The sequence below is a fragment of the Schistocerca gregaria genome, chromosome X (genome assembly GCF_023897955.1).
Source record: "Schistocerca gregaria isolate iqSchGreg1 chromosome X, iqSchGreg1.2, whole genome shotgun sequence".
In the NCBI taxonomy this organism is placed as follows: domain Eukaryota; kingdom Metazoa; phylum Arthropoda; class Insecta; order Orthoptera; family Acrididae; genus Schistocerca; species Schistocerca gregaria.
In genome coordinates this window covers 206,989,552-207,133,730 of record NC_064931.1, presented here as the reverse complement: position 1 = coordinate 207,133,730, position 144,179 = coordinate 206,989,552, and the positions used below count along the sequence as shown (strand labels likewise).

General features: G+C 38.8%; 1 protein-coding gene across 1 annotated transcript; it reads left to right on the top strand.

The window, feature by feature from the left end:
• The first annotated feature begins 29,406 nt into the window (after positions 1-29,406).
• LOC126297968 (histone-lysine N-methyltransferase trithorax-like) lies at positions 29,407-143,441 on the top strand. The gene is made up of 10 exons (XM_049989284.1): positions 29,407-29,457; positions 29,504-29,695; positions 58,730-58,972; positions 82,597-82,758; positions 96,006-96,118; positions 102,948-105,549; positions 105,790-109,462; positions 109,583-110,366; positions 115,069-115,381; positions 142,723-143,441. Exons 1-10 carry the CDS (start codon positions 29,407-29,409, stop codon positions 142,894-142,896), a joined length of 8,307 nt encoding a protein of 2,768 aa, XP_049845241.1. The 3' UTR covers positions 142,897-143,441.
• Positions 143,442-144,179: the final 738 nt, after the last annotated feature.

Below are 144,179 nucleotides of genomic sequence, written 5' to 3'. Positions count from 1 at the left end.
CACAAAGCTGGAAAAAACAGTCATTAATGAAAGTTGTATTAGTTTCACTTAGAAGTCTTACCAATCTGAGAGCCGTCTTTCTTCCATACAAAACTTGGCCTAGGAGCTGCTTCTGGATTGCAGTTAATAGTGATGTTTCCCCTTTCTGCTGCATATGTTTCTGGCTCAAGTGGCCGTTTTCTAAATGATGGTTTCAGAGCTGACAGTTTAAAAAGAAAAGTATCAGTTGTGACTATGAATTCAAAATTGTATAGTGCCTGCCTTAAGCTAGCTTTTATTTACATGTTCACTAAACTAGAAAATGTGTGTCACTCGAGCTTACACAAGATATGCAGTTGAGCTGTAGAGTCAACAATTCTGTACCGGTCACAATCTTCTCCTGGTAGTTTTTAAACGTCTAGAGGTTCACCATTCCTTAACCAGCTGTATGTGACATCTGGTATTCCAAATGCTTCACAAGTCCAAGTTAAGTCTGAATTTTTATCCATGTGTCAGTCAACCAATGGTATTGTAAAGTTTGGCTCAGCTGAAAAATAATTTTTATATTAATACTGATGACAAAACATTAAACACTAATCATCTCCTTCTCCTCCTCCTCAAGTGATAGTTCTCTAATGTTCAACTCAAGTGTGAAAAATCAAAAATAGAGGTACCTCGGCATTCCTTTACTTATTGTTACGACAGATCGAGTAATCATAATGACACATTACAGATCCTATTAAATGTCAAGATTTATCTGAGATTACAATACACACAACTGAAGTTCACAAATGAACTTACAATTCTCTTTGTAAGCCATCTGAAGTGTTAGTTCTAAATAAAGCCATTAATAATATTGGTTATTTAAAATGAAACAAGTAGTATAATTCTTTTATATATGTGCACTGCTGCTGAAACGCACAGAGGAAAACTGTCATTTGCTTTGTGCTTCTAATGTAGGTATTTGTGGAATGGTTGTAAACGTTGTGCTAAAAGATTGTAATTGCTTAAACTCATAGGCAGAAAGACAAGTTTTAACATTTATGTTTTTTTTATGCATCTCCCAAAACTACGAGTGAACTATAGACAGCAAATGAAATGGGAGGCATTAGTACATAACATAGTTAGAAATAAGTGAGGCCAACATTAGAATTTTCGCTGTGAAAGTAGGCTGTCTAGGCAATGTGTGACAAGAAATATAATTTTTGGGGAACATGCATACCTGAAAATAAAACTGCACCAAAATGTTAAACATGTTCAATATGCCATTAAAATGAGACTTAACTTTATGACACTTCCTGTGAATGATATTATATAGCACCGTAAGCTGCTGTTAAGTTAGTTTTTTAATGTGTGACCAGTTTCAGTCAAAGACAGGTAAGTGCAGTTTGGGTTAACAGCAAGCATTACATACATATGTCTAAAAACATCACAATACCAAAAATATAATACTCTTCCTGACAAAAAAGTGAAGCATCCGGAAGGAGACAAGAAAACGAAATGAAACTATGTTATTTTAGAGATTATATAACTGCGTCAAATTTACAAAGAACGCAGCAGTGCGAGTCCATCAGTACAGTGTAGCTGCTTCTTTCACCTGCATGCACACATTGTTTGTTAATGAATATGCACACATTGTTTGTTGATGAAGCTTTAGTATATTGGAAAATGTTATTATTGAGCAAATGCACAAGAACACCGGATAACTTAAACAGAATTTCTATTTCACATATTGAATAGGAGCTTGCTGTAAATGTACAAAAGTGTTTACTTAATGCAGATGAGTAGGAAAAACAGGACAGAAGTAGGGAATGCAAATGGTCTCGCGGTCACATTCTCACTTCCCGAACATGGGATCCCGGGTTCGATTCCTGGCTGGGTCAGGGATTTTCACCTGTCTCGAGATGACTGGGTCTTTGTGTTGTGCTAATCATTTCATCATCATTCATGAACACGGCGCTGTTCGAGTGAGCAAAGGTTGTGAACTTGGACAGGTGCTGATAACCGCGCAGTTGAGCACCCTACAAACCAATCATCATCATCATCATCATCATCATCATCATCGTCATCCTCATGTAACCCAGCCCACAAAAATTGTAACTGATCCTTGACATTCTGGACGCTCACAATGGGATGAAGAGATCGTCCATCTGGTCCCACACTACCCTTCGTAATGACCAGTGGAAGAATGGGACCTCTCCTCAGGTCACAACCATACTTGCTGGTGACAGCTGTCTGAGGTACTGCCAAACCACAATTCATTATTCAACACAATGCCACACCATTCATTTACAGTTCACACTACCTCGTCACAGCACCACATCAAAACCAAAGTTCTTTGTGTTGTGGTGTTAACAGCAGTTTATGCATTGGACAGTAAGTAATTCCTAAGTCCAGTTGCTGCTAGTAGCTGACAAATGGAGTCCATTACTTGTTCCCAGATGACATGTGCAGATGTGAAAGGGTTACAATGTGCTTTGTGCATTGTACAGCAATCCTCACTTGTGGTGGTCGACAGGAAACTTGGCACTGAGTATGCCTGCCCTCACGTTCCCATACTGCCAACATTGGGCCATTGTCACATACAAATGCCCCACAAACATGGATCCTGCACCATCTGATCTCCTGGCCAAATGAAGACCCACAAGGAAACCCCTTTCAAACTCTTGCCAGGTGTTGATAATGTTGCCTCGCAGGAGCAAGCGGCATCCCTTCGTTGTTCAATATCTGACATTTCTCAAGATCATTACATACCTTACCAGGCCTGGTAACAACACTAACCATGGTCAAGACTAATGCACTCTGGTTGCCATCCTACTTGTCACAGAGTATTGCAACCGTAATCATTTCCTTACCCACTGATGTAGTCTGCACGTATAAAGTTACAATGTCATTCCACCATGTCTTCTGGTTGCTTCATTTTTACTTCAGGCAGTGTATTTACAAATTATGTTTAGCCATGGAGATGTACGTACATTTATAAACATTATATTTTTCATACTGTGTCCTTTATTGAGCTGTGTATGTAACAGTTGCTGTTAACACAAACTGTGCTGGATTATAGTCTCTGAACAAAACTGGTGACAAATCAAAAAATAATTTAAACAACAGCTTATGGAGTTATGTACTGTTATTTCTACAGTTTATCAAAGCTGTAGAAAACACTTCTTGTCACTAGCCTAGCAGCTGCTGATGAGGGGCATGGGCAATAGTTTGTTTGGATCTGTTCCTCTGAGGCTCATCTGGATTTCAGAGACTGTAGACACAGCGGCCTTACACACTGGTCGCGAGTGCATGAGTTGTGTCTGAGTGATTGTGTGTATTCTTGTTTTCTGACAAAAACTATGGCAGAAAATTTAGTTGTGAGAGGATAATTGTGTCTTCTATGTGCCCGTCTATGTGCCAATCATCTTGACAGTGAGTTGCTACCTATCTTAATTATTATTGATTCTCAGATTATTTGAACAAGTTATCTGTTGCAAGGATTGATCATTGCAGTCTCATTTCATCGACATGCTGTCTGTGGCTCGTGAATATCTGGCCACACAAGTGGATTTCCGAAACAGGCCAAAACTGCAGGCCGTTTTTGCAGGTATCTGTAATGGATCAGGCCTGCCATCTGAAGCCATTCGTTTCCCACTACTGTGCAGGCCCTGCCCATCGCATCTAGTCTCACCGATCTATCCACAAGCCCAGTGTGTTTCTGCGTTGAGTAATACAGAGGATTTTCGAGGTTTATCCATGGACTGAGGACTGCGGTGCTCCTCGCCAGGCCAGAGGCCACAGGCGATAGATTTCAGGAATTGCGACTGTCTCACCACAAGTACATAGTACAGTGTGGCATTTTATAGACATTCTATTTCTTTTAGTACATTTTGGCACTTTGAAAGGAGTTTATATATTAGAAAGTATGGTGGTTTTTACGTTGTGTTCTCATATATTTCTCGAAAGAAAAATCGTACAATAACTGTAAAGTAATAGATATAACACAGTAGTTAATAACCAACAATAATGAACATAGCAGAACCAACATTTTATTGTTGTTCACCTACAGTGTTGGTTTACACAATTATTTCTAGAGGCCTACTTTTTTCTGAAGTAATTTCTGAAATCAGTGAAGATGTTTTAAATTTGTATTGCAACTCCAAGGAAAACCATTTTTTGGTCACAAAATTTGTTTTGTTTTATTGAATTAAAATAACATCAGTTGTCTTAATGAAATACATACACCATATTAGTGTTACAAGCAGACTGTTTTTAACGTTAATGAATTTACTAATAGTAGTATCTAGTTTGGGAATTTTGGGTTCAATTGTAAATAGTATTCTCGTAAAATTTTGATATTGTTGTGGATTTTCCATCAGAAGCTTTACAATGATATTCTTGTTTGCTCCAAAATCATCCTTCTGCCTAATCTGCTTTTAATTTTTTTTTGTGGCACTCAAAAAAATTTAAAAATCGATTCTAATTTCATAACGCGGTTCATTTGTTGTCCTGTGAACTGTCAGTTTACAAACACTAACTTCACACGCAAGCGCCATATTCAATCATATAGCTTCAGTAAACTTATTATCACTGGAGATTAACAGTCGCTGAATGTATATTATGTCACACGCACAAGCTTCTTTGGTGATCATCGCGTAGACGGATAAACCGTAAGTCTTCATAGCAACAATAGCTACAGTTTCACTTACTTTCCTAAATATTCCTATACTACCACAGACGCAATCGCTTACTGTTCATTAAACTATCACAGATGCTTGGCATGCTGTCATTTAATTTGAAACACTTTTCTTAAAAGTACCTCTTTAGGTCTACATGGGGAAATAATCCTTTTATTCTTCCAGAATCCGGATATGCTAATAAATACGCACCAGGATTCGGTATATCCATTTTCTAATGGTCTTCTTCAACCTTCTTGACTTGATGTGGTTTCTTAAAAGAATTTTCTGTCCGATATTGAAAGTCTGAATCCGTTTGATGTTTCTATAATGGATTTCCTTTCGCTGTCTTGCTTTCTCCATAATATTAATGAGAGCGTTGCGAATTTTTTCTTCACATGACATTTTGGTGTCCTCGAGTTTAGGCAAGTTATCTACCCAAAAGTTTCTTTCGTTATCTCTGAACATCAGTTCATTCGGGGTAAAGTTTGTAGAACTATGCGGTAAATTATTATAAATCTGCTCAAACTCGGTTAAATAGTTTATCCAGGTAGTTTGTTTATCATGACAGTATGTTCTCATGAATCTGTTTAGTTCTCGGAAAACCCGTTCAATTAAATTCCTTTGTGGATGGTAGCAAGATGTAAATATCTGTTTTATTCCTAGTTGTGATACTAATTTTCTCCATAAATATCCAGTAAATATCTTCGCATTGTCAGAGATTATAGATTTTGGAATCCCTGCATGAGGACTGTAGTCATTTACAAACTTTACTGCGGCAGCTCTTGCAGTTGCTGATTTTATAAGATATAGTTTAACATATTTTGTAAACACATCACAGAATCCAATAATGTACTTAACACCACCTCTGGCACTAGGAAGTGGTCTACAAATATCACATGATATAGGTGATATGGTGCTTCAGGTATTATGGAGTGAAGCGCAGTTTTATTTCCCTTGTTGTCCGGCATAACCTTTTGACAGAGAGCACATTTCTGTATGACTTTGTGCACTTTTCGCCTTATATTTGGGAAGTAACAATAATATCTAATGTTATTAGCACGCTTTACAACACCAACATGACCCCAGGTCAAATGTGTAAACCAAATTAATCGTTCTTCATATTCTTCGGGTATGCAGACACACCACTTTGGATTCTGAGCCTTCCCAGATTTAAAAAATAAAATATTATTCACAAGCCGGTACTCTTTCAAATTGACCATAGGATTTTGTTGATTGAATTGTCGTATTATAGCATTCCATCGCCGATCCTTCTTCTGAAGCTGAGCCATTGTCCTACATAAATGAATATAATATAACTTGTAATCATTTTCTTGAAGAAGAAGCACGGGAAATTCAGCCTTATTACTTACATCCATTTCAGGTGTTATTCCTTCTGGAGATCTTGACAACGCGTCAGCTATAATATTTTATTATCCGGCTACATGAATAATTTGAAAATGATATTCTTGCAGCGCCAGCGTCCACCTTGACAAGCGAGATGCAGCAACTTACAAGTTTGTAAAAAGGCTAGTGATTGGTGGTCACAATAAACGGTTATCCTTGAATCATATACATAATAATTGTTGTTGTTGTTGTTGTCTTCAGTCCTGAGACTGGTTTGATGCAGCTCTCCATGCTACTCTATCCTGTGCAAGCTGCTTCATCTCCCAGTACCTACTGCAACCTACATCCTTCTGAATCTGCTTAGTGTACTCATCTCTCGGTCTCCCTCTACGATTTTTACCCTCCACGCTGCCCTCCAATGCTAAATTTGTGATCTCTTGATGCCTCAAAACATGTCCTACCAACCGATCCCTTCTTCTAGTCAAGTTGTGCCACAAACTTCTCTTCTCCCCAATCCTATTCAATACCTCCTCATTAGTTACGTGATCTATCCACCTTATCTTCAGTATTCTTCTGTAGCACCACATTTCGAAAGCTTCTATTCTCTTCTTGTCCAAACTAGTTATCGTCCATGTTTCACTTCCATACATGGCTACACTCCAAACAAATACTTTCAGAAATGACTTCCTGATACATAAATCTATATTCGATGTTAACAAATTTCTCTTCTTCAGAAACGATTTCCTTGCCATTGCCAGTCTACATTTTGTATCCTCTCTACTTCGACCATCATCAGTTATTTTACTTCCTAAATAGCAAAACTCCTTTACTACTTTAAGTGTCTCATTTCCTAATCTAATTCCCTCAGCGTCACCCGATTTAATTTGACTACATTCCATTATCCTCGTTTTGCTTTTGTTAATGTTCATCTTATATCCTCCTTTCAAGACACTGTCCATTCCGTTCAACTGCTCTTCCAAGTCCTTTGCCGTCTCTGGCAGAATTACAATGTCATCGGTGAACCTCAAAGTTTTTACTTCCTCTCCATGAATTTTAATACCTACTTCAAATTTTTCTTTTGTTTCCTTTACTGCTTGCTCAATATACAGATTGAATAACATCGGGGAGAGGCTACAACCCTGTCTCACTCCTTTCCCAACCACTGCTTCCCTTTCATGCCCCTCGACTCTTATTACTGCCATCTGGTTTCTGTACAAATTATAAATAGCCTTTCGCTCCCTGTATTTTACCCCTGCCACCTTTAGAATTTGAAAAAGAGTATTCCAGTCAACATTGTCATAATAATTAAACCTTTTCAAATGCCAAATAACTGCTAAGGCTTTCAATTCCGTAGTGGTATATGCTCTTTCACATGTGGATAAAACTCTGCTAGCAAATGCAGTTGGACAAAAGGTTTTTACTCCATCGTTATACCGTATTTACTCGAATCTAAGTCGCACTTTTTTTCCTTTTTTTTTTGTAATCCAAAAAACTGTCTGCGGCTTAGAATCGAGTGCAAAGTAAGCGAAAGTTCTGAAAATGTTGGTAGGTGTCGCCACAACTAACTTCTGCCATCAAATACACGTAGTGCAACACAGGTATGTTTTGCAAGCACAAAGATAAATACTGGTGCCAAAACCCCTGCGTCAGTAAATAAATTGAAAGAAAAGGTAGAAGAATGTTAACATTATGCCATGAATTCTTTCGTGTTTGCTGCTATCTCATTTAAATCCTGTCTGTCTAAAAACTACGCAACTAGAGTGAGACAACAGCAAACGCGGAAGAATATACATATCATGTCATGTTTATATTCGTATTATTCTTACGTTGAATAGTGATACAGTCAGAAATGAAGCAGAGCAACTGACTAGATTCTTAAATATAAGATGACTCTAATTTCTGTGCAGAATGTAATGTACTAAAGAGGCATCTGCAAAGATTTTCAAACGGAGAAAAATTTTCCCTAAAATCTTGTTCAGAACATCTTCTATCATACGTAGTCTATTATTTGGTTCTTGTTGATGATTATCAAAGAAAGCAGCAGTGTAAGTAACAACAAATAGCAGTATCATGCCATTGTTTCGCTTATGAGACAATTCCTCTCTTTCTTTTTATTGTAAGGTAGCGTGCACAAAATCAAGCCATGCCATGCCATGCCATGCGAGCTGCGACAGGTCGTTAACACTCATTATCAGAATGCGACAAACAGTGCGTGACATAGTACAATAATGCATTTTCAGCTTAGAGTGAAGTAAACCCCTATAATAAAGAGAACGACACTTATCAGATCGAAGCAAAATAAACAAATGATTCCAACCAGACGAAGCACGCGAAAAAGGAAACGCCTGCACAACAATGGCTACTTGCTAAAGCTTAACTGTCAAGCTTACGACTCGAACCAAACTACTGTAGCTGTATCTTCATCCATTCGACCTCAATTGTGTTTCACGTTGCAATGGATCAACTTTGTTTCGATTTGGAGGGGCGGTCAAAAACTTTTCTCTCACATTGAATTCCGAGTCTCAAATTTGAGGAGCGGCTTAGATTCGGGAAATTTTTTTTTCCCCAATTTCGAGTCTCATTTTTCAGGTGCCGCTTAGATTCGAGTAAATACGGTACCTAATTTGAAATAAGCAAGATCCTAATCCCACATCTGATGAATCAGTGGCTAAACAGTATCCGACATTCATATCAGGCTGGTATAATTACAGAGCATTTATCAGTTAATCCTTAATTTCACAAAAAGCCTTTTCACAATCATTAGACCATTGCCATGGTACATCTTTCCTCAGGAGCCGGTTTAGTGCTTCAGAGTTCATTGCTTGAGTTTTAATAAACTGACGGAAAAATGAAGCCAAGCCTATAAAGCCTTTCAGTTGTCTTCTGTTTCTTGGAGTTGGAAAATTTTTTATCGCACTAATCTTCGCTTCTGTTGGAAGAATGCCTTTTGCATTAATCATATGTCCTAAGAATTTAATTCTCTGTAGAGAAAATTGGGATTTTTTTAGATTTGAAGTTATACCAGTTTGTTTGAACACAGCATAAATCCTCATAATAAGTTGTACATGTTCCTCCCAAGTTTTAGAGGCAATTAATAAATCGTCCACAAAAATTGTTATTCGACTACGTAATTCTGGTTCAAGGGCATAGTCAAACGCAGAAATAAAAACTCCATAGCTGATATTGAGACCAAACGGAACGACCTTGAACTGATAACTTCTCCCTCCACATATAAAAGCAGTATATTTTCTTGAGTCCTTGTCTAACTGGACTTGCCAGAACGAACTTCTCAAATCAATAGTGGTTAAATAGGATACATCTTGAAATTTCTGTATTAACTCATTGATGTTCTCCGGATGTGTGCGCACAGGTACTATAATTTTGTTAATTTCCCTTGCATCTAATACCAATCGAACTTTTCCTCCTAGCTTTGGTACAACAAGCAACGGAGAAGAATATGGGCTGTTTGACGGTTCAATAAGATTCCAGTTTAACATTTTTTGTATCTCCTCCTGAACTACTTGAACTGACTTGATCGGTAGTCGGTACATATTATTATTTTCAGCACAAATCAACTGCACAGTAGCACCACGGAAATATCGCTCATACACTGCCTCCTTTCTCAGTAAGATCAGTGTAACAAATTGATCTTAGATTTTAAAATGCACCTTTCCTTCTACCAAGTCCAACTTGCAATTGCAGGCTTGCAAAGTTCCAATGCCAAGAATACAATCTACTAACTACTTTTCCACTACAAGGAGTGTGCATTGTTGAGCTACATTTCCCAATTTTATCTTTATAAGCGTTTGTATCTTGATGTCCCGGGATTTTGCTCCCACTGCACCTATAACTCGGCAATTTTGTACTGGTAGAACAGGGATTTTCTTAATTTTACTAATTCTGTTAAACAAACTTCTGGTTACTACGTCTGTAGATGAAACTGTGTCCAATACAACATTGGTTAAAATTCCTCTCACTTCTGTGATATTATCTTCGGCTACACAGGCCTCTTAAGTCTCTTGTAGATTTATCTGTCATTAATTCGCCCTCATTATATCTCAACATTGCCACGGAATTAATTTCATTTAAAACAGATTTGCCCCTTTTGTATTACCAGCCGACTTTACGGAGCATAAAGCGGCCCCCTTCAGTTTAAATGTCGATTATTATTTCCTCTTGAATCATCTACTACTTCTTTTATGATTGGTTGTTGTTGATGACTGGTTGTGTTATTTGCTTCAAATCGAGGGTCAGAATTTCTGTACGCATTATTATTGTTTGAAAACTGGTGGTTCTGATAATCTCTTCCATTTCCAAACATTGGGTTGTATCTGTGACCTGTTCTGTTCTCTCTGAATCTGCCCCTCGCATCACTGTTATTGAAATTTCCATTTGCGTTGCAATTGTTTCCATTGTATCTCTGACTATTCCTAGTACAATAATTATTAAAGCCGTTTCCGTTCCGGTTTGCGTTTGGCGCCTCAATCGCTCTCCTCTGCATAACCGGTTGTCTTGGCCGATGTTCATCTTCCTCGATCATATCTATAGTGTCAAGCGTAATCATGAAAGAGTCAAGGTCAGAGAAAAACTTCCTGTACTTTACCTCCTGATTCAAGGGATGGCGCTGCAAGCAACGCGGGATAGAAACTACATATATGGAAGTAGAGGGCAACACTTCACTACGTGCCATATCGCTGTTGCTATGACGTATTCCAGCCAATCAGAAGTCGTCCTTTGCATATAAAAGTTGGAGCCTCGCTAGTTCACGACAGTCATTTTTAGCCCTGATGACGACCATGGAGGTAGTGGTCGAAAGCTTGGAGTTTTATCGTGAATTGACACGGCATGTACACCGAGATATTCTTATTAAACACTTTTGTAGGCAGTGAGTTAGAGTTCGAATAGCATTGTATCTCAACGCCCTGCACCTGCTGGTTAAATTATTCTCTCCTAAAGTTATTTTTAAGATAATTGTTGGACCACAAAATCCTTTATTAAAAAAAACACACTTTCCGGATATATATTTTGAATGTAATTTATTTATATGGCATTTCACTATGCCATCTTCAGGCCCCCTGACCAATGTGCAGGAGGAATCCAACGTCCCCTGCAGTCAAAATAGGGGCCAGCATTAAGTGACTGGTATCCATAGACTTTTGGTTTCAGCAATGCCATTCCTTCATTCATTGTTCTTCAGTTGATGAATGAAGGGATCGTGTTAGTGAAACCAGAAGTTTACAGATACCAGTTACTTAATGATGACCTCTGTTTTGACTGCATAGGTTGTTGGATTCCTCCTACATGTTGGACAGGGGTGCTGAAGATGGTGTAGTGAATTGCTAAAATTGGTCGCATAAACAAATTACATTCAAAATATAGATTGCGGAAGGTGTTTCTACTTTTACATTTTATATTGAACAGCCGAGGTCCCTCAACCATCGCATTGAAAGTTTGACTTCTAGAGACAAAATTCTTTGTTGCAACGGACAACATTTTATGTGAACACAACATGGCTAATGCACTAAATATTGTAACAGGGAGAGATCATTAGCATATTGAATAAATGAAGGAAGCACAAGGCTACCATTTGTGAGTGAAAGGGCTAAAATGCAAGACACTTAGAAATAGTGAATGCCCTTACATATTGAGGAGAAATGATTTTGTACCTGGAAAATTGTTGCCTGATGGGGTAAAAGGAACAACATTGTAGTTACTACTTGTAATGAAAAAACCGTTTCTTGTAAATTGCGTAGCCGAAAGTTGTGTTATATGTTACATATTTCAAGGGCTCTAATACAATAACATAACATTTAATATAAACTTTAATGGTTTGGACATAATTGCTACTTTTTTAATATGATTTTCATTCGAATGTAATCCCAAATATGATTTTGCGAGATATGTTCAGAATATTAGGAATGCAATTTCCTTCTTTTCAAGGAAAGAATTCGTCACTGTCAGTTTTTATGCAAAGATAAGGTGCAGCTCTTTCAGACATTTTATTCACTTGATTGTAACAAATGAGTTGCCACAGGTTCTGGAAGTCAGGGAATTTCAACCACATCAGGGATATTTGAAGAAAAAAAAGCTCTAGAAACATCTCATTTTTTGCCTCAGTAGATGAAATGGTTTGTTTACTGAGGTGTCATGCACAGTCACTGGCTGGGTGCAGCTGTGTCTGTGCACTGCCTCCCTACTCCCTCATTCTTACTGCTTCTCCCCTCAGCTTCAGTCAGTGCTGTCACCACTTCTTGTCACTAGCCTAGCAGCTGCTGATGAGGGGCATGGGCAATAGTTTGTTTGGATCTGTTCCTCTGAGGCTCATCTGGATTTCAGAGACTGTAGACACAGCGGCCTTACACACTGGTCGCGAGTGCATGAGTTGTGTCTGAGTGATTGTGTGTATTCTTGTTTTCTGACAAAAACTATGGCAGAAAATTTAGTTGTGAGAGGATAATTGTGTCTTCTATGTGCCCGTCTATGTGCCAATCATCTTGACAGTGAGTTGCTACCTATCTTAATTATTATTGATTCTCAGATTATTTGAACAAGTTATCTGTTGCAAGGATTGACCATCGCAGTCTCATTTCACCGACATGCTGTCTGTGGCTCGTGAGTATCTGGCCACACAAGTGGATTTTCGCAACAGGCCAAAACTGTAGGCCGTTTTTGCAGGTATCTGTAATGGATCGGGCCTGCCATCTGAAGCCATTCGTTTCCCACTACTGTGCAGGCCCTGCCCATCGCATCTAGTCTCACCGATCTATCCACAAGCCGAGTGTGTTTGTGTGTTGCGTAATACAGAGGATTTTCGAGGTTTATCCATGGACTGAGGACTGCGGTGCTCCTCGCCAGGCCAGAGGCCACAGGCGATGGATTTCAGGAATTGCGACTGTCTCACCACAAGTACATAGTACAGTGTGGCATTTTATAGACATTCTATTTCTTTTAGTACATTTTGGCACTTTGAAAGGAGTTTATATATTAGAAAGTATGGTGGTTTTTACGTTGTGTTCTCATATATTTCTCGAAAGAAAAATTGTACAATAAATGTAAAGTAATAGATACAACACAGTAGGTAATAACCAACAATAATGAACATAGTAGAACCAACATTTTATTGGTGGTCACCTACAGTGTTGGTTTACACAATTATTTCTAGAGGCCTACTTTTTTCTGAAGTAATTTCTGAAATCAGTGAAGATGTTTGAAATCTGTCTTGCAACTCCAAGGAAATCCATTTTTTGGTCACAAAATTTGTTTTGTTTTATTGAATTAAAATAACATCAGTTGTCTTAATGAAACACATACACCATTTGGCTTGGTTTCTTCATCTAAAAACATTTAATTACAAAAGATGTTGATGTTAGTACTTATAAGATTCTTGCTCACATCAGGAAACGCCATCTGCTTGCATGTTTTGTTAGGTATTTCCTCGTTTGTGCTATTGTTTCTTGTACCAAAGCTGCAAAGCAGATTGCAACTTACGTCTAAACTTACTTTTGAGATATCATAATTTGTCAGCGAAAAATCCTAGGACTTTAACATTTTTACGCTGTTTATGACAATTTTTGTCGGTCCCGTCATATTTCCTATGCCCATAACGTTAATTATCACCCTATTTTGCATCAACATATTTATAATTTTCCCGGAATTTATGCATTACAAAAAAATGTTCGTGGCATGATGTTGGCCATCCAGTAGTGTCTACAAATATTACGTGGTCAAGTTTCTTGACACTAGGGCACTCTACTCAGCGGATCTGAACCAGTAAGTATGTAAAATTTGGAACAATTTGTGCCGTATCTCCTGCCACTGTCAAGTTCTACTTGGTATGGTGGCTGATGAGAGTAACTAGGTTTGTTTGAATGAAGATATCATGATCAATCACTGCCATTTTCAAACTGCCTCTACAGCGCAGACACAGTTTCGTGATTGTTGTGATCATTGGTGACACCTTTGTTGAACAGTATTTAGTGTGTTTTGGCTTATGGCCACTTGGAGCACTAGTTGATACCGTCATTGACTCTGCATTGCCCAAACTGCTGAAATGCTTTTAGTTTAAACACAGTGCTGGTTACGTATTTTATACATGCTGATCAAAACGTGTTTCGAGAATGTATTCTCGTTGTCAAGTGCAGTATTTAGGTATGTATTTTTTGTGATGTTACACAAACAATGTGAGTGATATTTTTTTGTGTGTGTGTGTGTGTGTGTGAGAGAGAGAGAGAGAGAGAGATTTTCTACACAGCTGATGAGGCACAGTCCTTGATAACATCAAAAAGATGACAGCAGTGAAAGTGATGCAGAATAACACATATGCAAACACCATACAAAATATTTATCTACGTATTTGGACTTGACAATGAGAAAAAATTATTGAAGCGTGTCATGCTAAGCATGAAAAACTACGTAACAACTGCAGTATTTCATTATTTAAATAAAGAATGGCAGCTACAGACTAACAAAAATGTCGATTATGACACATGAAATTGAGTTAAACATTCCTACTTCCCAAACAGTTATCAGTTCCAGTTACATCAGTGGTTTTTATTATCTAATAAACCTTCATTAGATAATAAAAAGGTTACACATAAAGTGCAAGGGGGTTTCTTTTACGTAACTTATTTCCCACATTTTCCACTTTAATTTTTAAGTCCCTTGAAAAGTGTAAAAGTGTGTGTGTGTGTGTGGGGGGGGGGGGGGGGGTTGTTCTCTAATGCTTTCATATGTTTTTGGCCTGAAAGCATTTCAAGGAGAAGCTCAGAAGAAACATCTTCATGCGCACTGAAGTATGTTCTCACACATTTCAGTCTGCTTAGTGGTGGTGAGGTCGGCAATGTGGTAGTGTAATCTGGCCCTTTTATTGGCCTTATTTGGAAGATGAAGTGCCAGTATTGGAGGGAGTTTCGTGCACTAGACCGGCAGTTGCATAAAGGCTCATTCAAAATAACAGAGTACATCTAGCTATTTTACCAACTGAAAGTGTGAAGAGGAAAGACTTACTTGACATAGCAGTATATCTCAGCTGAAATGCGAAATTTCTATCAATATCTACCAAGTGAATAGTAGATTTGTACATGGGTGTGGAAAAACCCTTTGATCGAGGACCAGGAATGGAATGGTGATTATGCATGTTTAGTGTAATTGTAACAGACATAGTGCTAAAATTTCCAGTATTTTTCTACTGCTTCTTGTTCCTATTTGTATTGCAACAACCATTGTGTGTTTTGATGCGGGTTGTGTACATATATCATACATAAAGTGCAAGGGGGTAGCTTAAAATATTATTTCTCTTATTTTACTCTTTCCTGTGTTTCTGTTTCTACAACAATTAACGCAGAAAAACAGTGTATTTGAGCATTACAATGCTGTTACTATCCAGATACAACATTATTTGTCCAGGAAAATTAAAATATTGCTAGTTTTTCAAGGAAAACATAAGCAATTGTGTAATAACTGTTAAAAAATCCATAATGGTATTTTATCTAATATACACTGCCTGCACCAAGAAAGTCCAAATAGGAAAATGTAAAATTAGCTTTTTGCTAGTTACAATGTTTTTTAGGTGAGCAATTCAGTTCTACAGCATAAATGATATCTTCATTTTCATGTCTCTGCAAAGGATCTGTTAGACTCAACACTAAAGTCCAGTCTGGTGAAAAGTGGTCGTGTTTTATACAAATCAAACTGTTCAGTCATGTTATTGATGTCTTCTGTGATTTGATCAATTTTTGCTTCAATACTTTCTAGATTTTTGTGTGATCGTTCTGCCTCAAGGTTCAGTGCATTGACCACTTTTCAATTTGAATTGGAATTTAAATTATGATAAAAAATACAAGTATACAATCAGCACGTTGAAGGAAGAAGGTACTATAAATGTTTTTTCTCTGTATGTCAAGCCACATGAGAGATTTCACAATCAACAACCTGATGTTTATGAAGTTTTGAAAGAATGCTGAAATCCATAATGGTGCTTTGGCCGCAGAAGGGGCAGCAAACCACACTTCAGCATACACTCTGCCAATCAAAATAACAAACATCAAAAATGTGTGTTCCTGATGGTGCTTTGGCCGCAGAAGGGGCAGCAAACCACACTTCAGCATACACTCTGCCAATCAAAATAACAAACATCAAAAATGTGTGTTCCTGTAGTGATAAATTCAAATTCACCATGAAATACAAATATTTTCAAGCAGTAAATGAGTTTCAGCATCCACCGTGCATGACAGATACTTCTGGAACACTGAAAAACACTCTTCTTTTAATTGTGGTGATGGCATTTTTGAGAGAGTTTTATTATTGCATGTTCCTGGAGGTTGATCAAAATCTAGTAACTTTGATTTAACACTGCAGGAACTTGCTGTCACCAGTTAAGCTAGTTGGTTTGTGTAAAAATGATAGGAAGATCTCAATGATAGCCAGTTAAATGAGGGAAGTACAAGAAAAAGTAACAGTGGTAAATGTTTAGTGAGTTTTCCTTTAATTTTCAAGTTTGTTTATGTATAACATTTATGTTAAAAGTTCATAAATGAATTACTTACCAAATTGTTGAAATTCATATTCACTTTGTTCTCCCAGCTGCTTTGCTTGCTCAGATACTCCTCTCTCTCATTCACAGGTAGTTTATAAGCAATCCCGTGCTTGACTCTTGGCCATCCTTTTAACTGTTAGTTGATCAAGAACTTTTTATCTTCTTCCGAAATTATGATATTAAACACATTAGCATGTGCTATGTGAAAAATGTCAGTCTTTGAACAAAATGTGTTTGTCTTTGCTTATCAGCATTCAGTAATCTTTTATCAAGTTTTTGTTGTTGCCTCCGTTGTTGACAAGAAATTTCTAATTTTGTACACAGTTCCTCAGCTCATGTTTTGTAATTTGTGATTCACCCCAATAAATCATCCCATCCCATACACAGATAGTGTGGCACTTTGATCCTCAGTTGATTTATTCAACCTCATATCGTAAGGGAAAACCTTTAACTTTTGTTGGACAGATGGCAGTTTGCTTCCAGTTATTGTCTGGGAATAACACCCGAGTAAATAAAGTTTCTTCGATCACGTCATGTATTGGATTATAAATGGAGATGTTCTCAGATGAGACTCACATGTGTCATGTGATAGGATAAAATTGGAGAAACTGACATGTGACAGTCTTGTTGACTCCACACAATATTATTGAATAAACTTCTAGCTCGTGAACCCCCACATGTACCAGCACAAACAGTTAATTGTAAATTTGGAAGTCACTGTTCATAGGACCTCCACATGTGATTGGATTTTTAAGTGTTGGCTGTGCTACAGTGTAGAGACCAACCACTGCATATTGTCACATTCCTTAAGTCAAGTCACAGAGTTCAAATAAATGCAGGCAGGAATTTACAGTTTTAAATTTTAACAAAACTGAATGATTTCTATATGCTTGTGCCACTAATAACAAGTTAATAATGATTTAACATTGAATCAACTGATACCTGTACAAGTCTTAAACGAAAGAGGACAGTGTTTCACAGTCACATAAACTTCCGGTAAATTATGAGAAATAATCAAAATTCCCTTAGCATAAGTTTAAAACCAAAAGTTCCACAGTGTTAGACTAGCTATAATCCTGAGTGCAAATCACTCACAGAAATAACAGTAGTAAAGATTTTAAGAAGTCAGACTAGTTAACCTGACATGAAATCCCCTAGTTAAAAATACTTCGGGTATTCACTAATGACAACTTGCTTGTTTTATTGGTATAAAGACTGTTCATTTTGGATTTGTGCTTGAATAATATGAAGTTTTGAAAATGGGTCCCTCATTTAGAATAACCCTGCAAGATGATTAGTGTTGAAAAAAATATAAATTCAAATAAAAAGATCAGTGGGGTTCGATCCAGTGATCCAAAGATTACTGAGCTCGAACGCTAACCACACTACTGCTTCCAGTTCATGCGCAGGGTCACAACGCACCTGTACACCATTGACGTAAAAGACTTCTCTTGACGTTTTCTTGAACTCACCTCAGTAGTACTCCTTACTACTTCGATGTTGTTATCCTACTGGACTACTAATAGTGTACGAAGTCTGAAGTATATCCGTGATCTGAACATTTTGGGCTCTCTTTGTTAGGCACCTTAGATCCACATTTTGCCCTCCATGAGTTTTAACTCCTCCAGGAAATGACATTACTATTATTCGTGAACTTTTGTCAACTTCTTACAGGTTCTTGTGCAAATCTTAAAATGCTTATGCAAGCTTAATCAAAAATTCACACCAGTCACTGTTCATCACGTCAATATCAATTTTGATTTACAGAAATTGTATCTACTGGGCTGTACTGAGAGAATATGCATGAACAGTTCTTTCAAGAAGGCATATCATTATATCTTCATGAGCAACTTACCACCAGGGTGCACAAGTCACAGTACTGTCGATAAAAAAACTTGTAATGCAAAAAATTTCTCCTTTGCGGAAATATTTAAATTGCTCAAAAACCACCCTCATATTTGTGAATGTACATGGGCTTAGATTTTGAGGGGCACATAGAATAAAAGAAAAAGCATTATGGAAACTAAGAGATACTGTACTGTGAAATAAAAGCAAAACTATAAACAAAATAAAGGCTGTGTGTTTAGAAATGCACTTCTTTGAAATTGTGCTGCCAGATAGCATTCAATACTGTGTTCTTCGGCATGCTGTCTGATGGTGGTACACAAATCACACTCAAGCCCATCTGACTGATTCACAACGCCGTCTCAGAGTCATCCAGTGACCTGTGAGGGTTCCTGCAATGTCACAGTCTAGCCCAATCGAGTTCATGACAGCAGATACCGCAGGCCATTCCATTTATTCAATTCCTGTGTCTCTTAGGAAGGTGTTCTCGATGTGGACATTGTGTGCTTGTGCATTTTCCTCATCCAGGACGAATCCATGGCTGAAATGCTGGGCATTAGGCTGGAGAATCTTGTCTCAATACTGCACAGCCTTCAGATTGTCCTCAATAGTAATGAGTGATGTCAGTTATCCATACATGATACTGGCTTGAAAAGTGACTGACTCACCTCCCTGCCGAACCCTCGGAACTACGTGCTCAAGATGAGCATCGGTAGCCGGCCACCTTCACACGCTACTACGATTATTGTCAAGCACTGGACAAATGCTCCATTCATCGATGGAGGGAACCAGATGCTACGCACCAATGTTCTGTTCCAGGGATGCTCTTGCACACTGCAGTGCTGAGGTATTTGTTCCGCTCAATGAAATGGATGCTGGAAGGTCAAATTGGTTGCACATGTGAAGATGGTTGCTATCTGTTGGAGTTGGCAGAAAACTCAGTTTCCTCCAAAAAGGCAGTTTATTCTTCTATTGCACTTTCCTAGGGTATATGTGAGCCATAATTTTTGTGTGTCAGTCATTAGCTGGTGGTGTTAACTGTGGACAGTCACTAAAAGGCTTACCTTTAATATTTTGTGTCTCACTATAGTGGTAGTGTGTTGGAATGATGCTGCTGTGTCATATGGCAATTTTGAGGACAACTTCCATGCTGACAACCTTTCTTGCTGTGTGTGTGTGATCTAAAGTCAGGGCTTGTTGACTGACTGAACAGTGTGCACAAGCTGCAGTGTGTGCACTTGGAGGCACATCACACTTGGTTGAAGTGCACTGAGAATGCGTGTATAGTTGTTACCTCCACTACCCAAGTAGTGGCTGTTCCATGTGGATAAAAGGTTATTGGGGAAAAGATGTCTGATCAAAAAATACAAACTGCGCAAGTCACGAGAGTGCTGCGAAAGGGTTCGAAATCTGGTTTTACTTTTTGTTGTGAGCTAAGAAAGGAAATAGGAAGTTTGAGAGGTTGACAAGAAGTAATTAAAGTTTTTGGTGGTGGTGATTATAACTGTAGAAATTACGTAAGGATTCTTAGGAAGGAGGATGCAAGAGTTAGTACACAAAACGAAGAGTACTTATGAAGTGAAGTGGATACAAGATGATGTTCAATGTTTCTATGATGTTACTGAAACAGAAAGGAAAAATGAAAGATAGAATGGTGCAAGGGTAAAGGGAGAACTAATGGTGAGGTAAAATCAAGAATTGTAATGAACAGTTATCCAAGGTCCAAACATGCTTCTGGGTATTTAAAGTAGGCATTTGTTGTTTACTGCATCTGTAAGTCATTACCTGGTTAGGACAGCAGTAGCTGTAAGACTGGTGTAAACTGTTATGTGAGGGGTAGTCAACCTTTTTTTAACTAATGCCTACATTTGTATCTATATTAGTATGATTTTGTAACCATCCAGAAGTTCCACAGTAGTGGTGATTGGTAGGAAAGTAACTTTACTTTATAAAATTTATGAAGCAGAATTGCAGCTAGTTAAAGTGAATAATAATGTAATTGTTACTAAATACTTTGTCAAACTTTTATGAAAACGTTATCTGTACAATCTGATGCCCTCCCTTAAAGCTGGAACGCCCACTAGTGAGCGATAGGACGAGGCTGACTGCCACTGTGTTACACTAAACACTGTAAAACAGTGTTTGTAATAATAGCATACGTTTTGCATAAAACATAAGATTTTTAACAACCTTTTGAAATATATATTGTATCCATTCTGTACTTGGCACATAATTTCTTCAGGATGTGAAAGAAACTTGTCTACGTCTAAATGAAAAGCCTGCTATTTTTACTTTTTATTCTACTTTATTTTACATGTCTAGTCCCGAAGGACCAAATTGATTAGCAATCTCAAAGGTCATGGAATGTGTCAGTACATGACATTACAACATAGAAGTAATAACAGATAAAATAAAATGTTCATGAACCCATAAAAAGACAGGCCACGAATGTATGTAAATGCAATCAACAATATAACACTGGAATCAGCTTAATTTTTCAAGGAGCTCCTTGACAGAATAAGAGAAGTGACCCATGAGGAAACTCTTCAGTTTAGATTTGAAATCGCTTGATTTTTGATTCTTGTTGTAACTTATTGGAAATGGATGCAACATTATACTTCACACCTTTCTGCATAAGAGACAAGGAAGTGTGATCCAAATGCAGATTGGATTTCTGTCTATTGTAGTGAAAGCTGCTAATTCTTGGGAATAAGTTGATACTGTTAACAAAAAAAGATTAAACATATACATATTGAGAGGCCAGTGTCAGAATATCCAGACTAATTAACAGGGGTCAACAAGAAGTTCATGGACTTGTACCACTTATTACCCAAACCACCCATTTTTGAGGCAAAAATATGAGGGCTGTACCAAAAGTAAGGATCTCAATATTTTACAAATAGAAAGCATTGTCTGTTGTTGTTATTTTATACATTGTTGCAAAGCTTACACTTTTGTCTGTGTTTCTACAAAATGGTTCAAATGGCTCTGAGCACTATGGGACTCAACTGCTGTAGTCATTAGTCGCCTAGGACTTAGAACTAACCTAAGGACATCACACACATCCATGCCCGAGGCAGGAGTCGAACCTGTGACCTTAGCAGTCGCACGGTTCCAGACTGCGTGCCTAGAACCGCGAGACCACCGCGTCCGCCGTGTTTCTATATAGTCTCCATTTTTTTGACACACTTTTGAAGACGATGCTCCAACTTTTGTATTGCTAAGTCAAAGAAGTCTCCCGTCAACCGCTTGAAGAAGTGTGTGGCCTCTGCTCGGACTTCATCATTGCTCTTGAAGCGTTTGCCACCTAAGTGTTTCTTTTTCTTGGGGAGGAGGTGATAATCACTGGGGGCTAAGTCTGTGCTGTACGGGGGATGGGGCATAACAGTCCACCCAAATTTATTGAAAAGCTCCTGTGTTTGATGAGCAACGTAGGGTTGAGCGTTATCATGAAGAAGCTCTAATCCCTCGCGTCAGTTGTTCTATGTGTTGATTCTGGATTGCCCGCCGGAGTTTGGTCAATGTTTCACAATATCTGTCTGAGTTTATTGTCGTCCCAGGTTGCATGAAATTGATGAGGAGTACCCCCTTCAGATCCCAAAACACCATCACCATAACTTTTCCTGCCGAATGCGTTTTTTTTTATTTCTTTGGTGGCGGTGAACCAGAGTGATGCCACTGACGAGATTGTTGTTTCGTTTTGAGGGTGTAATGAAAACCCACGCTTCATCTTTCGTCACGCTAGAGTCCAACAACTTCTCCTTGTTGTCTCCCCCTCACACTGTAGAAGAAATTTGCAAGCACAGTCAAGGCAATGCTCCTTGTGTCCGTCAGTCAGCATCCGTGGGACCCAGCGAATGCACACCTTGTGTTAACCCAAACTTTCTGTTTAAGTTCTTTGAATTGTGCTGTGGGAAGCTTCAGGAATGCATTCAACATGTTCATGCACAGTGACCCTCTGATCTTTGAGCAGCTCACTGTTGATCTTCTGGACAATTGCATCCAAAACCAGCGGTCTGCCACTCCGTTCTTCATCGTGAACTTCCGTGCGACCCATTTGCGGATGTGCTGAACGGATATGCACTCTTCACCATAAACCTCAGTCAGTTGTCGATGAATCTTCACAGGCGGTAAGTTCCTTGCACGGAGAAACTGGATACTGCTCGAACCTCGCTCTTGGCAGGAGCAGCGATCAACACTTCCACCTCTGATGGCTGCCAGGCCAACACTGAGCGACATTGCGAATCGCAGAAGGGCAGGCTTGAAAGTGGGGGAACCACTGCTCACAGCACTGTAGTCGGATTTAGCCTAGTACCTTCCCTAGAGCTCATTGGGAACCTTACTTTTGTACAATTCTTGTATCCTTTGAGAATGGGAAGAGTTACCCCAAAATATAATACCATATGTCATAAACGAATGAAAATAAGCAAAGTAGCCTACTTTTCATATTGAACTATCACTAACTTAAGATGCCATTTGAATACTAAAAATGGCAGCATAAAGTCTTGAACGAGGTCTGAACTTGGCTTTCCACAGCAGTTTACTATCTATATGAACACCTAGTAGTTTGTCTCCGTTAGTTTCGCCCCACTAGGCCACCACCCATCATAGCCATTCTTGACACTGTGGAGAAGAACCTTTTGCTGTCTGTTATTAAAGTAAAGGTAAACCAATTGTGAGCTACTTCCCTTATTTCGTAATGGTCTAACTTCTGGAACAATATGTTGTGATGAACATAATCAAACACTTTAGTTAAATCAAAAAAGATGCCTAGCATTCGAAACCTTTTGTTTAATTCATCCAGTACTTTGCAAATAAAAGAGAATGTAGCATTTTCAGTTGTTAAGTCACTTCTGAAATCGAACTGTACATTTCATAGCAAATTATGCAAAATAAAATGATTAATTATCCTTACATACACAGCCTTTTCAATAACCTTAGCAACCACTGAAGGCATAGATATAGGTCTAAAATTGTCTACATTATCCCTTTCTTCCTTTCTGTAAAGCGCCTTTTGCTACTGAATCATTCGGGAAACTGACCATTCTAAAAGGAAAAATTACAAATATGGCCAAGTACAGAGCTAACATGTGCAGCACAGTACTTTAATATTCTGCTAGGTACTCCATCATATCCATAAGAGTCCTTAGTTTTCCATGATTTAATTATTGATTCAATCTCCACCTTGTCAGTGACACAGAGGAGTATTTCATATGTCAGTCGCAGAAAAGAGTTTTCTAAGAGAGTTACATGATTCCCTGTAGAAACATAAGTTTTTATTTAATTCGCCAGCAATGCCCAGAAAGTGGTTGTTAAATACTGTACATGTATCTGACTTATCGGTAACAGAAATATCATTTTAAGCACCTTGCAATACTATTTGTAATGGGCTACTGTAGCTCAGTTGGGACTACTTCTAACATTTTGATATAATTCCCACTTTGTTCTATAGGATATCCTTATCCCACTAGTCAGACACTCAGGCTGCCTTTTACTGCCGGTACCCTATTTAGAATGTTATAATGGAAAGCAACTTTCAATGAGCATGAGAAATGTGTCAAGGAAAGAATTATCTGTGCCATCTATGTTATCAAGAGAAGCAGTATTTAATGTACGAGTATTGTTCCAAAGATGTAGGGACATCAGTTGTGATGTATGTGCTTGCCTCATTATCAGAAGGCATTTGATCATGTGGAGCTTGAACAAATGAAATAAGTACTAAAGGAAACAGGAATTGATGGGAAAGAAATTATAGCCAATTTATACTGGAACCAATCTATAACCTAGACCAATCAGAACAAGTGAGAATACAACATGGCGTCAGGCAGGGTTGTATAATATAACCAATACTCTTTAACCAGTATTCAGAACACACATTCAAAGAAGCCATTCTTGACATGGAAGACGGAATCTCAGTGAATGGGGTCCCACTCAACAATTTTTGTTATGCAAATGACACCATGGTTTTTGTGGATACAATGGAAGGGCTGCAGAAGCTGTTAAAAATTTCTGAGACTAGCAAGAAATAAGGCTTTGACATGAACACAAACAAAACAAAACAAAATTTATGATCATCATGAGGAATGACGTTCGAGGTGAGAATCTGTACATTGTTGGCACAAGCATAGAGCAAGTTTCACAGTACCCGTATCTGGGCACCATCATTAACAAAGCATGGGACAACTCGGAGGAGGTAAAGTGTCGCATCGGAAAGGTGAGGAGTGTTTTCAACTCGATGAGTTCAGCATTCAAGAGTCATGATCTTACCATGAACAAGAAAAAGTATTCTCAGTTGTCTTGTATGGTGTGGAAACACGGACCCTTACAAAGGCAACCACTACCAGACTCCAAGCCTTTGAACTCTGGCTATACAGAAGAATGTTGAGAATATCATGGACTCAAAAAGTGACAAACATCAAGGTTCTATGTCGAGTTAACAAAAGCCCGGAGCTGACCAACATCATCAAGTGTCGCAAACTACAATACCTTGACCACTTCATGAGTAATTAAAAATGATATGAACTGCTTCAATGTATCCTGCAAGGAAAAAATCGAGGGAAAGGGACATCCAGGACGAAGAAGAATTTCCTGGCTCAATAACATTAGATCTTGGTTTAATATTAGCTCTGAAGAACTGTTTGCATTGCAACTGATTTAGACAGAATAGGCATGAAGAAGTGGACATGCATCATAAGAAGAGGAAGATCTATGTTATCGGCACTATAAGCATCCTGTCACTCTTGTTCCATAACGAGGTTTAAAAAACTCTATTACCATTGAATTAGCTTTTATACACAGTTTGTAGTTATATATAACATTTGCTTGAGTACAAGAAACCTTTTAGTGTTAAATTTTGTGCACCATGTTTTACTAACAGAATGCCTGTCTTGTAATGAAGAATGGATAAAATTATTGTCTGTGTCTGTCCTACTGTTCCCATGCATTCCATCATTCTTTCTTTCTTTCTTTTTTTCCCCCACATACAAAATTAAAGTTGAGGTCACCACATGCAACTAATTTTGGTACTTCTTATAAAGTGAACCAAGAACGCTCTCTAGCTTGAGTAGAAATGTTCTGAAGTCAGAATTTGGGGACTTATAAATAACAATAATTCAAAGTTTTGTTTCACTAAATTAAACTGTTGCTGCACAACATTCAAATACCTGTTCAGTGCAGTGCCATGATATGTCTGCGGACTCCAATGGAATACTGCTTTCTACATACATGGCCACTCCCCTCCCCCCCCCCCCCCCTCCCGCATTCCCTCAAAGAACTCCTTGAAAAACAGCCAACTAATCTGTATCCTGGTAAAGGAGGCCTATAAATTGTGAAATTATTTAAGTGGTGCCCCAATATACCAATAATGTTAGTCAACGTCTGTAAGAAGTTCACTAACTTTGGCTCTAACACCTCATATTTTGATGAAATATGGTAATTCCTTCATTATTTAGCTACTTGAACTCCTTTGAAGATGATTCCTTTATTGGAGAGTTCTTTTAAGTAGGGATATCTATCAGCTGACTTCAGTCTAAAAAAGATTCAGCTCTAACACCAACTACTATAGGAATTTTCCCATGAGTGATCCCGCCACTGCCTACTATGCTGTCACCTGTAAACTTTGCCAACCTCCCCTTCTCATACCTATTGAGGTGCAGACCATACCTTGTGAAACCCGATCTATTGATAGATTCATCTGGGACCAGCGCAATTTGAGCCATCCCCTCCACTATCAGTGCCTTCTCCAGCATGCCTGACTGCAGCATTAAGATGAAGCCGATCATGGCGCTGAGATAAGTGCATGAAGTGCTCTTTTGTGACACCAAGTTGAGTAGCTATTGTTTCAAGCTCACCACCTACATCATACTCCCCACCCACAATCACTTCCTGATCCTCTTTCGTAAAATTCCTATGCAACTCCACTACATCAACAGTCACCTGAGCCAACCCCGCACTAGCCTTCACAATGCTGGTGACCTGATAGGCACTTCCCAGCACTTCATGCAACAATTTGCCTGGGGTATTATTTTGGGCTGTAGCTGTGTTGGAAGGGTCTGTATTGACATCATAAGGTTTCAGCAAACATTTTAATATTTTGTTTATGTTAAACTTAGAAAATTTTCCCACTTATGTGAACAATTTTAGCTTTAAACCAACTATTGTTGATGGGCACAGTTCAGTATACCAGACAAGAAGTGACTTCTTGGTAATATGTTAAATCTGTTACAATGCCTCTGTGTCAGATTTAGTTTTGTGTGTAATTTATGTCAACATATTTTATAAAAAAAAGGAATCCTGCCAGATCTTCGTGTGTGTAAAGCAAGAATGTTTCTTTGTTGTTCGGTGTTTTTCTTTCTTCTGTAATTTTATTACATGCACCTTAAATGAGCTTTTAAATATTTATTGCTGTTATAGAAAACATTCCTCCCCACCTTCTCATGTTATAACTCTTTGTCAGTTCTTGCTAACTTCCAGTTGCTCCATTGTGTACTAGCAATGTAAGGGAGACTTAGGATCCCTATGGTAAGTTTTAATTTCCATGTCGGTTCTTGTATATTTACTAGTTTTGGTCCTGTGTTTCATGTTGTATGTTTGCAATGAATTGTCCACTCTGCTCAATAGTTTATTTGCATTGTACTGTGTCTGTTTCTAAGAGCATCAGCATTACAATACAAGGTAATAGAAATAACTAATTTTGTTTGTTGTTGAAGTCGAATGTAGATAGATGTGTGGCAGTTATATAATAGGTATTGCATAAGATTGTAAGTTAATGAAGCATCCACATTTAAGATTTGTTTTTGATGTTTCTTAAATGAACAATCTTCATTTGAATCTCAGTGCAGTGTATCACCCAGTTAAAAAAAAAATAGTGCAGTGAAAAAGTTATGTTGTGTATTGGTGAGAGACCTGTAGAAAAATGCAAGAAGTTCAGGTGTTCCTATGTGCAATTGGTGTAGCACCTATAGCATAGTCCAAAGCATCGACCATCAAAATTAAGGGAAGATCAGTTGGGTGAGGAAGCAGAGTTGTGTTAGCTAGTTCTTCTTTTAACTTCTTGAGCAATTTGTCTGGCTTGCCAGTTCATGTAACAAGGAGATTATCCTTCCCCTTGGTGTTTTTGCACAAGTTAAACAAATGTGTTTGGGATTTCTTCAGTATGTGGTAGCATACATCTGTAGAAATTCACCAGTCCTAAAAAATAACACAGTTGTGCTACTGTTTTGGGGTGATGGAAGTTCTTGGTTACTTTCACTTTTTCTCACAATCCAGAAATTCCTTGATGTGACACACAAAAACCTAATAATGACCATGATCTCTCTTTCTCTCCAAAAACACATTTTGCTATGTTGATGTTAAGATGATATTTATCTAGCCATTGAAGAAGTTGTTGCAGATGCATTACATGCTCTTCATCTGATGTTGAAGCAACAACAATATCATCTAAATTGGAATACACAAAAGGCAGACCATTCAGAATGTATGAATAATTCGTTAGAATATTAGCGCTGCATTGTATAGAACAAATGCCATTTTCAGTAGTGCAGAAAATGCAAATGGTGCGATAACGGCTGTTTTAGGCTCATCTTTTGTTGTAGCAGAAATGGGGTGACGAGCTCAGATAAGTTCGATTTAAGGGAATATCTTTCTGTTGGAGAGTGGACAGTTGAAATCTTGTAAATGTGGAATTGGGTAACGGTCTAGCACTGTGGCAGCATTTAAAGCTCTGTAATTTCCACAGGACCCAAGTTCCATTTTTCTTTGGAACAGGATGGTGAGCAGTAGGCCAGCAGCTTTTGGAAGGACGATGTATGCCAAGATTGTCTCCTGAAATTCAAGTTTTGCTTGTGCTAATTTTTCTGGTGATCAGTGTCCCACTCGTGCATACACTGAAGCTCCTGTTGTTGCCATTGTGTGTGTACATTACCTTCAGGAAAATCATCATTAGGTCTCTTCATAGGAATTTTAGGTTATGTCTTTAGCAAGCTTTGATGTTTATGCTGTGGGTCAATCAGAAACACTAAACTCTCTGTAGGTATGTCTACAGAGCCTGTACTAGCAATTGAAAGTTTCTCCGTCAAGTAACTTTTTTGACAACATCAAGCAACAGATAATAATTGGTTGGTAAATATCTGCAAGAAAGAACAGCCATGGAAATCTTTCTAGCTTCAGTAGTCTTTCACCGTATATGTGTATTACAAAACCATTTGCAGCATAGAATTGCTGTTTTTTAATGTTTTTGTGATGTAATACTGTTGGCAATACAGAAATCTCTGCTCTGGAGTAAACTAAAAATTGAAGATGTCTGTTGCGATCAGTTAGTAATAGGAAGCAAGATGACTTGGCCTCCTCACTCTGTGCAATGCCAAGTGAGTAGCACACTAATTTTCTGTCTGAGCATTAGCGGACTGATGAGAAATAAATGAACATGGTGGTGTATACTTCTTCGCGTTCTGTTTGACTGTATAGTGGTACCAGAACACAGAATGTTTCTGTGCACACCACGGTGATTTCAATCTGCTTTCTGATCAAGACCCAGTTTGTAGTTTCTGAATTGCGGTTGTTACTTTCAAAAGCTGTCTTTCCAGAGGGGGAAAGTCTGTCATCTTGAGATGGAGACAAAACAGTTTCTGTACTATATATGTACTGACAAGGTGTCGTAATCTCTACAATTTTGTAGGCCATAGAAACTATTGCTTCAAGATTTACATCTTGACTAGTTTCTGTTATAGAACATGCATTGATTGGTAGTCACTGAAGAAATATAGATCTTAAAAAATTGTTTGTTACTTGCATTCCAGCAAGAACACGCATCTCATGGAGCAAAGTAGATGTTGTCTCCTCGTTCTAATTTGGTTAGCAGCTTTTTAACCTTGCAGTACTCTGATTCTTCAAATTCTGTGGTAAGCTGATAATGGTTTGGACATGAAATTTCAAATCAGCTCAGCAACTTTGCTGTTAATTTAAGTAATAATGATTCAGTAGTTGTGGTGACCTTATCATAGAAACTACTTACCAATAGTATTTCCCAACTGCACAGTGAGCATGACAAACACACAACTGAATAACAGCAAGCAAAGAAAGCAATTCTCATGTGTATTATAGTCTCTCCAGTGCTTTTACTGTTTGTTTACTTTTACAGACTAGGTTGCATACCTTGCCTCTTCCTATGGGGAAGGATAGGTCAGAGGAATCTTCCCAGCAGATGACCATAGACTTTTGGGAGAGCTATGACCCAGATGTGGTTTGCAATTTAGGATTTGCTTTAATTGCATCTGAACCATTCCCAGTACGAGCAGTTTGTTTTCTTTGTGGAAGTGCTGGTCAAGAACAAGTAAGTTATATTTGTATTGCTAGCTTATACTGAAAGAAAATTAGTTGTGAGGTTGCTGCAATGCAATTTATGTAGCTGACTAGTAAAATAATTCATACTTTGCAGGTTCAGTTTGTTTTTCAGTTGTGTGTAGAAAATAGAAAGAAAGCTTAGCACATTATGTTTCCTTTGTAATGTTTACCACATGAAAGTATTATTTAGTGTATGTAGAATTTTAAAGAACTCAAATGAGATGATGTCATGAACTCACAACTCATTCACTTACAAGGACAAGTACAGCTGTTGTGACAGTTCTGTTTATGCACTACAGTGATGGGTACAGCTGTCACAGTGCTGTAGACATGTAATGTGTTTCTTCTGCAGATCAGTGATTTTTGTAGTAGCTCTATTTTAATACCAGTAGCCATTATGAGTTTCGCGTGCATGAAACTATGCCCAAAGTACAAGCTTACATGGTTTAGTCTGTACTTCACGAGCAGAATGACAGCATGCCATACCCGTATGAACAAGAAGTCATGATATTATTGCATCTTTATAAGGAAGGGATATTAACGATTAGAAGGTGGTGAAGATTTTGACAGTGTAAGTGATAAATGGGAAAGCGACAAGAATGTTAGGGTTATTGACTCAGAGGAAGCTGTAATGTTCATAATAAATATTGCTGATCTGACAAAAAGGTGGTCTGCAGAATGTTCGTAGGTGAGTGATTGGAACTGGGCGACTGTAGTTCATCATTTTGAAATATAACCCTCAGTTTGATGAATCTGCTGTTGCTGAACATAGCTTTATAAACAGATATGATCACATTTGATGAAATGAAAATCTTTTGCATCCATCTACCTACTGGGACTCTGCCTTTAAAGAAGTCAGTGAGATTGGAATGCACTTTTACTACTACTACTACTACTACTACTACTACTAATACAACAATAAAATCTGCTGGTGGTGGTGGTGGTGTTGGTGGTGGTGTTGCTGCTGCTGCTGCTGCTGCTGCTGCTGCTGCTGCTACCAGGGCAACGGCTATACCCTTAGTGGTGCATGGAAATGGACACTCAATCCTTAAAGACTACAGAGAAATAAGGTGAATTATTTACCATCTAGCAGAATCAGTGTTGCACCTAGGTTCTTCTATCATAGACATCAACATTATCTCTGGTAGCATATGGAATTTCCTTGACTTTTTAACATATCTGCAACATAATTTGGCCAACAAATACGAACACACTATTAATATGACAGACACATTATGACTTCGATGACAGAGCAAGTCATTGAAAGCTTGAATTTATTTACAAATCATATGAAGCAAGAAATCTGAGAAGCATTTGTACAAGAATATCACCATAAGAACTATGTTCTCATATAGATTTATATGTTGGAGGCGAGTGGATGCATTCTCAATAGAGTCAGCATTTACTTATGTGGATATGATAAGCCATTGTGGAGCCGAAACTTAGACTGCTGGTATTGCTACTTGTTAGAGCGAATTTGTATTCAATAGGAAGTAATTTAGCACATAAATTGTGAAATTCATTTTGCATAGTGGGAGCTTCAGTGATCAACAAATGTAAAAATCTATTAGCTGACTGGTAACATCATGTCACTTGACAGTTCTCCCAAATTTAATTAAACTGTAAATTTTTCTCATCAGTGTATGTGTGTGTGTGTGTGTGTGTGTGTGTGTGTGTGTGTGTGTGTGTGTTAGGTTAGTGTTAATGAAGCAGCCTGCTAATTTTATGATTTTAATGTTATTGTCGTGAAACAGGGTTATCGTAATTAGTTACATGCGCCAAGTCAGCACCACAAAATATATCTCTCACTGGAATGAAGGTACCAATAAGCACTGGGGTTTAATGACTGGTATTGGAATGAAGTGACTCATTGGCACTAATTAGGGCTGACTGTATAAAAATCGCTGACTCGAGATCAAATTTGACATAAGATCAAAAATTGAATTATGTTCAGGATTCAGCTCTGTTGCATAACGCTAAACTTGGACCCACCAAAGCAGGTTCAGATTTGATCTTACCCATACTTGGCAACGAGGCTAAAATTTTCTGGCGCGTGATTATTGTACTTCAACTGCAAATATTTATAGTACATCGTAATAGGCAGCATTTATTATTGAAAGTGTCTTGCTAGAAACCTAGGAGCAAGTAAACAGAAAAAGGAGCAGTCATCAAACAACTCTCAATACGAGAAATATTTGTTGCTGGATATTGTGTTGGGCCAGTATAAAGATATAATTCACTGAAAATGAAACGTTCCTGTGGTGTGAAATCTTAAGATTAACAGCAACTTGTACATTGCAGTCAGGGGTTAATTTCTTTTGGATGATTTCATCAGACAGTCTCAGAACCTTAGTTCCAGTTGCTTTACAGTAGTTTTCTCCAAACAAAACCTCAACTTAAATGACTTGTTACTTAACTCCAACAATGGGCTCACCCTTTTATGAAATGTGTGGTGAGCTCGTTGGGTCTTGCCATCATCATCCTCAGTGAACACATCAGAATGCTTAGATATCTGTAAAGGAAACAATTCAATTCACATCGCATAAGGTTATTGCTGCAGCTTGTGGTCTTGGGGTAGTGTTCTCACTTTCCACACATGGGGTACCAGGTTCGATTCCCGACAGTGTCAGGGATTTTTCCTGCCTTGAAATGACTGGGTGTTGTTGTGTCATCATCATCATCATCATCATCATCATCATTCATCCCCATTACGGTCGGAGGAAGGCAATGGCAAACCACCTCCACTAGGACCTTGCCTAGTACAGCAGTGTGGGTCTCCCGCATCATCCCCTACACTCCTTTGAGTATCAGACATTATCATCATCATCAGGGTTACTGCACACAGAATTTTACCCAATAGTGATTCAGAATGTTCCAAAGCAGAGAGTAAGGTATGGTTTCAGTGGTATGGAATGGCATGTTAATGATGTTATGATTATCTTTATGACCCATAAGGTAGTGAAAGTAGTAAGAAATGAAAAAAAAAAAATGTTTCAAGAATTGATGTGGATTTGAACATGTGATCTTCTGCACTGCGGGGCACAGCATAACCTCTGAGCCATCGAAATTAATGAGACAGTATTATGAGGTTAGTGTATTTCAAAACACTTGCTTATGTTCTATTTATCAACACACATGGAATTGTCATAGCAATTTAAGGAAATGTTCAGTAGTTAAAAATTTAATACAAATGTCATAGTTACTCCTACTTAAGCTGAAAGAGACCTTATATATGTGATTTTGAATTATTATTGGCTGCTGTCAAAATTCCCATACTTAACTGTTTACTGCAAATATTTTGAATTCTCCTTTAATTAGTCTGCTGCTAAGTGTCTATAAAATGCCTTTGAACTAATCACATAAATTAAGAGTCATCTCCCAAGAACTCTCATTAAGTACACACAGTAGCTGGTAATTTCCTTAACCTAAAATTCCAGATTGAAAAACAGTATTTTGAGCATCAGCAGCATGGTAATGGCATAGTCACATATTTACATGCTATTTTTGTGTTAATAAGAACTTTTTATTATTATTTCAGTTGGTATCTGCTAAAAAAGCAATGAATTGTAGTGCCACTACACTATAAACTGGGAATTAGAGCTGATCCTGACGTTGAACCACAAATTTTCACCGCCAAATATGATCAGATTTCATTGTGATATGATAGAGGACTAATGTTTATGCAATGCAGATTTCCAGGTTAACTTTGATCTGAGGTCATTTTCTGTGTTAACCAAAGGTTAAATGCTTCATACATTCAGCCCTTAGAGTGGTCAGTGCCAAAACTGAACCAAAATACTTAGTATTTGACACTGCTTAAAATGAAAATGACAGAATTGGCAATTAGGTACAGGTTTCATTTTTTGAATATCAATTAAGGTAGGTGGTTAGTGTTTAACAAACTGTCGATAACAAGGTTGTTGGAGATGGAGCACGAACTCGGATTAGAGAAGGCTGGGAAAGGAGCTTATCCATGCTTTTTCAAAGGAACTGTTCGGCATGAAACTATTTACGGAAATCACAGAACACCTAAATCTATATGGCCGGACATGAACTGAGGGAGGCTTACAGCAAACTACAGACAAATAATAGTCAAAGATATCGATCGGGTCATGAGTTTCAAATGAATGATGTATCATAAAAAGAAAATCTTATTTGGAACATGATTTGGAAGGTGAAGTTAATGTGGGACCATAACAAATTATGTGCAAAAAACTACAGTGGAATTGATAATCCCTCAGTGGTTGTTGAAGACCATGTGAAACTGAGTCTTGTATAATTATTCTGTAATAAAGATGGTTTCAGGAGATATAATGCTCCGATATCCTCTTTACTTGTGTGGAAGTCCTTTAATGTATCACAATGACAGCTCTTCCCAAATTAGATAAACTTCATGAGATGTTTGAAAAGAAGACTTGTTTTGAAAACTAATTTTGAAGGAACTAGAAGTACATTTGTTGATGAAATGACAAATAATTCAAACAATAAATGTCATTGGATTTCAGATTTATCTATTATCTGGAACATTTTTTATTCACAGATCCTGAGTAAATGTCATTATTCATGTTAATGAATAACATTTTAAATTAATATTTTTATTTGTCATTGAGCATTTGAATAAATGTGGCCCAACTTGGGTCATAATCGATGTCCTTTGTGCATGTGCACACTGAATATTGGTAGCCTATGTACAAGTGAATGTAAAAGCGTAACATCCACGTGACCGTGGGCAATCGCTCACTCATTTATGTTATTAGGTGAGGCAGTATCAGACATTGTCGGCAACTTCTGCAGACATCCATAAAGTGTATTCACCCTCCCTCTCACACACTGCAGGCATGTGCAGACCCTGCAGATAGTATTACAGGGCTCTAGCAGACAGTGCAAGGTTTTCGCAGAAGTCTCCTTTAACTGTGACGTGTCACATTTGTGAGAATCTGTGCTCGTTCACTACAGAGAAACACACATTCCTCCTCGTATCTTAAGAATATGGACAAGAAAACTTTTTGTTAACGATAATGCAAAAAATAATGTGAAATTGGCAGTTTTTTTTAGCGACATCATGAATTGGCTGTTTTAACAATTTGTCATGCAGTTTGGCTATCTACCATTTCCTGTACAAAATGGCAACAATTAATTAATATTGATGACTGAAGGTAATTTAACTTTGAAATTGAATCTTGACTTTAAGGTTGACTTTCACATGTAACCATGAAATTACCAATCTTTTGTGCTTGTTCATTGCTTGTTTCAGTTTCACTGATGTAATGTTTCAGCATATTATTATTATTGAACTCATCAGTATGAAAGGTGATAAAAATTCTGATTACTTGATATACACACATCAATAAAAGTTTTGTGTCACGTCCGTTCCGAGAGTTCCGGAACCTGTAAAGAAATCTGGGATAGAATGTAAACATCATTTCTGGCCTTTTTATTGCTCGTGAAAACCAAACATTGCATGTTGTACCACCATACAGCAAGACCTTCAGAGGTGGTGGTCCAGATTGCTGTACATACTGGTACCTCTTAATACCTAATTGGTCCAGATTGCTGTACACACTGGTACCTCTAATACCCAGTAGCACCTCCTCTTGCATTCGTGTAGGCTTGTATTCTTCGTGGCTTACTATCCACAAGTTCATCAAGGCACTGTTGGTCCAGATTTTCCCACTCTTCAGCTGTGATTCGGCATAGATCCTTCAGAGTGGTAGAAGGGTCACGTCGTCCATAAGCAGTCCTTTTCAATTTATCCCAGGCATGTTCGATAGGGTTCATGTCTGGAGAACATACTGGCTACTCTAATCGAGTGATGTTGTTATCCTGAAGCAAGTCATTTACAAGATGTGCACAATGGCGGAGTGAATTGACATCCATAAAGACGAATGCCTCGCCAATATGCTGTTGATATGGTTGCACTATCAATCAGAGGATGGCATTCACGTATTGTACAGCCGTTACGGCGCCTTTCATTACCACCAGCGACGTACATCGGTCCCACATAATGCCACCCCAAAACAGCAGGGAACCCCCACCTTGCTGCACTTATTGGACAACGTGTCCAAGGCACTCAGCCTGACTGGGTTGCCTCCAAACACAACTCTTGACAATTGTCTGGTTGAACGCATATGCGATACTCGTTGGTGAAGAGAACTTGATGCCAATCCTTAGTTCTCAAATAGGCATGTTGTTGCGCTCATCTGTACCATGCTGCATGGAGTCGTGGTTGCAAAGACGGACCTTGCCATGGACGTCAGGTGGGAAGTTGTGCATCACACTGCCTGTTGCGCACAGTTTGAGTCATAACACAATGTCCTGTGGCTGCACGAAAAGCATTATTCAACATAGTGGTGTTGTTGTCAGGGTTCCTCCAAGACATAATCCGTAGGTGGTCATCCACTGCAGTAGTAGCCCTTGGATGACCTGAGCGAGGCATGTCGCATGTCATCAACAGCTCCTCTCTCTCTCTCTCTCTCTCTCTCTCTCTCTCTCTCTCTCTCTCTCTCTCTCTCTGTATCTCCTCCATGTACAAACAACGTCGCTTCGGTTCACTCCTAGATGCCTGGACACTTTCCTTGTTGAGAGCCCTTCCTGGCACAAAGTAACAATGCGGACACTACCAAACCGTAGTATTGACCGTCTAGACATGGTTAAACTACAGACAACACAAGCCGTGTACCTCCTTCGTGCTGAAATGACTGGAACTGTTTGGCTGTCAGACCCCCTGCGTCTAATATGCATTGCTCATGCATGATTGTGGGCAGGTTTAGTGACATCTCTGAACAGTCAAAGGGACTGTGTCTCTGATACAATATCCACAGTGAATGTCTCTCTTCAGGAGTTCTGGGAACTGGGGGGATGCAAAACTCTTTTTGATGTTTGTATTTTAGCATTCATTACTGTTTACTTTTGTGTGATGCCTGTGCATTAGTACTTGCTTATTTTTTCTTGCTAACCACAGAATATGTAGTATTCATGGTCCTTCCCCTACATTAAAAAATTCTAAAGGTACAGTCATAGACTGAAAACAAATATATTTATCGTACATTTTGTTTACCTGGATAAAGGCACAAAAAACTCCATGTTTGTCACATCGTGAACTCAGCTTGTACTCTGAACAGACTAAGCAAGCGAGGTTTGTAATTAAGAGCTCTGAGGTAGAGCTGCCCAAAACAGTATATTAAATTAAATTTCTCAGTAATATATTACAGAATTTAAATTATCAGAAAGCATTTAATGTATTTCCCATACAAATTTAAATAATGGCAGTCAGCATTTTTGGAACTGTTGATGTCTGATGTCAAGTGATTTTTTTTTTCAAACAGGTAGTAGCTAGTCACAAGGCTGCACCTTGAAATGCCATGGAGCTCTAATGTAGCAGAGGCTTGGGAGCATGGCTTCCTCGTGCTCTGGTGTTTCAGCCTACGGATGTCCTACAAACCTGCAAACAATATCCATGTTTCACTGCTTACATCAAAAGGGAATGAACAGAGTTTCTGAAACTTTGGTATTGAATCCCTGTCTCTGTATATCTCTCTTATGTTTTGGTGCATCATTAATAAACATTTAGTATTATTGTTCTGATAGTGTTTCAGATAGTCTTTTGTTTCTGCCATTGACTGCTCAATGAATGCACCATTGGAATAAGTTTGCAGGTGTATCATCGGAGTGTGCTAGAGTGTGGTACCGCAAGTATCACCACCTAGTGAGAGTTCCATGAATGATTAGAGGAAAAGACACCCAAAATATACCCAAGGCGTGAAATGTGCCATGTTACTTTAGTTTTCTTGCTTGCTGACTGTAGTAATGTGCGCTATTATCAAGTTTCTTTTTGTTAGTCTATTATGCATGAATTTAATGAGTGTTATGTTTTTGCAAATAACAGCAGTGTGCTAAGAGTTAGAATACAACACAGTCTGAATTCAGTGTGCCATTTATCAGATAAAATTTTGGAACATGCGATTAGGATGGAAGTGAAGGCAAAGTATACACACAATTTCAACAGAGCAGTGTACAAGGGAGTACCAAAAGAGAAAAAAAGTTGGAACTATTTTTTAAAAGCTGTATATTTTCAAATTGTTTACAAACAACCTTATCCCCTTCAAAATACTCTCCATTACAAATAATACATTTGCCCCACTGGTGCTTCCACATTTTTTGCAGTCATCTGTAGAAATGGCTGACAGCTCCTCCCTTGTTTTTTCTTGACTCCTTCAGTGTTGTCAAATCAATTTCCTTTCATGCCCCTTTTCATGCGTAGAAATAAGAAAAAGTCGCACGGAGTGAGGTGAGGCAATTAAGGTGGATGGGACAGCGGAACCAAGCAGATTTTAGCCAAAAACTGTGTAACAGAGATGGGTGTGTGTGTGTGTGTGTGTGTGTGTGTGTGTGTGTGAGTGTGTGTGTGTGTGTGTGTGTGCAGGTGCATTGTTGTGGTGGAAGAACCAGTCTCCTGTCTGCCACAAATTGGGTCTTTTTTGATGAATATTGTTGCCCAGTCTTCTTAAAACTTCCAAATTGGCTGTCGACAGTCTGTGAACACAACCTTTAAAATGTTGTCAATATTTTTGTCAATTCGGACAGATTATGGATGTCCAGAACAAGGTTTGCAATCAGTCAACATGTTGCCACTTTTAAATTCCGCAAACCGCTTGTACACTTCAGTTTTTCCCATGGTGTCATCTGGGTAAGCTGTTTTCAGCATTAAAACAGTTTCAGCAGAATTTTTGCTGAGAAGAAAACAAAATTTCACAGCTGCACCTTGTTCATTAAACTTATCATAAAAAATGAAACGAGGACAAAACAGTGGCAGCAAGAGCAGTCACTGCAGTTGAACAGAACAAGCCATGTCACCAACAAAGGTGGCACTGAACTGGCAATGAGTTGTGCTATACACGCCTAATAGTAGAAGTGCGTACTACATAAGCTCCGTCCACGGCAATGTTATTCTGGTTTGTGTGTGTGTGTGTATGTGTGTGTGTGTGTGTGTGTGTGTGTGTGTGTGTGTGTGTGTGTGCACATGTGTGTAAGGGGGGGGGGGGGGTCGTACTCTTCTATACAATACAGCTGAGTGATTGTATGCACTTTATCACTTAAAAAGCATATATTTGTGATACACAAGTATAAATACAGTGTGTAAATTACCATGGCAGTTGCTCAGGTTGTTAAGGTCAGCCAGTCACAGCACATGATCCAGGACATCATGGAAACATCACTCTTTCATCACATGAACACATAAACATTGCCATTTGAGCACACAAACATTAAACATGTGAATTTTAGGAATGAAAATACCAAAGCCATTAAGCGTGTAGCGAAGCTTACACATACCACATTAACGATCTCTCCAAAGCACGTTTTTAGTATGATTTGTTGTGGTAAACTGTCAGGAAATGTAACGTTAAGGGATAAATTAGCTTCCTAAAGATTTTATGTTGGAGTTAGATTTTGAGATTACTTAGTAGTGGATAGAAAGAAGGTACAGTATGTAAGTGTTCGGCTACTGTGTGACATTGCCCCCCCCCCCCCCCCCCCCTCCCTGTTTGAAGTCGTGGTTGTGGTGACAAACGGCAAGCTGCACCTGATATTAGCTAACAGAAATGTTATTTAATAGTGACTGAATTTTGTAGACATTGCCATGAAAAGTAGTTCGAAAAGTTTCTATGTTATATACAATTGTGTTTATACAAGTGACTGAAATGACGACACTGCAACCATGTGTGAGGTCACGTGACATCCCTTGCTCGCTTAAATAATATAGTGCAATCTGTTGCCACAACATGTATTTGGCATTCACATTTGTTGTCCTAGCCAACTCACCACCAGATTCTCATTTCAGCCTATCTTAGATTGGGTTATGCTACAGATCGATCTATCACCACAACCAGATCTACAAATTTCAGTCGAACACCCAATGTATGTCCTCACTGAAGCAACTCTTATTGGATCAAAATTCATCTTGATGCAAGATCTTCGGCTGTTCAGAATGATTGTTTCAGATCTTTCTCCAAAGAATCAAGCCTTGACCAGTGTCCACATTTTCTTGAGATTTCTCACTGTTTACTTTGAGATTGTTCACTGAAGTAGGATTCGCAATTGTAAAAACATCATGCTTGCAGTTACTGCAACAACAGACCATGGGCGTTTGAAGGTGATTCTTTGTATGCTCCCTATAAATTTACAGTGTTCTGTAAATACATCACCAGTGGGATAGTGTGGGAAAGAAAAGATACTGTATTAACGCACATGCCAAGTGAAACACACAAGGGAAAGAAATCAAACAATTCCAGTGTGAAAATGAAGGGACAAGCTTTGAAGTGGCTGAGAAGGAGAAAAACAACTGTGAATATATGGCTCAAAGGGGTATCAAAATGTTTTTATAAGCCAACATTCTGCTACACAAACTAGAAAATGAAGATTTTCGCAGTATGCAAACGAATTCATGGAAGGTAAGCTAGAATTACTGATAGTAAACAGCATGATAATTCAGATTATTGTTTTCAGCTTGCCACTGTCTGTTTAATAAATTAATAAATTTTATTAGTACAGATTCAGATTAAATTATTTTTAAACTGAATGGTAACAGTAGGATAATTTTGTTTAAGGTGCTGGTCCCATGTGTCAAGACAATGAGGACAACTGTTGTGCCTTAAGTAAAAAAGCAACAAAAGATGAAATGATGCAGCAGCTAGCTGCCAGTGCTGTCGTGGTAGCTGATGAGACCACTGACAAGAGGTTGTTGTGTTTTTGCAGTTAGTGAAGACAGATGAGGCATAGAATGAACAAAACACTTTTTGTTGTTAGTGTACAGATTCTCAACAACAACTCAACACAGTGTGTTCATGCAATATTCTGTGTTTTGCAGAACTATAACATTTAGTATGACAATGTAAATCTGTTACTAGTGACAGTGCAAGGTACACGAACAACTGTGTCAACTCTTTTTAAAACAATTATAGGAGACCATTTGAGCTGTGTTCAGTATTGGACATACAAGCTGCATATGATTATAAATGTTTCTTCATAGGAACTTCTCAAGTGGAACACTGCAGTAACTAAATGAAAGGGTGCTTTTCTGAATACTAAGAAGAGAAAACATTTATATCTGCAGGTTTCAAAGAAGTGGAGAGAGTCAAAGGCATTTCCTCTTCAAGTGTTAATGTTTTGAAACTCTTGGCTTTCCACAGTCATTTAAATGACAGATTATTTCCACACTGATGATATGCAGAAGTTCTATTGATTATCTTAATCCACATTTCGGTGATGACATAATTCAATTCTTGTGGAGGCCTTGTTTATTTAGGAATATGCAAATGTTTTTATGACAATAAGTGCAGACTTAGTCTTCAAAGTATCATATCGTCCATGAATGAAGTTCAAAATTAAAACAGCTGGAAAAATCTGTTACTGTGGCAGATGACGTTTTTTGGTGAAGAAACCAACAAGATGAATAATGTAAAGAAACATACACTTGAGGTGGAGATGGGAGAAATACTTAAAAGCACTGGATTATTCCTACAAACAAAGCTGTCTGTGCTCATGGCTACAGATTGGATGCAAATTTTTATTCTCAGCCTTATGGTTGTGCTTCATTCATAGGGTAGTAATCACAATTTCTGTCAGTGCTGACATGGCCAAGTGTCTGTCAGGTATATGTGGTGCAACAGCTCTTAACAATATAGATATTCTGTAGGGATACAGATCCCGTCAGAATATACTTGAACAGCAGCTTTTAGCAGGAAATATGGACGTTGTGAAGTATCTGCAGTCAACTACACTCAACAACCCGCAGTTAGCTGCTGTTGGGTTGAAGGCAGTTCAGCTTCCATGTTCCAACATAGACACGGAGTGGTTAGTTTCCCAATATATTGAAGTAGTGACAAATTAGAGGCATATCTCTCAGAAGAGAATTCGGAACTGATGACATTTGTTTCGTAGGAAAAACTTTACTTGTTATGTAGTTAAAAAGAGTCATTTTTCCTTTGAGCAAATCAATATGTTCAATGTATATATATATATTTTTCAGACAAAAAATGTGAATGAATTTAATGTTTAAAATAGTGTAATTGAGGGGTATATTTTCATTTTCAACATAGTACTGAAAAACAATGAAATGAGACAAAAATAAGGAACAGGCTTGAGAAATACACATTGAGAAAAATCAGCAAAAATGACTAAAATAACACATAAATTAGCTATAAAATAAAACATTTTTCCCTGACGTGTCACATAAATAATTTTTGTGTGTGACATGAAGAATATGTTGTGTCTATCACTTGAAGTGGACGTGTGTTACAGATTGTCAGAGTTTAAAACATAATAGAATTTAGAATTCTTTAACTGTAAGAGATTTTGTTCCGTCTTTATTATATTATGGTTGCTGCACTCAAAATTGACAAATAATGCTTAGCTGACTTATAATGCCAGATGCCAAACAAGAAAGCATAGTGTCTGAAAAATCTGTATATGATGATGATGATTATGATGATGATAATTTAAGAAACTTATCAATGTTTCATACGTCCTTATTCAAAAATGGTAATATTTAAACTGTAAAGTAAATTCTCTTCAAATCCCAGTCTGTAAGTGGTCACCTACTTCTAACAAATATCCAAATCGCAAAGCAAATTCCTGACATACGCCATTGGTACAAGTATGACAGTATTCATCACAACCTTTGAAAGAACAACATGATATAAGCACTTCCATTATACAGGGTGATTCAAAGAAACATTTATAAATGGACATGGGACATGAGGCATACAACAAGGCTCAATAATCACATATGAATCAGGGGTTGTAAAGGCCATCTGTGGCTACTAAATGGCATTGCAGGCAGCAGCAACCAGCCAAGACACAAGTAGTAACAGAGAAGTAACTGATTTTGTGACATTTTACGACTTCCTAACAAGGAGCAAATTGTATATTTTCATCTGTGTGCTTTGGTATTTTAGTTTTGTCAGTTTCCACATGTTAATGTAATATTTAATAGACAAAGTTCTTACATTTTCGTTTGTTTTGGAAAGTAAAGCGATTTTGCAACATATTACTACACTCCTGGAAATGGAAAAAAGAACACATTGACACCGGTGTGTCAGACCCACCATACTTGCTCCGGACACTGCGAGAGGGCTGTACAAGCAATGATCACACGCACGGCACAGCGGACACACCAGAAACCATGGTGTTGGCCGTCGAATGGCGCTAGCTGCGCAGCATTTGTGCACCGCCGCCGTCAGTGTCAGGCAGTTTGCCGTGGCATACGGAGCTCCATCGCAGTCTTTAACACTGGTAGCATGCCGCGACAGCGTGGACGTGAACCGTATGTGTAGTTGATGGACTTTGAGCGAGGGCGTATGGTGGGCATGCGGGAGGCCGGGTGGACGTACCACCGAATTGCTCATCACGTGGGGCGTGAGGTCTCCACAGTACATCGATGTTGTCGCCAGTGGTCGGCGGAAGGTGCACGTGCCCGTCGACCTGGGACCGGACCACAGCGATGCACGGATGCACGCCAAGACCGTAGGATCCTACGCAGTGCCGTAGGGGACCGCACCGCCACTTCCCAGCAAGTTAGGGACACTGTTGCTCCTGGGGTATCGGCGAGGACCATTCGCAACCGTCTCAATGAAGCTGGGCTATGGTCCCGCACACCGTTAGGCCGTCTTCCGCTCACGCCCCAACATCGTGCAGACCGCCTCCAGTGGTGTCGCGACAGGCGTGAATGGAGGGACGAATGGAGACGTGTCGTCTTCAGCGATGAGAGTCGCTTCTGCCTTGGTGCCAATGATGGTCATATGCGTGTTTGGCGCCGTGCAGGTGAGCGCCACAATCAGGACTGCATACGACCGAGGCACACAGGGCCAACACCCGGCATCATGGTGTGGGGAGCGATCTCCTACACTGGCCGTACACCTCTGGTGATCGTCGAGGGGACACTGAATAGTGCACGGTACATCCAAACCGTCACCGAACCCATCGTTCTACCATTCCTAGACCGGCAAGGGAACTTGCTGTTCCAACAGGACAATGCACGTCCGCATGTATCCCGTGCCACCCAACGTGCTCTAGAAGGTGTAAGTCAACTACCCTGGCCAGCAAGATCTCCGGATCTGTCCCCCATTGAGCATGTTTGGGACTGGATGAAGCGTCGTCTCACACGGTCTGCACGTCCAGCACGAACGCTGGTCCAACTGAGGCACCAGGTGGAAATGGCATGGCAAGCCATTCCACAGGACTACATCCAGCATCTCTACGATCGTCTCCATGGGAGAATAGCAGCCTGCATTGCTGCAAAAGGTGGATATACACTGTACTAGTGCCGACATTGTGAATGCTCTGTTGCCTGTGTCTATGTGCCTGTGGTTCTGTCAGTGTGATCATGTGATGTATCTGACCCCAGGAATGTGTCAATAAAGTTTCCCCTTCCTGGGACAATGAATTCACGGTGTTCTTATTTCAATTTCCAGGACTGTAGTTTCTAATTAGGAGAGAGTTATTTAGTCTCAACTGAGTGCGTTGGTAGTCCAGTTTTTAATCTGTGCGGATTAATATAATTTCTTAGACAGGGTTCTTTCGTTTTTTTCAGTAGATTTCTGCAGCACATCGCTCTACCGTTTGTCAGCATAGTGTAGTTTTCCATAGCCTTTAGCATGGATTGGGACTGTGATTGCTGCGTGTGGATGTGAGCCCAGTTGGTGACACTTCACTCTGAACTCAAGCTGTGATGGCTTTAGATACACAGCCTGAACCTGCAGTGGATGGGCGTCACTGTTGTGGGCTGACCATGGGGATCCAGTGGACATCCAGCACTCCTGAGTCCTCCAATCAGTTTACACTGGTGGCCATCCCAGTTACTCTTTGCACTGAGGTTGGCCCCTCACTCGTGGTTGAGTGGGATGTCTCCTCAAGGCATGGCAGGTGGCAAAAGACAACTCAGGAGGCCACACTTAAGGCGTCCATGATTAGTCTGACAAAGAGTTTCCAGGTGCTGTCTGTGGCTGACGTGTCGTAGCTGTGTTGGGAAGGTACTAGAGCTCCAAGAGCTAATAGAAAGCGCTGATGCTCGAATTGTTATATGCACTGAAAGCTGGCTAAAGCAAAGAGATAAGTTCAACTGAAATTGTTGTGAGGAACCTAACTGTGTTTTGAAAAGATAGGCTAAACACAGGTGGCAGTGACATTTTTGTTACTGTTAGAAGTAGTTTATCTTGTTGCAAAACTGAAGGGAGTTAGTATGGGCAACCCGAATAAAATAATAGTAGGATCATTTTACCGACCACCCAATTCAGGTGATACAGTTGCTAAAAGGTTCAAAAATAACTTCAGTTTAATTTTAACCGTGTACCCAACTCATAACATCATCCAAAATTGTGCTTGGTCCATTCTCTGAAAATTATTTCATGCAGTTATTTCATGAGCTCATGCGAATAGTAAACAGTTGTGAAAACACACTTGACCTCCTAGCAACAAATAACCATTAGCTAATAACGAGTATCAAAATGGATACAGGGATTAGTGAACAGAGGGTTATTCAAAAATGGTTCAAATGGCTCTGAGCACTATGGGACTCAACTGCTGTGGTCATCAGTCCCCTAGAACTTAGAACTACTTAAACCTAACTAACCTAAGGACATCACACACATCCGTGCCCAAAGCAGGATTCAAACCTGTGACTGTAGCAGTCGCACGGTTCCAGACTGCGCGCTTAGAACCGCGAGACCACCGCGGCTGGCACAGAGGGTTGTCATAGTGAGATTGAATATTGTAATCCCCAGATCCTCCAGAAATAAACGAAAAATATACCTATTCAAAAAGCAGCTAAAAATTTACTTGACTCCTCCGTGGGAGACAATCACCACTCCTTCCAAATTAATAGTGTAAGTGTAGACCAGATGTGTCTTGAATTCAGAGAAATAGTATTGACATCTATTGAAAGATTTATACAAAATAAATTAATAAATGATGGAGCTGATTCTCCTTGGTTCACAAAACAGGTCAGAACACTGTTGCAGAAACAACAACAAAAAAAAGAAAGGCATGCCAAATTTAAACGAATGCAATACATCCAAGTTTGGCGTTCTTTTACAGGGGCTTGAAATGTAGTGCGGACATCACTGCGAGATGCTTATAAGTTTCCACAACGAAACTTTTTCTCAAAATCTGGAAGAAAATCCAGAGAAATTCTGGTCGTGTGTAAAGTATGCTAGTGGCAAGACAGTGTTAATGCCTTCTCTGCAAGATAGCAATGGAAATACTATTTACAAATGTGCTGGAAAAGCAGAATTGCTAAATGCAACATTCTGAAATTCCTTTACCGAAGAAGACAAAAGTAAATATTCCAGAATTTGCATCAGGAACAGCTTCCACTATGAGTAACTTACGAGGGGACCTTCTGGAAGGTGCATTAAGTTATGAGCTCCCACTTTGCCTGCTTATAGTGTGGGTAGGCACCTAACACACCCTAAAATTGTAGGTGCCAGTGCGGCCACATTTTTGAAATATTGCCTGTTTAAGTTTGGGCAGCTCTTTATATACAGAAAAGTTTCACTGTTGTGTCAAGTGAGCAACTAGCTGAGTGGCAAGCGAGCGATACTCCCTTCCAGGTGACCCTGGTTCGAGACCCGTCTATGCCACTTTTTATGCTTGTAATTCTTGTATACAATTCTTTGTGGAATTTTCATGATTAATTATAAATTAAAACAGGCATTTGAAAAAAAGAGTATCATAGACGGGTCTCGAACCAGGGTCGCCTGGACGGTAGTATTGCTCACTTGCCACTTGGGCTACTCGCTCACTTGACACAACAGTGAAACTTTTCTGTATATAAAGAGCTGCCCAAACTTTATCAGGCAATATTTAAAAAACAAGGCTGCATTTGCACCTGCAATTTTAGGGTGTGATAGGTGCCTATCCACACTATAAGTAGGTGAAGCGGGAGCCCATAACTTGATGCACCTCCCAGAAGGTCCCCTCGTTAGAAGTAGATATCCTTGGAGTAGTGAAGTAACTTAAAATCAATTAACAAAAGCAAGTCTTTGCGTCCAGACTGTCTACCAATTAGGTTCCTTTCCGAGTATGTTGATGCAATAGGTCCATACGTAACTGTCATATACAACCGCTTGCTCAACGAAAGGTCTGCACCCAAAGACTGGAAAGTTGCATTAGTCACACCAGTATTCAAGGAAGGTAGTAGGAGTAATCCACTAAGTTACAGGTCCATATCATTAACGTCAATATGCAATATTTTGGAATGTATATTGTGTTCAAACATTATGAATGACTTCGAAGAGAACGGGCTATTGACAAACAGTCAACACTGATTCAGAAAACATTGTTCTTGTGAAACACAACTGGCTTTTCTCACACACTAAGTGTTGAATGCTATTGACAGGGGATTTCAGGATTGATTCTGTATTTACAGATGTCTTTTGACACTACCACACAAATGGCTTGTAGTGAAATTGCACTCTTATGGAATATTGTCTCAGTTCTGGATTTGTGATTTCCTGTTGGAGAGGTCACAGTTCATAATAATTGATGGAAACTCATGGGGTAAAACAGAAGTGATTTCTGGCATTCCTCAAGGTAGTGTTGGAGGCCCTCTGCTGTTAATTATCTATATAAACAATTTAGGACACAATCTGAGCAGCTGTCTAAGGTTGTTTGCAGATGATGCTGCTGTTTATTGGCTAGTAAAGTCATAAGAAGATCAAAACAAATTCTAAAATGACTTCGAAAAGATTTCTGTATGGTGCAAAAATTGGCAGTTGTCTCTAAATAATGAAAAGTGTTTGTGCTAAAAGGAACCCATTAAACTTCAGTTACACAATAAATCAGTCAAATATAATGGTGGTAAATTCAACTAAATACCTAGGAAGTATAATTACAAACAACTTGAATTGGAAAGAACACACACAAAATACTGTGGGAATGGAAACCAAAGACTGCGTGTTCCTGGCAGAACACTTAGAAAGCGTAACAGATCTACATAAGAGACTGACTTATACTACAATTGTCCATCTTCTTTTAGAGTACTGCTGTGTGGTGTGGGATCCTTACCAGATAGGATTAACAGAGTACATCGAGAAAGTTCAGAGAAGGGCAGCACATTTCATATTATTGCAAAATAGGGGTAGAATGTCACTGAAATGGTACAGGATTTGAGGTGGATATAATTAAAACAGTCATTTTCATTGCGGTGAAATCTTCTCACGAAATTTCAATCACCAACTTTCTCCTCAGAGTGCAACAAAGTTTTGTTGGTGCCTACCTACATATGGAGAAACAATCATCATAATAAAATAAGGGAAAACAGAGCATGATAGAAAAGATATAGGTGTTTGGTTTTTCCACGTGCTTTTGATTAATAATAGGGAAGTATTGTGTAGGCGTTTGATGAACCTTCCAGGCACTTACGTGTGATTTGCAGAGTATGTTACTGTAGATGTAGATTTAATCAGAATGCTACAAATGGACGTGCATTACAGGAGATAGTCAACGTTTTAGCCAGATGCATTGAGACACCCCTGACATTGACACTACATTGAATGGAGCACTCTCTCAGAGGTACCTGGTGTATCTCAAAGACATTGTGCTACCACGACAGTCCTTCCCACTAGATCCTCCGGCGATGTAACAGTTGTTTCATACATAATCCTCTCTGGGTACCTCCACAGGACAAAATCGATTGGGGACTGGTTGGGTGATCATGGTGGCCATGTAACTGGCCACTGTGACCAATCCAGCAGCCAGGAAATGTCGCCAGCAGATGTTGTCACTTGTCTGCTGAAATCGGTGGGAGCTCTGTCATGCAGAAATCGAATGCGGTGACAAATAGGTGTGGAAACATTCAGCATGGTTGGCAGGACCTCTTGCAGGAATATGAGATACGTGTGACCATCAAGTCTGTCTGGGAGATTTTATGGCCCAATTAAACAGTCCGCGATGATGCCGGCCCACATGGTAAGGGTAAATTCGCATTGTGAGGCATGCATATGTGTAGCATGTTGGTTCATGTCCACCCATGTATGCAGGTTGTGAATGTTCAACACATCCTAGAGTGAGAATGCCACTTCATCAGTGATGAGGACACTATGAAGCTTCAGTCTGCAGCGGATTCCTGCAGAAACCACTGTGCAAATGTCATGTGCTTGTTGCTGTCCCCTGGTTGTAGTTCCTAGGTGCGTTGAAAATGAGACAGATTGAATCACCTTGTATATTTCAAGTAAAGCAAATAACTGCATGCTAATGTACATGTTCCACAAATTACTTCAATTAACATGTTGGTTTTTGTGTACTGAAAAAAGTCTCATGTAATGAAAGGTGCACTGATATTTTTTAAGAGGTCATCACTCGCATTATTCTCAAGCGCACTTTTGTGTGTGTGTGTGTGTGTGTGTGTGTGTGTGTGTGTGTGTGTGTGTGTGTGTGTGTGTGTGTTGGATGAGGACTCTTTGGATGAAGGCTCAGCATGTCATTTCTATTTGTCTGTCTGCTGCTCAATGACTCTCATTTAATCACATACATATTTTGATTCTGTCCTGCATTGTATGTTTGTACCTGCAGTACCTTGCTACAAACTATTTCCTCCCGTTACTGTGTCCTGCCTACAGTTGCAATACTTTGTTCATTGTAAGATTTCTCGAAATTTGTTGTGACGTCATTGGTGTGTCTGTTTCGTTAAATGTACATGATGCTTTCTTGAGTACACTTGGATACAGTTAGTGCAATCTTGTTGTGCTACAGCCACACAGCTCGTTTGTTGCCTTGCTGGCACATTTCTGTATTTACAGACATACTCTGCAAGCCACCAAACAGTGTGTGGTGAAGGGTATCCTGTAGTGTTAAGTCCTTTCCTGTTCCACCCACAGAGAGAGGAAAAAAATGACTTTGTCTATGCTTCCCTATGAACTCTAATATCTCATATCTTATCTTTGAGGTCCTTATGTGAAATACAAGTTAGCAGCAGTAGGATCATCAGCAGTCGGCTTTAAATGCTGGTTCTCTAAATTTTCTCGATAGCATTTCTCGAAAAGAACGTCTCCTCTAATTCAGGGTTCTCATTTGAGTTCTCAAAACATCTCTATAATATCTGTATGTTTATTGAACCTACCAGAACACTTAAGCAATACTCAAGAGTAGGTCGCACTAGTGTCCTACATGAGGTCTCCTTCATAGGCGAACCACACTTCCCTAAAATTCTCTCAATAAACTCAAGTTGTCCATTCACCTGCCCTACCTCAGTCCTCATAATGCTTGTTCCATTTCATACTGCTTTAGAGCATCGCATTCAGATACTTAAATGCCATGGCCACTATTAATGCTGTGTCTGAGCATTACGGGTTTGTTTTCCTACTTTTCCACATTAACTTATATTTTCTACATTTATGGCCAGCTGTCATTCATTACACCATCTAGAAATTTTGTCCAAGTCATCTTCCTGCAGTCACTTAAATTCAATACATTCCCATTCACCATGGCATCATTAGCAAACAACCACAGGTTGCCCACCCGGTCCACTAGTTCATTCGTGTAGGCAGAAAATAATAGTGGTCCTATCATACTTCCCTGGGGCACTTCTTACAATACCCTTGTCTCTGAACACTGACCATCTACGACAATGTACTGGGTCCTATTACTTATGAAGTCTTTAAGAGCCACTTGAATATCTGAAAACCTATTCTGTGTGCACGTACCTTAGTTAACATTGTGCAGTTGGGCTCTATGTCAAATACTTTAACATGCAGCTGCGCTGAACTCCCCATAGCTGGAATCTGCAGCACACTAGGATTAGGCTATAAGTTGCAGCATTAACGCACTGCTACAGCTGAACAATGAAACATCAAATTCTGTTTATATGTGATTTGTGAACAAGTTAACTTCTAAATTCACTTAGTGTAATTTGAAGAACAATGAAATAATGCACAGTAAAACTCTGTAATATGCTGCACATGAGATCAAGTGGAAAGTGAAAGTTATGAGAGAGTATGAGCAGCAGAAAAGCCTGTTCCAAACCTACAATATTGCAGCTGCATGAGATAGCTCTGATGTAAAAGTATATTGCTGATATATCAAAATTAGACTGTTTACCTGTGTTCCATTTTTCTTCTCAAGCACCGAATACACTCATCACAAAATCTCCAGTAAACTTGAATGTTGTTTCCGAAATCTGCTGTACTGGTAGCAAAGGATAATATTTCCAAGAAATTTGGAAATATTAACCACGATCTGTTCTTCACTGCTTTTTAATGGTTTTCCATTCTTTTTTTCCCCTTACATAATTCGAAGCAACTTCACTAATTTCCACAGCATGTACAAATGATAAGACCACATGAGCTAGAGAGGTAATGACTGTCCAATGAAATTTAAAACAAGAACTACACAAGTTAAACATTTAACATGGTGATTGACCAAAACAGTAAATAATGCAATACTTTAGCTCATGTCGTTGAATACTTCACATTAGAATAAGAACAAAATAACTAATATGTAAGTAGGGAAATTTTCAGTGCCATCACAATATCTGGTGTGGATAGACTGAGCCTGACCATCAATACAAAGCCATGGAGCATGTTGAGTAGACATTTGTTTACATTAGATTTAAACATAAGATGAGCAAAGTACAGTGATCACAGCCGGTGTTGTTAAAGGGAGGAGTGGGAGTATCACATCAGGGAAGGGTGTTGCAAATCATTAAGCTGGTGCGGAACTTGTAGGTGTGCATGCAGCAGAGAATGAAAGCAGAGGAGGAAGTGGCTTGGAGAGATACTGAGGAGGATGTTTTATGGAATAGTTTTATCAGATTATCATTTTGTGAAGGAACAGGAAATGGTAATAGTACTTACCTTCCATAAATATATGTTTAAAACAATATACTTGGATTTGACATACCACATATACCAATTCCTGAAAATGGTGCTAATCACAAATGTTATTTTTATATTTCACACTAGTAAACACAGAGTCTGTGAGCCATTGTACTGTGAATCAGTAGAGTACAGCTTACCAATGTTAGCAACTTTGTCCTATTTCATTTGCATATGGAGTGAGGGAAATTTACTGCCTCAGTACACACTGATCTCTTCTGTCTCTAATGACCTCATTGTTGATGAGTTGTTAAAACCCAGTCATCCTTCTTCTCATATCCTATCGTTGTGGTCCATACATTCAGTACACATGAAACAACAGAATGCACAATTGTATTCTAACACGAGTTCACTAAATTTATCTGACAAGGTTTTGCAACCTCAGTGTTGCTTTTTCCTCCAAAGCTTTTCATTGAAATTAGTGTAGCATCTCTTTTAAGCTTTTGTATAAGGTACACTGGCCTTTTATGGCTCTAGCAAAACGTGATTTCATTCAGTATCTATTATGCAACCTAGTTGATAAAGTCTGGAGCAGTACTGTAGAATTGGTCAGAAATCAGTTATTCTGACAACAGACTTTCAGCTATATCTGGGTGATATGCTCTGAGACAGCTGGGAAAACTACAGGAATATTTTCATGTGGGGAAAAAAATTCCCCAAGAGTTTTTCATTGTTCCTGTTTTCAGTTAAATTTGTATAATTTTGATTGACGAGAATTCATGGTCTAACAAAGAATTTTACTTTAGGCCACTACTGCAGAATTGTACTGCAGCAATGAAACAAATGAGAGAATAACACCAAAATAGAATGAAGTTTCAAAGAAAATGCACCGTTTACAACAACAAAACATGGTTGACACACAGGCATCTGCCGGCAGCAAAGTGTGTCAAAGGCTTTAGAACAAAGACTATGCAATACTTCATAACAACAAACTGCTTTTGGTGAACATGATGTCACAACTGTTTACATTTCTAACAGGTTGTGCGCAAATATTGGGAATGATGGTTTTCAAATTAAATTTCCTGTTACGCAGTATGAATTACGTTACGTGTGAGAATGTGCAATGAATTTCTTAAGTCACAGTGCATTTGACTCTTATTCAAAACTTAGCACTTTGAGTACCAGCCACATAGAAAAACTCCAGACCCTGATGACCAGCCATTTATGCCATTATTAAAATTTTAGTGGTACATTTGTGTTTGATACACTGATCAGCCAGAACAGTATGACCACCTGCCTCATAGCTGGTACGTGCACCTTTGGCACAGGTGACAGCAGTGATGTGTCATGGCATGGAAGCAGTGAGGCCATGGTAGGTCGCTGAGTGGGAGTTGACAGCGCTTCTCCACACATAAGTCACCTGATTCCATACATTCTGGGGAGGGAGCCAGTGAGCCCTAACACCATGTTCAATCAAATCTAGATGTGCTCAATTGGGTTCAGATCTGGTTTGTTGGAGGGCCAGTACATCAATTGGAACTGTCATAAAGAGTTGTATGTAGCCTGCAACCAGTACATGATACTCCTTGGCATCATGGTGCATTGCACGAGCTCCACTGGACCTGTGGATGCCTATATGAATTGTCCCCAGAACATAATGAAGCCGCTGCCAGGTTGTCTACACTCCACAGTATAGGTGTCTAGGAGCAATTCCCCTGGAAGATGGTTCGCAACCTCCCATCAGCATAGTATTTCGAACACCCGACAAGTCATGCAGTTTTCGAACTGTTCACGACAAGCCTATGGGTCATCACAGTCTGCCCCCAGTCAAACTCGGGTAAATTGGGTGTCTTCCCCATGCTTACTGATATTGCATATAGTATGTGTGTGTCTGACTAGCAGTCATTCCTCACCAGGTGATGCTGCTACTTCCTGGATGGGTTTATATTGATACTAGGTCAATCATCATAATGTTGTGGCTGATCAGTGTATGTGATCACGTGACATGAGCTAGGATTGCCTGAAAAAAGTGCATCATAATATTGATTTCAGTGTTTCAGAAGCTACCATGCAGTATTTGGTGGAATGCATATATATACTTTTGTAATGCAAAAATATACAGTGTACTTGTTGCGGCGCGTCAAAATTTTGGTCGTTTTTTGCTGGGTTTCATTTCCTAAAGTGCGGAGAAGTTTTACGCTGCTGTATAAAGCATTTACCGTTCAAAGGATTGGTAGGTTTTGCAACTCCAAGGGAAAGTATGTTGTCACTTAACATGGAAAATTGTAGTTTCATGCAGGAAAAATTGTATTTAAATTAGGAAATCCAGGATTATTTTTTGTGTTGTCTGCTTGTGTGAAATCAAATTGCGTGAGAGAACAGCCAGTGATGGAACAGGATAACATCACTATTGAGCAGAACGTAACAGCTATAAATGTTGAGTCATAGGGAGCAAATATATATTACAATCATTGCTTAAGTATTGTAGAAAGTATAGGGACAAACATACTAAGAGAAAAATCAGAGCAGTATTTTGAAAACTTAACTTTCTACAATACTGTCTTACCTTAGACACAAAAGTAGTCCAACAAATCGCACTTCAGATTTCAGAAGAGTCGCTCTGTTGTGCATGCCATTTATGCCCTCACTCAACAAATTTTACAAGCATTAAATAACTGAATGCCACCACCTAGTATTTTCTGCAACCTATCTAAAGCATGTGACTGTGTGAATCACAATATTCTCCTAGATATACTGAAGTTTTATGGGATTGATACTTTAGCCAACTGTTTGATTATGTCAGATGTAAGCCAAAGAATGCAGAAAGTTGTACTTAATAATGCAGCCAGTGTGGTTTGGGGACATTATTCAGACTGGGGACAAAGCATATATGGAGTTCTCCAAGTCTCAGTCTTAGGTCCCCTAATGGTCCTCATATATGTAAACATTCTTTTTGCAGATGGCAGTAGTATTGTAATCAGTCCAAGCATACATACAGCAACAGAAGATATGTTAAACAATGTTCTTAAAAGTATCATTGACTGTTTTTCTGGGAATGGTCTTGCCCTCCATTTTGAAAAGGTACTACATATTCAGTTCTGCATAAGCAGGGGAACCATGCTAGTAATAAATGTAACATATGGCAAGGAAATAATAAATAGGGTGAAAACTACAGAATTCTTAGGTGTCAATGTTGATGAGAATTTAAACTGGAAAAAGACACATTTTGGATTTCCTAAAATAACTTGGCTTGGGCATGTTTGAACTTAGAATCATTGTAAATCTTGGGGTGAGACAGATCAGTAAGTTCACATATTTTGTATATTTGGAATAATGAATTATACAAATGTGTGGTGTCTGTTCTTTTGGACATGTTCACAGCTGTGATACATATTATGAAATTGTAGGTGACGGAGGGGTGGAGGGTGGGGGAGAGGAGGGGGGGGGGCACAGAAAGGAGAGAACATACACAATGCATTTATATAATTTATTCTCCTCAATGGGCAATGAATCCAACACCTTCACTGCGAATGAAATATCACATTTGACCTCCTGTGGGAATCTCAAAGTAGTAAGCAAAGAGGACATAGACAGAGACTGTGGACAGGTGGTGCTGGATGGGAATGTGGGTTTTCTGAGTGATGTACCAAGATACCCCATGTAATTGCGATAAACACTGTGTCCGGGTGGCACAATGGTTAATGCAACTGCCTAATAAGCAGGAGATCTTGGGCACAGATTCCAGTCTGACACACATTTTGGCTCGTCACCACTGAATCCGCATAAAGTCCGAATGCAGCTGACATTCCTTCCCTCTCCTTCCTCTCCCATCCCCCCCCCCTCCCCCCATGAGCTTCAGTTTTCATAAAATAGAATAATGTTTTGTGGTAACTCACCTTTATGAAACTAAAGTGTGCGCTGCTCAAAAATGTGGTGTGACAATAATATGGGGTGCTCACCCATGATGATCTTGCAAATATTTTTTAAGGAATTGGACATACAGACTGCTGCTTTAGTTGTATATTTATTCCCTCATGAAGTCTGTTGTAAATAATCTACCACAGTTGAAAGAAAATTAAAATTTGAAAATAAACCCAAAAAGTATCTCCTCAACAACTCCTCTTGTTTTGTAGAATTATTTCTGTAATTGTATGTGTACAAGTTGGTGGGTCGGAATAATCAACTCCAGTCTTCATATTTGATATTAGTACTAACAATAATTTAAAAAAAGACGTATAAATGTTCAATTTGTAGCAATATTTACAAATTAATTTGCAATGTGAATGTAATATGACTCATTCCACATCGTTATGATTTATCAAGCAAATGGTCCATGGAACATGAAACTAACTTGCACACGGTTTACTTACAGATGCACTCCACTTTCCCAGGAGCCCTTCAACAAATCTAAATATTATGTTTGCCTTCCAGTTTTTTGAAACGTATTTCTTAGGCGTGTGCCATTCATATGACTTGTTGAAATGATTCAGAATTGAGGAGAAAAGGATTTTTAATGTATCTACTACACCCCTTTAGTGGTATTACAAATGAGTAAAATAAGAATGAACTCTTGACATTTAGCTGTACATATTATAACAGTCCTGGCGAAGTGTGGCTCAAGAACCATTTTCCTCCAGCGAGCAGCAGCTGCCCCCCACCCTCGCCGCCCGAGCACTATTTGTGCTGTAACACCAGCAACCCAACACAACCATGCCCACCAATTGCAGAGATGAACATAAGTCATTGGGCATCATGAACCCTACTTACTCTCCATACAAAAGTGTCACAAGATTTAAGCTATTAAAACATAAATTTTAAACAATGTAAGTTTACACTGAAATCCAGTAATATCTGCAAACATATGAGAAATAGTGCATTTCTTTCTGTGCAGCTGTAGGTTCAGAAAATTTCACCGATTTGCAAAATTTGTTAGAAATGTGAATTCTGATTTTTAAAAAATGAATCCTTATGTTTATTTTAAAATTCTGTAGCATCCAATTTCACATTTAAAAACTTGAAACATTCTGTTCTAAGTGGGGTGGGGTGGGGGGAGGGGGCATTTGCTCAACCAATGAATTTCGGAATGGAGTAGTACATTTCTATATTCTACATCAACTTCTTCCAAAAATTGTGTAAATTTTCAAGAGATGGTGATTGATTTCCTCCACCTATTACTTTTGCTTTACATTGCCTTCTTTGTGGACAGCACTCTGAGGCTTTTCTCAATTTGTGCTTCTTGGTGAACAGTAAAATAAAAAGTTAAACAATTTGTTCTATTTCTTTTGAGTGAGGAAGCAATGTTCGCTGCACACTGTAGCTATTGTGCCACTGGTACAAATTGCAGAGTATTTTCTAAAACTGCCAGTTTTGTGAACACTCCTTTTAACTGCACTAAAAATATCCAAACATGATATTCTGGAACCAAAGTGAATACCTCTTCATCTTAAAAAAAAAGTTGTCCAATATTAGGCAAATAAAAGTAGAAAACCAAGATAGGTTTGATCAGCACTCTCTTCTGCATACCAAAAATAATACTGAAAGTTTGCAGTTAAATTGTTTAATATGTTTTAATGTTATCATCCATATAAAGAATTTTATTTTTTAGTGATATGTGTCAAAGCATCATAGTGACAGAACATTTTTTCCATTTCTTTTGTACATTCTCTCAAGAGTATGCCACCACTGTAGCAATTGTGATTGTCTGAAAATTTGAAGCATACCATACAAGATACAGCTAAACTCTTTTCTTAAGGATTTACTGGTTCAGACAACTCCTGTATTTGTTTTTTTAACTTGTTCACTAAAGCTCATCATTTATAATGTGAGTAATACCCATGTGTTGCTTCATGTAGTGAAAAGAAATGTTTTGACTTGAGAATTTTTTTACGTATTAAACGTTTAAGATGTTTCATCCAAATTGTGTGCAAAAAAATACTTACTCTACTCCTCACAGAAAAGACTATTTTCAGTATTCTTCCTTTAGACATTCTCAAGAACTGCAGTAGAGATATTGAGAGGTAGTGCTATATTAAGAAACGAGAGTGGAGCAAGTGGACCATTGAGTCAGTTACGCCTGTTCATAGTCCAAGAATGAGTGAATATGCAGGAGCTGAGAGCCTTTGCTTTGAGTAAATAATCAAAGGGATGCTGCCTCCCTTGATCACTTACAGACAAGCGAACTGTAGTCTGCAGAGAAGCTGTGATGGCACCATGCAATTAGAGTTTGAGGGGGAAGCACTTGGTAGAGGGGAAAGTGTCGCAAGACATGCTTCGCCATAATTGTATTATATTCTAGACAAGAGAGAAATTTTTCAACACATATGAAAAATAAACACAGGTTTACACCAAAACAGGAGGAGCATTTGTTATAAATTCAAATTCTACGACACAAATTAAGAGCAATGTGACTGAAAGTGACATTTCAGTGAGCTTTCTGGTTGTGTTATGATGGCCATTAAATATTAAGAATGTGGGTAGTTTCATGTAAACACTAAAAAACTGGTGGCAATTAGGGATGGTGTTGTTGCTATGCCAGTAATAGTTGAAGGTAAGATATTTAGATGCTGCACTGAGTGCGGTAACACAGTGGTTATCACACTGTGGACTCTGAAAATTATTGTGTGGTCTGTGATTTAGGTTTACCAGGATTTCCCTAAATTACTCGGTTCTTTTGAAAGGGTATAGCTGGTTTACTTTGCTATCCCACCTTGATCCAACCTTGTGCTCCTTCTCTAATGACCTCGACACTAATGGGATGTTAAACACTTATCTTTCTTTCTTTCTTACTTACTTACTTACTTTAGTTACCACAATCAGATCAGAATCTAGATGTAGGTACAAAAGTACAAATTGTTATTCCCTAAACTCACACATTTATTGTGTTAATGACCAGCAGTACGGAAATATTTTTTTGCTTTGCCAACCGAATTTCAGCAGTAATAGTGTGTTGACTTAATAAATGTGCAACAAAGTTTATCTGTTATGTTTCAGAGTTTATTTACTGTGCATCACACAGGATACTTATGATACACTTTTTCTAGTTTAGCTTGCATTATTAGGTTAGCGGCATCTTCAGCTTCTCAAACAGTGTACTGTGATACTTCATCTGACTCTTACTGGCTTAATATTTTGAATTTTGATATTAGTTTTTAATTTACATATCTTATGTCTGAATGTATAATTTGCATATTTATTCATATTTCCTCCCTCTTAACCAGCTTATTCACTGTGCCTCATGTTGCGAGCCATACCACAGATTCTGCCTGGAAGACGGCCTTCGTGATCCAAACATAAAAGCGTTTGGTGGCACCTCACTGTCAAACTGGGTGTGTCAACGCTGCACGGTGTGTTCTGTGTGTGGTAATGGGAAAGGACAGCAGCTCAGCTGTCAGTGTTGTCATCGCACTTACCATACAGATTGCCTGAGTGGTCGACGACTCCACAGTGCCAATAGGCCATGGGTAAGTAGTATTGTATATATATACAAACAAAACTTGCTGGTACAAATGAATATTAAACTTTAGGACCTTACACACTTCTGTTTAGCATTTGCCAGTAAATTTAGACTGTGCAAGTTAAAGGCGAGTTGGTAGTGGTGGTGGTGGAGGAAAAATGTGAGAAGGAACTGTAAAGTGAAACTCAGAAACTTAAAAAAAACATTTAATTTGTCTGGATAAAATAAACACTGGTTAGATAACTAGTAGGATGTGTATTTCAGGCAAGTTAAAACCTCAATTTGGAAGAAAATGAAACTTTTTATTGTCTTGAGGTTGAAGCACTTCTGTCTATGTTTGCTTACAAACAAATTTGGTGTTGGAAGGGGTTCTCCATGAGGTAAACATTTTTTTCTTCTATTACCAAAGCAGCAGCATCAGTGAGCTCTTATTCTCTTTCTTGTTCCCACGTTTTGTGGTTTTCTTGGTTTTTTTATGTTTTACATTATGGTTTTCCTTCCACAGTCTCTCATTTTTTTCTGGGTTTCCCTGTTGCCTTCATTGTGAAAAACTGCACTATTTAACTTTCACTGTCACTGTTTACAGACTGTGGACCCCCTCCAAAAACGAATTTGTATTGTCATTTTATGGTAAATATAGAAGGTTTTAGGTAAAAGCACACAACGAGCAAGTAATGGCATTGACAAGTGAATTTAGAGGTAATTTACAAGACATAGAAACTGTATCAAGGAAGAACTTTAGGAGAAATGTACAAAAAAATACTTGAGATAGTGATTATTTCTGAATATTGACAAATAGTTATTCCATTGAAACACACATTATTTGAGGTACAAGATAAGTTCACTGGCCAGGATTTTAAAATTGTTGGTTTACACATAAGATACTCTCTTTGATGTTAATAGTGATTTTCAGCCATTTGGAACTGGAACCATTCACACTATTTCTTTGTTGATAGGCAGAGACTAAGGAGGAGTTTGTACAACCATTATGAATTATAATTACTTTACTTTGAGCTCTTATTTTTGGAAGTGACAACAACTGAGGAACCAGTGCATTATGCAAAACATTTATGCACTATGGGTTCTACACGTGTTCCTGTGCACACACATTTTCCCATGACCCAATCCACTTGTGCTGTGCTTAGCCATAGTGAGTGGCAGGGCACTGCCAAATTGGGCATCAAAACAGACTATGAATGTGGGACTGTACACCTGAACACTTCCATCAGCAGTATAGGTATTCTCAGAAACTATAAGATTAGCTGGGCCAACCCATTTACCTATTGTGCTACTACAGCATCATTGATGGGAGGGTTCTCGTAGTTATTAGGAACATCATTCTTAGCAGAAATGGATGAAAGAGGACTACCTACCTACTAATTGTTTTAGCTTTGGCATCTTGTAGACAGCTGTGCTTCCATTGAGAGTGTGATAGCTGTTATTTTAAGGTATCTTGATCTTCATAACAGAATTACACACTTTCAGAATTTTTATTATTTTTAGATGTGAGCTTTATATATGTGACCATATCTTCTTTCTCATTGTCTCTAGATATAAATGCCTGCACATACACTACAGTGATTCTTCTAAAAAAAATCAAGGAAAGAGAAATCAATTACTAGAAAGAGCTTTTTGCACATACCTTTGTGAGACAAAAGACCTGCTGTAGGCATGCTGAAACAAAGACTTACGCAGGTACCGACTGCCAACTACTGACTGATGGTCAGTTGTATATATCAAAACATGGACTTCTTGAATGTTCTAGAAGCTGTATTGTCCAAATTAATGATTATAGTGACATTCGGCTTGGCTATTATTAACAATTTTATGTTAACTTATGTTTCTTCTCTCTTGCAAAAATCAAAAGTATAAAATAATTGTAAAAGTTATTTTATAAAATTGTAAAATAGAAACTTTGGGTTTACAAAATATGTGGCACATTTAAATGGCAGTATTTAACTGCACAGCACAATTTAAAGATCTCCTTTTTATATCACATCACAGTGCGTAAGCGTGAAGCTTGGCTGAAAGGTGCCTATGGCCTTCCTCTGTAATGGTGCAAAACGTGGCGCTCTGTGACGTCACCTTCAGGCTCATTGACAGTTCTAACCGCATGGTGTTGACAAATGTGAGAAAAAAAGGCCAGAACTCAGAAGTTCATGTAAGGTGTAAGTTGGGTTAATGATCCTCTTGCCCACATTTCACACTTTCTTTTGACGCTTCTGCAATGAAGGTTAAAAGTGCAATTCCTAGTGTTTAAAACATGTCATTTTCATATGAGTGGCCGAGGAAAGCATTTCACACACACCACCGCTCAGAATTGACCTGAAAAGGCTTCAGGGGATGGTATAAAAGGTGTCTAAGAAACCATCTCTTCCTCTGGGACATTGATTCCCACATGTTTTACAGTCAAAAATTACAGTTTGCAGTGTGATGAGCAACAGGACAATGTTTGTGACAACGTTTTGTACTGCTGACACCTCCTGGATGGTTCAACACTTCTTTGCTTTGGAGTGTCATGAGACCATTCATTCCTGTCTGACAAAATGTGAATGTCATCCAAAGCAGCAAAGGATGTTTATACTTTTTCAGTCCTCATGTTTCACACATTTCTATGGCATGATCATGGGGGGGGGGGGGGGGGGGGGGACACGGACATTGTTATATGTTTGAATAAAATGGCAGGTTGTCCCTCTACACTCCCCACCTTCAGTTTGGCGACAGCCTCAGTGCCTGTGGTATAGGCAACTCTTTTTGACACAATTATATCTCAAATGTGGCCAGCAAATGCCAGTGCAGTGATGTAGTGCAACTCACCTATTTGGTTTTGATGGACAAGGAAATCATTTTCATCGCAAAGAAAGATACACATTCCTATTTCAATGATTTATTTATTGGTTACAATGAATATTCAGAAACAGGTGATACCAACTCTGGTAGTAATAACAGCTTGGCATCGGCGACAACCACTGTGGGTCACAGAATTGATGCAGTCATGGGGGATGTTGGTCCAGATGTTTTGTAAGGCATTGGTCAATTTCCCACCTTTTCCTGGTTGGAGATGCATGTGCCTTAGCTTTCATTTCATGTATTCCCACACACTTTCAATTGGATTTAAGTCGGGGTGGATGGCCACTCCCCAACCTGAATGACATATGGCTCCTCTGTCTCATCCCGCTAGCGCTCTACACTCAGTGCTGGAGGTGGCTCAGCAAAAAGGGCATTTTCTCGTTAAGTCTGGTGCCTCCGCAAACTGTGATAGGTCTGCCATGAATTGCAGTGTGTTGGGAAATGACATTCGACTGATTTCGTGCTTCCTCATCATGATTGCCAAACATCGGTCCTGCAGTCATGACCTTCTGTGGAGAAATGTGACTCACCCATGTCTCCATAACACATTTCTGTAAAACACAATAAACATTTGTGTTCTTTGTGTTGAAGTGAGCCAGAGTGTAAGCAACACTTTTAACATTTTTTTATTCCCAGATTTCATGCAATGCACTGAAAAGAATGATTTTTGTCAATCAAAGCAAAATAGCTTGGTTGCACACTTCTCTGCACTAGCATTTGCTGGCTGCATACGAATTGTTATGTTTGTGGAAAGTGTTAGCTATACTGCTAGTCATTTGGTATCACTAAATGGCCTCTCACCACACAGGTACATGTTAAATGTGGTCAGTGGTACACATGTAGCACGAAGGCTGTTGCCGAACTGGGGGATTATAGGGGGACCGTTTGCCATTTTATTCAACCATATAACAATGTCAGAGCCCCCGTCCCCCAAGTCTGTGATCATGCTACATGCCACAGGAACGTGAGGGCTGAAAAACAATAAACATCCTTTGCTGCTCCAGATCACATTCAAATTTTGTCGAATTATTTTGAATGGTCTGTAATGGTTCTTTCTACGCAGTACACCAGGGCCGGCCAGAAATTCTGCACACATGGGGAGCTGCTGCACATGTGCGACTTCCTGGCCACAGTGTGTACACTTACCATATGTGTAAACAGGGAAACAGAACTATAACCGCTAATTCAGTATGTGTGTCTAAACACGGATGTCACTGGTTCACTTTTCCCACTAGCTGGGATACACTGTACCTAGTGCTCTCTCATGCTCCTTTCGCAGTGTGCAAAGCTGTTGTGGGAAGGTACTGTGTTATTCCATCACCCTGTCAACATACGACATGGTTAAAATAAAAAGTGCAGAAATATGCTGGATTTGTTTTATGCCCATGTTAGGTACCTGAATACCCTTCATTTCAACGATATCACATATTCGGCTCAGTAATTAAAGAATAATTTTTAGGCATATAAGTATACCTTGAACAACTGCTTTAATACCAATTTTTTCTGATAACAATGTTCGCCTCTGTAATATGGAACAGGATGAGACACAATTAGTAAATAAAAGTTTTAAATTAGACAAAAGAAAAAAGTCCAAAATGTGTATATCATTGGTGATGAGAAACTATAAAGTTAATACAATTAAATTTTCACTCTACAGCGGAGTGTGCGCTGATATGAAACTTCCTGGCAGATTAAAACTGTGTGCCGCACTGAGACTCAAACTTGGGACCTTGGCTTTGGCGGGCAAGTGCTCTACCAACTGAGCTACTCGAGCATGACTCACACCCCGTCCTCACAGCTTTAATTCTGCCTGTACCTTGTCTCCTACCTTCCAAACTTTACAGAAGCTCTTCTGCGAACCTTGCAGAACTAGCACTCCTGAAAGAAAGGATATTGCGGAGACATGGCTTAGCCACAGCCTGGGGGATGTTTCTAGAATGAAATTTTCACTCTACAGTGGAGTGTGCGCTGATATGAAACTTCCTGGCAGATTAAAACTGTGTGCCGGACCGAGACTCAAACTCAGGACCTTTGCCTTTTGCGGGCAAGTGCTCTACCAATTGAGCTACCCAAGCACGAATGATGCCCCGTCCTCACAGCTTTACTTCTGCCAGTACCTTGTCTCTGCTGTAGAGTGAAAATTTCATTCTAGAAACATCACCCTGGCTGTGGCTAAGCCACGTCTCCGCAATATCCTTTTTTTTCCCCATTAGTTCTAATTCTGCTAGGTTTGCAGAAGAGCTTCTGTAAATTTTGGAAGGTAGGAGACGAGGTACTGGCAGAAGTAAAGCCGTGAGGACGGGGCATGGGTTGTGCTTGGATAGCTCAGTTGGTAGAGCACTTGCCTGCAAAAGGCAAAGGTTCCGAGTTCAAGTTTCGGTCCGGCACACAGTTCTAATCTGCTAGGAAGTTTTATAAAAGTTAATATCAAGCACAAAAGCACAATACAATGATAAATTCAAGGAGTCACGAAGATTTTTGTCAGTAATACTCGATCTAAACTTTTATTTATTTATTTTCATTACAGAGAAAAGTCTTTCACACATGCATAGGTCGAAACCAGACATGGACATAACCCTCATGGCTTCATGAGACGGGCATGGGAATTCTTGCTGTGGAAAGTTTTCATAGCATTCTTTTGTACTTTGTATTGCAAAGAACTTGTCCTTCAGCCGTGTATTGCACTGCAGGTTGATCATTTCCATCTGTAGATGATTCGGAGCATCTTCAACTGATGCTGATAATGGCTGCGCAAAGCAACAAATGGTAGGAGACACACTTGTAACGTCTACAAATTGTGCTTAAAATAGCTTCTTAACTTTTATAATTATTGACACACATTCTTGAAATGCAGCTCTTTCATGTACCAAATCAAGGGTAGGGAAACTTTAAGTGTTTTCAGACAATAGTTGGATCTCCCAAAGAGCAAGCTGCCTATGAAAAGTGTTTACTTGTTCCAAAATGTCAGAAATTAAAATTATTTTCACTTGCAAACTGACGCCCAGGCTGTTCATGCGAGATGTAATGTCCGTGAGAAGTGTGATGTCTGATATCCAGCAAGGATTTTCCAATTTTGCTTCACTCTTTCCTGTCTCGTGTAAGAAATGTACTAGACCAAACATAAATAAAAAAATCTTTCCAGCATTTCACTTAGACTGACCCAGTGTCCTTTGTTCTAGTAAAGTATGTCACTGTACTCCTCTTCTAATTCCTCCAAGAACTGTCGAAACTGGCAATGTATAAGCCCACATGTTTTCAGATAGGTTATAGTGCATGTAATAATTTGCGTGATGTTTTCTAACATTACTGATTTTGCACAAAACGGCTCTCGATGTAGAATGCAGTGAATTCCATACAACATCTCGTTTGTGTGCATTCTACCTTTTTGCATATCAGGTCTATGAGCCCTCTATGATGGCATCACATTGCTGGTGCTCCATTCGTGATCACTGATAATAACAGATTCCAATGCGTACTGACACCATTGATCACTTGGTTGACAGCGGCTAGGAAGTCCACATCTGTCGTAGGCACTTTGAAAGGCAGTAACAAGGGGACCTTTTGGTCTTGGAAATTCAGTTCGGGATGAGACTTCACAGGTTGGTAGTGCACCTCAGGGGTATCCACTCATAGCAGTCTTAAAGCATGCTTTCAAGAAAAATTTTTTTAAAAAAGAAAGGTGGTGGGGAGAAAGGGGGGGGGGGGGGGGTGGAGTGGATTGAAAGTTTTAGGCGTAGCTCATACCCACCTCATATATGGTAAGAAGTAGCATTCTAGCATATGGATAAAATAGCCATGCTAGAAAGGCATACGAACAATCCGGGTGTGATCCTACCTACCTGCTGATACAATTCAGTTTATTTTTTAATTGTTTTAAAAATTATAACAACTTTTAAATGAAGTTAATGACCTAAAGTGTTATCAAATAAATCATAAATAATTTTATTTATCTTATGAAATGACTGTCACAGCTACTTAAAATGTGAATTACAATTATCAATATTTTCTTTTTGAAAAGTTAAATAATTTCAAATGCATTTTTAATGGAGGTAAATTAATTACTACTGTCACAAAATTCTGGGTGACGTTTCAGTCATATAAAATGTTTTACAGTGGCATGGTCATATGTCAATTTTGTATTTTATGTCCAAGCACCAGAATGATAATTGGCAGAAAAACAGTGAAAACAAAAAATATTTTCGCATTTTGCACAATTTATGAAGGACGATTGTTTACAGGAACAATGTTTTTTTTAAAGGTCTGTTGAAAAACATACTTTGTTGACATTCATCAGAAACATTCATAAGAAACCCTGGAAGCATACCAGTCATATCGGATCATTTCCCTTAAAATTGACAGTGTCAGCTGATGATGGACGGACTATTGATAGTATTTTTAAACAGTCTTCACGAGAGTTTGTCAGTTTATGTCTCTACTATTATCGATACAATAAGGGCAATTTTGTATATGCTTCATCAATTTTTTTTATTGTCTATAAAAATAGACATCAATGGCTGAATAAGTGGAGTACCTATCGGAGGAGTCACTTTAATTGTAAATGTTGATTATTTCTCATCATCCTGAAGAATTTCATCGTATAATTCAGCCTTTGCTTGTCCACCCCAAGAGTCAATAATTAACAGAAACTGTTCTTGACCCACATAAAGACTTCAAACACTAGTTGAGGAAGTCAGTATACCTCTCTGTTGTTAGCTTTCCAGATGCGGAAGACATTATTACAACATTTTTATAATTTCTTTTCCTGTTTTTTTTTTTAACTTGGGGGCCAAAGTTACCAGTTGCCTCTTGTGAACTCACACACACACACACACACACACACACACACACACACACACACACACACACACACACACACACACACTTTAGGTAGGATTAGGTAGGATATTTTCAGACAGATTGAGAGCATATAGAGCAGTGTATCTATGTATTCATGCCATGTCTTTTGATGAAAATAGTTTGTACACAGACTAATACTGACATCTGGAAAGAAAGAACAACCAAAATCGAAGAATTTTGTTAGAGAATCATAAAAACAGAGAGAGCAAAATCCTGTCTGGTTAGTGTTGATAAAAAAATCTTTATTGAAATCCGGTATCAGTTTTAACATCTGGGTTCGAAAAGCATGTGCCGCAGCCAAAGTCTCTTCGATCATCGCTGTGTTGTCTTTTCTTGAAACAAATCTTGTCACTTTTTGCTGACAAATTCCATATTTATTTTTGAATATATGAACCCAGCTGTCAGAAGCTTTAAATAAAAAATCTGTAAACTGTTGTGCTGCTACTAAAGACCGCTGTTGTAAATTTCGTGTAAACATTTACTGATAATTGTCTTTGGCTTCAACAAAAAATGATGGTATGTCCAGGAACTGATTGCTGCACACTTATCAAATTGATAGCCCCACTGTTTTATGTCTTCTTCCCATTGGGATAAATATTCTTTCTTTCTTAACTGGCTGCATCTTTTTTTTGTAATATTTGTAGTTTGCGCCTGGGCTGTGGCTTTGTGAGGATCTACTTCTCTTTCCTTCTTTTCTTCTGTTTTGTATTCATCGGATAACTTGTGGACTTCATGCTTTTCAAATGGTTCATATTCACAGTTTTCATTTTTGTGAGCAAGTTCATCAGCAGTCACAAGCATTTTTTCAGCCAACATGTCCATAGTATGTCTATAAATTTCTTCACTCATCAACATTGCTTCACGAGAAATTTTCGTTCAAGATTCTGATGCAGTCAAATTATTTGCAGCAAGCAAGCTTTTGTAATAAATAACTACATCTTTTATCATCACTTCACTGTAAAGTCAGGAATGAAGTGGTAATGTAGCAGGTAAGGTCCACTGCTTGATTAGTTCAGTGCAAGCCTTAACATTTCCTGACTGTCTGCCTGTTTCTATATACAATAGGGCAACAGCTGTACTTTGCTTTTCCATGAATACACTGGTTCCTCGAATTTACAATGAATATTTATAACCTTTCCACAGCTTACAATATCACCAAATTTTATTATAATGTTATAATGACAGTACTAAACACTTTTAATTTACCTCGATTAAAAATGCAATTGAAATGATTCAACCTTTTAAAAAGAAAGTATTGACGAGTGTGATCCACATTTTAAGTAGCTACTGACAGCCTTTTCATAAACAAAATAAAATTATTTGTGATGTAATTGGTAATACTATAGGTCATTAACTTTATGTAAAAGTTGTTATAATTTGTAAAACAATTAAGGAAACAAAGTAAAATCGAGCCGCCAGGTAGGATCGAACCCAGATTGGTCATATGACATTCTAGCACACTACTGACCAAGCTATTTCACCTGTATGCTGGAATGCTACTTCTGACCAGATATGAGATGCATATGGAACTATAAAACTTGGGAGCCCTTTTTCTCAGAATTTTCTAAATAGTGTGCTTTCAGTCTTCTATGAGTGGGCACACTTGAGGTGTGCCACCAACTTGCAAAGTCTCATCCCAAACTGAATTTCCAAGACTGGAAGGTCCCCTGATAAGTCCATACATCCTCTGTTACATGTAGAGCGTTATACACATCTGATACGTATATTACTACCAGAGCTGTATTTGTAAGATCTGTTGCTTCATCAAGTGCAACTAATGAAGCAACAAAGCCCCTAGTGAGCCATAACACTTACGGCCCGTGTCACTGTTTCGAAAAACCAATTTCTTAAAACCTGATGATGTTTGTGGACACACAAGTTCTGCAGCATCAAGGAGACAGACTTTTACAAACTCCCCTTTTGAAAACAGTTTCCCAGATCTTGCAATTTTTAATGCAATTTTGAGACTTGCTTGCAATGCAGATGTTACTGTGATTGTCATTCTGGGTAATTGAAAACAGTACGTTGTATAGTAAATACACTGAAGAGCCAAAGAAACTGGTACACCTGCCTAATATCGTGTAGGGCCCCTGCGAACATGCAAAAGTGCTGCAGCACGATGTGGCATGGACTTGAGTAATGTCTGAAGTAGTGCTGGAGGGGATTGACACCATGATACCTGCAGGGCTGTCCATAAATTTGTAAGAGCATGAGAGAGTGGAGATCTCTTCTGAACAGCATGTTGCAAGGCATCCCAGACATGCTCAATAATGTTCATGCCTGACTGACAATTGGGGTCCATGGATCCGTGAGGTTGCCTCCATACCCTTAAACATCCATCCACTTGATACACTTTGAAATGAGACTCGTCCAACAGGTCAACGTGTTTCCAGTCATCAACAGACCAATGTTGATTTTGACGAGCCCAGATGAGGCGTAAAGCTTTATCATGCAGTCATCAAGGTTATATGAGTGGACCATCGGCTTTGAAAGCTCGTAACGATGATGTTTCGATGAATGGTTCGCTTCCTGATGCTTGAAGATGGCCCAGAATTGAAATCTGCAGCAATTTGCAGAATGGTTGCATTTCTGTAGCGTTGAACAATTATCTTCAGTTGTTGTTGAACCCATTCTTGCAGGATTTTTTTCCGGCCCCAGTGATATTGGAGATTTGATGTTTTGCCAGACTGCTGATATTTACGGTACATTCATGAAATGGTTGTCTGCGAAAATCCCCACTTCATCGCTACCTTGGAGATGGTGTGTCCCATCGCTCGTGCACCAACTATAACACCATGTTCAAACTCACTTAAATCTTGATAAAGTACTATTGTAGCAGCAGTAACCAATCTAACAATTTTGCTATACACTTGTTATATATAGTCATTGCCGCCCACAGTGCTGTATTCTACCTGTTTATATATCTCTGCATTTGAATACGAATGCTTATACCAGTTGCTTGGGCTCTTCAGTATAGTTTACTAATTACATTTTTTACCTTCCTTTCATTAACACAATATCACAAATGCCATTTTTCGATAAGTTAATAACATTTTAATTAATCAACATAAAATGAAAATATTTTATTTTTCGATACATGTCATGTGAAGAAACATTCCACATGGGAAAAATATATTAAAAAAAGATGTTGTGACGTACCAAACAGGAAACCCCTGGTAGATAGACACAATAAAAAACACGCAAACACACACACACAAATGTCAAGCTTTCGCAACCCACGGTTGCTTCATCAGAAAAGAGGGAAGGAGAGAGAAAGACAAAAGAATGTGGGTTTTAAGGGAGAGGGTAAGGAATCATTTCAATCCCGGGAGCGGAAAGACTTACCTTAGGGGGAAAAAGGGATAGGTATACACTTGCACACACGCACACACATCTATCCGCACTTATACAGACACAAGCAGACATATGTAAAGGCAAAGAGTTTGGGCAGAGATGTCAGTTGAGGCTAAAGTACAGAGGCAAAGGTGTTGCTGAGTGTCAAATGATGAACGAGGGGCGGCAAGTTGAAATTAGCGGAGGTTGAGGCCAGGTGGGTAACGGGAGGAGAGGATATATTGAAGGGCAAGTTCCCATCTCTGGAGTTCTGATAGGTTGGTGTTAGTGGGAAGTATCCAGATAACCTGGACGGTGTAACACTGTGCCAAGATGTGCTGGCCGTGCACCGAGGCATGTTTAGCCACAGGGTGATCCTCATTACCAACAAACACTGTCCGCCTGTGACCGTTCATGCAAATGGACAGTTTGTTGCTAGTCGTTCCCACATAGAAGGCTTCACATTGCAGGCAGGTCAGATGGTAAATCACGTGGGTGCTTTCACAGGTGGCTCTGCCATTGATCGTGTACACCTTCCAGGTTACAGGCCTGGAGTAGATCGTGGTGGGAGGGTGCATGGGACAGGTTTTACACCGGGGGTGGTTACAATGGTAGGAGCCAGAGGGTAGGGAAGGTGGTTTAGGGATTTCGTAGGGATAAACCAAGAGGTTATGAAGGCAAGGTGGACGGCAGAAAGACACTCTTGGTGGAATGGGGAGGATTTCATGATGGATCTCATTTCGGGGCAGGATTTGCTGAAGTTGTATCTTTGCTGGAGAGCCACATTCAGAGTCTGATCCAGTCCCGGAAAGTATCCTGTCATAAGTGGGGCACTTTTGGGGTTTTTCTGTGGGAGGTTCTCGGTTTGAGGGGATGAGGAAGTGACTCTGGTTATTTGCTTCTGTACCAAGGGATTCGGGACTGGAGCCATGAAGACCTAAGCTGTAGGGAAGGGACCATATGATATGGAATGGGCGGCAGCTGTCATAATGGAGGTACTGTTGCTTGTTGGTGGGTTTGATGTGGACGGATGTGTGAAGCTGGCCATTGGACAGATGGAGGTCAATGTCAAGGAAAGTGGCATGGGATTTGGAGTAGGACCAGGTGAAACTGATGGAACCAAAGGTGTTGAGGTTGGATAGGAAATTCTGGAGTTCTTCTTCACTTTGAGTCCAAATCATGAAGATGTCATCAATAAATCTGTACCAAACTTTGGGTTGGCAGGCCTGGGTAACCAAGAAGGCTTCCGCTAAGTGACCCATAAATAGGTTGACTTATGAGGGGGCCATCCTGGTACCCATGGCTGTTCCCTTTAATTGTTAGTATGTCTGGCGTTCAAAAGTGAAGAAGTTGTGAGCTAGGATGAAGCTGGCCATGGTAATGAGGAAAGAGATTTTAGGTAGGGTGGCAGGTGATCAGCGTGAAAGGAAGTGCTCCATCGCAGTGAGGCCCTGGACGTGTGGGATATTTATGTATAGGGAAGTGGCATCAGTGGTTACAAGGATGGTTTCCGGGGGTAACAGATTGGGTAAGGATTCCAGGCATTTGAGAAAGTGGTTGGTGTCTTTGATGAAGGTTGTGAGACTGCATGTAATGGGTTGAAGGTGTTGATCTACGTAGGCAGAGATACGTTCTGTGGGGGCCTGGTAACCAGCTACAATGGGGCGGCCGGGATGGTTGGGTTTGTGAATTTTAGGAAGTAGGTAGAAGGTAGGGGTGCTGGGTGTCGATGGGGTCAGGAGGTTGATGGAGTCGGGTGAAAGGTTTTGTAGGGGGCCTAAGGTTCTGAGGATTCCTTGAAGCTCCGCCTGGACATCAGGAATGAGATTACTTTGGCAAACTTTGTATGTAGTGTTGTCTGAAAGCTGACGCAGTCCCTCTGCCACATACTCCCAGCAGTCAAGTACCACTGTCGTGGAACCCTTGTCAGCCGGAAGAATGACGATGGATCGGTCAGCTTTCAGATCACGGATAGCCTGGGCTTCAGCTGTGGTGATGTTGGGAGTAGGATCAAGGTTTTTCAAGAAAGATTGAGAGGCAATGCTGGAAGTGTGAAATTCCTGGAAGGTTGGAGAGGGTGATTTTGAGGAAGAGGAGGTGGGTCCCGCTGGGATGGAGGACGGAACTGTCCAGGCAGGATTCAATTTAGATAGTGTCTTACCCCTAAGGTAAGTCTTTCCGCTCCCGGGTTTGGAATGACTCCTTACCCTCTCACTTGAAACCCACATCCTTTCGTCTTTCCCTCTCCTTCCCTCTTTCCTGATGAAGCAACTGTGGGTTGCGAAAGCTTGATATTTTTTTATTGTGTCTATCTACCAACACTTTCCCGTTTGGTGTGTATATAATTTCTGGCATACTTTGAAATATTGATATTACACATTCGAACTTGACCTGTACAATTTGAGATGAGATCAGCCTATAAAAAATTCTGTAATAGTTTCATGCAATATTAGTGGAAACATGTTACTAAGTTACTTTGGCAGTCTTTCTATTTTAGAAGTTTTTATGTTGAGATTTCTTTTTCTTTTTTTCAAAATGTTTAGTTCTCAGTGTACTGTACAAAAAATGCCTCCCTGGTGCCAACATTGAAGTATGAAGGAAGTGGTGTTATGGTGTGGGGATGTTTTTTGTGGTTAAGATGTGGTCACTTATTGCTCTTAAAAAAATGCTAAATGCGGAAGGATATGAACTCATTTTATAGCATTTTATTTTGCGTATGGCGGAGGAACATAACTGTTTGCATTAGCATGGCAATGCACGTGGTGATAAGCAACATCTTTCAGGCAATAGTTTGTGGCCAATAACATTCCAGTAATGGACTGGCCTTTCCCAGAGACACAACCTGAACACAACGGAACACCTTCGGGATGAGTTATAACTCCATACCTGAGCATCCAGCATCACTGCCTTCTATGGTTTAAGCTCTTGGGAAAGAATGACCTGGCTTTCCTCCACAGATATTCAGACACATAATTGAAAGTGTCCCCAGCAGAGTTCAAGCCATCATAAAGGTGAAGGGTGGATGCACTCCACATTCGTGTCTACTAATAGGTGTCCACATACTTTTGATCAGATAGTGTAGATAAATTACACAGAAATACCATACTTGTAATCACAGTCTTCACTTATGTCCCTGTTAACTTCACGGCTGGTGTTTGTTTCATCACTCCCAGTATTTACATCATGCTGCCCCCTGAGTATGTTGACGAACATTTCTTGGAAATCAAATGGACGTGCCTGACAATCATAATGGAAAAAGGAACAAATTGAGCCAACTCATAAATTACAAACTTAGTCTGTGGGATACCTGACACTTAATGAACTTTGATGTTTAAATAAGAGTTGTTTGGTGAAACTGGCTCTTCATTAGGAAAGTTGGTTTTCTTCTGCTATTCTCGCTGTGAATTTTTAGATCTTCGAGTATGGGAGAGAACTATTCTCCACACTTTTCAAGAAAAGCTCTTGCGTTGTAGACAGCTTTCTTTTCCAGTGTCGCTCAGAAATATGAAGAACAGTCGTATATACCTTCGCCATTTTATCAAAAACTTCGAGAAGTCTTAAGTGAATGGCAGTCTTGAAAACCTCTTTCTCTATATAACATTCTTCTGTAGTTAATAAAACTGCAATCTTATCCTTTAAGATAGTTCTCTTCATTTTTAAAGCTCAAAATGTACAATTGGCATTCAAAATGTCATAATTATCACAGTATTAAGGGAGGATGGTCATTGTATCTGTGACAGTTGTCACGCTATACTGTTGCTGTTCAATTCTTAAAAAAATTGTTATCATTTGGTTTAAACAACTCTTAAGCTGTTTGAGCGTCATTGTTCTAAACATCCACATACACTGCTCACATGACCTTCTGAGCAAAACAACTCAAAAAAGTATAGAGAGTACATAAGGAGCTTATGTTCTAGATATTTCACGAAAATACATTTGCTCCAATCCTGTGATGTAGTAAAGTGATTAGTGTAGTCATTAGGTCAGTTCACAAATGTCCATTCTTCTTGGTCATGAAGGCAATGCCACTATTTTTTACCGATTGATGTGTACATAAAAAAGGTGTACAGGGCATGTGCTTCATCAACATAATGTAAAACTGAGTAGTTACATAGTCAGGGTGCATAGGAACTCCAGCTGCAAACCACAGGATATATCCATCTGTTTGAAGCCACATAGCTCTGTGCCTTCCTGATTATTATGGCCTTTGCAAGGGTCACAAAGTCGTGCAAAAATAGTTGAAGATAGAATGAGGCAAGTTTAGTTCATTAAAGAATACTTACGCCACAGTAAGTGAATTGAAGTGTTATTAGACTAAGAACAACAAACATGTTAAGAAGAAAGGGAAATGCAGACATCATGCTTAGTGTTATTCTTAAACACACTCCTTCTAGACCAAAAATGAGCAACCAAATTCAGTCTATAATTTTCACGACATATTTAACCAAATTGTTGAGGCCTTTTGTTGGAAAGTGCACACACAGTTTTAGCCTTTCCACTGCTTTTATTCGTAAATAAAACACTTAGCTGTAACAGATCAAGTTTATTAGTTAGCTTTAATGCGTTTCCTTGTGTGCTAGAATATGGCTTCTTGAGTCTTGGTCAGCGATTGGTAACTGCATGGATATAATCTCATAATTTAAGCACACACTAACCTCCACATATTTCTTACTAACATATATTTTGAAGAAAGAGACTGTTACCATGGGTAGCCCTCATTCACGTCTGATTGATACCATCTATGATGAGCAATCACCTTGACCATTATACTGTCTGATCACGATTCTGTTCCCACATACCCTGTGGAAGAAGTGCTGGCTGTAGTGTTCAGAAGTAATATTAGGAAATGTTAGTGACAATAAAAATTGGAGTCAGGTATGGAGACTCACTCAGATAGTCTAATGATTAAGGTGACTTTTTGCAATAAGCAAGAGATTTAAATTTGAGTCCTAGTGTACCTCACATTATCCTTTATCTCAACATAGTCATTCTATTTCAGGTTCAGCAATAAGGAATGGTTTTCACAGGACATCATTTCATCTGAGTGCATATTCATTAATTTCAATTGAAGTTGGTAAATTGAATTAAGTTGATTTTGTTCCGTTGGAATATTAAGCTTACCATGGAATGTCAGAATAATAGAGTTCTGGTATTTTTGGAGTTATTCATTTTGGGAGCGGAAGATTTGTAGACAGGACATTCCGTTTACCACAAGCTTGTCCGTATGGACTTGCAATTGCAGACATTGAACCACTGCTATGCTCTGCAGCCTACAAGCACCCTTTAAATTTTATTTCCCAATATACTGTCTGTATTATTAAGCAATAACGGGTATATGTAATGCCAGAACTCTAGAAAGACTGAGGGAAGGTGAAGAGGCTACTGGTGTTCTCTAGTTGATAGCTCTTCTATTATTAGTGAAAACTATTTCTTAAAAAATTATCATAATCATGAAGAACTGTGTTGTGAAAGTTATCCCTCCACACTGTCCAAAACAGTCAATCTTCTGAGAAATGTAGCGCACAATCTACAAACACAAATTTGGGAATCTTTAAAATTCCGTTTGAGTATGGTAAGTGTCATATAGATCAAGTGATAAAGATTAAAGAATGGTGCACTGAACATCAGCAAAACACCCAACTTCTTCATATTAATAAATCAGTGATGGTATAGTCTTACAATTTCTGCTGGCCACTGAATGAATTGTGAAAATTCAGATCTGGGACACAGCTGCCTCTTTCTGAGCTTTTGTGCTCAATTAACTGGTGGCAATATGTTAGATACACTGCAAATAAAGTGGAATGATAGATTCCATTTAGACAGATTCTAGAATCTTTCTATATCTCATTTCCGCTATCACAGCAGTTTTTAAGAAGAGGCTTTGCTGTGTTTACGTTCTGAAGTCTGCTACCATTTTTACAATGTTCCACCTGACTCATAACCTATTCAGACTTGCAGATGTTGTAAAGTGACTCTGTGCTGGTATGTACGAGTTGCAAAAATTGATATTTGGTGAATTTTTATTAAGCTGCGTAAGGTTTATATGTGTGTGTCACTGCGTCAGTTATGTTGTCTGAGATGCCCACGTGTTGACATATCGAAGACTAAATAGGTTCAAATCTCCATTCAGTCACCAGCTCACTTCAGCAGTAGCTGGAAGACTTCAGTTGGAAATTTGGAGGAGGAAGAAGAAGAAGAAGAAGAAGAAGAAGAAGAAGAAGAAGAAATGATAACCCAGATGTGTGCATGCCTGCAAATGGAAAATGGTTGAGGGTCTCTGGAATGCAATCATATTTCTCACATCGTGTAACTGAAATCTTTGCTATTCCTTTCATACTGAGACAGGGCTGTGTGTACATTGCATGTTCAGTATGGACTAGGCATCATTGCAGGTTCAGTAGTGCACACTTTGTATTTGCATTCAGAGGCCGAGGTCAATGTGCAATCAAAAACCTAACAGACTTCAAGAGAGGGCTGATTGAGGGGGCCCGATTAACTGGATCATCAGTAACCAAGACAGCCAGCTTATTGAATGTTTCAAGAGCAACTGTTTCAAAGGTCATGACAGCTTGCACAAATCGTGGAAAGACATCATCGTGTAAACGTAATAGTGGGCGCAAATAAAAACTAAATGACAGAGATCGACATACACTAACAAAAATTGTGTCAAAACAACACAAAAGTATGGCGGTCATAGTTACTGCAGAGCTCAATAGCCACCTTAGAGAACTGTATACAGCAAATATTCATGGATGAGCTGCTATACCAAAACCATTAGTGATGACAACCAATGCAAAGAAGTATAAAACATGGTATCAGGAATGCAAATCCTGGATGGCTGATCAATGGAAACACGTCATATGGCCTGACGAGTCAACCTTTTCATCATTTCCACACTTGGCCAGGTTTACGTCTGGAGAACGCCAAAAGAAGCCTACAATCCTGATTACTTGATTCCTACAGTTAGGCATGGAGGTGGAAGTGTGATGGTGTGGGCAGCCATATTACGGTATCCTAAGGACACAGGCAGTAGTCTTAAAGGTCACATTACAGCCAGCGATTATGTGAACATATTAGGTGATCAGGTGCACCCCATGTTTCAAATGTTATTTCCCAACAATGATGACATATTTCAGGATGATGCACCCTTTCACACAGCCAGGACGGAACAATCATGGTATGAGGGGCATGCAATTGAACCACAGCGTCTTCCCTGGCCAGCATGGACCCAGGACTTGAACGTTATTGAACCCTTGTGGGCCGTATTGGACTATGGAGCAGATTTCCGACTCCCTCATCACTACAGGAGTTAGAAGAGGTTCTGATCGAGGATTGGTATAACATTCCACTGGAGATTGTGTGATCGTTATATGCCAGTATTGCAAGAAGCGTCACAGCTGTATTACAGGCAAATGGGGTTCCAACTGTCATTTCCCATGTCAGGCGGAGGCAAGGGCATATCAGTTCCAGTAGCAGCATACCTGGTAGAGCATGACCAGACTTCAAGTTAGCTTATTTTCCTCCAGAAAGATATTCATTACATACTACCCTGTGTACAGAAAATGGTGGTACAATTATATCGATTATCTTTCAAATTGTGTGATGCATAGAACGCAACATGTATTCCCAGAAAAGAATTGTTTTTCCAGTGTAGTGCTGCTTTATATTAAGAGAATAAATGAGCAACTCTCACAGTTAGCAGTTCAATTCCTTTGTCAAGTGCCATTGCTGTGTAAGTGTTAAAAATTTTGGAAGACATAATTTACATTCTGTGTAGTGAATGGAAGCTTGACATGATTAGGAATAAATGCTAGTTAAAATGGACAAATCAGAGAAAGAGTCAAGTAGTATGTGACAGAAGCTTCATGGCATATCAACAGTGTTTACTGGAACAAGACTCAAACCTGGAATCTTTTTTTAATGTCCTAGGTTTGTGTCCTGGTATGGCACACAGTGCCAGGAAGTTTCAAATCAGCACACAATCTGCTATTGAGTGAAAATTCATTTTGGAAAGTGTGTGTGATACAGTTATCCTTCAGGGACTGCACATCGATTACAAGTGTTGGGTAAAAATTGTGCTATAATATGGAGGGGTTTATGGCATAATGATGTAAGCCAGGTGTGGATGAAAATGAGTTAAGCGCCATGTTATGTAGTGAACACTGCACTCATTTGCATGGCATAGTGATATATGTCTTTATATCCACAATAGCATCACAGATGGCAGCACAAACTCTACTTTGAAATGGTTTGTATGATATATGTTATGGCAAAATGAAGTAAGTCTCACTTGCAAAATGATTATGAAACAAAATGAGACATTCTGTTTACATGTTACTGCAAAGTGAAGTAAGTGTGACTGGTACCACAATGCCATAAAAACAAAATTAGATTTTCTGTTTCACCACCAGAAGTTTTCCTTTCTTTATTATTATTTTGCAGAAAAGTATGTTGTATTTTAACAGTATAAAAACTGTTTTCAGCTAAGTTTTGTATTATAACATTGTCTAAACCCTTTTCAGAAAAGTTTTGTATGATAATATTGTCTAGACCATTTTCAGACAACTATTATATTATTATATTTTTGTCTAAACCGTTAGCTTGATTATTTGGCAGTCGTTACTGGTGTTTGAATGAGCTTATGTTTATGGTAATATGAGTAATTTAGAAAGGCTTAGAAAAATCATGAACAAAGAGGAAGAAATATTGGGTTCTGCTTCAGAATATTATTCATCTGAATGTGAGTACAAAGAGGATAACTAATGCCAAAGGTGTGGAAGAAAATGACAGAGAGAAGATACAAGACAGGAGACAAAACTGGAAAGAAATCGAGGTGAAGCATATAGTACCAGAAAAGGTGAAACAGTTTTTGCTAATATATTTTGTAATTATGGTTGCCACTGCACACTACATTGTGCTTAAAAATAACCAAAGAAGAAAGGAAAGGAATTTTGTAAATTTTAGAAAAATGGTATATTTTAACTCTGGAAGTGCGTACCTATGTGAACTTATGTGAACTAATCAAATCAGAAACGCCTGCAGCAAGTAGACCACTAACTGTATCTTGATCTCCAAATGCACTTTACATTTTCAGAATTATTGTCTGTAAAAAGTGTTTTCTGGGACCTTTTCGAATATACAACAGCAGAATGTGTCGATGTACATGAAGAGAATAGCAAGCAGAGAGGTGCATTAGTGATTAGAGAGGTCGTCATAAACCTTCCAATAAAGCTCCGGAAGGTACAGTTCATCATACTCATTCCCGCATTAAAAGTTTTCATATTATCAGTTGCATTATTCTCCACTGAAAAACCCTATCAAACATTACTGAGTCCTGAGTTGAACACCACAGTTGTGTAAAATTTATTATATAGAAAAATTTATTCGAAGATAACATTAAACCAGTGTCAGAGCATTTGTATACAAAGATTTTCAATCATGATTTCAATCTAAGTTCTCACCCGCTGCAGGTGAAAAAAAAAAAAAAAAAAAAAAAAAAAAAAAAAAAAAAAAAAAAAAAAAAAAAAACAGACAGTTAGAAATGCCACATGAATTTCATTTAAGGAGAGCCAAATCTGCATGAAATTCTTTGAAAGTCAATAAGGAATGATCAAAATCCAACTCCGAAAGTTTGTACACTTTTACATTAGATTTGGAAAAAGCTCTGGCCTTTTCAAGTTAACATGTTCAGTAGCACATTATAAATGCAATGTATATTGTTATAATCTTGGCTCTCACGACCTCGGAACATGACTGTTGTCTTGTATGTATGGTATGAAACTGTAGCTTTGAAAGGAAAACAGGAAATTTCATTATCCATAGTGCATCACGTAAAAGAATTGGTTTGTGCAAGAAAACACCAAACAATGTACAGTAATGCCTGCACTGGACAAAATAGAAATTTTAAAATTGCACTTTGCTTTTGAAACTTGTGACAGATCACTACTTCAGGTGGATGTTCTTGAGCATAATTTTATGACAAGTGGGCATTTGTATCTCCCAAACTCTCAAATGATGCTGATTTTGGATCTGTGGAACTTCAGGCAGAAGGAAAAACTTTCTACACACTGTCAGACTGGGGTAAAATCATTGCTCAATCACAAAGAAGGAAGCCATTTGCACTGAGGTGACAGAAGTCATATAGGATACCTCCTTATATCATGTATGACCTCTTTTTGCTCGATGCGGTGCAGCAGCTCAACATGGCATGGACTCAACAAGTCCTTGGAAGCCCCTGCAGAAATATTGAGCCATGTTGCCTCTATATCTGTCCATTATTGTGAATGTGTTGCTGATGCTGGATTTAGTGCATGAACTGACCACTCGATTATGCCCCATAAATGTTTAATGGGGTTCATGTCTGGTAGTATGAGTGGTCAGATCATTCACTCGAACTGTGCGGAATGTTCTTCAAGCCAAGTGCAAACAACTGTGGTCTAGTGACATGGCGCATTATCGTCCATAAAAATTCCATTGTTGTTTGGCTGCAAATAGTCTTCAAGAAGCTGAACGTAACTAAGTTCAGTCAATGATCGGTTCAGTCAGACCCAGTCTATTCCATGTAAACACAGCCCACAGCATTATGAAGCCACCACCAGTTTGCACAGTGTCTTGTGACAACTTGGGTCCATGGCTTCGTGGGGCCTGTGCCAGACTCGAATCCTACTATCACCTCTTATCAACTGAAAATGGGACTCATCTGATCAGGCCATGGATTTCCAGTCATCTAGGGTACAACTGATATGGCTACGAGCCTAGGAGAGATGCACTGTTGATGTCCTGCTGTTAGCCAAGGCACTCCCATTGGTCATTTGTTGCCATAGCCCTTTAACACCAGATTTTGCCACAGTATCCTAATGGATTTCTGTGGTTATTTCATGCAGTGTTGTTTCTCTGTTTGCACTGACAACTCTACACAAATGCTGCAACTCTCTGTCGGTAAGTGAAGGCAATCACCCATGGTGTTGTCTGTGCTGAGAGTAATGCCTGAAATTCAATATTCTCGGCACACTCTTAACACTGTTGATCTCAGAATGTTGAATTCCCTAATAATTTCTGAAATGGAATGTCTCATGTGCCCAACTTCAACTACCTTTCTGTGTTCAAAGTCTGTTAATTCTCAATGTGTATTCATTATCACATCTGAAACCTTTTTACATTAATCACACGAGTAAAAATGACAGATCTGCCAATGCACTGCATTTTTATGCCTTGTATACGTGATACTACTGCCATCTGCATACGTGCATATCACTATCCCATGCCATTTTACACCTCAGTATAGAGTAGTACAGATGAAGCAAGAAAATTTTCATTGACAGTAGCTTTGCAGAAGGCAGTAGTTAATCCCAATACGAATGAATTGTAGTGTCCAGTTTCTTGGCTACAAATTCAATGATTGTAATATAAAAGATTTGAACCTGGAAAAAAAATTACGAGACAACTGTGCTAAAAAGGAATTTTACACCATGCATATATATGACAGGGAAAGAAGGGATGTCTAGTCGAGCTCAACATTATAAAACAGGAACCACTCTACTGTGAAATACAACTAGCTGGTAATTTGAAGAAAAAGGACATGTTAGCCTTGTTACCATACATCCTTCCTGTTCACCATGTGTTCTTTTATTCCCTGAAAGAAACTATTGAGGGCAAGGATAACTGAATGTATTTTTGTTTTAATTCAGACTGAAATTCATGCAATTTGTACACAATTATGATGTTGATGTTAATATTGCTACATGTAATTGTGCTCAGGTATTGTTAATTCAAAGTGAAATTATTAGTTCAAAATGAAATTAAATTCATAGACTTTATTAATTATGGTCATAATATTAATATTACTACACTTAATTTATGCTCCATTATTAATAATATCCCTTACTGGACTCAGTATCCCTATATGCACTTCATTTAGGCTTTCCTAGTTTTTCTGTAAAATTTTTCACAAAATGTACAATTTCTCAAAATGAGCAGACTTGACTTACATAATTATGCCATATATCCCTTCATATGAACTGCAATAAATGCATGAAATTAGTTGTGAAAAGTTTGTGGCTTAGGTTTAATCCACACAAATATCTGCAGTGGCGCTAACTATTGTTTTTATGAGTTGTGTGGCTAGTAGTGAAACTTAAATATGGAACAGCTAATGAAGCACACATACTCGATATTATTGAATTGTAATGTTAGTTGCTACTTTGTTGCACACCTGCCTGCTCTGTAATGGTGGTGATCTTGCACCAATTCTCTCAAAACACACTCTGCAAAATAAGTGTACATGATTATTTTGAGAACAGGTTGCCTTGAAAATTGTAAACTTTTTACTGTGATTTGAGCACTTAACTGTCAGTTCACCACCTTCCACAAAAAGCATAATAGAGTTGAATTACGAAGTTCAATTTGTTGCAGGAATACCCAAAATAAACATCACAAAAGATGATATGAAATTACGGACAAAACACTATTAGAGTTCCCATTAATATATTAAAAAAAAAAAAAAAACAAAAAAAAAAAAAAAAAAAACCTCACAACTACCATATTTGTAAAGATGGTATAATATTACTGACACCTAGGATAAATTTGTTTTAGGTATGTTCATCATGTCTCCGATGCAAGAGCTGTGGTACTGAAAATGTGACTAATTTTGTGGGTAACATTCCACTCTGTAAAGCATGCTTTAAACTGCGACAGAAAGGGAACTATTGCCCTTTGTGCCAGCGTTGTTATGAAGATCATGATTATGATACCAAGGTAAGTTCCCTGTCATTAATAATAGCCTGACGTAGCAGTTAACACTGCTTTCTTTGTGTATGTTACCAAAGAATATCCATAACATATTTTCCTGTAATTGATTACCTTATTGTCCTGTTAAGTGTAGAATACTCAGTTTTTTGCAGTCAACCATTAAGTGGTATTTTTCCACTGCATATAAAAGTGTGATCGCTCACAAGCGATTAGTTTCATTCTTGTCTAATTTGTTCTCTTGGCAATTCAATTTGCCATTATATTGATTGCTGATGGCTGCATTAGATTTTGTATACAAAAGCTTCTTGCTCTGTGCATGAAGTAGGAATGTACAGCTGCTGGCAGCTGCAGTAAGTAAATAAAGTTCTCGGTCTCAATTTTTATTTCACATAAATATGCTTTTGACCAAATAGCAGTCATTATTTCTATATGATTGTGATCTGCCCTGATAGTTGTGTGCATTAGCATGAAGGCGCTTCCAGGATTCTGGGAGGTACATCGTGACCTGGTCAGCGTAGATGTGGTTTTTAGGCAGTTTCAAATATCTGTCTAAGTGAATACCAGACTGGTAACCATGTCAGTTACATGACTCACAAAAATTTAGAAAAAAACTTTCACAGACTTTCCTATTGTGTAACAATAGATGCAGTCTGGGGAGGTACACAAAATTGTCGTCGGGTGGGTGGGGGGGGGGGGTGGAGGGGGGGGACATTGCCAAATCCAGTAATTGATGTGGTGACCCTGTGAAAATACAGGAAAAAGATTATTTCTTTATGACTTTGGAATCAAAATTTATTTTAATTTTTATTATTATCTAGTAATAACTGTGTCACATTTCTTTTGTAAAATAACTTGATGTTGTTGTGAACTGCTCTGAAACAAGCAACAGTGCTGTTCAGGAGTATTCTGAATCATCAGAATACTTATTTCTATAACACTTGGTGAAACATAGATGTTGGACAACAATGAAAAAACCTTTTAATGAAAGTGGCTTATTCATTAGGTTTTTTTGTGTTCTGATTACTGATGTGATAATTAAAAGAGGAGAATTATATGCACAGTCACAAAATATGTGTGCATTCTTCCACTGTCAGACAACAATACATGCATGATCAAGTGAAAAATACATTATAAGAGGCACTATCATTTTTGTTCTCAATTTGTTAATTCACTTCCCTTTTTGCATAGCTAACAGCTAACATTATTTTTAAATTTGTCCTGTGGGGTTCCTGCATGTATCAGTCAAAATATTTTTGTAGCAAAAAATGACCCCTCTACATCACAAGAGCTATAGGTACAAATTTGAACAAACATACTTGTGAGTGCCAGATGAAGTTCTTCATTCATACTTCATCCACAAAACACTTCCATCACTAAACAAAAGAATCTGTAGTCTAGGTTCCTGCTTATAACACTGTTCGGTTTGTTCTTTGCCTCACCTAATCCATGTAAAAAATATTTTATGGTGCCTTTTTGTAATCCAAAAAACTGCCTGCAGCTTAGAATCGAGTGCAAAGTAAGTGGAAGTTCTGAAAAATGTTGGTAGGTGCTGCCACAACTAACTTCTGCCATTGAAGATACATAGCGCTCCACAGGCATGCTTAGCAGGCACAAAGATAAATACTGGCGCCAAAACCTCTGCGTCAGTAAATAAATTAAAAGAAAAGGTAGAAGAATGTAAACATTATGCCATGTATTCTTTCGTGTTTGCTGCCTAATGAACTATGAAACTGGAGTGAGACAAGAGCAAATGCGGAAGAATATACATATTATGTCATGTTTATATTCATATTATTCTTATGCTGAATAGTGATACAGTCAGAAACGAAGCACAGCAACTGACTAGATTTTTAAATCTAAGATGAATCCAATTTTTGTGCAGAATGTAATGTACTAAAGAGGCTTCTGCAAAGATTTTCAAACAGAGAAATTTTTTCGCTAAACTCTCATTCAGAACATCTATCATACGCAGTCTATTATTTGGTTCCTTGTTATCAAAGAAAGCTGCAGTCTCTTGCATATACACTCCTGGAAATTGAAATAAGAACACCGTGAATTCATTGTCCCAGGAAGGGGAAACTTTATTGACACATTCCTGGGGTCAGATACATCACATGATCACACTGACAGAACCACAGGCACATAGACACAGGCAACAGAGCATGCACAATGTCGGCACTAGTACAGTGTATATCCACCTTTTGCAGCAATGCAGGCTGCTATTCTCCCATGGAGACGGTCGTAGAGATGCTGGATGTAGTCCTGTGGAACGGCTTGCCATGCCATTTCCACCTGGCGCCTCAGTTGGACCAGCGTTCGTGCTGGACGTGCAGACCGCGTGAGACGACGCTTCATCCAGTCCCAAACATGCTCTATGGGGGACAGATCCGGAGATCTTGCTGGCCAGGGTAGTTGACTTACACCTTCTAGAGCACGTTGGTTGGCACGGGATACATGCGGACGTGCATTGTCCTGTTGGAACAGCAAGTTCCCTTGCCGGTGTAGGAATGGTAGAACGATGGGTTCGATGACGGTTTGGATGTACCGTGCACTATTCAGTGTCCCCTCGACGATCACCAGAGGTGTACGGCCAGTGTAGGAGATCGCTCCCCACACCATGATGCCGGGTGTTGGCCCTGTGTACCTCGGTCGTATGCAGTCCTGATTGTGGTGCTCACCTGCACAGTGCCAAACACGCTTACGACCATCATTGTTACCAAGGCAGAAGCAACTCTCATCGCTGAAGACGACACGTCTCCATTCGTCCCTCCATTCACGCCTGTCGCGACACCACTGGAGGCGGTCTGCACGATGTTGGGGCGTGAGCGGAAGACGGCCTAACGGTGTGCGGGACCGTAGCCCAGCTTCATGCAAACGGTTGCGAATGGTCCTTGCCGATACCCGAGGAGCAACAGTGTCCCTAATTTGCTGGGAAGTGGCGGTGCGGTCCCCTATGGCACTGCGTAGGATCCTATGGTCTTGGCGTGCATCCGTGCGTCGCTGCGGTCCGGTCCCAGGTCGACGGGCACATGCACCTTCCGCCGACCACTGGCGACAACATCGATGTACTGTGGAGACCTCACGCCCCACGTGTTGAGCAATTCGGCGGTACGTCCACCCGGCCTCCCGCATGCCCACTATACACCCTCGCTCAAAGTCCGTCAACTCCACATACGGTTCACGTCCACACTGTCGCGGCATGCTACCAGTGTTAAAGACTGCGATGGAGCTCCGTATGCCATGGCAAACTGGCTGACACTGACGGCGGCAGTGCACAAATGCTGCGCAGCTAGCGCCATTCGACGGCCAACACCGCGCTTCCTGGTGTGTCCGCTGTGCAGTGCGTGTGATCATTGCTTGTACAGCCCTCTCGCAGTGTCCGGAGCAAGTATGGTGGGTCTGACACACCGGTGTCAATGTGTTCTTTTTTTCATTTCCAGGAGTGTGTGTCTATATATATATATATATATATATATATTTTGTAAGTGGTGGTAGCACGCACAGAAGCAAGCCATGCTGCAAGCAGCAACAAGTTGTGAACAATCATTATCACAATGTGACATTTATGACACAGTACAATAATGCATTTTCAGCTTAGAGTGACGTAAACACATATAAGAAAGAGAACGGCACTTATCAGATCATAGCAAAATAAGCAATTGATTCAAACCAGATGAAGCATGTGAAAAAGGAAGGGTACGGACGGAGCCCCTGGCACATAGCAATGGCTACTTCGCAAAGCTTAAGAGTTAAGCTTACGATTCAAACCAAACTATTGTAGCTGTATCTTCATCCATTCGACCTCAATTGTGTCCCATGTTACAATGGACCAACTTTGTTTCGATTTGGAAGTGCGATCTAAAACTTTTCTCCCCCCTTGAATTTTGAGTCTCAAATTTCAGGTGCGGCTGAAATTTTTTTCCTTAATTTCGAGTCTCATTTCTCAGGTGTGGCTTAGATTCGAGTAAGTGTATGTCACTAATAGTGAAAGGTGGACAGTGAATTTCTAAAAAGGAAACCAAATGTGAAAAGTCAAATCATTTGATTACAACTGAGTAAATGTAAGTAAAATGCAATATGGAGGAAAAAAAATAATAATTATGTTGTAGGTGTGTGTGTGTTGGGCGGGGGGGGGGGAGGGGGGGGGGGTTACATCAGAACTAAGATAAAGTTTTCATTTAGTAGCAATCAATCATATCTCAATTGAGTGCTTGCTCTCAATCTTTGACTGTTACGGGGTGTTGAACTGACCAAAATTACACACTTTTAGGACCAAAAAATACACACACCATGGAGAAATTATCCAAATGGGACAGAAATTGTTAGATATGGTGTACATGTATGGACAAAGAAATGATAGCAATTTCAAAAAAATTTGAAGGAATTTTGATGATTGAGGAAGTCGGTAATGTGTTGGTCCACCTCTGGCCCTTATGCAAGCAATTATTCACCTTGTCGTTGTTGGCTGTCCTACTGAGAGATGTGGTACTAAATTCTGTCCAGTTGGCACATTAGATTGTCAAACTCTTGAGATTGTTGGAGGGCTCTGCCTGTAATGCTCCAAGTGTTCTTAGTTGGGGAGAGATCCAGCGACCTTGCTGGCCGAGCTAGGGTTTGGCAACCAGAAGACAAGCAGTAGAAACTCTTGCAGTGTACAGGAGGGCATTATCTTGCTGAAATACAAGCCCAGGATGACTTGCCATGAAGGGTAGCAAAACAGGGGGTAGAATGTAGTCAACGTATCATGCTGTAGGGGCGCTGTGGATAACAACCAAACAAAATGAAAAGAAATGTCCCCCTAAACCATCACTCCTGGCTGTTCTGCCGTATGGTGGTTACAGTCGGGTTGGTATCCCACTGTTGTCCAGGGCATCTTAAGACACGTATTTGCTTGTCATTGTACTAAATGCGAAGCAGGACTCATCACTGAAGACAACTCTACTCCAGTGAATGAGATTCCAGGTCAAATACGTGTCTGGAGACACCACAGACAGTGGTGGGATACCAACCTGATCATAGTATGAAGGCTTTCATGACCAGATGACATGTCTTCTGGTAAACCTTCCGGGATATACCAACCTGAACCATATGGCCTGACAGCCATGAGTAACAGCCTGGGGGTGCCATTTCTTCTCACAGCAGGACCCATTTGACTGCCATCTGCAGCACTCTTACAGCACAGCAATACATTGAAGATGTTGTGCGCCATGTTCTGTTGCCATTTGTGACAAGCCATCCTGGGTGTACATTTTAGCAAGATAATGCCCACCCATAAAGGGCAAGAGTTGCTGCTGCTTGTCTTCGTGCGTTTCAAACCCAACCTTGGACAGCAAGGTCACCAGATATCACCCCAACTGAAAACATTTGAAGCACTATGGGTGGAGCCCTCCAATCAGCTCGGGATTTTGATGATATTAACATACCAGTTGGACAGAATTTGGCACAGTATCCCTCAGGAGGACAGCCAACAACTGTATCAGTCAGTGCTTGCACAAGAGCCAGAGGGAGGCCAATATGTTGTTGACTTACTCAATTTGCGAAGCTCCTTTCCTTGAATAAATGATCCAATTTTTGTGAAACTGAAATCATTTGTTTGTCTGTACATGTACATCACATCTACAGATTTGTGTCTCATTCAGGTAATTCCTTTGTAGTGCGCCCTTTTTATTTATTTTTTAAAAAGTATGCATAATTGACATATCTTGCCTTGTAACATTGGCCAACACGTCCTTAATATATTTTTATTTTGGACATCAGCAACTGATGGTAAACTGCAGCTGTTACCTTTTCTGGGGACATGCAGCTGTATTGCATAGTTAAATGATGATGGTATCCATTCTGGAGGTAAAATAATCCACCATTTGGATCTCTGGGAAGTACTGATCAGAAGGGTGATGTGAAAAGAAATGACCTCTGTGGGTAAGAGTATGTTATATTAAATCATTTAATCAAATAGACATGTTAGAGACATGGATAGTTTGAAGTTAGATATAATGAAACCAGTAAATGCTGTTGCAGGAAGACCATGATTATTGGTCACATGGCTACAGGTTTATGAACACAAGATCATATAGGGGTAATGCAGGAGTAAGGACAGTGAATGTGAGTACACTATCACAAACAGTGAAGTCAACAAATCATCATAGATGAGATACACACAAAGCCGCAACCCACCACAGTATTGCATGCATACCAGCTCTGCAGATGATGAAGTGATTGAAAGAATGTATGACGAGATTAAATGAACTATACAGTATATTAAGCGAGGCGTAACTTTGTTATGAGGAACTAGAATTAAATAGTAAGAAAAGATGAAAAGGAAAAAAAATAGCTGGAGAATGTGGACTGGAGGAATGGAATGAAATTGGAAACTGCCCAGTAGAATTTTGCACAGAGCACAATTGCATCTATGCAAATACTTGGTGTAAGACTCATAAAAAGTCAGTGCAGATGAGTATGAAGAACAGGCCTGTAATGTTCACATACAGTATTAATAGTGTCCTGCTTGACACAGTGAAGTCATTCAGATATCTGGCCGTAACGTGGAAAAGCGATATGAAATGAAACAAACATGAGAACTGTGGTAGGGAAGGCAAATGATCGACTTCAGTTCATTGGGAGAATTTTAGGAAAGTGTGGTTCAACTGGAAAGGAGACCACATATGGGACGACGGTGCGACCTATTCTTGAGTACTGCTAAAGTGTTTGGGATCCATGCGGATCAGACTGAAGGAAGACATGAAGCAATGCAGAGCTGCTAGATTTGTTACCGGTAGATTCGAGCAACATGTAAGTGTTACAGAGGTGCTTTGGGAACTCAAATGAGAATCCCTGGAGGGCAAGTGACATGATTTTCGAGAAATGTTATTGATAAAATTTAGAGAACAGACAATTGAAGATGACTGCAGAGAAGTTCTACTGCTGCCAACATATATTGCGCATAAAGGCCTCAGAGATAAAATTCGAGAAATTATGGGTCATATGGTGGCATATAGGCAGTCATTTTTCCCTCACTCTATTTGCAAATGGATCAGGAAACGAAATGACTAGTAGTGGTACAGTGTACTCTCCACCATGCACTGTATTGTGGATTGCAGAGTATCTTTGTAGATGTAGATACAGAAGATTGTGTATGTAAAAGGCATCTGGAGACAACAGAAAACGCAGTTTGCATTATTAAATGATATTGTCAGCAAACATAGTTAAATAAAACATGCAATCATGACTATTATTTGTTGGCAAAAGTGTGAACAGCAACCATAACAACATGAAGGGTTTTGGAACTGAAGAACTGTCTTTTACAAGGGAACTATGTTATAGTAAGGACAGTGTAAGTAAAAGATGGATACATATGACTGATTCTGTGTTCATTTCATATGGCACCAAACAAACATTTTTTGAATGTGTTTATACAGGGTCTCTCTCCCAAGAGTCTTAGACTTATTTTCTGTGATATATCTGCAGATATTTGCAATTTTGTTTGTGTGTAGCTGGAGTCAGCGCTAATAAATACAGCTCATCACATCTATTATACAACACCCAGTGTCAACGGAAAGTGTCAGTTTCTTTCCTGTTACAAACAAAATTATTTTTAAAGCTGAATTTTACGTGCTCATTTGATACAGTGGTCCCAAATTAGTCAAGAGTGACATTTTTTCATCAATATCAATTAATAGGGACAGTAAAACACAAAGAATAGCCAGTACTCGAGGAGTGACTGAGCAGCAGCACTGCTGCATGGCGGTAGCAGTTGGCACTGGCCAGGGAGTTATGGTCACTACTGAAGTACTGATTATTCTTCATGTTTTACTGACACTGTTAATACATACTGACAAGACAAATATTGTGTTTGACTAATTTGGGACCACTCTACTGAATGAGCACATAAAATTACACTTTAATAATAATTTTTTTTTGCAAAGGGAAACAAACTGACACTTTCATCTCTCTCTGGGCATTGCATGAAAGGCATGGTAAGAAGTATTTGTTTGGGCTGACTCCAGCAGCAGCCGTCTCTTTCTGGGATGTCCCTTCCATTGTCTGCCCCAAGCCTAGCCATCAAAAATCTTCTTACATATTCTATTTTCTTCCATTCTGACCATGGGTTCTGCCCATAGCAGTCTTCTTACTTTAATGGCAGTGACAATGTCAGGTTTTTCAAAAAGTTGTTCTAATTCTGCATCCGTACGGATGTGCCAACCTTCTTGATCATATATTGGGCTGTATATTTTAAGCAGAACTTTTCTCTCCCAAATGCTAAGGATCCTTTACTCATTTTCAGTCATGGTCCATGTCTCGGCACCATACATAACAACTGGTCTTATAATTGTTTTGTAAATGAGGATTTTATATTTCTGTGGTAGAAGTGAGCTGCTAAGCATGGGTAGTGTGGCAAAGTAGCATCTGTTGCCTGCTGCTGTTCTAGCTTTCACCTCGCTGCTGATGTCATTTGTCTCTGTGATAGTTGATCCGAGTTACTTGAAGTCTCTAACCCTTTCAGGGTTGTCCACAGAATAAGTTCCATTTGTATTTCTATCCACGGTAGCACTACGATTGCATTTCCGAGCATGCACTGCGGTTAATCTGACTCGAGGAGAAGACATGTACGCCATTTTCAGATCGCTGCTGCCGATGTGTGCTTTGTAGTGCTTCTTTATAATGTGAGCCACCACGTGTGAAATCAGATCTGTGATTCATTTTCTAAATGCAAAGAAAGTTAAACCCAAAGAAATTCATTGGCAAATCTGCGAGGTTTACGGACAAAATGCTACGAGTTCAAATGGTTAAAGTGGCTCTGAGCACTATGGGACTTAACATCTGAGATCATCAGTTCCCTAGAACTTATAACTACTTAAACCTAACTAACCTAAGGACATCACATACATCCATGCCCTAGGCAGGATTCGAACCTGCAACCGTAGCGGTCACGCGGCTCCAGACTGAAGCGCCTAGAACCGCTCGGCCACACCAGCCGGCCTGCTGTAAGTGATTCAATGGTTAGAAGATGGGTCAGGCTGTTCAATGAAGGTCATGATCAAGTGCACGATGAAGAACGATGATGGTAATGATGATGATGAGTGGCTTGTGGGGCTCTCAACAGCGCGGTTATCAATGCCCATACTATGAAGAACAAAGTGGACGCCCGTCTGAGGTTGCTGATGAACTGGTTCACACAATTGAAGAGGAGATTAAGCATAACCATAAGTTTATGCATAGTGCCCTTGCTACGGAAGTCCCACAAATGTCACGATCACTAATTCATGAAATTGTTACTGAAAAACTGAAATTTTGAAAACTTTGCTCGTGTTGGGTACCCAAAATTCTCACTGAACAACAAAAAAAAAAAACAACGGAGGGGAAGTGCACTTTAGTTTTTGACACACTACAATGAAGAAGGCAATGGTTTTCTTTCTCGGATAGTCACAGGGGAAGAAACTTGGGTATTGTACGACACCCCTGAAACAAAACGGTAGTCAGTAGAATGGAGGCACACTTCATCCCCAACTATGGTTAAGCCCAAGCAAATCTCGACACTACGAAAAGTCATGTGCACCGTTTTTTGGGATAGAAAAGGCATTTTGCTGATTGATTTCTTACCACGAAGCTAAACAATCAATGCACATTGTTACTGCGAGACCATTAAGAAATTGTGCTGCGCAATACAGAACACGCGCTGAGGATTACTGTCAAAAGGTGTTGTTTTTTTCCACGATAATGCCCGACCTCACACAGCGAATTTGACCAAACAGTTCTTACAGGAATTTCAATGGAATGCATTTGATCATCCTCCATACAGCCCGTACCTCACTCCTGCACTCCTGTCGACTTTCATCTCTTATTACACCTCAAATCTGTCCTTGGTTTTCAGCACTTCAGCGGTGATTACAAGCTGAAAGAACACGTTACCACATGGCTGAATACATAGGCGGCAACCTTCTACGAAGAGGGAATACAAAAACATGCGCCATGCTATGTCAAGTGCCTACAAAATTTTGGAAGCTATGTAGAAAATTAGTTTAACAGTTGTAGATTTTTGTACAATAAATATTTTTTCTGTATATGTACACATTTGTTTTATATAACCAAATGGAACTTTGTGGGCATACCTCATATTTGGTCTTTCCCTTGCACCTCTCTCCATTTGTTGATAGGCATCAGCCAGCACAGCAGTGTTTCGTGCAAGTAATGCCACATCATCTGTGTAGGCTAGGTACTGCAGTGAACGATTAAAAATGGTTCCTACTCTATTTATCTCTATCTGACTTAGCCTTTTTATAGGCAGAGGTTGAGTAGCAGTGAGGAGATATTGTCACCGTGTGTCAGTCCCTTTTTCGCTTCCACTTCTCTGGAGATTCAGCCCTGTATTTTTACTTTACAGTTGGTTTCACTGAGGGTCATCATAGTAAGTTTAATGAGCTTCTTAGATATTCCAGCTTCTTCCATCACATTCAGCAATGTCATTCTTGAGATGCTATCATAGGCTTATGTAAAATCAATATAATGCTGATGTATGTTTACTTGATGTTCACAACATGTTTCAAGTAGTATGTGTAATGTGAATATTTGGTCAGTTGTTGACCTATTTCTTCTAAAGCCACTCTGATAGTGTCGAATTCTGTCTTCCAGATAGGGAGTAAGCCTCCTAGTTAGGATCGTGGAGAACAATTTATAGTTAGTATGTAGTAAGGATATTCCTCGGTAATTCTGGCAGTTTAATTCATCTCTTTTTTTATGTATGGGACACACAGTAGCTGTTTTCTACTCCATTTGCATGCTCTCCTCCTGCCAGATGTTCAGTATTATTTTATGTATTGCTTTCCACAATGCTTCCTCACCATATTTGAGAAATTCCACCTGAATCTGATCTCCTGGTGCCCTATTATTTTTTAATGTCTTAATGGCTTGTATCACTTTCTCCATTGCAGGTTCTTGTGTTACGACCTCTGGTCCCTAATAAGTTATTTCCTCCAGTTCTCTTATTCTTATCCTATTTCCGGGTTCAGTAGTTTTTGGAAGTATTCTGCCCATCTGTCAAGTGTTTTATTACTCTCCCCTATCAAATTCCCATCTTTATTTCTGCATATATCTGTTCTGGCTTGAAACCCAGCCTTTCCTTCTTTAATCTTTTGGTACATTTCACATACTTGCTTCTCTTCTCCTAGCTGTTCAGTTTCTTCCATTTTTTTCTTTTCTAGTGTTCTTTTCTTCTTTCTGCAAACCCTTTTAGCTCCATGGCACTTCTCATTATATTCATTCAGATTTGCTCTAGTCCTTCCCTGAAATAATTTTGTTCATGCTACGTTGCACTCCTCAATTCTTCTCATACATTCTTCATTCAACCAATCAGCCTTCCTTTGAGCTCGTACATGTCCCAGAACCTCCCCAGCTGCCTTGAAGATTGCAGTCTTACATTGTTTCCACATTATTTCTATATGTTGATTTAATGTGTCAGTATCGTTCTAAAGCCCCTCTTCTATTTTCATCTGATATACTCAACGTATTTCTTATGACTTTAGTTTCTCAACGTCAAAACTTTTCTTTTTGTGGCCTTTTAGTTTACTCAGTAGCCAAATCCTTTGCCTGTACTTAATTCTCACTGAATTGCAGTCATATCTACGTGGGCTCCTAACATCCATGATGTCTGATGCATGCCTGTAGTCAATCAATATATGGTCTATTTCATTTCTAGTTTGTCCATCTGGTGACATGCATGTTTCTTTGTGTGTCTTTTTATATGGAAAACATGTACTGCTGACAGTCATGTTTTTACTTATAGCAAAATCCAAAACACTAATTCCATTGTCATTTGATATTTCATGGAGGCAATGTCTTCCTATAGTTGCCTCTTCTTTTCCTATTTTTGCATTCAAGTCTCCTATTAAGATCTTAATATCATGTTAAGGAGCCTGATCATTCAACTGCTCTACCTTTCTATAAAACTCATCCTTCTGTTGTTCATCTGCCTCGTCTGTGGGTGCATGTACATTTACAATTGTTATTTGAAAAATTTTCCCCTTATCTTATTATGGACATCCGTTCATTGATTGGTTTGAAGTGCATGTTTCAGTCCTTTAGCAACTACAAAACCTGTACCAAAGGTATATGTCCTCCCGCCACTATAGATGATTGTGAAATTTCGGGAGTCCATTATGTGACTTCCCTTCCACCTAATTTCCTGGAGAGACAATAGTGTTATACCGTAGTTGTTTACTTGCATTAGCAGCTGCCATAGGGCTCCAGCTTGGTACAGGTTCCGCACATTCCATGTTCATATGTACGTATCTCTTATCCTTTTTTTTTTGTTTGATGGGGTCATCATCAAAATATCTGTCCGGCTTATTCCTTTGTTAGCATTTGCAGCAAATGATTTTTACAGGGGAAGATTGTTAACTTTCCATCCAACCATTTGAGGGGTTACTCCTTGCATCTCGGCGGGTAGCTGGTTCCATTTTCAGAGGAACATCCTTAGCCTTTGTAGATCCTTCTACTGACTGCAAGGCAGCATTTGATGGTTGGGGCTACTCTGCCTTTCATCCAAGCCATCGGCCCTCGTACCTGCTGGTTTTCGTCTGCCCTAGGTATTTTATTTCCCTGGTACCCTCCATACCTGGAGGACGTTCACCTATCCGCCACATGGGGAGGCAAGCGATGGGGACCAGCAACCCCACACGGGTGGGGTTTGTTATACAGATCTGTGTTATACAGACCATTCGTTCACATGTATCTTTTTTAGGTGTTCCAATTTTCAGAAATGTGGTTGTCTTATTTTGTGAGGCATTGAACTTGATGAGAGAAAAAAATCATTCTGAGCTTTTAGTATTCTGTTCCAGATTCCAGAAACATTCAGTGCACTTAAACAGTATATAGGTAGGACTGGGGAGATAGAGTATCAGCAGGTGTGAGTATCAGCAGGTGTTACTGCACTCTACAGATTTTATCGGTCTGCTCTGCATTCAAAAATTATATAAATTGTTATGGTGTACCAATGTAACATGATATTATGAGCACCAGTTTGAAGACAGGTAGATATTGATGATATAAGATATTTTACCAGTCCATTTCCTAATCAGTGAATTTGTCACTGCTACAAAAATCAGTATTTATTATTTGGTTTCGTTCTATAAGGGTTATGTTTGTGTAGAACCATGTGTGTTGTGCTAATGTCATCTTGTAACACAGTGTTCAGATATTTAACTTTTTGTTATGCTTTATGCTCTATTCTGTATGTAATATGTGATACTGTCTTACCCTAGATGATGGAGTGTGTGAAATGCAATTGCTGGGTCCATTCAAGATGTGAAGGACTTTCAGATGAAAAATATCATATACTCAGCTACCTTCCAGATACTGTAGAGTTTATCTGCAGGTAAGTTTGCAATTTGAAATAGTAACAGTAATTATGTGAAAATTATTTAACGAAAGGACTTGAACTGTTTTTTTTTTGTGTCTGTGTTTGGTATCTGAAGGAAAAGGAATGCATTTATCTGGTTAAGTTTTGGATTGAAGACAAGGAAAATTTGCTTTATCATAGCAATCACACACACACACCCACACACACACACACACACACACACACACACACAAACACACACCTTATTTTTTCCCCCCCTACTCAATTTGTCGTTACTGATTGGTATGGTCAAGCAAATTCTCATTGTCTTCAATCCATGCACACGGGACATTTCAGTCCAGTAATGGTCTCACTTTTCATCACCATTTTCAGCAAATTTTGGATCGCACTATACAGTTTTGTGTTGGGCATTTTTCCTAGGAATTTATGGAAGGGAAGTCCATACATACTCAACTGTACCAGCTTTCTTCCTTAAAGAAGGATTCTTAGTATACAAATATATTTCTCTTCTGTTAGCACTCAATGAAATTATCACAATTGGAGACTTATTCTTCATTATCAGGCAATATTGATGTCCACTGTGATTTTTAGGTCTTTTTGATCATTTTTACTTTGCATGTAGTTGTGATATTGCTACATATCATTCCCTGATGAAAATTTCTCAGTATTGTCTTTGTCTGGTTGTGTTGCTTCCAAGTGCAGTGCTTTATTCTGTTTCATTCATGGATATTTTTCTGTAGGATCTCACTTTGCTGCTGGATAATGGAGTATGAAATGTGTAGTAGCTGATTCCATTCAATTTGTCACAGGGTTATTGCTTTTATGGTAATTTTTCATATATTTTGAAAATAATTAGGCCCATGGTGCTTTCTCATGTGCAGTGTTAGGTTTTAAAAACATCACTATGTACTGTTGCCACTTAATGCTTTGCGCCTAAGGAAAGTTTGTCCATGTGCTTTTACATTTTCGTGATTTTGGCTGTACAAAATACAAACAAAATTACAATGCTTTTTCAGTTTCACAAGTATACTAGAGACCAGAAAAATTATCATTTGTGATAAATGTGAATTTAGATGCAAATTTTACCTCAAAATGCGAACTTAACTAATAAATGCTATTGCACAGCAAATTGTATCTAGATGCACTATTTCATCAGAAGTAGATTGAAATAGCTTTATTTTCTGCATGTAAACAACAAAAAAAGTGACAAACATTTGGTTACTGTTATTGCACAACATACGGTGTATCTCTAGTTGAAAGGAGAATGTGCATAAAAACATATTTTCAAAATAACAAACACAGCGACATCAGTGTGCTTGCTCTCATAAATTACGCTCTGGTGCCATGTCAGCCATGAGCAGAGTGATTGAATTGTGTCTCTGTGGTACATGCCTTATTTCAAGTTGTATTTAAAAATCAAAACAGATATGGTTAATGATAGTGGCTCCACCTCTCAGGGATTTGTGAGGAGTTGTACTAATTTTAGTAATTCACGTGGAAACAACTTTAGCTTATTGGACACTTAAAATTATCGTTACATCACAAACAGAGACAGCAGTGAAGATCCGCGATATCTTTCAAAATATTCCGTGTGGAGCTATTGCAGTTGGGGCCACTAAGACTTTTGCAGACTCTACCATATCTCATGTTTGAGTCATACGTCAGTCTTTTTATTTCAAATGAATTTCATCTGAAGTATTATTTATTTCAACAAAGTATATTGTTTTCATCCAAGAAAGGTACGTTTTGGCTTGACACACAGCATCACAGTTGATTTAAAGGATATAAATTTGGTGAAGAGCAATCTATGTATTAAAGACACTAATTTGTATCATCTAGTTTCGATTACTTTTTTAACATTTTAAGCAGTATATTTGTCTACACAGAATGATTTCCAGCACAAGTGATCCATACAAAGTGTGAACTGTAAGTATTGTCATCATTACAGAAAATGTTTCTTCTACAGTATCTCCTACATCAGTCAGCGTTGCTCGACAAACAAATTATGGCAGCTGTAATAGGTACCACATGCAAGGAGCTGTGAGCGGTGATATCACAGGAAAGTCGTGCTACAGAGAAGCCCCAAAAAATGTGGCATGCATGAATACAAATTTACAACTCATAGTAGAACACACACACACACACACACACACACACACACACACACACACACACTGTCTTTCTCATTTGTAGTAGCATAGGCTCACAGACTGAGTGGATACTGTCGCCTGTCTACCAAGAAAATTGATTTACGATGAAATGTGAAAGTTAGAAATATATCATTTTTTAAATGCGTGATAGATAATTTTATTCAGTACACATTTCAAAGATTGGTCAATCCACTCACACACTTAGACAAACTGGCACGCTTAACACTTTGTGTAGGTGTTAAATGCTTAGCTTCTTTTGTTAGCCATTGTGTGTACATATTTTTAAGTATGTCCTTAAATGGTTTTTTTGAAACAGACATCTAATGGCTGTTAAATTGACGTAATCCCTCCTGGAATTACAGCTAAATCTGTTCTACTCTCTACTGATTTCCTCTTTACAGCTGGGTAGTATGACTAGCATATGAAACTGGTACCAGCATGTTTGGCAAACCTAGCTAGGCATCAGTACGATGTTGTTATACAAGTTTAATCCACTCTAAACCAAGTCCTCTGTGAACCAGCCATTCATTAGCATGTACAATAACACATTCTGGAAATACCTCAGACTTAGGTAACTTCTTGCATTTAAAAACATTGAATTGTGGTAGTTTGTGGTCATTGGCTGTGCAGGCAAGCATGACAGACATACACTGCATTTCACCAATTACAGAAATTATCTTCACATCTTTGTTCTCCAGTTGCTCCTAGGATGTAATTTCTTGGCATATCGAAATATACCAGAGTTTGATCCACATTACCTATCTGACCAAAAAGATAATGGAAGCTCCATATAGGAATACCAACAATGTAGGAACAGATAGATTGCTGTGTACAGTCAACAAAACAGAAACACACACAGTTCATACACACAAGAAAGCTCACCACACACACACGACTGCCATCTGAGGCAGCTTGGCCCAGAATGCCATTAGACTTTGCCTCGAGTCTAAGTCACAGCTACATTTTTGGACACCAAAAATTAGAAATAAGGTCGGCTTGCATTTGGGAAAATACAGTATATAAAAAATGACAACAGATGAGGTATTATCTTTAAGATACAAACCACTGCACTTCTGGAGTTGGTGGTCACGTGTGCGTGAGGTTTGCTTTCTTGTGTTTATGAACAGTGTGTTTTTCTCCTTTGCTGATGAAGGCTGTGGCCAAAAGCTTTGTGTAAGTGTCTTATATTTGTGCCTGTCTGCAACTTAACATGTCTTCTTCATGGAGAGTAGCAATCTGTCTCTTCCTAAATTGTTGACGAGGCAGATAATTATTTTTGGCGCACCTTCTGATTATGAAATGTTGAAATTCAACGAGTCTTTCCTCATAGTTTTCTGGCAACTTCTGTGCAGTTGAAATGTGTCTACGAAGAGAAAATCCTCAATTTTTTATGATACAGGCAACCCAATTGCGGATTCATTTGAAATTAACGATTTTCTGCTATCGAGCAACTCCGTGTACATTCACTCGGATAATTTCTGCATTCATGGGTAAGCACGTCTGTCAGTGGTACCTAACAGGATCATTCAGCACAACTTCTAATGTATAACACCAGCCATCACTTCTCTTTTCAACTTCACAGTATAGTGAACATCTTTAAACCTGGCACTTTACAAAAGTACGAAAGTAGCCTTAAGCAAGGGGTGAAATCCAAATGTATTGTCTGGAAATGTTGAGCAAGCACTGCTCTCATTCTCCTAGGGGTCAATGGAAAAAACAAAAATGGAGTTAGGGGAGAGGAGGGGGAATGATGCAGTGGGAAAGTTTCACTCATTGCATGCACTGTGTATAACATATGTATCATGTCAGTCATGTGCTATAGTAGAAGTCTCTCATGGAAGTAACAAGGTTATGTAAAAGCTTGTTTATATGGACCCTCTTGTTCAGATGTGGAAATTATTGGTACTCACGAATATGAAATTAATTTAAGGCAGTGAAACATTTATTATTGTTACATCATGAATATTACCAGCATTAAGAAATGGCTAAATGTGCATCAGTGTGTGCCGGCAGCTTCCAAATCCTGGAGCTGTCGAAATGCAAAACTGTGCTTACCATGCTTGCCAACTTCTGCAGGTTTCTTAAAAACATGTTTTTTTTGATCGCGCATGGGGAGGGGTTCATTTGTGTATTGCTATAATTATTTGAAAAATTGCTAAATTTAAAGATGAGCTATATTAAATTTGAATTTGCTGCCTGATAAAAAATACTTAGCATTTAATACTCGAAGTACTAAGACAATGGCTTCCGAGGCAAAATAACTGCTTGCAGAGGCTTCTAGCAGCATTTTTCAGAACTTCCTTAGACTTTTCCTTGAGTCTGAGCTGCAGATACATTTTTGGACCGTGAAAATTGCCAATAATGTCAGCTTGCATTTGAGTAAATACATTATATAAAAATGACTACAGATGAAGTGTTATCTTTAAGATACAAACCACTGTGTAATTATAAAAGGCCTAGTCAGAATTAAAATGGTTTACACAGCAGACCAAATTAATAAAAATAGTAGGGAAGTAACAGGGCCTTAAAACAGTGTGGGAAAAGATACTTGTCCTTGATTGTTGTGTAAACGTTCATTCCCCCCCCCCCCCCCCCCCCTATGTGCCAGATTTCAGTCTTGAATTAGTTGGTGACTTACAAGCGAAGAGCCTGTAGCAAGATCAGTTTTGAATTATTTACCTTTGCAGAGGGTTTGTAATTAAATTCAGGGCAAGCATTTTCTTTTTATCATACTTTTCCTCCCCCATACTGCAACCACTTCGAGTTACCATCACGGCATTCTTGGAATCTGAGCTGTTGACAGGGAAGAAATCTGACCTTACCAAATGATACTTCATATGCCCACATGCAAAAGGAACCAGAGGACGCCAGATATTATTGTAAAAATTATGATACTACTTACTCTGTGTAATATTTTTGTTATATCTGGATATGTCTCATAATAATATTATGTCACTATTTATGTGTGGGATATTTTAAAAGATTCTAGAAGAATGGAGTACCTCCCTATCACTATTTGCATTAAGTATTACTAGGTAGTAGATACAAAGATTGTACATCTTCATACTGTCATCAGGAATGACTTTTCCATGCTTCTGCTAATCACCAATCCTGTGGCGATAACTTAGTATTGCTGTAAATTTGCAGGGTTTTTCTCATTACTAATACACTTTTGGGGCTGAGAATCTATGCTGTCGAAGATTATTGTAGTTGTCATTTTTGTAAAGCTCTTGCACATACAGTTACATACTGTAGAGTATTAATGTGCTAAATTATTAGTACGTGAGGAACTTTATACTTGTCTTTTACCATTTTCATTTTGAACACCGTAGGTGGCTAGAAAAACTTTTCCCTCCAACTTTCTTCCTTTGTATAACTTTTTAAAAATCTGCAGCGATTTTAAACTAGCCCCTTTGTTCTGTGGTAGTTATGTTTTATTGTTTCATTTTTGTCTGCAGTGATCTATCAAGATATTCTGATTTTTTATTTGTTTCGAAAATATCAGTAATTGTACACTTCAAATTTTGATGGATGGTTTTGGCTACAGAAACCTTTATTGGTTTGCTTACCTCTCAGCCTAAATTTATGTTTTCTCTATGTAAAAGTTGCTGTTAAATGTGTGTGTAACACATGCGCTTGTGTGAAGGATGTAGGTTGGACTCCCATTGGCTTTCTCCAACCATTTAGTACTTTTAGTCTCCAAGAAAGAAAGAAAGAAAGAAGAAAATAAGGTGATAATTTTGGAAGAAGTGTGTAATTTGTGATGGGTTTATGTGGTTGATGCTTGAGCATCAAAGAGATGACAAGATAACATAAATGGCTTACAAAAAGTTGACCTTCAAAATTTCACAATATTTTTCTATGAATGTAGTGCTCACCTTCATTCGTGTGGTTATGAAATTGGGGGGTGGGGAAGGGGGCTTGCAGTTAAGATGTACCTTACAAGAAGCACCAATTTGCAGAACGGGTAAGGGAGTGCATTTACAAGTGAAACTGGCATGAGGGACCTGTGTGCATCATGAAACACTTTGTGGCTTGCAGAGTATAAAATCAGTGGCAGTTTACAAACTTCATAATTTTTAAAACTTCAGATTGCACAAAGCAGTATATCAATGGCAGTCAGTGAAAACCTCATAAGTCCATCTGTCTGTGAAGACTTGTAATTGCTGTAACCAGTGACTCCATAATCAAAGGAAGATTTGAAAGTGCTCAGCTTTCTCTAATCTGTCAATAACTGGACTTCTACTATACAGTTACACATGTAGCAGCTTTCTGTCTTGCTTTACATTATTTTTAAGAAACCATTTTATTTTTTAAGAAACTGTTTTTGCTTCAGTTGCAGAATTTAATAAAATTGACTTATGAGGTTTTCATTGCATACCATTGATATGACAAATGCACATTATTAAGGAAGAATGAAGCACATTTTACCAATAACTTTCCAAATTTTTGTACACGTGATAAATGGATATAGTCTATTCGACCCTTACACATTGTAAAATGTCCTTTTAACAGCATCTGCCCCCCCTTTTTTCCCCTCCCTCTCCCCTGTAGGTGTATAATTTCCAATATAAAATGAACATTAAAAAAAAAATTATCCTGGCTGGCTTCTATGCTTCTCACCTTATAGTTATAAACATTGATCACTGCTCTTTCTTTTCAAATATTTAATAATCCCTTTTTCTTCCCTACAGGAAGTGTTGTGAGAAGCCTCCTGCTCCATGGTGGTATGCTGTTGAAGAAGAGATGAAAGCAGGATACCTAACTGTGCTGAAGTTACTGAGCAAAAATCGTAAAGCTTATTCAATGCTCAGATGCAGTCCAAAGAAACACTGTGAATACCATCCCAATTTAATAGATGGTGATAACATAAATACACATTCGGATCCCACTGCCATTGGAAATATGTGCTTGGGTGAAAAGACTGACTCAAATTGTGAAGACAACAAATTTCTCAGTATTACAGATCTGCATGTTGAAAATGTGGAAGTAAAAATGACGTATGAAGTTGATGATGACAACAATGAATTTTTGGCAGATTCAAAACGTGATAATATCTGTGCCAGAGATCAGAGATTGTCAAATCGTGAATATAATTTGCATAATAGCTGTTCAGAAGAAAAATGTTTTCCTCACTCCCAAGGGCAAACTGTTGTACCATACCTGTCAGGAAACTCTCTTAGACTTTGGCGAGAGAAGTATAACTTAAAAGAATGTTCTGTTCGCGTAAAGGACTGTGTTTCCAAGTACTTGCAAAATTCACTTTTCCCAGTTAAAATTGATGTTCAGTGTGCTGAATTATCTGATACATCTGCTTTCGATACTACTAAATCGCCTTCCAAAGTGCATCAGGTTTCACTTGCGACACCTACAAGTGATTCTGGCATTAGCAGCACTGATGAAGAATTGAAAATTTTGGGGGGAAATGATGCAGAGGAGCTGAAGGAACATGCATTATCATGTTTGGGTTTTGTAGCTTCCAGCCGTTTGCTGTCATTAGAACAGTGTAGCAGCAGCAGCAGAAGCTTTGAAAATTTTACTGAGGCCAGTTCCAAGAAATTGTGCAGTGACGATGTACCAAAGGATGAGTTCCTCGAATGCAACTGTTTGGAAAATTTGAAACACAAGTCATCCTTAACATTTCTGTCTGTAAAAAATAAAGTAAATTCCAGTGAGTACACATCAGTTCTGCAGTTTCATCAGGAAATGGAAGACATCCTAAATAAATCTCACTGCTCTGATTTACTTCAGCTATATTATCATAATATGCAGGAAGTTTTCCCATGGTTTAACCCTAAATTTGCACGTGTTTCAAATAATCCTGTTTCTGAACGTAACTCACAACCAAGTAAGAGGAGAAGAATCATTTCAGAAAAATCTGGCAGTGATGATCATAATAGTTCAATGGAAGTGTCAATATTGGATGATTCTTTTCATGCTGTTCCTGATAAAATGTTAGGGAAATCCTTGGATGATTTCTACAGCGGGTATTCTGTCCAGGATAATAGAGTTTGTGTCCTTTGTAAAGGTGTTGGTGATGGGTTGCCCGCTGAAGAAGGCAGACTTTTGTACTGTGGACAGAATGAATGGGCACACACAAACTGTGCTCTGTGGTCAGCAGAAGTGTTTGAGGAAATTGATGGATCGCTACAGAATGTTCACAGTGCAATGTCTCGAGGCCGTCAGATACGATGTGATCATTGTGGAAAAAGAGGTGCAAGTGTAGGATGTTGCACACGAAATTGTCCAGAAACCTTCCATTTCCCCTGTGCGAGGAAAGTGAATTGCACTTTTATGGATGACAAAAATGTTTTCTGCCCATCGCATGCAAAAGGTGCCACTGGTAAAGTTCTGCACAATGAATCAGATTTTGAAATATGCCGCCCAATTTATGTGGAACTAGACCGTAAAAAGAAGAAGTTTGCTGAACCTAAAAAGGTTAGGTTAATGATTGGTTCGCTTTCAGTTGAAAATATAGGAGAATTTGTTAGTGAAGTTTCTGATACTCCAGAGGCTATTATACCAAATGGGTTTTCATGTACAAGATTATTTTGGTCTTCAATAGAACCTTGGAGAATAGTTCGATATCACATTAAAACTGTGCTATGTAATAAAAACGAATTTCAGTCTCCCGACTGTGGAAAAAACATGACAGTAGATCATAGTCAAGAAAGGCATGTAGTCGAGGAAAAACTAAATGAAATTTCCAAATGGAGACATGAAATTAAAACAAATGACACAAAGAATCTGAAAGCTAACTCAAAATTATCTTTTAAAATTAATCAGAAGAAATTTTCCAAATTTAAAAGACGAATTCCGTACCACAAGTATCAGAATAAGCGAAAGTGTCATTCACTTGATGATAAAATTGTTTATCAGGTTGTCAATTACATGTTAGACATAGTGAGCAATAAAGATTTTGATGAGAATTCACTTCATGACTCACAAAGTGCAGCTGATCATTTGCCTCCTGAAGTAAAAGAAGCTGTCTTTGAAGATCTGCCTCACGACCTTATAGATGGCATTTCAATGCAGGATGTATTACCTAAGCTGATGATATATGAAGAAATGGGAGCTATGGAGAAAAGTGATGGATTTTATGGGAATGATCCATCAGTGACAGAAAAAGAAATTAGTAGTACAGATGAGGCTAATCTAGTAAATAATCACCATATGGGAAATGCCAAAAAAACTGGTTTTCTAGAAGTGAGTGTGCAAGATCAAGATGATTTGTGCCACAATAGCACTCTTTCAAAGCAAAAGTCTGCAGAGAATGCTGGTTTGAGTAAAAATAAAGTAAAACGAACTAAGAGAATGAAAATGAGAAGAACAAAGCAAAATAATGTTGTCCACATTACATCTGATGAACCTCCTAAAAGACGGAAACGAGCGTGTAGTACGACATGGAATTGTAAACCTGATGGCAACTACTCTTCAGCATACAAAAGACGGAAACTATCTCACACCGTTGGAAGGAGTGTGTGTGAAAATCCGTTTGTTGTTGTTGTTGATTCAGATGCATCACATACTTTGCAGGAATCGCGCTTGCCAGAATGTGTTCACGTAACACTTTCACGATCACTGCCGTCGGGTGTTTCATCTACTGCAACTGAGACACCTGCAGAACTCAAGTGCGGAGTCGATGAGGAGTCTCCGTCGGACAGCAGTAAGGGGAAAGTCACACTCAGAAAGGAAGAAGGGAAGGAAAACAAATTCCTACCTTGGAACGGCCACCCACAAACACGATTCCTCCAGTTAGATGGTACTGTCGATCCCTTAAGTAGCAGTGGCAGTGAAGGTGGTCAATCTCCTCGTTCTGATGATGAAAAGCTGTCAGACTGTGCTTACGAAGCAAGTTCCTCATCACTGAGAAGTTGCGGCCAATGTCAACGTTGCAGTTCAGATTTTAATTCTGGAAGTAATTTTGGAGCTGTTTGTAACTGTAGCTCTATCTCAAGCCAGGCGCACGGAAAGAGTTGGTGCAAGACATATGATACTGAAGAAGAGTCAGTGTGCTGCTCTCAGTGTCGCTGTACCTACAGGACAAAGAAAAGTTTTGAGCGCCATTTGTCAACATGCTGCAATGATTTTATGCTTTCGACAAGTGAAAGTGATTCAGAAAATACACGCTCTAGTGAGGAAGAATGCACCAAAAAGCAGCAGTTTGATACAACTGAATCTTGTTGTAATGTAGGTGAAAGTGTTCTGGGAGAGACTGATGCCACAGATTTGTCTGTGCGGAGTGAAAGTGTTGAGTGCTCTGCTGCACCACCTCAGAACTCACCTGTACAGTCACCAGCTCCACATTCTGCATTTCTTGGGACAGTACTTCCTCCCACACAGCAAAATGCGGTTCATTGTGTTTCTGCAGAGCAGACAATGATTGGTTGTACGCCATCTTTAGACATGTATGGGACACAGCCAGGAGGAATGCATTTAGCTGGACAGCCTATGTATATTTCAAATTACGAGACAGTAGTCAGTAATACAGTTATGTCTTCAAGCCAACTTGTCTCTGCTGCTCTACCCGGTGTGGTTGCTGCGAGTAGCAGTTTTTCGGCAACTACGACACAAGTGTTTCAGGCTAGCAAATTAGGATCTGTAATTGAATTAACATTAGAACCTGTTGTGGAAGTCCAGCCAAGTTACCTTATTATTAACCAACAAACTCCTATTTCAAATTCTCCTGTTAGAAATACAGAGTATGTAAACTGCCCACCTTCGACTGTCAGCATGCAAGTGCCTTCGTATGATCACTCTTTCTTGCCAGTTCAACAAGTGTGCACAGAAGATCAAGCTGTTCAGTACCCTGAATCATCTAGCACGTGTACATCAGTTACGTTAAAGACAGTTATGAGAAGTGAGAATCGCAGGCGAACAATCCCTGAAGTGACAAAGATTGTGACACCCAAATGTGCGAGCACCAGTGTTGATGTGGCCCCCGAAATGTCTAGTGTTGAGACTCCTAGGTGTGTGAACAGTGGTGGGCATATGTATTTTGAAATGTCAAAGGTCATGACACCCAGATGCGTGAGCAATAATGGTAGCCAGAATTCTGAATTTCCAAAGATCATGACGCCTAGACGTGTGAGCAGTAGTGTTGGCACAGATCATGAATTTCCAAAGATCATGACACCTAGACGTGTGAGCAGTAGTGCTAGCACAGATCATGAATTTCCAAAGGTCATGACGCCCAGACGTGTGAGCAGTAGTGTTAGCACAGATCATGAATTTCCAAAGATCATGGCACCTAGCTGTGTGGGCAGTAGTGTTAGCACAGATCATGAATTTCCAAAGATCATGGCACCTAGATGTGTGAGCACAGATCATGAATTTCCAAAGATCATGGCACCTAGATGTGTGGGCAGTAGTGTTAGCATAAATCCTGAATTTCCAAAGATCATAACACCTAAATGTGTGAGCACTGGTGTGAACACATCCTTTGATATGTCAAATGATAAAAAACCTGAATATCCAAAGATAATGACACCGAGATGTGCTAGCACAAAACCTGAATTTCCAAAGATCATGACACCAAGATGTGTTAGCACAAATTCTGAATTTCCGAAGATCATTACACCTAGACGTGTGACCAACTTCGGTAACGCCGTTTCTGAATTTCCGAACGATTCTGAATTTCCGAAGATCATTACACCTAGACGTGTGAGCAAGTTTGCTAACGCCGATTCTGACTTTCCGAAGATCATGACGCCCAGACATGTGAGCAACTTTGTTAACGATGATTCTGAATTTCCGAAGATAATGACACCCAGACGTGTGAGCAACTTTGGTAACGCTGAATCTAAATTTCCGATCGATTCTGAATTTCCGAAGATAATGACACCCAGGCGCGTAAGCACTGGTGTCAACACGCCCTATGATAAAACAAAGATCATGAATCCTAGACTTGGTGTCCACACACGTTTTGAAATGGCAAGGATTATAACACCTAGGTGTGTGACCAGTGGTGTTAACACGAGTCCTCCTGCGTCACCTGTCAGAAATGCTTGTGACAAATGTTCAGGCAAGTCACAGTCTGACCGTGAGGACTGCCTTATCCAAGCAGAGCAGCAGCTGTCTGAAAACAGTGGACATCAGATATTCTGCACATGTCTGCAATCTAATACCACTATCCTTACAAAGCGTGCAGAATCAGTGTCAACAAGAAAGAAAAACCAGATTTGCTGTTCATGCGTGTATTGCTATGCATTTGATGTTTGTTGTGCATGTAAGAAGCGCTGTGAGGCAGCAATAGTAGGACAAGTGCTGACGCATGTAGTAATGGAAGACGGGGCTCTCAGTTTGAATCAAAAATCTTCGGATATTCCAGCACATCTGACAAATAATCCTAGTGAATTGTGGGTAATCGATAGAGAACCTGACCACAGTCTAGAAGTTAGCACAGAATATAATGAACCAAAATGTATTGCTAATTTGCTGAATCAAGCAATTAGCTATAACCACAATCCTTCCTCTAAAGATCAACTTTGCAATAATGATATGTCCACATTCAATACATCAGCACCTACAGTCATCAGTAGACTCCCTGGACACAAAGTAACAGAATCTCCCTGCAGGAGGGAAACACTGTCACATGGAAAATACAAAAGATTGGCTACTAGACAAACCAGTCCAGTTAATGATAATTCAGTTGAAGAGCCAGATAAAGAAGGGAACGGCAGGTCAGTGTTACACATTACTGACGCAATCCCACCCTCGAAAACAGTTGTAAACAGACATAATAATATCAAAGTTAAAGCTAGTAATTTATCTGACAAATTGTCTTCATCAAAACCTATTTTGCAAAAGCAGGGAAAGTTCAGTACATCTCTAACAAATGATGAAAGCCGTATTTTGAAACTGCAGAATGTTAAGTATGTTGATGTCACAGAAAGTGATACCTTTGCAGAAGCTGTACTTGTGAACAGAGATAAGGAGGAGGAGGATGTAGAGTGTACCTCTGGAATCAGCTTGGACCGTTTTCCAAAAAGAACACCTTCATCAGAATGTAACACTTCTGTCAGCAGCCCACAATATGATGAACAGAATGTGGCACGGCTGTACACTCAGAAAAATTGTCCAGAAGAGAGGAAATCCTTTTTCACATGCAACACTGTTCCACAAGTAAATTCTGATGTGTCTGTATATAGCAGTGACACTGAAAAAGAAAGAGCAGCATCTTCATTGACAAAAGATGACTGTGATGGCAGTAGCTGTGGCGGCGGCGGCGGCGGTGGTGGTAGTGGCGGCGGTGGCGGCAGCAGTGGTGGTGGCGGTGGCAGAAGTGCTACCAATAACAGCGGCAACTGTATGGATGTCAGTGATGAAGATAATGCTGGTGATGCTTATAGCGGATTTGGACCTCCAAGTGACTGTAATATTTGTGGCAGTATTGAGAAAGACAGTAGGCCAGATATACGTGATTTGACTACTGAAAAGAATGTCGATGACACTGGTACTACCGGTTACAATGATGAAGAGGATGACGATACTGAATGTTGTAAAGATGACGACGAGGAGGAAGAGGAAGAAAATGGTGACAATGATTGTGACGAAGGTGACGAGGATGAGAATGAAGATGATAGCGGTGACGAGGATGATAATGGTGGTGATGACAGTAGGGACACGTCTCTAGTATACTGTAATGGAGAAAATTCTGAAGAAAAATCATCTTATATTATGTATGAAATCTGTTCTCAAGATGGTTTTTGTTGCACTTCAAAATCGTTTAGTGAGGCATGGCAGAAAGTGTTTGACGCTGTTCAGAATGCTCGAATTGTGAACAAAATGCCACCACTACCACTGAATCCATTTAGTTTGACGCAGAAAAGTTTACAGATTCTCGGCTTGAAGCATAATGCTGTTAGATATCTCGTTGAACAATTACCAGGAGTTGGTCGATGTGTAAAATACAAACCTCGTTACCACAAACAACGGACATTACGACCAGAGGATGACTTGGACACTTTGCCACCTCCTAATAAAAGTGGATGCATTAGAACTGAACCTTTTAAATCTCGAAGACCTTATGACATGTTCAGTTGGCTGGCCTCCAGCCACAGGAATCCTCCGAAATTTGTTCAACAAAATGACAGCAAGTTAATAAGTAACAGGTAGGTTTTGTGGTATATTGTAGTGTCATGCTTTTATGTAATTACTTAAGTAGTAATATGGTATTGAAAAAATCCATTCTTCCTAGGTGGAATAAAAACAACAGAAAGAGTAAAAATAACAACTCACTGTATAAAGTTCTGAGCAATAACGGAGGCACCAATAAGAAAAAAAGAAGGGGGGGTCATCCATTTGGACCAAGACACCCCCTCCCCTCCCTCTCTCTCTCTCTCTCTCTCTCTCTCTCTCTCTCTCTCTCTCTCTCTCTCTCTCTCTCTCACACACACACACACACACACACACACACACACACACACACTCACTCACTAGCATTGAAGGTGACATGCCCAAGAACTGAGCTGTATGTTCAGTCGTCTGTATGTGGCTTGGTTATCTGGTAAGAGGCTATCTTTACTCTTTCCAATGTTTAAATTCTATTTATTACAAATATGCTGTAATAGTAACTAAGTGTGACTTTATTAATCTATTCTATCTAACCAATTTATAATTTCATGATATCATCTGCTGTTAAATTGGGGGGGGGGGGAGGGGGTGTTGAGGGGGGGGGGGGGGGTTCATCACATACACTGTAAAACAACTACTTCTATTAAGCACTAATATAGAAATAATTTTGACAGTTATGATACAATAACCTCTCTATTATTGTAACATAGCATGAGCAAACAGTGCATCTGGTACAGAAAAGGAAAAAAAAATGAAAATTGAATTGAGACCTAACAAGTACCACTGGGATAAAAACACTGTGGGCTTTACAGATGTGTGTTGGTGTGTAAGAAAGCCTGTGCAGAGAAACTGTGAACACTCTCTTGTTATACTATGATCCGTTTCTTGTTTTCTCTATAAACTGCAGATATGGAAAATTTAGTTCATTTTGAAGCAATGCAGAATACTTATTTCCATTCATAAGGATGCAAATAGTCATCACATTCACAGCGGCTTAGATGTGATAAGTACATAAAAGAAACTGTGAAACTTGACTTTTCTCTTTGGGCCATTCCATGACAAGTGGTCAATTTTGGAAGTAGTTCACTCATGAACATCACTGATTTAGCTGAAATTTTTGTGTGAACATTCACACATGTTCCCAATGAACACACTTTTGCTAATATAATACTGGCAGAGATATAGTCATTTATTTGACCCCATAGCACTGCTTTCAACAGAGTATCCCTGACTGTTTGGCAGTTTTGATGCATAGTCTCCAGCAACTTGAAAGAAACAAAAACTTGGCCACCTTGTACAACTTTTTGCACTCTCTTAAGCAAAATAATAACACAAATTTTTGATCAGTTTTTGTGTGGATAATGTGAAGCAAAGTAAGTTGGGGGGAAAAAGGACACTTGTGGAGAAATATGAATTTTTGCTTTTTATATCTCTGGATGTAATTATGGAATAAGCTTGAAATTTGCACATAATAACTTAGAATATAAAATTTCATTCCCCTACTGCTTTCCAATAGATTACAAACTGAGGAAAACGTTGACATACATTGGAAAAAAAACTGCCAAGAATGGCTTTTTTTAGCCCATTCATCATTAGTTTTTACTCATTGTTGAGTGTCGTGACCTCATTTGCTCATTCATTATTATGTAGTTGAAACTTTAGACAGATGTGTCCTTTCACAGCAATCTTTGGCCTTTCTTAATATCATGTGAAGTGGCAGGCTGGTAATCTTCTTCGCTTGATCCAACCATCTGTTCGCTGCTCTCCCACGTGATCTCATGCTGTCAATTTTTCCCTGCACGTTGGTCTTCTCTAAATTATCCTCTTTCCTTCTGAAGATGTACCCAAGGAACTGAAGGTATCTTTGGCTGAGACGAGAAGATAACCTTCTTGTGATTTTAAATTCTTCTATTATTTTGTTCTTTTTTGTGTCCACAATACATGTAGCATTTTCCGTCAACACCACATCTCGAAGGCATCAATGCGGTTCTTATCACTACCTTTCACAGTCCAGATCTTCCATCTGTATAAGAATACAGGAAACACCAATGCTTCTACCAAGCACATCTTCATTGTCTTGGATATTGCCTGATTCTGCCATATCTTAGTGAGTTTGACCATTGCGGCTCTGCCAAGAATGATTTGTCTTCTTATCTTTTTATCACACTTTCCTTTGGAAACTGATCAGAATGCCTAGGTATACATAATCACTCACTATCTCCAGATTCCTTAAGCATCCCGTAAGTTGGTTTTGATCGATGCCTTGGTGATTTATAACCATTCTTCTTCTTCTTCTTCTTCTTCTTCTTCTTTTCTCCCATGTTTATCTCTAGGTCAAGGTTTAGACTAATATCTCTCACTCCTGATTACCAAGTTCTTCCTCACGTCCTGCTATGAGTGTAGTATCATCTGCAAAGCATAAATTTTTCTGCTGCCAATTGAAATCCCAACATCCCAGCCATCCAGCACTCTCCTGGTTACACTCGCTGCATAGATATTGTAGAGCTGAAGTGACAGTATGCAACCTTATCTGACGCTGTTGGTCACATCGAAAAATTTCGAGTATTCACCATCTACTTTTATGGTTGCAGTATGGCTACTATAAAGACCTCTTAGTAAGGATACCAGGTGTTTTGGAGCCCCAGACTTATTGAGCTAGAGCATATATGCTTGATAATATTGAAATCGGGTGACTTGTTGACAGGGGAGATGTGACAATTCGTCCTCATGTTTACAAAACCAGTCCTGGATGATGCAAGCTGTGTAAAAAGGGATGCTGCCAACTTGGGACACAGCAACACCATTGAGGAACAACCATTGTTCCATGGGATGGACATGCAATCCTTGGGAGTAATGTGGGCTTGTAGATTACCCACATGGGCCATGCAGTACCACAATATGGCTGCTCAAATCATCACCGAACCTCTGCCATGTTTCACTTTTGGGATATAAACTCAGTTAGAAGTTAGAAACAGTGTGAAGCAAGACTCATACAACCAAATGACTTTCTTCTTTTGCTTTACAGCTTCAGCACCACATTTTCCTGTTACATCCATTTGCGTCACTATGGAACTCCTTTCATTTTGTTTTGGTTCTGATACGGTTGATGAGTGTGACATTCAGTTCTGCAGCACTTTGCATGGGTTGTTCCCTTATTTTCCGTCACAATTCTCTTCAGTGGATGCCTGTCACAATCACTCAGCACACACTTCTGTCTGCATTTTGACTTAGCAGATGATGATTTTCCACTTTCATTATGTGTGGTATAAATCTTCTATATGGCGACTCTCGAAATGTGAGACATTTCAGGTACCTGGTTACAGAATCATCCACCATACTAGCACCAACAATTTTCCCATGTTTGAATTCACTTAGCTGTGAAATAATGCACTCACAACTACAAAGTACACTGTTCTGTAAATGACTGACCATTGCAATGCATTGAGAACATTGCACAAGTGCTGTTCATGGTCAAATATAACAGCAAAACCTGAAGGCTTGATTGGTAACTGCATTTGTGTTCAAGTGTGCATTTCTCTTTGTGTTTCCATATTTTTGTCCAACCATGGTATATTTCCGATAATTATGCACTATATAATACTTGTGTGAAGAAGCAAGTGTGTATGTAATCACATCTCTCTTCAGTCCGCCATAGAGCACTACATGCTCCTACTTGGAACTGTGATAGCTGCAATGAGTAGAGATGACACATCGGGATGTCAAAAGAGTGAAACAGATACAGAATCTTTGCCCTCAATGACCGTAGCTACTGAAATATGTTTTTAACCAGTCAGTATTTGTTTGAGCACAGCATCCAAAGGGTGCACTGACAAAGACTGAAAATCTCAAGTGTGTCCAACTTTGTCACAGCAGGGATGAGTAAAAGTTACAACAGTTAAAAAAAAAAAAATTCTTCTGAGATATGCAGATATGCATGGAGTGGTTTGATCCCTTCTTCAAACATGGGAATCATCTTTCTGAGACTGGTATTACTGTTTAATCTGGATATACTTATTCTTAGAGGTGGAATGCAAATGTTTTACTCTGTCTTCCTTCTTTTTCTTCTTCTTCTTTCAAAAAATATTTTATTACCCTTTGAATTATTATTATTGTGTTCTTTCTTATTAACTTCTGTTCTGATAGGGGCAACACTATGCTTTGCATTACATGGTTTTTATATTTTCATGTGCTCTTTGATTCATGGTAGAAAGTTAATTGGTATTTTAAGATGTCATAGAATATTCCTGCCAGACAGTATGTGTAAATGTAATGTGTAATAAAATAACTGAAATAGTGAATTATTATTTGAATGTTGCAGAAACATGTTGCGTTAAACTTTGAAATAAAGGATAGCAGTTAGAGTGCACTTATTGCTGGAAGAAGTGCCAAAAAGTAATAGACATTCCCAGAATGATAGATTGTGTGGTAACAGTGAGCTACTTTGCTTATTTGTATTTACACATTGCATTAAAATTGTAGGCAAAGTTAATTCACAGTTTAGATTTTGTATCTTGAAAATCATCCACTGTTCTGTACAACCTTTCTGCATTTTCTTCCTTTATGATGATTAGATTCTGTGTTAAAGGATTCAGTATGGGGTACTCTTGAGTTGAGTGTTGGATACAAAAACGAAGGGGATATGATTGTTTTCATTTAGCCCACACCAGGACTTTGTAATTTTAACATGATGTTATCATAATACAGTTTCATTTTTGAGTATTGAAATATCTTTAATTTCAGGCGTGCAACGAGCTCCAACCTGCCAATGGCTATGCGTTTCCGGAATTTGAAACGAGCAAATCCAAACAAAGCTGTTGGTGTTTACCAGTCGCATATTCATGGAAGAGGACTGTTTTGTCTGAGAGATATTGAATCTGGTGAGATGGTTATAGAGTATGCAGGTGAAGTCATTCGTTCAACTCTTACAGAGAAGAGGGAGAAATTGTATGAATCAAAAGGCATTGGTTGCTACATGTTTAGAATTGATGATCAGTTAGTGGTGGATGCTACTATGCGTGGCAATGCAGCAAGGTTCATCAATCATTCCTGTGATGTAAGTAAAGTTTTCTAGTTTCATTTATTATATCTTTGTAAACAATACATATTGATTATTATAAAACCTTTTTATTTCTATGTATCATTTAATACAGCTAACATTTTGATATTGTCGTACTTGTGGTCAAATAATGGTAAGAGATCTATTATTTCCAACAAATAAACTTACTTGCAACTATTCGCTGAAACAGGCATTGGATGTTAACGTCAAGAACTGATTTCTTAATTTTCTATTTTTAATTTTGTCTTCCCCTCCCCTCCACCCCTTCCTCCTCTTATGAGAGGTATAGGTAAAAATGAGGAGATGGTTGAATGTATTGATGGTATGTGTGTGACGAAAGGACTTAACATTTACATATTTACACCAGTGGGCAGCATGCATTGTATAAAGGGGATGGGGGTATGTGGTGTACCAGAATCATTTCTCCACCTGTTATTCAATTCATAGATAGTTTACGAGAATAACAGTTTTTGATACCCTTGTAATCAAAAGGATAGTTGCTACTCACCATATTGCGCTATATGCTGTAACACTATAATGGTGAGTAGCAACTATCCTTTTCATAATATTGTCATTACTGTATCCTGGATACTCCATTATTTAATTTTTGATGCCCCCTCTTTACAAGCCCAAATTTCCTTATTTTACTGTCTAGTTAATTAAGTAATACCCATCTTCCACAAGGTAATAGAATTAATTATTCATATTGTAATGTAGACTACTAAAGTTTCAAAAGTGAGACACATTCGTAGGGTCACCCAACAGAGTTTATTGAACATCTTTGTGATGCTCTTGGATTGACTAAGTAGTTTTTTGTCAAGAGAAACCAGTGGCTCTATCTAGACCTAGTTGTGGTGGCTATTGAATAATTCCTAAATGTGGTATTTAAAGCTCTGACAGAACGTAAATAATTGAGGAGTAAAGGAAACAACTCAACGAGTAGCGGAAGTGTTGAGTCCTCAACAGGCACACATTGCCATTGTGGATATTTTATGGATGTTGATCTATTCTCATTTGTACTTTTTTTTTAATGAAATTCAATCAGCTGTATGCATTTTAGTTCTTTACGAATCCCTATGTACGTCAAAGAGCAAGCTCCATCTTTAACATTTAGATTTTAATGGAGATCCATCATCGTGGTTAGGTGGATTTGTCGCACCTCTGTTTAATAGAAACTGAACAGGAGACAGGTACCATGAATGATTTTTCAGTTTTTATAAACCTACAAGAAAGCTTGACATGTATAAAGTATTAGAGCATACTGAAAAGTAAATACAGTGTTTTGGCCTCAGAAGTGGCTTAGAACCATGCTTCAACATACACTGCGATAAGGAAAATACAAAATCACAAATTTCATTCTCTTCTTGTGGTCGTAAATCAAATTGCTTCTGTCACACAAACATTTTCAAGCAATAAACATCTCTTCTTGTGGTCATAAATCAAATAGCTTATGTCACACGAACATTTTCAAGCATTAAACAGCTTTGTCATCCATTTTCAATAATGGTTAACCCCTGAAGAATTATAAGATACTCCTCGAGATGGTGCTTTGACAAATGAAATCACAGTTAATTCTAAAACTACACACGAATGGGTTTTCCAGTTCTCTTAATTCAAATATATTTACGTCTAAAATTTGAATTATAAGCACATAGACACACAGTGCATATGCACTTCACCCTCAGCTCTTCATGACTGCCTCTGCTAACTCAGAAGATCTTATCTCATTCAACTGTTTATTGATCAATAACTCACTATCTTTTTCAATAGCAATGATTGTTGAAGTATTAGCATAATCTTTTTCCTGTTTGCTTGTGAGCTTCTGACAATCCTCCAGGATACTCTTGTAGGTTCTTCCATTGTTGATGCAAAGTTTCCAATTTTGATATGAAGTTTTCCACCTTTTGTATCACAGTGTGTTGTTTTTCCCAATAAATCACTTCCTGCACTACTAGTGTGGCCTAAGATGCACAGTTAATTTACATATGCCCTAATTGCAGAGAAAAACAGTTGTTTGGCAGATGTCAGTTCACTTCCAGTTATTTGAAGTGAGGAATACACAAGTAGACATATAACATGCTGTAAACAAATTAAAAAGATATTGCACTTGCTAATGACTGTTACTCTTGCTCAAAAGTTTAAACTAAGGAGATGGACCGGGTTGGTTCGTAAAACGACTTGAGTCAATCTGCCCTGTCTCTACCTGTTTTGAAATCGCTGACCCCTCATGTCATCTGACCTATACCAGTGAAGGAAAATTAAGGAAATTGAAGTAAGCAATCTACCTACATTTAGGCAATTGATGAATTTATCATGAAGTTAATGGTATTCCCCCCCCCCCTTATTTTGAAGGCCCTGGCCCCTGGTGCCTGTCCCGTTTTCCTGATGACCCCCAATTTCATGAAGCTTGTTTTTACACGGAACCGAACTAAAAAAGAGGGTACCCAAAAATCGTCAAAGATTTAAAAAAGTGCCATATAACACACAACTAGCTTAGGTCTTTGATTCATAATCTAAATGTCTTTGGTCCTGGGTTCGATCCCTGCCACTGCCTAAATTTTGATAAATAATCAGCATTGGCGGCCAAAGATTTCCGGCATATGAAGTCAGCCTCATTCTGCCAACGGCCTTGTCAAAGAGGGCGGAGGAGCGGATAGAGGTTCAGGGCACTCTCTTGTCCTAGGGGTGGGAAATTGCCCCTAAAGGCGGAAGAATCAGCAATGATCAATGACATGAGGATGCAGAAGGCAATGGAAACCACTGCATTAAAGACATGTAACGTGTATCCACGGGACATGTGGCCTGTAGTTGAAGAAGTGTCATGATGATCTCTCCATTGGCAAAAGATTCCGGAATAGTCCCCCATTCGGATCTCTGGGAGAGGACTGCAAAGGGGGAGGTTACCATGAGAAAAAGATTGAATAATCAATGAAAGGGTAATGTTCTACGAGTCGGGGCGTGAAATGTCAGAAGCTTGAACGTGGTAGGGAAACTAGAAAATCTGAAAAGGGAAATGCAAAGGCTCAATCTAGATATAGTAGGGGTCAGTGAAGTGAAGTTTAAGGAAGACAAGGATTTCTGGTCAGATGATTATTAGGTAATAGCAACAGCAGCAGAAAATGGTATAACAGGTGTAGGATTCATTATGAATAGGAAGGTAGGGCAGAGAGTGTGTTACTGTGAACAGTTCAGTGACCGGGTTGTTCTAATCAGAATCGACAGCAGACCAACACCGACAACGATAGTTCAGGTATACATGCCGACATCGCAAGCTGAAGATGAACAGATAGAGAAAGTGTGTGAGGATATTGAAAGGGTAATGAAGTATGTAAAGGGGGACAAAAATCTAATAGTCATGGGTGACTGGAATGCAGTTGTAGGGGAAGAAGTAGAAGAAGAAGTTACAGGAGAATATGGGCTTGGGACAAGGAATGAAAGAGGAGAAAGACTAATTGAGTTCTGTAACAAGTTTCAGCTAGTAATAGCGAATACCCTGTTCAAGAATCACAAGAGGAGGAGGTATACTTGGAAAAGGCCGGGAGATATGGGAAGATTTCAATTAGATTACATCATGGTCAGACAGAGATTCCAAAATCAGATACTGGATTGTAAGGCGTACCCAGGAGCAGATACAGACTCAGATCACAATATAGTAGTGATGAAGAGTAGGCTGAAGTTCAAGACATTCTAAGGAATGACGAGATACGTTTGAAGTTCTCTAATTCTATAGATACAGCAATAAGGAATAGCGCAATAGGCAACACAGTTGAAGAGGAATGGACATCTCTAAAAAGGGCCATCACAGAAGTTGGGAAGGAAAACATAGGTACAAAAAGGTAGCTGCGAAGAAACCATGGGTAACAGAAGAAATACTTCAGTTGATTGATGAAAGGAGGAAGTACAAACATGTTCTGGGAAAATCAGGAATACAGAAATACAAGTCGCTGAGGAATGAAATAAATAGGAAGTGCAGGGAAGCTATGATGAAATGGCTGCAGGAAAAATGTGAAGACATCGAAAAAGATATGATTGTTGGAAGGACAGACTCAGCATACAGGAAAGTCAAAACAAAAGCAACGGTGGTAACATTAAGAGTGCAATGGGAATTCCACTGTTAAATGCAGAGGAGAGAGCAGATAGGTGGAAAGAATACATTGAAAGCCTCTTTGAGGGTGAAGATTTGTCTGATGTGATAGAAGAAGAAACAGAAGTCGATTTAGAAGAGATAGGGGATCCAGTATTAGAATAGGAATTTAAAAGAGCTTTAGAGGACTTACGGTCAGATAAGGCAGAAGGGATAGATAACATTCCATCAGAATTTCTAAAATCATTAGGGGAAGTGGCAACAAAACGACTATTCATGTTGGTGTGTGGAATATATGAGTCTGGTGACATACCATCTGACTTTCGGAAAAGCATCATCCACACAATTCCAAAGACGGCAAGAGCTGACAAGTGCGAGAATTATTGCACAATCAGCTTAACAGCTCATGCATCAAAGCTGCTTACAAGAATAATATACAGAAGAATGGAATAGTAAATTGAGAATGCGCTAGGTGACGATCAGTTTGGCTTTAGGAAAAGTAAAGGCACGAGAGAGGCAATTCTGACGTTACTGCTAATAATGGAAGCAAGGCTAAAGAAAAATCAAGACACGTTCCTAGGATTTGTCGACCTGGAAAAAGCGTTCAACAATATAAAATGGTGCAAGCCGTTCGAGATTCTGAAAAAAGTAGGGATAAGCTATAGGGAGAGATGGGTCATATACAATATGTACAACAACCAAGAGGGAATAATAAGAGTGGACGATCAAGAATGAAGTGCTCGTATTAAGAAGGGCATAAGACAAGGTTGTAGCCTTTTGCCCCTACTCTTCAATCTGTACATCGAGGAAGCAATGATGGAAATAAAAGAAAGGTTCAGGGGTGGAATTAAAATATAAGGTGAAAGGATATCAATGATACGATTCGCTGATGACATTGCTATCCTGAGTGAAAGTGAAGAAGAATTAAATGATCTGCTGAACGGAATGAACAGTCTAATGAGTACACAGTATGGTTTGAGAGTAAATCGGAGAAAGATGAATGTAATGAGAAGTAGTAGAAATGAGAACAGCGAGAAACTTAACATCAGGATTGATGGTCACGAAGTCAATGAAGTTAAGGAATTCTGCTACCTAGGCAGTAAAATAACCAATGATGGACGGAGCAAGGAGGACATCAAAAGCAGACTCGCTATGGCAAAAAAGGCATTTCTGGCCAAGAGAAGTCTACTAATATCAAATACCGGCCTTAATTTGAGGAAGAAATTGCTGAGGATGTACGTCTGGAGTACAGCATTGTATGGTAGTGAAATATGGACTGTGGGAAAACCGGAACAGAAGAGAATCGAAGCATTTGAGATGTGGTGCTATAGACGAATGTTGATAATTAGGTGGACTGATAAGGTAAGGAATGAGGAGGTTCTACGCAGAATCGGAGAGGAAAGGAATATGTGGAAAACACTGATAAGGAGAAGGGACAGGATGATAGGACATCTGCTAAGACATGAGGGAATGACTTCCATGGTATTAGAGGGAGCTGTAGAGGGCAAAAACTGTAGATGAAGACAGAGATTGGAATACGTCAAGCAAATAATTGAGGACGTAGGTTGCAAGTGCTACTCTGAGATGAAGGGGTTAGCACAGTAGACTGATGACAAAAAAAAAAAAAAAAATTATTGAGAGCATGTAATGTTCCTTCAAAATCCTTTGCCTGCATATTGGTGATAACTGTATCTGACAGATCCCAAGAACTGCAATATTTCAGCCTTTTCTTAATGTGATTGTGTAGTTGATACCTACATTGTGGTATATGTCTGTAACAGTGTTGACATGTTGATCCTACCTGCTATTAACTGCATATGATATTAATGATTTATCATTAGATTTGGCTGAAAACAATAACAGAATGATAAAGGAGCCAAATTACAATGTTTGAGAATGAGAATGAGCATTACTGGTATCTGCAAAATGGAGGTCTTCCCAAAGAATTTCAAATACAAGAAAGAAAACAAAATAATAATTTAATATTAAATGCATACTAATATAATAATGACCTACCAGAGCTGCATGTTACATTTTATCTACTGCTACCAGTTTCAAGTGATGGCTCACTCTCAGGCAACAGGTAGATACATAAAGCTATTGTCAGCACACATATATAAACTGGGTGATCAAAAAGTCAGTGTAAATTTGGAAACTTAATAAACCACAGAATAATGTAGATAGAGAGGTAAAAATTGATACACATGCTTGGAATGACATGGGGTTTTATTAGAACAAAAAAAGTTCACAAAATGTTCAACAGATGGCGCTGGACAGCAAAACGTCAGTGACTGCACATGACAATCATGTACGAGGGTCAGTCAAAAAGTAATGCCTCCTATTTTTTTTTCTACGTTTAATTGTCAGGAAATTTAAATGCAATTACATAGGTTGAAAACCACAACATTGAGGATCATTTTGTCATTTTTCAATGTAATCTCCGCCCATCTCTACAGTTTTGGTCCATCTTTGAACAAGGGCATGTATCCCAGCACGGTAAAAATCACAGCTCTGCTTCCTAAGCCATTGACACACGGATGTTTTGACGGCCTCCTCATCTTCAAAATGAATCCCACGATGAGCTTCTTTTAGTGGCCCGAACAGATGGAAGTCTGATGGTGCCAGGTCAGGGCTGTATGGGGGATGAGGCAAAACTTCCCATCCAATTTTGACAATCTCGTCAAAGGTGTGACGACTGGTGTGTGGTCTTGCATTGTCATGCAAAAGAAGAACATCTGCCATTGATTTTGTTGGGCGAACTCGCTGAAGACGTGCTTTAAGTTTTTTGAGGGTTGTGACGTATTGAACAGAATTTATTGTGCATCCCTGCTCCAAAAAATCAACCAGAATCACACCCTCTGTATCCCAGAAAACTGTTGCCATAACTTTCCCTGCCGATCGCACAGTTTTGAATTTTTGCTTCCTCGGCGAGCTTGTGTGACACCACTCCATTGACTGCCTCTTTGATTCGGGTTCAAAAAAATGCACCCATGTTTCGTCCCCGGTTACAATTTTTTTCAGAAACTCATCTCCCTCCAAACGGAAGCGCTGCAAGTGTTTGGAGGCTATTGTTTTCCTTGCCTCTTTATTCTGATCGGTTAACATTCTTGGAACCCACCGTGCACAAACTTTTGAGTACCCCAATTGTTTAATAATCGTGATCACACTGCCTTTACTAAGAGAAATAATGCGACACACTTCATCTGCAGTCACCCGACGGTCACCACGAATGACGTCATCAACTTGCTGAATGTCGTGTGGAGTCACTGCACTCACCGGCCTGCCGCTCCGCTTTTCGTCAGTCAACGGTGTTTGCCCTTCAGCTTCCTTACAACGACAAACCCATCGTCTAACAGTGCTGACATCCACTGTCACAACACCATACACCTTCTTCAGTCTTTCATGAATGCGTATGGGCGTTTCACCTTCTACATTCAAGAATTCAATCACACAACGCTGTCTCAAACGAACATCGATGTCGGCCATCTTACAAACTTCTGCTGTGCTGCCACCTGTTGACACAGAAAGTTACTACTGCAGTGGATTGCAGAAGAAGGTTTGAGGAATGGCGCCAAATTCAAATTTTTCACTTAACTTAATTTTTTTAAGTAGAAAAAAAATGGGAGGCATTACTTTTTGACCGACCCTCGTATAAAAGGAGCTGTAATGAGAGAGAGAATCAGATGCACCAGTAGTCTCAGCATGTTGACGTTACCTGAAAAGACACTTTTAGTGAAGCTGTATTATCAGAATGGGGAATGTGCTAGTTCAGCGTTATGATCCTATCGCCATAGGAAGGGGATTCGAATGGGTACAGGTCTGTTGACAAATGCAGCTGTGGCGAGAATGATTTCGTAGTTCGAAGTCACGGGTTGTCTAGATGATAGACCCCACAGCGGCACAAGGCGTAATGCTGCTGAGACAGTTCAGGAAGAAATGGAGACTGTAGCGGGTTCATCTATGCACAGGGAAGTCAGCACTCGTGCAGTCGCACATCACACCGGCATTCCATACACTACTGTTTGGTTGACACTTAGGCGTACCCTCTGATGCTATCCGTACAAAATCCATCGGCATCACTTGATCTATATGACACTTACCATACTCAAACAGAATTTTAAAGATTCCCAAATTTGTGTTTGTAGATTGTGCGCTACATTTCTCAGAAGATTGATTGTTTTGGGCAGTGTGGAGGGATAACTTTCACAACACAGTTCTTCATGATTATGATTATTTTTTAAGAACTAGTTTTCACTAATAAAAGAAGAGCTATCAACTAGAGAACACCAGTAGCCTCTTCACCTTCCCTCTGTCTTTCTAGAGTTGTGGCATTACATATATCCGTTATTGCTTAATAATACAGACAGTATATTGGGAAATAAAGTCATGTGTGGATGAGATTATTTTTATGCAAGATGGTGCACCTCCACACATTGCAAATCCAGTAAAGCAGATGCTGAAGTGCCGTTTCGGAAATGCTAGAATTATTAGCCACCATTGCCATACAGCCTGGCCATCTCAATCACCTGATGTTAATCCTTGTGGCTTCTGGCTGTGGGGCTGCATGAAAGACGTTTTGTTCAGTGTTCCGATAGCAAAGTTTAGCTGCATTCAAGGCACACATTTGTCTACATCTACATCCATACTGTGCAAGCCACCTGACAGTGTGTGGTGGAGGGTACCCTGAGTACCTCTATCAGTTCTCCCTTCTATTCCACTCTCGTATTGTTCGTGGAAAGAAGGATTGTCGGTATGCCTCTGTGTGGCTCTAATCTCTCTGATTTTATCCTCATTGTCTCTTCATGAGATATATGTAGGAGGGAGCAATATACTGCTTGACTCCTCGGCAAAGGTATGTTCTCAAAACTCCAAGAAAAGCCCATACCGAGCTACTGAGCATCTCTCGTGCACATTCTTCCACTGGAGTTTATCTATCATATCCGTAAGGCTTTTGCGATTACTAAATGATCCAGTAATGTAGCGCGCTGCTCTCTGTTGGATCTTCTCTATCTCTTCTATCAACCCTATCTGGTACGGATCCCACACTGCTGAGCAGTATTCAAGCAGTGGGCAAACAAGCATTCTGTAACCTACTTCCTTTTTTTTCTGATGGCATTTCCTTAGGACTGTTCCAATGAATCTCAGTCTGGCTTCTGCTTTACCGAAGGTCAACTTTATATGATAATTCCATTTTAAATCACTCCTATTGCCTACTCCCAGATAATTTATGGAATTAACTCCTTCCAGTTGCTGACCAGCTAGTTTGTAGCTAAATGATAAGGGATCTATCTTTCTATGTATTCGCAGCACATTACACTTGTCTACATTGAGATTCAATTGCCATTCTCTGCACCATGCGTCAATTCACTGCAGATCCTCCTGCATTTCAGTACAATTTCCAATTGTTACAACCTCTCGATACACCACAGCATCATCTGCAAAAAGCCTCAGTGGACTTCTGATGTCATCCACAAGGTCATTTATGTATATTATGAATAGCAACGGTCCTATGACACTCCCCTGCAGCACACCTGAAATCATTCACACTTAAGAAGACTTCTCTCCATTGAGAATGGCACGCTGCGTTCTGTTATCTAGGAACTCTTCAATCCAATCACACAATTGGTTTGATAGTTCATATGCTCTTACTTTGTTCATTAAACAACTGTGGGGAACTGTATCGAACGCCTTGCGGAAGTCAAGAAACACGGCATCTACCTGGGAACCCATGTCTATGGCCCTCTGAGTCTCGTGGATGAATAGCGTGACCTGGGTTTCCCACGACCGTCTTTTTCAAAACTCATGCTGATTCCTACAGAGTAGATTTCTAGTCTGCAGAAAAGTCATGACGCTCCACATAATATGTGTTCCAAAATTCTACAACTGATCGAAGTTAGAGATATAGGTCTATAGTTCAGCACATCTGTTCGATGTCCCTTCTTGAAAATGGGGATGACCTGTGCCCTTTTCCAATCCTTTGGAATGCTACGCTCTTCTAGAGATCTACAGTACACCTCTGCGAGAATGGGGGCAAGTTCCTTCATGTCCTCTGTGTAAAATCGCACTGGTATCCCATGAGGTCCAGCGGCCTTTCTTCTTTTGAGCAATTTTAATTGTTTCTCTATCCCTCTGTCATCTATTTCGATATCTACCATTTTGTCATCTGTGTGACAATCTAGGGAAGGAACTAAAGTGCAATCTTCCTCTGTGAAACAGCTTTGGAAAAAGACATTTAGTATTTCAGCCTTTAGTCTGTCATCCTCTGTTTCAGTACCATTTTGGTCACAGAGTGTCTGGATATTTTGTTTTGCTCCACCTACCGCTTTGACATAAGGCCAAAATTTCTTAGGATTTTCTGCCAAGTCAGTTCATAGAACTTTACTTTCGAATTCATTGAACATCTCTCGCATAGTCCCTCTGACACTACATTTCGCTTCCCGTAATTTTTGTTTGTCTGCAAGGCTTTGGCTATGTTTATGTTTGCTGTGAAGTTCCCTTTGCTTCCGCAGCAGTTTTCTAACTCGGTTGTTGTAACACGGTGGCTCTTTTCCATCTCTTATGATCTTGATTGGCACATACTCATCTAATGCATATTGTACTATGGTTTTGAACTTAGTCCACTGATCCTCAACGCTATCTGTACTTGAGACAAAACTTCTGTGTTGAGCCATCAGGTACTCTGTAATCTGCTTTTTGTCACTTTTGCTAAACAGAAAAATCTTCCTACCTTTTTTAATATTTCTATTTACGGCTTAAATCATCGATGCAGTAACCGCTTTATCATCACTGACTCCCTGTTCTGCATTAACTGTTTCAAATAGTTCGGATCTGTTTGTCACCAGAAGGTCTAATATGTTATCACTTCGAGTCATTTCTCTGTTTAGCTGCTCAAGGTAGTTTTCAGATAAGGCACTTTAAAAAATTTCGCTGGATTCTTTGTCCCTGCCACCCGTTATGAACTTTATGTTTCCCAGTCTATATCCAGCAAATTAAAATCTCCACCCAGAACTATAACATGGTGGGGAAATCTACATGAAATATTTTGCAAATTATCCTTCAGGTGCTCAGCCTCTATAGCTGCTGAGCTAGGGGGCCTATAGAGACATCCAATTACCATGTCTGGGCCTGCTTTAACCGTGACCTTCACCCAAATTATTTCACACTTCGTATCTTCGTCGATTTCCTTCAATACTATTGCACTTCTAATTGCTATAAACATGCCTCCCCCTTCACTGTCCAGCCTGTCTCTGCAGTATACATTCAAATCTGAGTATTGGATTTCATTACATTGCTAACACATTGTGAACCTCACTTCGGAAACACTTTGATTAGTTGTGGAACATGCTGTTTCTTGATTTCAGCTTGTTGCAGAAAATGGTGGACAACGTAGTGAACATGTTTTGTGCCAGTCATACATAAATTAATGACCCAATCTGATTTTGACTGATGCTTTTTATGCCGGTTTTGGCCTCAGGACAGTTAAAAAGCCAATGAGATTGATGATTTTTATGCAATTTTTGGTCTCAGGATGATTAAAAACCTATTTTTCCCATACAATGTGATATGACCTTGCCGTGGTATATGGGCTTATGTAACTAACACTATCACACCTGTACACCCATGTACACTGAGTAGTGCAGTTTGTTTAATGCCGAACGTACAACTTAGGCGTTGTTGTATGATTCATTTGTCATTTGTAGTCAACCACTATTAAATTATGATGCTTACAGTGCCATATATGCTGCATTTTGTAACTATTTATTTTTCTTCTGCAGTACGCTTTCCCCCTTCTCCGATAATATTCTGTTGCAATTTGATGCCATTCTGATCAGTGGTGTTATTTGTACAGCGGTTTGAAAGTTTAACTTTAATTGTAATCACCCTGTACGTGTTCATGGGTAGCTGCCTTACAGGAACCCAGGCAAATATTTTTAGATTAATTGGAAAGTAAATTTTTCTGCGAATAAATCCAGTGGGCAGACGATGTCTTCTTATTGTCATGATGTTGATGATACACTCATTCTATTTCTTGGAAATAATGACAAAATTTAACTAATTTCACCAACAAATTAATAAAATGTGTAACAGCATCAAATTTACCATTGGATATGAAACAGGCAAGAACAAAAACTTCTTAGACATAAAAACAGCTAACGATAATGGTGACCATAAAATTGCCACATGTTGTAAACCAACAACAAATGACTATAATTCATCATGTGACCCACCAGCACATAAAACAGCACAGCGGCTATGATTCTAATATACTCCATGTACAGAAAGAAAATTAGGGCCAAATGTGCAACATAAATGAAAAAATTACTGTAGCAAAAGTAGAAAGAAAAAAGAAAGAAAAAATTGTGATGCCTCCATGTATGGGAAATATTTCTCAAAAAATAAGTGAAACCTTCTGTACTACTTATGTTAAAATTAGCATCTGCACAGAGAATAAACAAGGGATGAAGATAATGGACAAAATTCAAAAACATGACCAATCAAAAGTATGCAAAGACCACTCAAAAGTATGTAAAATTAAGTGCAGTGACTGTGATGTATTCCAAATGGGATAAACAGGATGAAAATTTACAACATACAAAGGACATACCAAAATCATAAACAACATCTCCACTTTTAGTATACATCTACGAGAAAAACTACACTCTGCACAAAAAAACAGAGTTCAGAAATAATAAATATATTAAGAACTTAAACAAAATTGTTATTGGTGACAAATAATTCAGAACAAAAGACAATCCTGTATTTTAGATACAATATAAATTGATTTTTATTAAAGGTGTAAATTTAATAGCAAACTATATTTCTGACACACGAATGGTTAATGTAACAACTATGCACAAGTATCACAAAATAAAAGACCATATTTGAAAAATAATATATAAGATCTTATTACCTAAGTAAGAACTTATAATACAACCATATGTACATAGATGTATGAGCTAACAATAGCTTGAGTGTATCTAGGTACTCTTTGAGAGTGAGCCAGTACTCAAAACCAGTAAAAAAAACTGAGCTCTGGTGCTCCTTTATGATATATATATGTATACTACATTTCATACAGTTTTTTGAGGGTGTAGAGCAGAAAAAAACAAAAAAAAATTTAAATAAATTTTCTTGGCATAGCACTGACAAACAAAAATGGTAAGACAGTGTTTCAGTTTGTGCAGGAAACATACAGACACAATATTATGCTTCACATTGACACCTGCTGCTTTAAAAAAGTCTGTTCTGGACTTTTCCATGTGTTAAAGACTTTATGAATGCGCAACCATGTTACTGCTGCATATTTTATCAGATAATCCTCCAGTCGTTTCTTATCTCTCTGAATCCAGAAAAGAACTTCCTCAGTCCATCTATCACGCATTCATTTAACTACATGTCTTTCCAGCCATTTCATTCTTATAACAGCCCAAATTACGTCTTCTGCTCCAGTCTCCTCTGAGTGAGATGGTGCAAGATTTAGACACTGGACCCGTATTTGGGGGAAATCTTCATACAGCCGGGGTGGCCACCCTTTTTGGCAGGTGTGCCAAATTTTTGAAAGCGAATTTCCTCGCAGGCTGCATTACCAGTTTTTGTTGTATGAACCAAAACAACTAAGAAATATTAATTTACTTTTTAAAGAAAATAAAACAAATCTGAGGAAAGAACATTTATTATAAAATTTAATGAAATACATTGTTAGAGGGATGTCTGGCTTTGACTGACTGAACTGAGCAAGCCAGTGTTGATGTCAACTGAAGTTGTTGCTACATGCAAGCAATTTTTCAGATGAACATCAGTAATTCGTGTTCTCATTTGTGTTTTGGTGTAATTCATCCAACTATAAAGCTGTTCACACTCATAAGTGTTTCCAAATAATCAAATTATTTTTAAAGCATGTTGTAAAATGCTGGCTATTTCTAATTGTCCAAATATGTTTTATAGAACTCTTCCAAAGCACCATGATAAAATTTCTCTTTTAACTGTGCGTCACATCACATCACATTTCACAGCATTCCATTTGCAAAAGCCTCTGTGAACTCATTTCTATGGAGAATGGCATAGAAAGTATAGAAAAATAGCAGACGATGTTTCATAAAATTTTGAAATCGGTGTTTGAATTCATGTTTTAAATCAGATATCAAAGAAGCATATTTAACCACTGCCGGCTGTGTGACATATGATTGCTTTGACAGTGTAGGAAAATGGGTGAAGTTCTTTGTTTGTAATTATTGTTCCCAAAACCCAAGTTTCATTTTGAATGTGAAAATAAAATAATCCAGGACATTGTTCATTTGATCTTTCCTTGGAGTTGAGCATTAACATCATTTAGGTGGCTAGTTATATCGACCAAGAACGCAAAGTCGGAAAGCCATTCTTTATCTTCGAACTCTAGGAGTCTCATTGACTTGCTTTCAAAGAGGATTGTATATCTTGCTTCAAATCAAACACTCATTTCTACTTTGTTGCACTTGTTAGCGATCTTACTTCTGTATAATATGAAATGTTATCATGCTCTGCATCTGAGCACCATGTATTTTTAGCCCCAGTAGGTTCTTAAGTTTTAACGAAAAGTTACCTAATGTCGATATAACTGCTTCCAACAATTCTCTTTGCTTCATCGTATCCTCAAGTGGATACAATTCTGCTAATTCTTCTGTTGTATTAAAATAGGCATCAACACCTCTGGCATAAATCGCCACTTGGGCAGTATCTGCCATATCTGTGCATTCATCACAAGCTAGAGAATAAGGTATAAACTCAGATGCAAGATTTTTAAAATTATTTCAGTTTTGTCTTCCAGTGTTGTCCACACTTCTAGCATCTAGTAACAGTTTGACGAGGCAGGCGTATTTTTTATAAATACTTTTTCTTTCCTGGAGACACAATTTCAGCGAGTATTTTGCCTTCTGAATATGGCTTTGATTTCTTTACCAGTATTAAGAGCTATTGCATAACTCACTTTCACATAGCAAGTTGACTCTGAATTCGCCCTTGTAAGTATCTGCTGTTGAGTAGAAAGATTCTTGTTTAAGTCATTTACCTGGTCTTGTCGCAATTGTCTTACGAAATGTAACTGCATGTTTAGTCTCATAATGCCATTGGTTATTATATTCTTTTGGAACTGAGACACATTCATTGCATGTCAGACGTATGGGTTTTGTTTTATATTCCTCAAAAAAAATAGTTTGCAGTACACTTGTCTTGAAAAGTTCTCAACTCCTCTGCAGTTTTCCTTTTCTTAGGTCCTATTTCTTTATTAGTTGACATCATATGACGTTTACTTCTTGAACTGAAACAGACATTTTTTTACCATAAGTCTGAAACTGACAAAGAGACAATACAGGGATCAGAGTTTGCTAATTTTTGTATGTGTATGGAACCTGACGTTCAGAATCCAATATCAGTTACCTACAGTGGTTCGATGAAACTCTCTGTAATTCCCTAATTCCCTACAAAATCTTCTTTGAAGTTCCCTGAAGTTGTTTGTCACTATAAAGCAAGTGGACAGTTTTGATGGGCTTTGTGGCTCTGTGGTAGTTTGCCCAACTGCCACATGGGTGGCCTTCGATTCCCAGTTGTGTTAAATACTTAAAGATAGATTTGTGTTCCACAGGCATTTATATGAAGTGTAGTGTACATGACAATGGAAAAATAAAATTAATTTGAAACGTTTTTCTTTTTTTTTAAACAAATTTATTTATAAAGGATTGGTGATTGTGGATTTATATCTACAATGAAAACTGGATTTTGTGTTTGATTTGTAATTATAAATAAAAAGACATGTATTTTTCATAAAAATGAGAATAAAATATGTGCTAATTAACATTTATATATATATGATGTAGTTATTCGAACTAAACTAAAGTAGTAATTACTGCAACTAGGCTCAAACCAGCAATGCACAATTACCTCACGAGCACTACTCTTTTTCATTTTTTCCCAATCTTTATGTATTTCACGCTTCACAGAAGTGGTTGTAGAGCATGCAACTATGTTTTAAAATATAAATCAACTATGTACATATGCTAATCCTGGCCCTCCACATGGAAGGCTGTCATTGTACCACAGAGCCACACTGCTTGTCGAGTTATCGGTCTTTCATTTGGGTATCATCCGCACTTGGGAGACTTCATAGTCTTCTCTCTTGAGGAGGTTTTTGAGAGTAATATTCATCTGCTTTAGGAGGCAATTGATATTTTAGTTCTGAACATCATGTATTGTAAATATAAAAAGTTACATATGTTTCACTAAACTTAGCAGTCTTACTTTCAAATTTTGACCCCCATTTAGATTTCTTTTTTATGATTGTTTCTTAAAACTATTACACATTTCAAGTCGATAACATTATTATTAGTTGCTGTAAGCTAGAGAGAAAGGCAAGTTGCTGAAGTTGCGCTGGATGGTCCCTTTTCTACCTTTGTAAGGCGGAATCCTCAAAAGTCATCAATAAAAATGGATTTTACAATTATTTATTTTATACTACTAAAATAAAAAGAAGGTACTGAGGCAGAAACCATTGCAAATGTCGATTGGTGTACCTGCTCACCATAATTGAAAGCATAAAATAAATGCTAGCATACTAAAATTAAAGGCAAGCATCGCAAATTATCTATAAAAATATGAAAGCTGGCTTTATTTACATGAAGTGATGGCGGTAGGTCTATAGCGATCAAATATGCACCAAGTATACACATGAAGGGCTATCTTTGTGGCCAGTAGTATTGCGAGTTAGCAGTAAAATTAAATATGGAATGTATTGACTATTTCTGGCACTTGTTTCACCTGCACTGTGCAAGAAATGTATCCAGTTGTGCAGTCCATACTAATCTGTACTTTTTTGGAGGTTTCATGTGAATTAGAAGTAAATTTTTTTTTAACAGGAAACAGCTCCACGGACCAAAAATTTGGGCCACATTTGGCCTGCGGGCTGCTGGTTTTCTACCCCTGCTCATGTGGCATCCCCAAATCACTTGAATCATTTGAATCTCAGCACATTTCCTTTGAAAGGGCATGATCAGTTTCGTTGCCTGTCTTTCCACAATCCAACTGTGTGGTTTTATCGTTCCTTCATTAGATTTTCACACCTCAATTGGCATTACATGCACAAAGTCATTATTCTCTTCATTAACTATCTGTTTTCTTACCTGTTTCATACACTATGAAAACACATAAGAAAAGGTGAGATGCTTCTATAATTTTCTTTCTGTTTTTTGTGTGTGGTCTGCCATATTTCCTGATGAATTGTGGTGTCTACCCAGCATGAATAGCTCTTCTCATTTCTTCATGCTGTTATACTTTTCTGTTGTTTCTCATACTGGGTTTTCATTATTTTCCTCACATCCTCTAAAAGATATGCTAATGTAGTTTTGTCACATACTGTTAGTAACAAAACATACATTTGGCTAAAATTGCCAGAGTTACTTGATGCTACAAGTGAGCATAAATGTACATACTACGAGAGCGTGCTGAAAATTAATGCCTCAAAATTTTTAATGTGTGAACCCTTGAAGTTTTTAAATAAAACAAATGTCATTAACATTCTACATCTTTATTCTTCATGCTATGTATTTATTGTTCAGCATAGTCACCCTGCTGATGAACACATTTTTCCCAATGAGACACCAAGTTTCTTAATATCATCACTGTAGAATGTTTCACTTTAATTACAGAGCTACAACCTCACCTTTGCTTGCACCACTTTATCACCATCAAGTGAGGCCCTAAAGATGTCCTTTAAGTTTTGGAAACAGATTACAATTGGATGGGGGCCAAGTCTGGACTGTGTGGAGGATTATGATGATGACAGTGAACCCAAGACTTTGGATTATTGCAGATATCACAGCACTTGGGTATGTGGTCTGGCATTGTATTGCTGAAGGAGGGGATGCTCCATGTGTAAATAAACTCTCCCAATCTGAAACTTGATTATAGCATGGTGTTTCTTGTACAGAGACATAGTTATGTTACATACTACAATTTAGAGCCCTCTAGCGGCAGAGGGTTGCAAACATGTAGACATGAAGAATAAAGATGTAGAATGTTAATAACATTTGTTTTATGTACAAAGCTTTAAGAGTTTTCACATAAAAAATTCAGAGTGAAAGCATTGCTTTTCAGGATGCCCTCATACAAATTCCAGACTAGTGAGGATACATCGTAATAAAAATAAGCAAATAAGTAAAATACAAATTGTATTTTTCTTTTAGTTGAACAAGACCATAGCCTCAATATATTAAGATATAGATTCCTGTTAAGCTAGTGGAATGGAAGAAGTGCCTGTTTGTGCATGTCCATGGACGATGAGATAATTAATGTCTAACGTATTTTGAAAGTTATACGAATGCCAGTGCAACAGTAAGGAAATTCAGACTTCCACAGTTGTCAATATCCATTGTTAAATTTCATAAATGGTTTGATAACTGTTGTATTCCAACCCCCCCCCCCCCCCCCTCACTCCTCCCCCCAAGGGTTGTATTCAGTATTGCTGTGGGCTTATAATTAATATATGGCACTCAGGTCTGGAAAAATAATCTGTATTGGTTTATTTACCGATGGGAATTATGTGGCGAGGATTACCAGGGGAACAGGAAAAGATAACTCTAATTGCTCCAGACGCATCTTGGAGGTAAAGGCAAAATTCAAAGCTAAAGGAAATAAGCCATTCAGCATCTTCTCTAGATGGTGGGCCTAAGTGGAAGAGAGAGTTTTTGTTACAGCTCCAAGAGCCCTCTACCTCGCAGTTCGGGTCTTCCTGCAATGTGATTTGATTGGCAAGGCGGCTTTGGTGGTGGTGATGATTCAGCCTGATCTGACTTGAACTGGTTGATTGCTGTCACATCAGCTGAAAGGTATCAGACAAGAATGGTGGCCTCTGTAAATTTTTAATAATAAAAATTACTCACATTCGAATTGTATATCTCCACCCCTGTCCATGAAAAAGTTTGCTACACATAACTCAGACAATCTCTATAAGCCTTATAGCCTGCAACAATATTTGGTTTTCATTTAACAATTCAGTAGAACAGATAACATTTTTGCTACAGCGGTCATATGTTGTCGTTGTGGTCTTCAGTCCTGAGACTGGTTTGATGCAGCTCTCCATGCTACTCTACACTGTGCAAGCTTCTTCATCTCCCAATACCAACTGCAACCTACATGCTTCTGAATCTGCTTGGTGTATGCATCTCTTGGTCTCCCTCTATGATTTTTACCCTCCACACTGCCCTCCAATACTAAATTGGTGATCCCTTGATGCCTCAGAACATGTCCTACCAACCGATCCCTTCTTCTAGTCAAGTTGTGCCACAAACTTCTCTTCTCCCCAATCCTATTCAACACCTCCTCATTAGTTACGTGATCTACCCATCTAATCTTCAGCATTCTTCTGTAGCACCACATTTCGAAAGCTTCTATTCTCTTCTTGTCTAAACTATTTATCACAGATGTTTCACTTCCATACATGGCTACACTCCATACAAATACTTTCAGATACGACTTCCTGACACTTAAATGAATACTCGATGTTAACAAATTTCTCTTCTTCAGAAAAGCTTTCCTTGCCACTGCCAGTCTACATTTTATATCCTCTCTACTTCAACCATCATCAGTTATTTTGATCCCCAAATAGCAAAACTCCTTTACTACTTTAAGCGTCTCATTTCCTAATCTAATACCCTCAGCCTCACCCGACTTAATTCAACTACATTCCATTATTCTCATTTTGCTTTTGTTGATGTTTATCTTATACCCTCCTTTCAAGACACTATCCATTCTGCTCAACTGCTCTTCCAAGTTCTTTGCTGTCTCTGACAGAATTACAATCTCATTGGTGAACCTCAAAGTTTTTACTTCTTCTCCATGAATTTTAGTACCTACTCCGAATTTTTCTTTTGTTTCCTTCACTGCTTGCTCAATATACAAATTGAATAACATTGGAGAGAGGCTGCAACCCTGTCTCACTCCCTTCCCAACCACTGCTTCCCTTTCATGCCCCTCAATTCTTATAACTGCCATTTGGTTTCTGTACAAATTGTAAATATCCTTTCGATCTCTATATTTTAGCCCTGCCACCTCCAGAATTTGAAAGAGAGTATTCCAGTCAACATTGTCAAAAGCTTTTTCTAAGTCTACAATTGCTAGAAACGTAGGTTGCCTTTCCTTAATCTAGCTTCTAAGATAAGTCGTAAGGTCAGTATTGCCTCATGTGTTCCAGTATTTCTATGGAATCCAAACTGATCTTCCCCTAGGTCGGCTTCTACTAGTTTTTCCATTCCTCTGTAAAGAATTCGCATTAGTATTTTGCAGCTGTGACTTATTAAACTGATAGCTTGTTAATTTTCACATCTGTCAACACCTGCTTTCTTTGGGATTGGAATTATTATATTCTTCTTGAAGTCTGAGGGTACTTCGCCTCTCTCATACATCTTGCTCACCAGATGGTAGTGTTTTGTCAGGACTGGCTCTCCCAAGGCAGCAGTAGTTCTAATAGAATGTTGTCTGCTCCCAGGGCCTTGTTTCGACTCAGGTCTTTCAGTGCTCTGTCAAACTCTTCATGCAGTATTGTATCTCCCATTTCATCTTCATCTACATCCTCTTCTATTTCCACAATATTGTCCTCAAGTGCATCACCCTTGTATAGACCCTCTATATACTCCTTCCACCTTTCTGCTTTCCCTTCTTTGCTTAGAACTGGGTTTCCATCTGAGTTCATAATATTCATACAAGTGGTTCTCTTTTCTCCAAAGGTCTCTTTAATTTTCCTGTAGGCATTATCTATCTTACCCCTAGTGAGATAAGCCTCTACATCCTTACATTTATCCTCTAGCCATTCTTGCTTAACCATTTTTCACTTCCTGTCGATCTCATTTTTGAGACATTTGTATTCCTTTTTGCCTGCTTCATTTACTGCATTTTTATATTTTCTCCTTTAATCAATTAAATTCAATATTTCTTCTGTTACCCAACGATTTCTGCTAGCCCTCGTCTTTTTACCTACTTGACCCTCTGCTGCGTTCACTACTTCATCCCTCAAAGCTACCCATTCTTCTTCTACTGTATTTCTTTCCCGTCATTCCTGCCATTTGTTCCCTTATGCTCTCCCTGAAACTCTGTACAACCTCTGGTTTAGTCAGTTTATCCAGGTCCCACCTCCTTAAATTCCCACCTTTTTGCAGTTTCTTCAGTTTTAGTCTACAGCGGTCGTATATAAAATTATATACTTGATATAAGAGAAATACAGATGTCAGCCGCAATTGGGCATAGAATTAAATTCAGTGGCAACAAGAGAAAATTTGTGCCGGAGTGGGACTCAAACCCAGAATTCTCGCTTTATGCCAGTAATTACCTTGACCACTTCAGCTATCTGGACACACTTCCCCTGCAACCCAAATTCTTAACTTTTCATACACACACACACACACACACACACACACACACACACACACACAATCTACCATCTATTGTCCTCATTGCATGCCCCTTTAACTGATTCCTGTAGGAACTCACACATAGTGTGCAACCACACTGAGGTTATCATTACTATTAAGGTGTCTGTTCTGTCAGATATGTTCAACAGAAGACCACACACACAATAATATAGCCTTTGTTTTAATGACTGCCACACCAGCTTACTTATCATATCCACAACACTCTCCCCCCTATTTAGTGATAAACGAGCCGCCCTTCTTTGATCGTTTTCAACATCCTCCATCAATCCTTGTCAAACATCACTACCTTTTTTGGTTCCCTCCACAGTCATTCGGACGTCCCATTGAAAGTTTCCTCAGCAGAATTCAAGCCAACACAAAGGTGCAGTGTGATCACACCTTAAACTAATGTCCTCTTATAGGTGTGTGGACACTTAACAAATACTAGTGAACTGCCCCACAGTAACCATAGTGGTTCACTATCAGCATTCACATGCACCATAGTGAACCTTTGGATACTTAGGCTTCCATATTTTCTGTATGCTTGCTGATCTGCAGCTGTTGGCAGGAAATGAAATGAATGAGGGCATGCTGACAAGTAATGCCTCTGCATTTTTTATGTGAAAACTCTTAAAGCTTTTTAATTAAAACAAATGTTATTAACATTCTAAATCTTTATTCTTCATGTCAACATACTTATTTCTCAACATACTCACCATGGTGATGAACACATTTTCCCCAGTGAGACATGAGTTTGTTGATTTTGACACTGTAGAATATTTCACATTGTTGCTGGAGCCACAATCTCACCTCTTCTTGCACAGTTTCAAGATGAAAACAGATGAAAATTGTGTGGGGCCAAGTTGGGGCTGTATGGAGGATGATCTATGACAGTGAATTCAAGGCGTCGGATTGTTACAGATGTTGCAGCACTCTTGTGTGTGGTCTGGCATTGTCATGCTGAAGGAGAGGTTTCTCCATGTGGGAATGAACTCTTCAAATTAAAACTCAATTACAGCACATCGTTTCCCATGCATGGTCATAGTTGTTACACGCTACATTCAGAGTCCTCTTGCGGCAGGGGGTTGCAAATATGTAGACATGGAGAATAAAGATGTAGAATGTTAATAACGTAAGTTTTATTTTAAAAAACTAGGCATTACTTTTCAGCATGCCCTTGTACATAGGTTATGTTTGCAACAGGGTGTTTGCTTTTTAAATCATCAGTGATGTAATCTTGTGCCATTCATTTGATTTCTGTTTAGAGTATAAGTCACTTGAGACACATTCTGCAGCTTCTTGCATCCTTTGACATAACAATAACAAGATAATTTTGTGTGCAACACCGTGTCTGATATATAGCGCCTAACGAAAAAAGTGAAGTACACAGACGTCATTGTCGGACGTCAACATACAGTGACATCCCATTAGGGTCTGTGTAAATGATTTGAGTTGCAATTCTCTAAGACAGGTAGAGTGACCATCAGAGTGGATTAGTGTTCAGTGTTTTACCAGGAATGGTAGAGAAAATAAAGGGTCTGAAGAGTAGCAGATATTGAATGGTATCGTGAGGAGACGTTCCGGTCTTGAAAATTCAGTTCGGGATGACACTTCACAGGTTAGTAGTATACCTCAAGGACATCGACTCATTGAAGTCTTTAAAGTTCACTATCTAGAAAATTTCGAGAAAAAGGGGTGTAAAGTTTTAAGCATAGCTCATACATATCTAATATACGGTCAGAAGTAGCATTCCATCATACAGGTGAAATAGCTCAGTCAGTAGCATGATAGAATGTCATGCGGCCGATCTGGGTTTGATCCTAGTTGCAGGCCCAATTTTATTTTGTTTTCTGAATTATCTTACAAATTATAACAACTTTTAAGTAAAGTTAATGACCTAAAGTATTATTAGTTAGATCATAAATAATTTTAGTTTGTTTATGAAATGGCTGTGACGGCTATTCAAAAAGGGAATTACACTCATCAATATTTTCCTTGTAAAAAATTGAATAATTTCAGATGTGTTTCAGTGGAGGTAAATTAATCACCTCTGTCACAAAATTCTTGGCAGAATTTAAATTGTATAAAATTTTTTACAATAATGTGTTCATTTGTCAATTTCATATTTTATGTGCAAGTACCAGAATGATAATTGTCATAAAAACTTTGAAAACAAGAGGTATTTGCCATCTTGCACAGTTTTGAAGGATGATTGCTTACAGGAACAATGTTCTTTTAAAAGATCTGTGGAAAAACATATTTCACTTACATTCCTGAGAACTTGTCTTTCATCAGGAAGCCTGGAAGCAAACCAGGCATATCGGATCATTTCCTTAAAAATTGGCATTGAGAGCTGATGGTGGACTATTGATTAAATTTTTATACAGTCTTCACGGGTGTTTGTGTCTCTCATTTTCTATATGATAAGCACAATTTTGTATACACTTTCTCAGAGTTTTTTCTTGTCTATGAAAATAGACATCAGTGGTTGAACAAGTGCAGTACATATCAGAGGAGCCACTTTAATTGTACATGTTGGTGATTTCTTATCATTCTGAAAGACTATGTTGTATAATTCAGGCTTTGCTTGTTCACCCTAAAAGTGAATAGCTAACAGAAGCTGTTCTTGACCCACATAAGAATTCAAACACTGGGTGAGAAAGTCAGTGTACGGTTCTGTTGTTAGCTTGCCAGATTTGGAAGACATATTACAACATTTTTATAATTTCTTTTCTGTTTTTTTGAACTTGGCGTCCAGTGTTACTGGTTGCCTCTTGTGAATGCACACGCAGTTGAGGTAGAATGTTTTCAGATAGTCGTGTCATTTGATGAAAATAGTTTGGCTTTCTTTGACAGCCCGAGTCCTGTTGTACACCAACTGACACCGACATCCTGCATAGAAAAAACAACCAAAATCGAAGTATTTTATCAGAGAATTGTAAAAATAGAGAGCAAAATGAATTTTTAAATTTGCTGCAATAACTACTTGCCTGGTCAGTTTTGATAACAAAATCTTTGTGGAAATTCGGTATCAATTTAAACATCTGGTTTCAAAAAGTGTCTGCAGCAAGTAAGATTGTCTGCAGCAAGTAAGATGTCTTCGATCATCGCTTTTTTCCTTGAAACAGATCTTCTCTCTCTTTGCTGACAAATCATACTTATTTTTGAATCTATGGACCCAGTTGTCAGAAGTTTTAAATTCAAAATTTGTAAACTAGTGCTGCTGCTAAAGCGCACTGTTGTAAATTTTGTATAAACACTTGCCAATAATTCTCGTGGGCTTCAACAAAATGATGATACATCCAAGAACTGATTGCTGCGTACTTATCAAATTGATAGCCTCCTTTTTTTGTTTCTTCTTCCCATTGGGATAAGTGTTCCTTCTTTCTTAACCGGCTGCATCCTTTTTTTTAGTTACAACCTGTGGTGAGCCTTTGCAATAAGAACAATGTTAATTTCATGCTCCAAAGAAAGACAGTCTACCTATCTTGCCTTCTTTTCTTCTGGTTCATATTCATCCAATAAGATGTGGTATTCATACTTTTCAAATGGTTCACCTTCACAATTTTCATTTTCGTGAGCAAGTTTATCAGCAGTAGCAAGCATTTTTTCAGACAATATTTTCATAATAAGTCTGTAAATTTCTTCACCTATCAGCAGGCTTCATGAGAAATTATCGTTCAAGATTCCAGTGCAATCAAATTATTTGAAGCACGCAAGCTTTTATAACAAATAACCGCATCTTTTAACATCATCTTCAACACTTCACTATATAATGAATCTGCAGCTTCTGGTACTTTTGGCGTGTCTTCATTGACAGACATTTTTAATTCACAATATTGTACAAATTCTGATAATATTTCACAGTACATAATCCTGCAGTGTCTGTGAAAGTCAGGAAAGAACTGGCACTGTAGCAGGTAAGGCCCATTGCTCAATTAGTTCTGTGCAGCCCATGACACTTCCTGACCATATGCTTGTTTGTATGTACAATAGAGCAACTGCACTTTTTTACAAAGACACCAGTTCCTCGAATTTACAGCGAATATTTATAACCTTTCCACAGCTTATAAGATCGCCCAATTTTGTAATAAGATTGTAATGATAGTAATTAACTCTTTAATTTACCTCCATTAAAAATGCATGTGAAATTATTTAATTTTTAAAAATAAAGTATTGACGAATGTAATACAAAATTTAAATAGCCTGTGGCAGCCATTTCATAAACAAAGTGAAAGTATTGATGATTTAATTGATGATACCTTAGGTCATTAACTTTATTTAAAAGTTGTTATAATTTTTTTAAACAATTAAGAAAACAAAATAAAATTGATCTTGCAGGTAGGATTGAACACGGATTGGCTGTATGACATTCTAGCACCCCACTGACTAAGCTGTTTAGCTTGTATGCTGGAATACTACTTACGACCATATATGAGTTGCATATTAGCTACGCTTAAAACATTACAGCCTTTTTTCTGGATATTGTGCTTCAAGACTTCTGTGAGTGGACACCTGTGGGGCATTCTACTAACCTTCATAGTCCCATCCTGAACTGAATTTCTGACATCAATAAGGTCTCCATGTCAGTGAAGGACAGGGAGTTGCTGCAGACTTGGGTGAGACAGTGTTAGCAGCACCTTGACGGAGTTTGAAAGGGGCCTCATCGTAGGTCTCCATTTGGCCAGCTTGTTGCGTCATCCAATATGTAGATCTGTTGACCATTTGCACGTAACAGTGGCCTGATATTGGGCTACATGGGAATGTGAGGCAGGTATTCTCGTCAAGATTCCGGTCGACCACGTCTGACCACTGTGAGGGAAGATCACCGTATCGTGCACCAAACATATTGTAACCCTTTCACATCTGCAGCTACTTCTGATTGCAAGTAATGGACTCCCTGCAACATTCTGTGTCACCCTGCAGCACTGGTCAGATACTAGCAGCAGTCAGATTAGGTAATTGCCATCCCATGTGTGGGTTGCCATTGACACAGCACAGATGTCTATCTTTGGAATGGTGCCATATCCTGAAAGAGTAGACCACTGATGAATGGTGTTGCGTTTTGTTCAGCGATGTCCCATTCTTCCAAAGTTTGGAGTCATGGCGGTGTTACTCTTGGTGTTGTGACATGGGGAGCCATCGGATATGATTTCAGGTTATGGCTGGTAGAGACTGAGGGAACTTGGACAACAGAAGTGTAAATCATGGACATGTTGCATCCTCACCATATAAAACAGAAATGGGGGCAAACTCTGAGACATCAATTTCGTCCCAGTGGCAGTACCCAGGATATAAAGGATGAGTTGCAACAGCTGTGGACCAGCTTGCTGCAGGAGAGAATACAACAGCTTTATGACACCTTTCACAACTGAATCGGTGCATGTATAAATGCCACAGGGGGTACAATATCATACTGATGAGTGTGCTCTTACTGAAAAATTATATGCAAATTTGATTTCATTTTTTTAAATTCCATTTTGTAGTTGTTGTGGTAACATCACAATTGATCTGAAGCCGTGAAGTTTCATGTCATTTTCTCCTCCCTTTCCGGGTGCTTGACGTTTTTTGTCAGGCTGCTAGCTCTCCAGATCTGCCTCTAGTAGGACATGAATGAGAGCAGCTGTGGCATCAACTTTGTCCCAGTGCCAGTATCCTGTATGTAAATGCTCCTTGTGCTGAATTATAGTTTTGAGCTTGTTCATTAATGTATGGAGTATTACTTAGTTACATCAGCTCATTTTTTTTCCAATCTTTATTGTTAGTAGTAAGGATAATTGGCCATTAAGATTGTGTGTTGCAATTCCATCTTTATTTTGTTTCAGCCCAACTGCTATTCTCGGGTGGTGGACATACTGGGGAAGAAACATATTTTAATATTTGCACTTCGTAGGATTCCACAAGGAGAAGAACTGACATATGATTACAAATTTCCTTTTGAGGATGTAAAAATACCATGTACCTGTGGTTCGCGAAAGTGCCGCAAATATCTAAACTGAAATTCTCGTTTTGTGTATATGTAGATATGTGTGTGTGTGTGTGTGTGTGTGTGTGTGTGTGTGTGTTTGCTCTCGCGCTCACCCGTGCATCAATATGAGCGTGTGGCTTGAAGACGAGAACAAATCTCATAACAATTTTTCATGTGCAAGGTGTATGTAAAAGTGGTGACCAAATATACTCTTGTGATAAAAATTATTGTAAAAGTGTAGTTCTTAAAGTATTATATTTTAAAATATGAACTTTCAAGTGTGTTGTTGGAGGAAATTTTTGGAATATTTTTGAGCTGTGAAATGTGATAGATATCCAATGTGACATTCATTTTCAGTTCTTTGTTTAATTTTCCTGTGGTTTTTTAAGTAACTGTATTCTGATATATAATTTTGTATGTTCTGTGTTAATTGTGATACTTGTGTAGGTCTGAGTTCCAGTGCATGTGGGTATGAACATAAGTTTTATTGCCCAGGCTGAAAACTTTGCATGAACAGGGCAAATTATGGCAGACCTCTCCATATTTTTATTTTGCTAATGCATTTTCCTGTTAGTCTGTGAGTCATTGTATGTGATTAAATAAAAGAAGGGACACTGAAAATTGCTTTTGTGGCAAATTGAAGAAATAACCAAATTTCATGTGACTGGTGACAGAGTAATTTTGAAGTAAGTAGTCTTGATATAGTACCAAAGATTTCATGTTGTCTTCAGTCCTGCTCTTAGTAATATGTTATGGTGATAATTGTACATTCAGCCAGGATGCATATTACTGTAATTGTATATGTGTGAGTCACGTAAACAGCAAAATGTGTTTTATAAATAATTGTAAGTTTTGACTGCTTTGTTTTTAAAACAACTGTTTAATTTTGAGAGACTCAAGCCTTTCTGGCAATGGCTGGGTGGCTACATGAGGGCTAATAGCATATTTGAAATAATTGTCTGTGTTGGAATTTGACAAAAAAATTCATTGTAGACACTGTGTCTCCCCTCTTTGCAATATGCCTAAATGGAAAGTGAGCCACGAGTATTAGTCACAAATAGTAATTTAAACTGTGAGTTACTGACACATCAGTATTTTGAGGAACAGGATCTGCAGCAGTTTCATATTAATGTATGTTGACTTCAATATAATTTTATCAGAATGTATTGCCATCTTTACTAATGTTTTTTAATTAATGGGACATCTTGACTGATTGTAGATGAAAAATGCCAATGCAGCTTGTGTGATTTATTTCATAGTAAGTTATTAATTTTAAGCACATGTGCTGTATCTGTAACTGGCTGAACAGCTGCC

What these genes read in the sequence shown, in the direction of transcription:
- LOC126297968 (XM_049989284.1), top strand. Translation starts at nt 29,407, where the DNA reads ATGACAAACACACAACTGAATAACAGCAAGCAAAGAAAGCAATTCTCA. An exon ending in GAAGTGCTGGTCAAGAACAA is followed by an intron (nt 29,696 to 58,729) that starts GTAAGTTATATT and finishes CCTCTTAACCAG; the next exon opens with CTTATTCACTGTGCCTCATG. An exon ending in AAAAGATGACTGTGATGGCA is followed by an intron (nt 109,463 to 109,582) that starts GTAGCTGTGGCG and finishes TCAGTGATGAAG; the next exon opens with ATAATGCTGGTGATGCTTAT.